Here is a 113,026-nt window from a genome sequence, read left to right as displayed (position 1 = left end):
CGTAAGAAATAATATAGTCATGTGGTTTGATTGGTCTACAAACGTACTTTTAAAAAAAAAATTATAGATTTTTTAAAAAGGTAAGTTGAACGAGACTTCAGGGAGTTAAAGGGGGATTCCTCAAATAAATTTCCTGATATTTGATCTCTAGACCTAAGTGATACAACGTGAGAAGTGATGTCACTACATTGCCACCTCAACCTCATAGACTTAGCCATTGTTTTGTTCAACTTATTTTAACTTATTTAAGATCTTATAAGGGCCTGTTCTTCTCCCCAACTTATTTTCAGTTCAGTTCAGTTCAGCTCCAATAAGTTCAGTTCAGCTCAGTTCAGTTCAGCTCCAATAAGTTCAGTTCAGTTCAGTTCAGCTCAGCTCCATTCTTTTATAATCATTTTGTTAAATATTATTATTATGTTGGTATAATTTATTCTACTAATTATTATTATTATTATTATTATTATTATTATTATTATTATTATTATTATTATTATTATTATTATCATCATCATCATCATCATCATCATCATCATCATCATCATCATCATCATCATCATCATCATCATTATTATTATTATTATTATTATCATTATTATTATTATTATTATTATTATTATTATTATCATTATTATTATTATCATTACTATTAAGTATTATTATTATTATTATTATTATTATTATTTCTATATATTATTTTGTTTATTATACCTTTACTCATTATTATTACTATTATTATTAGGAGGAACATGGTTTAGGTCAAAGCACAAATAAACCCACTTTTTTTAGCCCATAAACCAATCAAATCGCGTCAAGACGTTTTATAATGTAATTTTCGCGGTCCAACCCAATCATTATTTTTATTACTAAATATTTTTATATTATTAAATCTAATTATTAAAATAGTAGTAATATTAATTTACTTCTTAGATATTATTGTTATTATATATCATCATCAAGTATTAATATATTTATACAAATAATATAAAATAATTATTATTAATTATCATTTATTTTATTATTTATTAATTTATGATTATTAATATTATTTATTTATAACTATCATTTAAAGATATCCAAAATACTATTATTATTATTATTATTCATTATTATTACTTATCATTATAATTATTATTTAATATTCATATTATTATTGTTTAGAATATTATTTATATATTTATTACATTCAATTTAATTCAATTTAATTTAATTCAATTCAGTTCGGTTCGGTTCAGATAAGTTCAGCTCCAATAATTTCAGTTCAGTTCAGCTCCAATAAGTTCAGTTCAGTTGTTTTATGCCGAAGAGAACAGGCCCTAAGACAAGATCAGATCAGATAAGATTATATAAGATGTTTTGTTAATTTATCTTCACTCACTTTAGAAAAAAAGAAGATAAGATAAGATCAGACAATAAAAAATAAGATAAGATAAATTCAGATAAGATAAGATACTTTATAAGACAAAATAAGTTGAATCAAACGGACCCTTAGAGATATTAGTGATCAAAGTTTTGCAAGTGCATGTGTGAAAAGTGATACTGTAATTAACTTTTAGAAATAGAGGTAATAGTAATAACGTATAATGCTTCGGAATAAAAAATAAAAAAAACTATGGAAATAAATTAGGAATTTGTGGAAAGATTCTATGGAATTTTTGGAAGAAAACCTATTTAGACTAAACTTTCCCTATTAGTCACATACCTAATAAACTAATACTAATAATTTTCAAAAGCATCATAAGTAAAAATGTCATTATCTTTTAAAGTTAGTACCCATTACAATTTTTTTGTTAGAATAGCAAGTAAGAATGAAATGGATTTTTGTCAATTAAATCTCGATGTTTGTTAATTTACTTAATTATAGTGTTTAATAAAATATAAATATTGGAAATCCCCCTAATTCTTTTGATTCTGAAAGATTTGTAAGCTTTGATTGATTTAAATATGGCGAAATATTAAATACTTTGGAGGAAATTTTCCTTTTTATACGTCACTAAACAAATTCAGACTCAATATAGTTAACATCAACGATCTTTCATAAACTTTTTTGATCAAGCAAAAAGTTATAGTAGATGTAATTAAGAATAATATGTGTGTGTACATGATCTTGAATTCTAATCTTATAATACGAGATGTTGTGATTACAAGATGAAGCCCCGCTTATGATGTTCTTTAGCAAAAAAAATATATATATATATATAAAGTTCATTGTTAATTAAGACAAATCAAACAAGACCTCACATAATTATGTTTTTTTCTTGTACTTTGGAAAGTATTTATAAGATTTTATGTTACTCCAAAAAGTGCCAAGTTTTCAACTAGTAACATCGATAAGGAATGGAGGGACTAATTTTAAGTTTGGTAGAAATTAAAGCCATGGAAAATTGAGTATTACTTTGTTTAAATATAAAGTCAATTATTGGTATAAGCATGGTGGGCGGCAGGACGTGGTAGGGACTTACACTTCATGTATTTTCGTGGGAGAATTTGCTACTTGACTAGCTCATAATTGAAGACAAGTTGTTGTGACAAATAACCTTGAAAATTAGGTATCCATCCTCCAAAAAAATGTATGACAATTGTTTCATAATAACGGATTTCTTGTTACAAGTGGAAACCTACTAATAATTATCTCAATGTTAAATATGAACATCTTTTTGTTCGGTTCCCTTGTATGTTATCCTTTTGATAATGAACGATTGTTATACTTTCTACACGATTAGGCCCAATTTTGCTCACTTTGAAACCTTCTTACATAAATTCTAGAGGAAAAAATTTGCCAAAATAATTCTCTATGGAAGGATAGGTTCTCTTTGATTTTTTTTAAAAAGAATAACATGTAGCTCCTAATATTTTTTTGCAAGAGGAAATTAATCCTATATGAAATGGCAAACACGGAACATGACAAATTGATCAACATATATCAGTCTAGCTTTCCCAATTAGTTATAAATATTGCAATAGGCACTGCATTATCAAAACTTGTTATAAGAGTTAATTTATTTTATTATAATTAATAGTTTTAGTTAGTAAAAGTTTGTTATAAAGGCGACTAGAAGGTTGTTAGAATAAGTTGTATATAAGTTGTTTTCAGCTCTTTCTCTCAGTATATTTTCATTAAGTAAATGAGAATTTTATGTTCTCTTCTATTCTCATAATTTCTCTCTCTATAATCTATATGGTATCAGAGCTTAGTCTCACATTTGAGATTGAGGTTCATCAATTCTGACTAATTTTTGTTCAGAATTGTGAAATTTCTTGCAATTAATCTTAAGCTTGATCTTGAAACTCTATGATGGCGATTGAAGGATCTGTAGATACTGGTGGTAAATCTGATGTTGGACAGCAACAATCTAACAATGAAGGTATTCTGAATCCTTATTTCATTTCAAATTCAGATAATCCTACTTCTCTTCAATAGTTGTTGTTGTTGCATTTTCTGGATTGAATTTTGTTTGCCGGAGTAGAATTATAATAATCTCAATAAAGAAAACGTTAAGAAGCTAGGTGTAGTTATTAGGATTTGAACACATGTCCTTTGAAATGAAATGTGAGAGTTTTACCACGCACTAATCCATTGAAATTTTAATGCTTAATGTTTCTAAGTAAAACATAATAAGGTCTTATAATTATATATAACTGTAGATAACTTTTTTTTATCTTTAACCTTTTTATTAAGTAATTAATAACATTCTCTTACCCAAATTTCATTGAAATTGTTATTTTTATCCCTAGTTCTTTAGAATTTTTTTAACAACTTAACATGTTATAACGTCAATTGGATCAAAATATTGGTAAATATATTAAAAGGCATTCCTAATTAAACAAGAAACTGTGCCACGTGGCGCACTCCCTAGGGAGTTTTAGTTTATGTAATCCATGTACAATAAAAAAATTTAGAAATTGCATATTACTCCCGTAACCTCAAGTTCATATGCTAAAGTTTTAACCATTAGACCAAGTTGTACTTAGTGTTATCAATTTAAAGTACAATATCGATAAATGAAAAGTTTTCTTACCTGGAAAACAATCCGGACCCAATAATTAATTATACTACTATAATAGAGTATGATGCTCAATAATCAATATTATATCAATCATGCTAATTATTTGTAACATATGGCGTGCGACAATGTGCAAGATATCTATAGAATAAACATGATCATTATAGTGATGATGATGAGTCGTCATGGCTTTCCAAGCATGCATGCTTTGCTGTGAAACTATGTCATGCATGTATGTATATTAGAACATCATTTGGTTTATTCCTTAGCTTATTCATGATTTCCTTCTACCTTCAGATGTCAAATTAAATTTAGCAATGTCTATCAACTTTTTATTGTTAACTAGTTTTTAGGTCCAGATTATCGCTATGTTCAATTTACCTTATTTTTGCTTATTTCAGATATAACCAGATCAGAAAAAATAAGTTCAAATTAGATCAGATCAGATTCAAAAATCATTATTACTATTAAATATCTTTTATTAAATATTAGTAAAAATTATAATAATTGAATATTAATAAAGTACTCATTGAGACGAATCAAACAAGTTCCCACATGACTATATTTTTTCTTATATATTGAGAAAAATCTAAAAGATAAAATCTTGTAATCAGATCAGATCAGTTCAGATCAGATCAGTTCAGATCAAATCAGATCAGAAAAAATAAGTTCAGACCAGGTCAGATTAGATAAGTTCAGATTAGAAAATTCCAGGTGAACTAAACATAGCCTATGTCCCAAATATTTATATTTTTCATCTATTAATAATTTAATTCTAAAATGATTACACCATATATCACTTGGTGTAGTGGTGTATGTATCTTAATTCTTATTGATAGGTCACTTGTTTATTTGAACTTCATCTCGTGATTCGTATTCTCGAACAACATCAATAAGATTTGATTAACATCAAGAATAATTTGTAACACTACCCCATTAGTTACGAAGTAGATGACTTTAACGATCATGGTGAATTTCGAAAGGAAGAGATGGGGCAAGGGGATGACTGCAAAAAAAAATCAAATGAGAAAATAAACTTTATGGCTAGAAATAGGCATTAACTGCCACATTACTATTTACATCACGTATCTATAACTTTGTCGGAACATGAATCATTAAAAGATGTTAGATTAGATGGTAAATCTTTGAAAATCCCTACTTGAGCTTATTGTTGGTTAAGACACAGGATACCACGTGGCGCATAGACGTTGTCAAGCACAACTTTTAATATATTTACTAGTTATTAGGCCCGGGCTATGCTCCGGGTAAGCAAAAAAATTCATTTATTAATATAATACTTTATGATTCGATAATAACATTAAATACAACTTAGTATAGTGGTTAAGACTTTAGTATATGTACTTGAGGTCTCGGGATCAAACCCTATACTACGTAATATCTAATTTTTTTTATTGTACATGGACTACATGAACTAAAACTCCGTAGGGAAAGCGCCACGTGGCACAGTTTCTTGTTTATGCACGCATTTTAATATATTTACTAGTATTTGGGCCCAAGCGTTACCCTGGGTTGGTATTGTTTTCCGAACTTGAAACACATTTTTCTATTCCACTTAAAATATATTAAGGAAAACTCAACATTTAAAAGGTATACATATAATAATGTGGACACTTAAAGCATGATTAAAAGTTGGTTGAGATGGTAATTGTGTCATGTATAATAGCATTAAGTCATGAGTTCAAATCTTGTTGCAAGTTAATTTTATTTTTGTTAATTAACATGACTTATATATACATTGGACAATTCTACTAGAGTAACAGGGGTGCCACGTGGTGTATATACATTGTCACGCACGCCTTTTAATATATTTGTATGACAATCTTGTTGCAAGTTAATTTTATTTTTGTTAATTAACATGACTTATATATACATTGGACAATTCTACTAGAGTAACAGGGGTGCCACGTGGTGTATATACATTGTCACGCACGCCTTTTAATATATTTGTATAGACATAGAGAATTGCTTTACATCTGCAAGTATTTATTTCTTATCTAAAATTGTTAGTAATAGTTGCTATATGTAGTTGTTAGTGATCGTGTTTTTTGAATAGAGATTGAATGTTAGACGCTAGCTGTTAAAATAACTTTAATTATCAAATAGCTTTATAAATTCTTATTACCATACTTTAACACTTTAAATATGGTATGACAATAATAGAAATTTCAAAACATAATTGGAGCCTATAAACCATTGTTAATTTTTCTACAAACTTACATATTATTACTATAATTATTGTTTTTTTACCAAAAAATTATGAATGATTACCAACCGAGGCAGACATATATTTGCTTTAGTCGAATCAATTGACCTCACTTAAATTTGAAATTTTTCCTTATATTTGAGAAAATTTGGAAATTTTCATGTAAAATTGATAATTTGAATCCACTATTTTTATTTTTATTTTATTTCGACCCCACTTAATACATATTCTATATCCGCAACTGATTATCAAATCGATCATAAGATATGCTCCAATTTATTGAGGTATATATCAACGTCATAGTTCATGAGCAAATATGTTGCAATAGTCAAGTAAACCAAAAGAAAAAGATAAGAAAAAGTGAGCTTGTTGGGGGACCCTTGAAAGAGAATAAACTTGGTATAGGAAGGAAAAAATACCACTAAAAAAAAAGGGTAATGCTAAATGCAGCCCTTAGGGCTGCATATAAGCATTAAATACCTTTCCTAAACTAGTATAAAGTTGGTTATTTATGACAAAAAGCATGCATTTATCAAGGTCATTAATGCTTGTTTTACAAAATAATTTCCACTTATAGGTTCTTATATGCAGCCCTAAGGGCTGCATTTAGCTTTTCCCAAAAAATAATATCACTACTTATTCCTTTAAATTTGCTCCGCATAAGGCAAACTATGACCTTGACCAAATATTAAAACAGCAAAATGAAGTAAATAAAATTTTAAGTTAGGAGATTCGAAGCAGATTCTTTGGAACAATATTTCGTCAGGCGTCGAATCTAAAAAATGGCCACTTTTATACTAACGCCATGATGTCACTGGATTATCTTGTCTTCTCCAATAGCATATACCCAACATGAGAGAGTTAAAGCTTTCATAATATAATTATAATTTGTTTAATTTCTTGAGGTCATTTTTTAATCAATTAAAGTAATATATGAAACTCTCTATTTTAGTAAATTTACTACTTCATTTGTCACAATCATTTGGATACATGTGTGCTCCATGCTTTTATTGTTACAATCAAATAGATACATGTTCTAATTTAAATAAAATTATCTTCATTGTAGATTTGTTTTTAGATATGAATTTCAAAAGTTTGAGATTTTTAAAAAACAATACACGAGCTAGTTGTTTAATAATAATAAGGTCATATATTTTAAAAAGAAAATCAGAAAGAGCGATAGCATATACAACAAGAATTTTGTCTAAAGTTAAAACTTAAAATCGTTGAATATATAGGATATTTGGCTAACAAATATATGTAATTTCATTGGTAAGGTGCAAGATAATAGAATTCAAACTATTTACTATTAGTAATATGAGTTTTACTATATAAAAAGTGGAAGATTGTGAATACAAGTGGATGGTGTTATCGTAAATATGTTTGAGGAGCAAAGGGTGTAGAAGATAAGTGTAATATTTGTGATTAAGCTAGAGACTAGTGGACGAATTTTATCGAGAAAAAAGTTAAAATCTTTCATGAAACCATCTTAGTAAGTTTATCGAGAAACCATATTTTATTGAGAAAGTTTGTTTTATTTAACGAGATCTTTTTTATCATTAAGATAGCGCATTAGATTTTAAGATGTGACAACTAATACTATTCAAAAAATTGAAATTAAAATGTAATATACTCCTATTGTCCAAAAAAAAAGCTAAACTCGTTTTCACTTCACACGATCATCAAGGCTTATCTTTGACAAATACTAACTTTCATGGCATATACATACGTTTTCAAATATTTGATTATTCAACCATACATTTGAAACAATTCTAACAAAATATTGCATTGATAGAGTTTTTTCTTATATATTGGTGAAAAAATGTGATCAGACACTCAAATTGATGAAATTTCATTTCAAAAAATGAATCCAGTATGTTAGGGTAGAGACTACACAATATTTTTACGATTTTTCCCCATATACTCCTGAATTTTTTTTACACCGTATACCCTTGCATATATTTTCAAATTTATCATATACCCTCCACTTTCAAAAAATACATCAAACTACCCTTTTGACTAATGGTGTTAGACTTCTGTTAGTCATTAACCCATAATCTCTCCCCAACTCTAATTAAGTAATTAACTAACCTAAACTTAAGCCAAATCCTAACCCTAATCCCTTAATCTAGTACCCCAACCCCAACCCTAACCACCAACCCTCCCCCAACGCTTACCCTTTCCCCTACTACCCCACCACCCTCCACTAGACCACAACCCCTATCTCTCCCCCCACTTCCTCCACTACCGCACCCCCTCGTCCCCACCCCACCCCATTTCCCTCCCCCTCCCCCTCCCCCTCCCCGTAGCCCTGCAGCCAAAGCATCACCAACGAGATTTCCACTGATTGGCCGAAAATCCGACGACCAAAGCAACTCCCTCACCCCTCCCTCTTCCCCCACCACTCCCGCACCCTTGTGCCCCCTCCCCCACCCCCGTAGCCCATACCCCCCTTGAATTTTCGGGAAAAGAGTGTGAAGGGGGAGGAGGGGGTTGCGGGTCTGGAGGGGGGGGTTTTGGGGTGTTGCGGACTGGGGTAGGGGTGGCTAGGGGTAAAGGGTGAGGGAGTGGCCTGGGGAGGCTTGGGTGGTTATGGTTAGGGTTAGGATTTGACTTCGATTTAGGTTAGTTAATTAGGGTTAGGATGAGATTAGGAGTTAATGACTAACAGATATTAATGACGTTAGTCATTAAGGGTAAGTTGATGTATTTTTTGATGAGAATTTGAAAACTTGCGAGGATATACGTTACAATTTTTTTTTTATCAAGAGTACATGGTGATAAATACGTAGTATTTATCACATTATATCAGTAATGACAACTTATAAAAAGCATATACTCCAATTCAATAAATCACTAACTTGTATATTCTCTAAAAAAAGATCACTTGTACATATAATAACATCCACATCAACGAAAAATTAAACTTTTTACTATACGTAAGTACTTCATGATTTTACTTTGTCCCTAGAGAATAGAAATATAAACAAATAAAGTGGTCTCAAACTACAAATTAAACCTTCATGCACCATTAATCACCTAGATTTATTTCATTTCACATCTTACAATAATATCCCAATTAGATGCTCTCTCTGAAAGTACAATAAATCACCTAGTCCATCTTCTCACATGGCATAAGCTAAATTTGCCCAGTCATTTCCATGCCTTCTCGTTGAATGTTGACGCATTTAGACACGGTAAAAAAGGTCATTCAATATATAGTACTAGTAATAAACCGAATATACCGGGAAAATCCTCTTTGCTCTTAACGGCTCTTTTAACTGTTATTTTCTTTACTCCTACTTAACTTCATCACATAAGCATATGCTCTTACAATATTCTTCTTGTTACTTGTACCTCTATACCCTTTTTTCTCTTTATAAATCTCCTCATTTTTCTCTCTTTCACGTTACTACTAATCACTGATTATCACATTCAAAGGGCATTTTTTTTTTGTCACATAAATATTGTTTTCGATGTCAAGTCTTACTTTTGTTACGAGCTGCAAATAGCGTGACATTTAATTGACTTCACTCGCTCTATAAATTTTTACTTACAAAAAAAATAATGAAGTTTGGGAAGCGTTTGAAGCAACAAATTCAAGAGACATTGCCCGAGTGGAAGGACGAGTTTTTGTCATACAAGGAGTTAAAGAAACTTGTACGTTTGATCTCGTCGACGCCACCACCGGAAAATTGGTTGAACGGATCACCTTCACCGGAGTTATATTGCAAGCCTGAATCTGAATTTGTCTATCTATTGAATAATCAGATTGATAAATTCAACACCTTTTTCATGGAGAAGGAAGAGGATTTTATTATTAGGCATAAGGTATACAATATTCAACCCCAATTTTTTATATATATGTTCAAACATATAATTCATTTACTTTATATTTGAAAATATATTTTACAAGGGAAGTAGGTAAAATCTAGTGATAATATAGACTAATCAAAGTTTCTAGAGATATGGGAAAAACAAGACATTGATATTATTTGAGTTTGTACGGAATTCTAAAAACATAAGCAACTAAAATGATTGGTCCACAAGCTATTATTGTTGAAATAGTAGTATATATTTATTATTAATATGCTCCTAAAGTCAGTGATGGATATATAGAGAGGACAATATAGGTCGGGAAATAATAATATTTAGAAAGTTTGATTTTTATTAGGGTTATTATTTGAATATTTATTTTTCTCCATCATTTTCGTACGTTAGAGATACTTTAGTTGGTAAAGGATTTGTCAAGATTATTACTTTGCATAAAAATGTCTGTGACATGTCTATAACTTTATTGAAGAGGATGAGATTTACAAATTTCATCTTTACATAATTATCTCAGAATATATACTATGCAAAATAATTTAATTCTTATTTAGTAGAGTTTGTCTTGTAAGAGATCGCCTATTTTTAAATTGAAATTAGGTAATGGTAAGCCTAATATTAAAAAAAGAATTAGTCCAATAGTAACAAGGTTAATTTCTTTCGATTATTAGTTTAATTCATTTAGTAAGTTAACTAATAAGTCTACTTTTATATAAAAATTAAACCGTCTCTTTTAATAATTTTTGTATTTAGTATATGCTCCTACTAATCTAACCATCAAATATATAGAGTTAATTTCAATGAGTTGTGTCTATATATATACTGATCATTAGTCATTATATTTAGATAATAGGTAAATACATTTGAAATGAGAGTTGAAAAGTAACATAAGCTATATTATTTGAGGTTGGAGTTCATGAAGGTAATAGGGATCAGATATATGTAATTGAGAAGATTAAACACTATCCTAACTAGAACTGTTACAATTATAAGTATATATCATTAATCATAGTAATATGACTTTGTTAGAGGTGCTCTTCATATCCCATAAGCTACACTAATGACATAAAGTTAGGATTTATATATGATAAGCGTAACTAATGACATAAAGTTAGGATTTATGACTTGTGAGCTATAGGCCCTATGGCCATGTTTTTTTTATTTTTTACATCTAAAAAACTTGTATTAATTTTTAAAAAAAAATACAGTGTGTTAATGCAATCAAACATAAAACAAAGCAAATAAAAGTAAAAAGAGCTTCATTTGCTCTCACATATTCTATGGAACATAGACAAACTATTACAAATCTAATCCAACTTAAACTTGTCGCGAGCGATGGAAAGTAGAATGTGAGTTGAATGTTTTGAAGAAGACTAGCTCGATATGGAACAGAACCTGTTAAGAGATGAAACTAAGACGATCTTCATAACTGAAATGTGGCATTTCATCTAGTTGATTTTTTCAGTCCTTTTATTTTCGGATACTCTATAATTAGTTGAGTTGTTGGTCACAAAAGGGTTAGAGTACTGAAAAAGAAACAAGGATATGCCGTATTCCCTGTTCCCAGTGAGAGTAATTGCCAGAAGAATATGCTGGCAGTCTGGCATTACCTTTGGAAGAATTTGCATGCTTACGTAAATACTTAAGAGAAATATATCATTACATGTTTCATCATATTTTCTTTTTCTTCCTTCGTTATGAATATTGACTTGCTATGCCTAAATCGTTTGGTGTAATCAATCTAAACGGAATGGAAAGAATTTGAATACGCTGGGAAAATAATAATAATAATAATTGTTATTTTTAATAGTTGTTTGATATCTAGTAGAATGGAAACAATTAAGAGGTCTATAATTAAGGAAGGAAATGTAATTTGTTTCCACTAGTTTGATAAGGGTAACAAATGGGGGATTATGTTTTCCTACGAAAACGGTATTCGTTACTTAACACTTATATCAAACAACAATTAAAAATGAAAACGCTTATTTGATTGTTATGATTGTTATGTTTTGTTCATTTGTACATGTAAAGAGAGCTGATTTGCTCGTTTACTCTCTAAGTAGGCTCATCTATTCAGTTTCATATCTTCTATCTTTAAGGATAGGTAAGGTTGGAACTCAATCCTTTAATTAATTCTCCCCTCAATGTCTTGCTCACAAAAATTAGATTAAGAAACCATTAAAAAGATTGAGATTTGTTTAATGTCCACTTTAATTATTTCTTTTAAAAGCAAATAAGTAAAAATAAATAGCACTAAAGTGTACATTAATCTATTTTTCTAAATGAAAAATCTTAAGTTATGAAAATTGTTATTATGGACTTACAATTTTATTTTTTTTGTTTTAAAAAAATGCTTATGTAATAACCCAACTTAAAATCTTTTTACTTAGGTAAATTTAACATCTCCTTGTTATTTTTTTTCAATAGCATTTTGTTTGGAGAGATTATTTATTTAAAATGTTACTTCAAGTGTCCTACATGGTTTATGATTGAAAATCTTAATACGCCATTACATTCAAAACGAAAGAGGATAAAAATGATATTATGACTACTATATAAAGGATCTACTGTAATAAAAACATATCACATCTTTAATTATAAGAATTATATTGGAATTATGAATTGGTATAACATGCTAAATATTCATCGAGGGAGTATATTATAGATTTATAATGCATACATTACATGTTATCGGACTACTATAAGCTTATAACACTTAACAATTCCTTTTTTTTTTTTTTTTTTTTTACTTGCAACACTTTTCTAAAAGAAAAATAATTAATTATCTGCAACACTTTTTATTTTTGCTTTTTCTTTCTCTCTATTTCTATCCAATCACATGGGCCCTCTTTTTTTTTACATCTCTACCTCTCTCGTATCCAGATTTTGTATTGGAGTTGTTAAAAAAAAAGTGTTGCAAGTAAAAAAAAAAAACGAAGAAAGTATATGAATTTGTATTTGATGGCCAAAGATTAAATCAAGTTAAAACTGTCCGTACACTTTATGTAACATGAGCTCACAACTCTTCAAATTACATATATTGGTATACTTTGGTACTTTCCACATTATAATTCCATTTAATAAACTCAACAGTCTCTGGAATATGTTATTTTACCAGTTAGCACTTAATTTAATATCACCAAGATTATGACTTTTCGTGGAGGTTAATGGCCGACTGATCTATACATATGCATATTGCTCCCTAATTATTCTTAGTTATGTAGAATAAGTTTGAATCCAAAAGTTTATTTGATACCCCTTTTAATCAAAGATGTTTTTTAACAAATCATATAATTTTACTCTCAATAATTTCAATTGCAGAGCCGTCTCATAAAATAAAGGTCATGTGCTAAATTAAATTATATAAACTAATTTTTTTTTGGTGAATAGGAAGAGATGGGAGAGTCATTAATGGTCTTTTTTGAGATTAGGAGGAGAGGAAACACCAAATAAAAATTAATTTCTTTAAGTTTGCATCCAACATTATACTCTATAAAATTGAAAAGGAATAATAGTCTGTAATTAGAAATAGAGTTAGGTTCTTTTTTTTTTCTTTTCCTTTAGGAGGACAACTAATAGAATTGAACCCCTTATATTTTAGGGGACTTGTACAATTGTGCACATTGCACATGGCCTTAGCCGCCTCTATTCAAATAAATGTTTAAATCCTTCATGTTCAGAACTCATATGAGAGAGACGATAAATAATATCATATGATATATGTTAATTATAAATTTAATTGTTTACACATGAAATTATGAAGGGGTATAAATCTTAAGAATGATTAACCAATATGCCTTTTTGATTATGCCACTATTTAGGTGTACATTACTTTGGTAAATGACTTTGTATGGCTTTTGGCTTTTGAATTTTCATGTGATCAAATAGCTGAAAAAATGTTTGCTAAATGACCTTTTGAGTAGCCAAAAAGGCCAATTTTTCAACCAAATTAAAAAGCTACTCTTACTAGTTTCCATGATATTGCTTTTGGTTTTCTTTAATTACAAGGTTAAGGACATTTGATGGTTATTTTTACATGATACAATCAACAACTGATTTTACTAAACACATTTGTAAATAATTAATAATGAGAAAATAATATAAATAACCAATATGAACAATTAATCAACCAATCAAGTACAAAAGCAACCAACAACCAATAATGTCAACACTTCCTATAATACAAATCCCCTTGTAATACACCAAAATAAAGCATTGTGTTGTATTTTTTCTGCTTGTTTGATTGAATGTAGAAAGTGCAAATTCCTTGAAATATTATCTTCTCATATAATTGTATTTTCTAGGAATTGCTAGATGTTGTTTGGTGATTCAAGGGAAATAAAAATTCCCATGGGAATTTCCACTTACTTCCTAGGAATTTCTACTTTCCATGAATTTGTCAACCTAACAACACCAAACAATTCCAATTCCTAGGATTTCTAACTTCATATGTTAAATAATGTTAACCAAACAACCCCAAATTTGTACATAAGTTATATGGATTCGGAAATCAACTAGTCATAAACGGACAACCCCTTTAAAATGATGATTGATAATGAGATCTCAATTCATATGAAGATCTCTACCCTTTTAGGGCTTGTTCTCTTCGGCATAAAATAGCTGAATTGAACTGAACTGAATAGTGATATGTGAGAGTAAAAGTATTGTCCAAAGCTGAACTGAATTGAACTGAATTGAAAATAAACTAGAGAGAACAGGCCTTTAGACTGATGATTAAAATTTTCAGAGAAAGAAACCATCACATGATTTCTCCAATTTGGAGTGATGTCAATATTAACTTTCCATAATTGGGAGATGAGATCTTTACCATTATACTTTATTCACTAAGTAATAATTATGTACATAGATATGAAATCTTTGGTGTTATACTAAGTAATATTCTCTAAATTGAAACCAAATACATATTCCAACAATGCAGGAATTACAACAGAGGATTCAGAGAGTTCAGAACACATGGGGAACAAATGGAAGAAATCCCTCTGAAATATGTTACAAAGAAGAAATGGGAAAGATTAGAAAAGACATAGTCAATTTCCATGGTGAAATGGTACTTTTAATCAACTACAGCAACATCAACTACATTGGTATATTTATTCTATCTCTTGACATCACCCCATCATAATATATACTTTTCCTCTTTATTCCACACCACTTAAGTCATAAGAAGAGAATTTTAGTAGTACTATATATATATATCAACATCATTTATACTCTTTTCTAATCATTGATTAATTCGACTGTTACATACATACATGTTATTGGAGAATCATATTCTAACTAATATATACTAGTATAAAATTTATCAAAGTAATCCTTTGGCTCTATCTTTGTTCCAAAGGTTTGGCTAAGATCCTGAAGAAGTATGACAAAAGAACAGGCAGTTTGTTGAGGTTGCCATTCATACAAAAGGTGCTTGAACAACCATTTTTTACGACGGATTTGATATCGAAATTAATCAAGGAGTTAGAGTCTACAATAGATGCAGTTTTTCCTGCTGGTGTTGCTGTTGAAGATGAAGATCAAGTAGTAGAAGATACTAGGAAAACAAGTAATAAATATGAGATACAACTAGTAGGTGAAGGCATATTTAGAAATACAGTGGCAGCTTTGCTAACTATGCAAGAAATAAGGAGAGGAAGTTCTACTTATAGTCATTTCTCTTTGCCTCCTCTTAACTTGCCTGATTGTGAGATTGTACAATCTATCCAAGTTTCTTCTTCTATACCACTTCTTTAGCTATATTTTGTTTTTTCTTCTTCTTATTATACTAGATGAAGTGATGTCATTTTGATGACCAAAAATTGTTATATAAACACTTAATTAGTGTATAATTTAAGTAGATTATTGTCTATATAGTACTTTTTAGGCCAGGGGAATTCTGTCTTAAAGTATGTGATCTTGAAGATAATTGTCATGAGTATAAAAGTATATATTGATGGCAATTCTCCTTTTGATCTAGAATGAAAATCTATGTCATGACTCATAGGAGAACTATTGCTTAAAGTATGTGATCTTGGATATAATTGTCATGAGTATAAAAGTATTTATGACCATTCTCCTTTTGATCTATCAGTAGAGGCGGATACAATAAGAGTCCTAGGTGGCCCAGGCCCCTCCAAAAATAAAATAAAATTTATGTTTTGGACCTTTACATGTACATCGTTTATAAGATAAAAGCATATCCTTACAGTGATAATTAAAGCTAAACACCTTGGTTCGGTGGTATTGTTTGTGTTGAAAATCTTCAACGTACACATGAGGTCGCAGATTTGAGGCTCGTGGCTAAAGCTTTCCGCCATTTTATACTCTCTCTTTTTTTTTCATACTTCCTTTATTTTTCCATTCTGTGTTCGTTTAAAAATTTTTGTTCTTTCGTTTTTCTATTTCTCTGGTTTCATCGTTGTTTATAATTCAAAGGATTATATAATTTCATATGCGTTTTCATTGATAAGATGAGTAACTTATTCCTGATTATCTTATTTAGGTGGAACAATTTCTCACATATCTCATTAACATGTCATTTATCTCTATTATATAAGTCAAGGAGGAGGTCCGACATTGACTATATTATGGAGGATATCTTGTCTTTGTATAGGTTTTTTATTGGTGTTAAATTGTCTCATGTGCGACGAGATGACAATTTTTTTGCTCATAACCTTGCAAGACTTGTCCCTTTTCGTGTTGAAGAAAGATGGAGAATCATGTTCCCTCTGAAATTCCTCCAAATTTATTGATGGACTTTATGTCCCTATCTTAATGCACCTTTCGATTTTTCCCCTCAAAAAAGAAAAAAGTCAAGGAGGAGGTATGGTGCCCTCTTTGAAATGACTATAACACCCTTTAATAATTTAAGTCAACGTTTTTTTATAAAATGAGAATTAATTCAACTTGCCATATGGAATAAGTCAAAAATGAAATATGCAATCAACATTAATAACTTGACAAAATAGATTGACACAATCAATTTACGAAATAATTAATTAGAATCTTCAATCAAAAAAAGTTAGCCATATATCCTAACAACATAATACTTCATATATACAAAGTTCAAACAATATGATTTATTAACATTTACAATTGTTAACAAACTATTCTAAAACCGCTAACAGAGGAAAATTCTAAAAATCGACCAAAAATTTTCGGTAACGACATAGAACAGTTAAAAATTGGCCACCTTCAATAATTTACATCACAACCAAAATAATTTTAGATTTAAGATTATTGACATATAACTATATAAGGTTATTGACGCACACATTGCCTGCATATACAAATACGACTAGTATATACATAGTCTAATCCAAGATTAAACATTTGGGTGAACCTAAGCCAATAGTGCTCTTGTAGCATTACCCCTATGGCAAAATCAAAGATAAGGATTGAGAATATCAATTTCCAATATGCAATTTCCCCATTGTCAAAAAAAAAAATGCAATTTCACAAATAGGCAAGTAAATTTTTAGTTATAACGATGGTAGGGGATATTTCAAATTATAAGGCATTTTAGCTAAAAGTTTTTGTTTCAAAATATAAGGCATTTGATATTACTAATGTAAAATTAAAATATAACTTTATACTATCAAAATAAAATTATAAGTTATTTTCTACCCTCAATATAATATTCAATGTTAATTCTTATTATCCATACAAATTTAACTAAAACTAACTAAATTCTTAATATGTGTAAACCGATTTACATGTCTTATAAATTGAAACGGAAGGAGTATTACTATTTGAGTTTTTATCATAGTATGAATGAGACAAAGCATCCGAGAGCTGTTATCGGTAATCTCCATTTATTTTCTTTCTCTTCGTCGGAAACTTGTCGACGGGGGAGAGATTTTAATGTTTTTCATATCAACTCACTGAAATTAAAATTTGGGTTTCATAATTATTTATTATTTTCACTTTGTTTTCAGTTTCCCAGAATCAGATAATCAAATTCCGGCTTTCAGCGTCATGATTTTGGGGTTTCCAATAAAAATATGAATAGCTTCAATATGCATCAAATGATTTGAGCTACTGGTTAGTTTCTTAATTTGGCTCAGTTTTCTTAATTTAATTGAATTGTTCTTAGTATTATGATTCTGGTTTTTTTTAATGCTGTTGGACTAATTTAATCGCATAAATTGTGTAATGTGAGCATTTTTTTAGTTAATTTTCGTTTAGAGTGAAATTTAATGTTTGTCCAATGAATTTGATGTGTAATTCTTGATTTCAGCATGTGAAAATATAGTAAATACTGCATACAATATGATTAAGGGTTTTTTTTAATGATTGTACTATTTTGCTAAAGTTTTCATCTTTAGATAACATGAACTTTTATTAAAGTTCTCTTTTTATGAACCCTAATTACTAATTAGGCTTGAATGAAGGGGAGATGGGATATTTTGGCATTAAGAAGTGAATTTGGTTACTTTTGAAGATGGGGTTTAGGTTTAATTAGTATTGCTGAAAACCAAATACTTAGTTTTTTCTGTTCCTTTTACAAGGAAGATACAAGGGGCATTGAATATTGATGCCTCCTTTTGAATACATTTGAGGCTTTACCAATCACAGTAAATACTATCATAAGGGTCGTCGTTGAGTTAGAGGGTTCGCTGTTGCCTGTAAAGTTGTGAAATCTTGTTGAGTGGCATTGCTGTTTAAAATCTTTCCGAAGTCGGATATCGACATTAAGCTCGGTGTGTGAGACAGTGAGATCAGATTGGTAATTCTAAGAGTGGATAATTGTAATATGGTGCTTTCAGTCGTCTATCTTAGCTTATGCTTCATTTACTAGTTGGAAACATTTTGAGAATTGTCTTTATTAGAGAGCTGAAGAAGGTTTTGCTGTGGTGAATTTTTTCCATATTTATTTTTTTACAAAGTGATTTTTTGTATGGATTTTGATGATTATTGAAGGAAGCTCCCTGCGCAAGCATTCTTTGTCAAGTCATCTGCAGCTTTATAAATCTTACGTCTCTATGCTTCTTTTATTTAGTGTGTTTCATCACATAAAAGATAATGTCTTTATGCAGGACAATCTGATCTTCGGTTATTTTGTATGATTATGTTCTCAATTTGATGTATGTAGCATTTGTAGAGTTAATTATCTGGTGAAAAGGCTATTTTCTGTTACCTCTAGCATGGAATTAGAGGGGTTTTGAAAGTGTAAACTCAAATACGGAATACCTATGGGTAAATAAAGGGTCTAAGGCAATGTTTTATATTTACCATACCTTGCTAGCACCTGAGTCAGACTACAGCTGTTGCTCTTCAGTCATTCTTCTATACGGTGTTAACCTGTTGCACAACTACTCTTTGTTGTATCTCTTTTGAAAATTTAAGTCAGGGCATGCTTGGATTGGGTCAATGCAGTAAGGTGTACTAGGAGGGAAATTAAGGAAAATAAAGGGTATAGGCCGTATAGCCGTATGATTAAGGGGATGAGAATATGAGATAGTGGTGGTACAAGGATGGAGGGAGGGATGAGGGAACCATTAACCCTTTTTTTTGGACTCCAGGGTAGCTGTTATCCTCAGATATGGGTAATAATTCATCCCCTCAAACCCCCCCCCCCCGGCCGACCTGTCCACCACTAACTTTTTCCCTCTCCACCACCTCCATTCATCTTCATTCTTCTTCGCTTGTCTCTTATTACCGCCTTGATGCAATACCCCAACCCAAGCCATGCTCTTAAGCTTACTGTTCTGTCTGAGGTTGGGAATTCTAACCTACCCTTATATTTGGATCTCTTGTTGTCCCCTTTCCTTGCCCCCACCCCCAGAAATAAAACACAAGATAAAACTTCTCTGTGCTGTTTCTGTATCCTCCTTTGTTATGGTTGACATGCTTTGTTATGATCTTTACAGATAAGAATCAGCAGATTGCAAGTTTGTAAATCAAGTGCTTATAGTTGCCATGTCATCATCACTGATTAGAACTCCATTCCCGAGCATTACTGTTACTGGATTCTGTTACCCAAGCCAGAAGTATGGGAGGTTAGCCAATAATCGCCATGGACTTGCTCTTCCAAAACTCAAAATGAACCGCCTTTCAGTTTGCTGCTCAAAATTGACACCATGGGAACCCACTCCTCTTACATATGCACCCACTGATGAGGCTGAACCTGAATATGTAGAAGAAACTGCCAACATATTCGATACCCTAAAGTTTGAGGACACTGCAGCAACAGCAGCTGCTGATTCTGAAAAATTAACTCAAAGTCAGAGCAAACCATCTAAGGAGGCAGGGTTTCTGAAATGGCCATTGTGGATTCTGGGTCCCGCTTTCCTTCTCGTAACCGGCATGGTCCCCACTTTGTGGCTACCCATATCGTCAATATTTCTCGGGTCCAACATTGCCAGCCTACTTGCCCTTGTTGGGCTAGATTGCATCTTCAACCTCGGTGCAACTCTGTTCCTCCTCATGGCCCATTCTACCACCCAACCGAAAGACCCAATGGAATCCCCGAAAAGCAAGGCTCCTTTTAGTTACCGTTTCTGGAACATGTTTGCTTCTATAGTAGGCTATGCTATCCCCTTGGCCTTGCTCTTTGGCTCTCAAAAAGGCTTCCTCCAACCACAGCTTGCACCCATCTCATACTTGGTACTTCTAGGCCCCTACCTCCTGCTTCTGTCAGTGCAGATGTTGACGGAACTTCTCACTTGGCATTGGAAGTCACCCGTATGGCTTGTAACTCCAGTTATATATGAGGCTTACCGAGTGCTGCAGCTCATGAGGGGCTTGAAGCTTAGCGCAGAGATTAGTGCGCCTGCATGGATGATGCATACTATAAGGGGGTTAGTGTGTTGGTGGGTGCTCATTCTTGGTCTGCAGCTCATGCGGGTTGCTTGGTTTGCTGGATTTTCTGCTAGAAATCAGAAAAAATCATACGCGTGATTATGTGAAGAAATATCTACGCCCTGCTTTGGGTGAGGTTGGGATCTTCTATGATTAGGTTGGTAAGATAGCTAGAATCTTGTCTTCTGAGAATAGCTTCCGTCGTTAAATGTATGCAATGTTGCTCTGTTGATAGTAGTGACTGAGTGACGGCCTGACGGGGGATTCTGTAGGATGAAAGTTGTTCAGGTTTAATGCATTTTCTAGCTTGATTTTTGAAGTCTGGAGATAGTATTGAAGACTTGAGATCGAATTTCATTTACATCACATCCCGTCGACGATCTCTCTGCACTCAAAGAAATCAAGTAATGCATTTCCTAGTGTTGTACTATGTATGATTGAACTTGAGCGACTTACATTAAATTTTAAAATAAATGCATTTTAATTATGTGTCACATCTAACGTTTAATTGATCTGGTCAATTTTGGGCCTTTGGGGCTTGTATGTAATCAATAGTCTATATCAAAGTAAAATCTACTGCATATAGAAAAAGCTACAGAAACTAATTTAAAAAGATATTTACCAACAGCAAATTTTTTATGTATCTGAAAATTTAATAATACAAACTTTGTCCATTTTACAAATTTTGGCCCATTTATAATCCAGCAAGAAAATAGTCTTTGGTGGTGTACCATACTCATGAATAGAAGTTGTACTAAAACCATAGACATTATCACGAATGAAGTTTATTCGATATAAAGTCTTTTTATTTTACTTCTTTTTTATCATTGGATATATTGATGAATTGTTTTACCTGAAATAGTTACTGTTATTTTTTTTTTTTGAAAGAAAGAAAAGGGATTTCATTAATATTTCGCCAAACGGCACTTACAAGTCATTTCTGAAAAACATAAAATTCTAATAGAAATACATAGCACCCTAGAAATGTAAACATCGCAGATTTGACTCAATTTTGCCTTAATAAAAATCTTCATCTGAAGCAATGCAATCTGTGAGTTCGCTCTGGTTCGGCATACGATCTGCAGATGCGGAAATTTTGGGATGAACGTACTCCAATAGTCTTCCATAATTTTACAGAAGTTGTGAAACCCTAATTCTTCAGGTTGAATCTCGAACTTCAACCAATGAGAATAATTTCTCATACCTAAAAACAAAAGAAATACTCACAACTCCCATAGGGGAGAAGGAGATTTCCAAAACAGAAACTAAAAACCCCATAAAAAGGTTTGAAAAAATCTCATAAAGAGATACGAATTTATTGAACAAAACAAGAAAATGAACTAAAAACTGAAAATAAAAGGGAAAAAGGGGCTTACCATGGATGAAAAACATCCATGGCAACCCCCTAATTGATGAAGAAGGGGTAAGGGAGGCTAGGGTTTTAGAGAGAGAAAAGGAGAGGGGAGGCTAGGTTTTATTTTATCGACACCAATTCTAAATAGTTACTGTTATAGTATACGCTTAAAATATTTCTTTATCACTTATAATCAAATAAACATTTAAAGGAAAATTCTTTAATTCAAAAATATTATTGTTCTTCCACTCTTCTTTGAGCTATCGGCACCTTCTTATTTCACCCATTCAACAAACTATAAGCTATACAGAACTTCTTTAAGAACAAATTTCCTAAATATAAATCCAAAGACTATTCCGAATTAAACAATAATCAATAACGCTTAAAAAAAATAGAATTATAATTCAAACCACTCACGACAATAATTTCCTATATGATTTTACTTCCTATAGCTCATTTTGACCACCTAATGATGTCTTATAAAACAATCCAGCTATTAATTTCATCAATCCCATAAATCAAGACATAATCACTCCCAAGAACCAACGTTGAATCACTTACTTACCGTTGGTAATAGAAACCCTACCTTTCTTACATACAGTACAACTAAACTATTCAATCAACAGTTAATTTAATCATTCCACCAAGTAAAACTATACTAGAAAAAAACCCAAAAAAGTTGTAAATCAAACAACTTGATGTATATGGAATAAAAGATAGTCAAAATTATGACGTGAATAATGTCTACTATCAAAATGTAGTAACTAAATTGGAACGGATGGAATATTTTTTTTTTTCCTAAAAAACATGTAAATTTACCAATTTGTAACTTGTATGATGATGAAAAGTGGGATCCACTACTTTGAATGAACACATAGAATAGTCGACAGTCTTAACACTGCTCCACGTCTTCCCTGTCCCTCTCCTTCTTCTTTCTCTCTCTCTTTGAAAACCCCCCAAAAAAAAACAGTTGGAAATTCAATCAAAACCTGCAAAAATCATCAAAATTTCGTCAGTTTGCTTAAATTAGATCTCTTTTTCTCTCTCCTTTCTGGGTATTTTACTGTTTCAGGTGATTTCTTCAGAAAAAATGAATTCAGGGGAATTTCTCAGTATTCAACCTCAAGAACTTCAATTCCCATGTATTTTTTCATCTCATTTTCTTCATTTTGTGCTCAAATTTTAGTTTATTAGCTCTAATTTTTCTGGGTTTTCATTATTAATATTGTTTCATGCAGTTGAATTGAACAAGCAGATCTCTTGTACCATGCAATTGACCAATAATACTAACAGTTATGTTGCTTTTAAGGTATTCATTCTTTCATATATTTTTTCAAAATTTTAATTTTTTTGGGGTTAAATTTGTTTTAGTTGATTTTTTTTTGGAAATTTATTTATTTACAGGTGAAAACAACAAATCCTAAGAAGTATTCTGTAAGGCCTAATACTGGGATTGTGTTGCCACATTCTACTCATGATCTCTTAGGTTCTTTTTTTTTTCTCTTGATCTTTAAAATTTTAGCTTATAATTTTTTATGGTTTGACTTTTTGAGTTAAATTTTGTGGCAATAATAATAAGAATATTATTAAATTTATGATATTTTGTAGTGACAATGCAAGCACAAAAAGAATCACCAGCTGACATGCAATGTAAAGACAAATTTCTTCTTCAGAGTGTGATAACAACCCCTGAGATTACAGTCAAGGATATTACTTCTGATATGGTAACCCCTGAAATTTGTTTAATTTTTAGGAGTATTTTTCATTAATTATGTACTGTTGTTGTTTTATCAAAGTGATTTTCTAAGAGAATATGTTGGAAAGTTTGAACATAAACATTAGCTCTTTCTTGAAAATTAAGGAAGAAGATTTTTATTTTTGGGGTTTCAAGTGATTTGACTAAGCCTATCTAAACATAGTGGTTTCATATGCTAATGTCATAATTTAGGTGACTACTTTATCTGGCCTAAAATTTGATCTTATGCAACTTAATTAGAAAAGGGTACGACTTTAATCAAACGTAGATCCTACACTCGAGAGTATGACGTGCAATATGCTCTCGGTTAGTGTTCTTTTTTGTTATAACTGCTTGATAGTTTAGTATGCTACTATGACCTTAAACTATATGTTATGTAGATTATTTTGTGACTGGAGATGAAATATCTTCTTTTATTCTGAACTGTTTGTGGTTTCTGAAGCGTGATAAAACTTCATGAAGCAATCTAGCACAGTAGATGAATATTTCTGTTCTAGAGTTCTTAACGAAAGAGAATTTTCTATATTTATGTTTTTAAAATAGTTTAACAAGGACTCGGGGAATCTTATTGACGAGTGGAAATTGAAAGTCTCCTACGTTTCACCACCACAACCTCCATCAGCTGTACAAGAAGGATCAGATGAAGGTTCTGTGTCAGATAATGGGATCTTTGATGCTTATGCAGCTGTGAGTTTATCCATTTAACTTTTTCTTTATGGTCTCTTAAGTAGTTTGTTCTCTACATTTCAAGTTAAAAACCATTATGCGATGCATTCTTGCAGGCTCCAAGAACCCAAGTTGAACCAGAAGATGATTCGAGCCAGGTAATTTTCCATAGTTGCAAACATTTGATTGGACTGCAGTGCAACTTATCTGATCATCAACATTACTAATAATTCTATGCTTATGATAAGACTATGTTCAACTTCTCTTTGTTCGAAATATTCATTTTGCTATACTATTTTTCCATGCTTCTCAACATCTTTTGCAAAGTTTGGGCAATTATATGAAAATTACCAGACTTGGCTTTGGCTGTGTAGCTCGAAAGGAAGTTGTAAGATGTGTGTGCTTCAGTACATGATTTATTTTATAAAAAATATGCATCTTTTATCGACTCTGTGAACACATAGAGTGTACATGTGGCACATTCACATACCAGTTTGACCACTATGTATCTAATACTATGTGGTTCGCTTTGCACAAGTCTGCTAATATATCTATAGGGTGATCTGTTCTGCTCTGATTTCTATAAATCGCCTTATTGTCATGATAATTTCATGTATCAGGTGAACGCTATGATTTCTAGGCTGATGGAAGAGAAAAACTCTGCCATTCAACAAAACAACAAGCTTCATCAGGAGATGGTATGGTTTGATTCTTGCAAATTGTTTTAAGCATACTTTCTATAGCTAAACAGCTAGAATATTTTTCAGCATTATGTGCTAAGATAATAGTAGTGGATGTTAACTAAATTAGCTAATAGAGTCTCTGGATGGTTTAATGAAAACCTAGTTTTTAAAACTCAAAAGCAGTCAGTAGGAAAATGGTACTAGAATGCTATTTGCTACCTACTTTTGTTAAAATTAGCTCAAGAGTGCAACACTTGCATGTAACACGTATCGATTTGCGGATCGTATACCACAAGGGTTTTAGTGAACTATGTTAAATAGCTCAAAGCATTTGTAATTGTGAAGCACTGATTACTATAAAAATGCAAAGCTATAGGACATATTCAATATCAGCATATTGATTTTTATGCATCAATTATGTCCAATTTTTCCACCATACTGAAGAAACGAAACTGATGATGCAGGAGCATTTGAGGCGCAAAATAAGTCAAAAGCGTGCTGCGATCCTTTTCATATATGTCTTCATTGGTGAGTTAATTGGAGTCCTTGCGGGATACATTGTCAAGAAAATATGAAGTGGGAAGAAAACATTTAGCGTATTTGAAGTCTTTGGGCAGCTATTTAAGTTGTTGCATTGAGAAGAAAGTAGCTGCTCCAGGAGGAATTTTGATTTGATTTGTCAGATAAGCACAACTGGTTTGTATTTAAATAACCTTTCAATAGATTTGTATTTGCATAATATTACCATACATTGTACATCTCTTCGCGATTGCTACACTGTTTGTTATCAAAGCATCGAAAGTCGAAACTGCTGTATCTACTCAGATAGGAGCTTCTACAAAAGTATTTTAATTAAACTACTTCCCATTGATTGAAAATACCCTGCATCAACAAATTCAATGAAATGCATCTTCAGTTAACAATCACTACTCCAAAAAGCCGATATTCATGATTTGAAGATACTCTTATACCTTAATGAAGTCTATCAAGAATATTCTGGGACTTGTAAAATGTTGCACCGTACAACAATGTTCCGAAAATCATCCAGAGTAAGCTGAAAGGAGAACAGATAAGTATCACTGTGGAGAAATGTTCTGTTGCCCATATTCTAATTTTTTTCTATATATTGTCCAAGGCCGCTTCCCTATTACTATCGGCAGTTAAATGAGAGAATAGAAATGATAAATTTAGCATACGAGTACTGGACTGACCTTGCCATCCCTATTACTATCAAAACAGCGAATCATATCAGCCAACTCCTTGTCCGTCCAGGTAAAATCATGAGAAGCAGCCATCCGTTGCACATCTCGGAATGTTATGCTCCCTTTCCCAACCTCTGCAAGTCATGAATCATCTTAGCACCATTAAGCGGTTTTCAATACTGAATCAGTGAATTGGTTATAGCTTCAAAGTGCTGTGGTGAAGCTGGTATGAAGCTTTTGCCAAGACTCATCATAATGCATGACTTCATGTTTTAAGATGGTTTTGGACTCTATGGTAAAAATCCACATGATGTAGGTCCTACATTACTACCTTTTATTTCTCCATTCAGCCTTTTTCTAAACACTATTCTCAACCATTGTCAAAATTGAAAAGGGGCATTCTATCTATCCAAGCAACAAGGTGGTTATAGAAACCATGTGAGCAGGTGCTGGTCAATACAGCATACAAGAAGGCAATTAGTAAGAAATTACCATCAAACTGACAGAAGTTCACAACCAGGTCATCCTCAGTCATTTGCATACGACTCTTAAACTGCCAAAGCGTCAACACAAGAGAAAGAAAGACTATGTTATATCATGATTGAAGAGTATAATCAAGGCTCATAGTAAAGTTAATGTGCTGCAACGTATATAACTATATAGTATATAGCTTACAGATTTCTTCTTCCTCCTTGTATCATCTTTCTGAGAGCGATCACAGCCCTTGCCATTACTGCTAGCAGCTAGCTCGTTTGAGCCCTGAGATAACCCATCATGCTGCTGCACGAATGAGGTGTCTCTGATATCTTTTAAAGAAAGAGCCATAGCCTGCAAGCAAACAAGTGAATCACATCAGCTAGAAAAAAGATGTGTGTTTAATAAAGACGGTAAAAATCAAATTAATTTCTATCCAAAGTCAGCTCATATCCCTTTCCGAGTTGAATCACAAATGCTAAACGCCCATAAATATATTCCTCTGACTAGTTCCAAGTTTTTGTGACCTAAGAGATTATCGGAGACTGGACTGTTTACAAGAAACTCAGTAGTCATAAGAAATCCACTACAGAAGCAGTAAACGCTCAGAGACCTATAAACGTTACCTGCTTCAAAGCTTCATCTTCACTCATAAGATCTGTGACGTCTGGAAACTTCTGCAAAGATACTTGCTTATCAGACCTCAATTTCCTATTCACTACCTGACATAATAAAAGAAAAGGGAGCCATCAGGAACTTTACATATTACTACTACATAGTAGCAGAACTATGATTTACTGCAGCTTTTTTTCAATCTATATTTTCTGAAGTCAGAAATTCCATTTCATAGCAAAGAATTACACATATACACACACAAACACAAACACAAATCTGCATCAAGCAACAAGCAATATTGGTTTGACCAATATGCCTGGTCTGTGAGCACTGAGCAGTACACAGCTTCAAAATTGCTTTTAGCTTTGTCTTGAGTTGTTTTCATATACATATACCTTCTGAAGAAAGGACAAAGAAATTATGATAACAATGACATTGAAAACACAATATGGCAATGGTGTAATGTCATACACGCACAGAGTTCTTCCATTTCTAACAAAGAATTTAACATTGTCTAATCAACCATTGTCCCCCCTCCTTGGGTCAAAAAACCACTCCGTCCATAACGAGCTTGAAGCCATGAAGCAACCTGGAGGTGACTGAGGGGCGATCAAGAACTCCCAAAACCTGATGGAGGACGCATGTAAGGATTACCCTTTTGTGCATCAGAAGGAGGCATTACAGGGAAATTTCCCATGTAAGGCACAAAGTTGGCGTTACAAGGATTCCAAGGATTGGCGAACATGCCAAATGGATTCATCGAAGAGCACCAATAACCAGGAAACATAGGAGAATTCTGCTGGGCAGCGCTAGCAGACCAAGTGGAAGGATGTTGCTGAAAGCATGAAGCTTGAGTGGCAGGAGGGTGGGAACTCCACATGGGATGAGAAGCTGAAGCTTCAGGGTGTACAGAAGGATGTATATGTTTGGCAATCTGCAACATGACAAAGGAATATGAGTAAATTATTATGGCGGGATGCAAAAAATGATTAGGGAATTTTACCTCTTCCACATCTGATTGAAAGAATTTCTTCATTCTCGAGTAAGCTATCTCTAATGCAACAATCACTCCGGATATCTGTTTACTTTCCTCCAGATTAAACTACATGCAACACAGAAACAATTTAGAGAATTCAATAAGCAGAAAAAGAAAAGCATAAAACTCCAGAAAAAGGCATACCCCAGTAAAACCCTCAGGAAAAGGCAATCCCTCCACAAATTCCTCACGGGATTCCGGATAGTTTAACTGTGATCTCCTCAATTTATAGTATTCTGCCTTTAAACGAGCAATCCATTTAAAAGTTCTCTCTGCTTCCTCACGACTGAACTACAGGCAAGAAGCACTCAAGAAAATTAGAGAATTCAATATGCAAAAGATACAAAGAATAGAACTTCAAGAAAAGGCTTACCCCCTCGAAACCTTTAGGATAAGAATCCATCAATTCCTTCACATCCTTCTCAGGCGCCTTCGGAAAAACTATGCATATTTGCTCCCCACAATGACCCATAAACTCTAGACTGCTGTCAGGAATGAGAACCCTCTGGGGCGGCTCCACCTAGAAATCAAGTTGGTCCATTGAAAGTTGAATGCCGACCCCATAATGCGGGCAGGCACCCCTCAAAATTCAAAAATGTGGCACTAGCTAAACCTTATATTTAATTCAGAACATTGGATGCTTGATTGAAGACATTTAAACTTTAAAGCAACAGCCAAAGGCATAAGGAAATTCAAGGTACAAGATAAATGAAATGTACATTGTTCAAAAATTTGCACCCAAAAACACATAATATAATCATTTCAATTAACCAAAAAAAACTCAACTTCTCATAATGTCAAAACAACATAATTCCTGCAAACTACACACACAAAATCAATGAAGTCATATTACTGGAACTAATCACCAACTCACCAACTGCAATTTTATCAACTTGCCCACAACATGAAAATAGTACATTCTTTCAGGAATTACACCAAAAACACAAAAATTAGCCTTGAAACTTAAGAAGCAGAGAGAAAGATAGTACCTTTTTTGAATGAGACTTAGAATTTCTGGCATTTGTAATCTTCTTTTTCTTCTTCTCCTGTTCAAATTCTTCACTTGAATTATCCAAAGTTGCTTCACTACTATCATCTTTTTGTTCTTCATCATCATTATCAGGTTCATATTCGTCATCTTTTTTGCTTTTTATGGATTTATGTTGCGATTTTCTCTTTTTCCCCTCTTTGTGACCTAAATTCATCAAAGATTTCGCTATTTTCTGCAATCCCATTGATTCCATTCTGGCCTTATTCCGCGCGATCACTAATTCCCTCTGTTTCTCGTACTCTGTGGTTTTGTTTTCTGGGGTTTTTGGGTCGTCTGAGCTTGAACTCTCGCTGTTTTCAGACTCAGTTCTGACTTCTACTTCTTCTTCTTCCGCCATTTTCTGGGTTTTTGGTGTTCTAGGGTTTCGTCTCTGAGAAAAATTCCGCATTGAAGATTTGATTTTATGTAGTACAGTACTATTTTCGACGAGAAGTGTTTTAATGCATGGGAGTTAAATTCCCTTTGAGACTTTTAAATAAGGTGTTTTCTCCTTAATTTATTTTCAATTTACTTTAATTATAATTAGTTCAGTTCAGTTTCAATTATTATTTTTATTAATTATAATTTAATTCAATTCAGTTCAGTTCAATTGTAATCAGTATTGTTTATTCAATTCAATTACAATCAGTTCAGTTTGATTGTTTTATGCCAAAGAGAACTGTTGTAGCCTAAAAAATAAACGGCTCTGGTACTGACACGTGGTCTCATCTGAGCCCTACAAGTGGCATACATGCAGGGGAATAAAAGTACAAAAGGGCCTGAAGGTGACAGGCCTAAAAGTACGTTTCTCTGGAAACGTACTAAAAAGACCTTCTTCTGGCCCCAAAAACTGTACTTAGGCCCAGCAAGTCTGATTTACACCTTTATATGAAAGTGAGGTGTACTAACCAGTTAACAGCTGCCACGTGTCCCAAAACTTTGATTAGCCAATCAGATGCTCCCAAATTAGGGTGACATCAAGGCACAGCAGTCATTTCAAACAGTATAAATAGTCCTTGATTTCAGGGTGAAAGGTACGTTTTTCAGGCATAGTACTGTTACTCTGTCATAAATTCTTCTCTCTCTCTCTCTACTTTCTCTCTCTAAAGTTCCTTTACATCCCTGACATCTGACTTAAGCTTCGGAGGGGGAAATACCACCCAAACCTCCAGGGTGGGTCCCTTTTGTGCAGGTTGCTGGTCAGGAGTTTGCTTCGGGATTTGGACCAATCATTGTTGCACAAGTCTCCAGTTCTAAGAACCCATCTTTGGGAGTTGTGATATAAATTGCTAGTTTTACACTACATAACATTTGGCGCCGTCTGTGGGGAGACGCAACAATGACGGACTGTCACTCTTCGAATGTGGCACGGAACAGAAGTTTTAGAGTTCAGGTGGATGATACCGTTGATGACGAGAGGCCACCTCGAGGCAGGGATCAGGGCCATGCTGCCGTTCACCTCGAGGGTAGGACTGTAACTCCAGTCATCCAAGAAAATCTTGACCGTCCAGTGACTGCTGGTCATTTGGAAAATGTGTTAAATGACTTCCAGGCCAGGATGGCCGCTGTTATGGAAGAGCAGATTAAGAACAACATGCTATTTTTTCAGATGAGTCCGAGGGAAGAGGCAGCTGCGCCACTTAAGGGGCGATCCCAAGAGGGTCGTCCAGGACCTAGTCGGCCACCTCGGCCAGAATTGACTAAACCGCCTTCCAAAGGAAAGCAGCCGGCAGTCAGTGATTCTAGGAGGAAGATGGACTGGAAGCTGGTGGTCCGTCCAGCAGATAATATCCCTCCTACTGGTCACATGATGGAGACTGATGCTCGGGAGTACTTGGAGGCAAAGAGGGCAGCAGCGCAGCAACGTTCAGCCTCTGGCTCCACGCCATATATGAAGGATCCGTCCTTAAGGCTCCCGTCCAGACAGTGGTGCGAAGCCGTGGTCCATCAGCTTTCCAGCCCAGGCAAGAGAAGACAGTTCTGCAGCCTATGGTGTACAGGCGTCAAGCCTTAGCTAACACCTCATCTAATCCGGTTTTGAAAGAGTACCGTCAGGAGCACATACCCATTGAGGGGCAGGTGGCGGCACTCCAGATCAATTGGCCCACTCCTTTCTCGGTCAGGATCATGGAGTCCCCTCCTTTCCCAAAGGTTAAGCTCCCTACCATTGATCCTTTTGACGGAACTACTGATCCGGACGATCACCTATCAGCTTACAAGCATCAGATGTATGTCCAAGGGGTGGACGATGCTACTTGGTGTAAGAATTTCCCAGCTACTTTGAAAGGAGTAGCGCAAAAATGGTTCAACAACTTACCTCCTAATTCGGTGAATAATTTTACTGAACTTAGTATTCTGTTCACCAGTCACTTTGTGGCTAATCGGCAAGAACAGAAAACAAGCATGCACCTAGGTAAGGTCATCCAAGGTCCTAAGGAAGCCTTGAGAGGTTATGTGAAGAGGTTTAATCTGGAGGCGTTGCAGATCCAAGATTTGAATGCGGGTGTGGCTATTTGACGCCTTCATCAGAGGTCTAAGACCAGGAAGTTTTAAGTTTGATTTGGTGAAGAAGAAAATCACTACTCTGACGGAAGCACTGAGGGAGGCTGAAGCATTCATTCATGCCACAGAGGTCTGTGCTGAGGCAAAACAGCCAGAAGTGAAGAAAGTGGAAGAGGCTGTTCAGCCAAAAAAGAATCCGCCCAAGAAGGCTGAGACTTGGGCCATGACTACTATGACCACCTCGTCCAAGAGAAGTAGGCGGTCCGAGCCGGCGGCCTCTGTTGAACCAATAGAGTTCAACAAAGATCAATATTCCATTTTGATGGAAATAAAAGATCAGCATGAGCTAAAGGCGCCGGCCGAGATGAAGACGCCTTATCGTAACAGGGACAAGAGCAAGTATTGTCACTTTCACAAAGATTGTGGACATGAAACCAATGAATGCAAGCATTTGAAGCGAGCACTAGAAGAGTTGGCTCGAAAAGGAAAGATGAACAATTACCTACCCTCGTCAGGAAGGAAGTTTCAGAAAAGGGATAACCGTCAAGGAAGAAAAATGGACGGAGATAGCACGGATGAGATGTAGTGATGGTCATCTCAGGAGGATTTGCAGCTGGAGGTCCGACAAATCGCGGCCACAAAAATAATTTGAGGGAACTCAGCCAGGTTATGCTCACCAACCAGGCCGAGTCTGATCCTTTTCCAAAAATAGTGGTCAGCGAGTTGGACCGGGGGAATATTAGGACGCCTCATGATGACCCCTGGTTGTGGAAATGAAGATTGCCAATCTAAGGGTTAGGCGAATTTTGATTGACACTGGGAGCTCAACTGACATCATCAGTGCTGATTGTTTGTCTCGTTTAAAGTTTGACAAAAACGATTTGATGCCGGTAAATCATCCTATAATTGGTTTTGGCGGCGGGTCATACACCCTATGGGACTGTCACCTTGCCTGTCAGAGTTGGAGAAAAAGATGCGGCCAGGACGCTTTTTGTGAAATTTTTGGTAGTACGAGACTTGACAGCTTATAATGTCATTCTCGGGCGACCTACCTTAAATCACATCAAGGCCGTCATTGTGACCCATTTAATGCTGATGAAGTTTGAGTGCGATGGTGGGAAGATTGGATCTCTTTATGGAGACCAGCAAGCTGCCAGAGAATGCTATCTCACCACACTCAAACCATCATCTTGGAAGGAAAAAGCAGAGTGTCCAAGGGCACAAGGAGATGATTCGGCCAAAAAAGTTAAAGGCCAGATTAGTGAGCTTAAGGAGGAAATTGAGAAGGTTCAGGAGTCGCCTTTCCTGAAAGCATCCGTCCATGCTTTTGCCTAGCAAGAAGAGAAAGTGTTTGGCTCTTAAGGAAGAAAAACATTCATCTGAGATAATGGCTATAATGAGTCTGGGACTAGAACGTCCAGCACCTGTGGAAAGTCCAGTAGAGATCTGCTTGAATCCAGAACGTCCGGAAAGGACATTGAAAATTGGATCAGTTTTGAGGACGGAAGTTCAGGGCGCCTTGGTTGCGTTGCTGCGAGAATTTGAAGATGTGTTTGCCTATGCTGTAGAGGAGATGCCTGGGATAGACCCTGAGGTGGCTGTCCATAAGCTCAACATTGAGCCGGGGCAAAAGCCTATTCGGCAGAAGAAGAGGCATCTGGGGCCGGCCAGAAATAAGGCCGTTGACGAAGAAGTTCAAAAGTTGCTCAAATCTAAATTCATCCGAGAAACATATTACCCAGATTGGGTAGCAAATGTTGTGATGGTTCCAAAGCCGAATGGCACTTGGAGGATGTGCGTTGATTATACAGATTTGAACAAGGCCTGTCCTAAGGACAGCTTCCCGTTGCCAAAAATAGATCGTTTGGTTGATTCTACGGCCGGCCATGCCCTACTGAGCTTTATGGATGCCTACTCTGGCTTCCATCAGATTCCTATGTTGGCCGATCAAGGAGTTAAGGCTCACTTTGCCGCAGTAGCTCATCCACAGGCTAATGGGCAAGTAGAGGCCTTTAACAAGATCCTTTCGGCCGGGATAAAAAAGAAGTTAGACAATGCAAAGGGGCTTTGGGTAGAAGAATTGCAGCTGGTCCTATGGTCAATTCGGACGACGGCCAAGAATTCCACAGGAGAGACTCCTTTTATGATGGTTTATGGCTCTGAGGCTGTCCTTCCTATTGAAGTTGAGGAACCCACCTTAAGAGTAATGATGTACTCAGAAGATGCTAACTGGGCAGCTCTAGGACGGCTTTGGACTTAGTTCCTGAAGTCAGGGGCAATGCTCTGCTGAGGATGCAACTATATAAGTTAAGAATGGCAAGAGACTTCAACAAAAGAGTTGCTAGACGTCCATTAAAGATGGGAGACCTCGTCCTAAGAAAGATGGAATCGGTCGGCCGAGCCAAAGAGTTAGGCAAGCTTACTCCTAACTGGGAAGGACCCTATAAGATAATCGAAGTCGTTCAGAATGGTACCTTTCGTCTCGAAGGATTGGACGGACGTCCTATTCCTAGGACGTGGAATTCTGACACTTTGAAGAAATACTTTGTTTAGAGCACCCAGCTAAATTGTAATCTTTTCCTAATGCATTACAATGAAAAAGTAGAATGTAAACATGTACCTTGACTATCCGTCAAGCAAACTTCATATAATACAATTCTACTTCTCTATGACTTTGTTTTAATTGTTTGCTTAAGTTACATACTAACGTCAAAAGCTAACTAATTTTCCAAAGCAAAAAGACAATGCACCTTTATTGGGAGTTCGGCTGAACATTTATCATTCTTAATGGATAAAACATGTCAGATTTGGCCGATTGTTTACTTAAAGAGTTAAACATCTCCTGAACAAGGTCGGCTGGAAATAAGACGCCTTAGTAAAGGTATCTTACTGTCCGTCCAAAAGCCACAAAACTTCGAAATAACAACCTTAGTAAAGGAACAAGTTATTTTATGATTTCACAAAGATGGACGAGGTTTTCCAAAGAATCAGTTCGTCCAACTATCATTCAGACGAGTTGCTCTCCAAAGAGGCAGTCCGTCAGAATATTAGCCTGGACGAGTTGCTTCTGGCATAAACCGCTCGTCCTAGTTGTTTAAAAATTATCTTCTAAACTCCTTCTTGAACAGGGAAAAGTTATAAAAACTCTTCGTCCAAGAAGGGGGGCATATAGGGACAATTTATAAAATGACTAAGTCTTTGTCGAAGGACGAACGGCACTCAGGGTCTGGCCGAGCAAACTTTTACACTTGGAAATTTTTAAAATCCAAAAAGTAAAAGCAAGTCTTTGCTTGAGCATCTGGTTATGAACGTCCAGAAAAGAGCTACTGAGTCAGATCAGAATGATTGACGAGATTATTCTATACTTGGCTTTAATGATAGTACTAGAAGAAATCGGCCAAAAGAGTTGATTAGACCAGCCAAATATTAAGACGAATTACTTTTATACTTGAACATTGATGAAGGTTGTAAGTATAATCGGCCAAAATGTTATGACGAACTACTTTTGTACTTGGTAAGACAATGCGTCCAAAACAGTAAAGCATAGAACAACAGAGATTGAAAAAGTTAGCTTCCCATAAATATAAAAAATGATTACAACCTAAATTCATCTAAGTACAAAAGGGGAAAAAGTTACAAGTGGCTCACAGCCAGGACACAACAAAAGAACTAGGCGGCAGGAGGATCGTTGTCCTCTTCGTCCTGGGCCTCTGCATTGTCCTCTCCCTCTTCATCCTCAGAGGATTCTTCAAAGACGGGAGGTTCTGCTTTAGTTATGGTGGCCTTATGCAGGCTTCTTGGAATTCCAGCCGACGAGCATATCTGGGGATATCCTCCTCCTCGGCCATCATCTCAAAAGCCTTCACCGCCCATTCTTTTGAGGTATCTATGATGGTGTTCATAGCCTCTTTGGCGCCGGCAATTGTCTCTGCAACCTCAGTTCGAAGGGCTTGGTTTTTGACCTTCAGGACGAGGTTTTCCTTGAAGAAATCGGCAGCCATAGTCATGGCTGAATTCCTCTCGTCCGTCAGAACACGTTCCAACGAAGCCCGTTCGTCTATCATCTCCGTCAACCGAAGTAGATAGACTTTGATCTGAGATTCCAGCTCAGCCGACCTTTTTTCCAAAGCAACTTTGGTTTGCTGGTGCAACACCTCTTGCTCGGAAATGACGAACTGAGCATGGTCGGCGGCCGCAGTTACATCATGGACGAGCTTTTTATTCTCTTTTCTGAGCTCCTTCGCCCAGTCTTCTGTTATCATGCTGCGAGCAAAAAGCTGAAAACATAAAAGGATAGGGCATGTCAGGACGGATAATAAAAAAGTAAATGAAGACCAAGTAAAAAGCATAAGCGTCCGAAGAGGAAAGAATGTACCTCGGCAGCAAGCTGAGACATGTACCTACATGCCCAGACGATGCTCCCCTTAACCCCTTGATATAAGTTTCGGGAAAGCACTTGAACAGCTCCGTCTTGAGCTTCTCACGATCAGACGACGACATCTTTCCAAAGGCTGGAGAAGATTCATCGTCAGAGAGGCTAGGGGAGCCGACAACAGCAGGACCCTTCCCTTTATCTGAAAGGTTAGACTCGTCAGTACACCTGATGGGAATAACCACGGTCTGTTTGTTGGACGGACTCATCGGACGCCCGCCAACCCGTAGTGTTCTAACTACGTTGGAATAGTAGGACTCACCAGAAGAACGGGAAGCCGTTCTATAAGCGGCCGGCATCTGGCCTACCAGTTGGGCCACTGGCCCAGAAAAGGCGGATCCGTCCACAGCCGCGTCCGGCTTGGAAGATTGTTCAGCGTCGTCCAGAATGACAACCTCGTCAGGTTGCGAAGAATCGGGTTGCTCAGCCGGACCAGTATAGGCCACCAGGGCTCGAGAGTCAACTTCAGCTGGCTCCTCTTTGGTCCTCCTCCTTGGCCGGAAGGACGATCACGACCTTGGGAACCGGCCGAGTGGTCTTCTTCCTCTTAGCAGTAAAACCCTTTGCCTTTTTTGAGGGAGGGGCTTCACTGGTGCCTGCTGGCCGTTTCTTTGCAGCGGCTTTCTCGGCCAGAGCTTTTGAAGTTGGGGCATTTTTCTGAAAAAGAGTGGAATGCTCGTCAAGATATCAATCAGGACGAATTGATCCTCAAATAAGCAACTCGTCCAACACTATTCTAGACGGACTGCCCTCGAAGAGGCAAACCGTCAAGATATCAACCAGGACGGGTTGCTGTTCAGATGAGTAACTCGTCCTATGCTACTCCAGACGGACTGTCCTCCTAAGAGGCAAGCCGTCAAGAATTCAACTAGCCGAGTTGCTTCTTGGGAAGTTAGCTCGTCCTGTGTTTCTCTGGACGAATTGCCCCATGGGTAGACAAGTCGTCCAGGCACCATCTTGACGGGTTACCCTCCAAAGTAGCAGACCGGCCGGCTAAAAAAAAAAAAAAAAAAAAAAAAAAAAAAAAAAAACAAACAAAATATGAATACATATACAAAGCTCACCAAGGTGTCGGCCCTCTTTTCGGCACCTGACTTGCTGTACTCCTTCCATAGAGTGTCCGCAATCTGGATGAGCTCATATCTCCTATCCAAGACTTCCTGAGCTTGCTCCTGGCTGAATCTGAAAGAGAGAAAACAAATGTTGGACGAATGATAATTAAGTCTAGAAATTTGTACTTGGAAGATTCTCAGTTGATATACCTCTGTCCTCGTCCTGCCTTAAGCCGGCAGCGACCAGGAAGTTGTCATGATAAAACATTTCCTTAAAAGGAATCCAATTGGACGGACCTTTGAAAGAAACATCTTCCATAGTATACTCCGAAACCCGGAAGTACTCCACCATCTCTTCGGCAGAGTTACTCTCCAGTTCCAGTATGAGGCCATCCGTCCAGTATTTGTGGTTGTCCGGCTAAAATACCGAAGACGGTTTGCCACCGCTTTACTGGGCGCCTGGACAAATAGGAACTCGCCCTTCCATGAGTGCATCTTGGAAGTCTTATCCCAAGACGTCAAGAATCCTTGACGGTTGCACACGCTCAGCCAGCTTCCTTCAATGGTCCTAGGGACCTTGGCGACGTAGTGAATATGGGTGAAAGCGGCCAGAGAAGGGTCCTTTCCCTTTAAATTGCAGACGGCCAGAAAGGTAAGAATGTTTTGCCAAGAGTTAGGGGCAAGCTGGTTATGTCCTATGCCGTAATACTGAGAAGTTGGCTGATGAAAGGGTGAAGGGGAAAGCGCAGGCCGGCATCTAATGCCAGCCGATAAACTGCAAAATGGCCTGGAGGAGCACTAAAAATAGTGTCCTCTCGGCCGGGAAGTACAAAGTGGTAGCCAGGCATGGGCATTGCCACCGAAAAAGGACTAAGGTCCGAGCCTAATCGTCCTAACCATGTGTTTCGGCCAGGATGAACCTAGGGTCAGAAAGGGGACCTAGCCGCGTCTTATTTCAGACGAAGTGGTTGATGGCTCCTCTGAGCCACTAGCAGGGTCAGACGAGCTAGCCGTCCTTGGCTCATCTGAGATCGTCCTATGTATGGACGGGCTGGCTTCTGGAGAGCCCCTGATTTCTGGTTCCTCCTCGGCATGTTCGGGAGAAGGAGTGTGGTAGGCAGGACGAGCGCTTTGGGTCTCTCGTTCTCCTTCGGCCGGAATTCGCCCAGTGGATTCCTCCCTTTCAGAGCTAGAGGCCGGCATGGTTACCCCTCTTCTGATGCGAGCCGTTTGCTTGACGCGCGCCAGATTACCCTGCACAGGTAAAGACTGGGTCGTCTGACTTTGCCGTCCATGGCTAAAGATAAAGAATGCATGCCCGGCCAAGATAGGACCAACTCTAGAAGATGCCGAGGAAGTTAGGCCCTCTGTTCTAGGGTTAGCACCAACCCGTGAGCGGCCGGAATTGTTCGAGGAAGAGGACGAATCCATTTTCTTAAAATATGTGTGCAATCAAGAAAAGAGTTGAGAATATACCTGTAGAAGAAAATTCGGACGAATGTTGAAGATGACTTGAAACCTCGGACGAGCAAAACAATAGCAAGAGCTTGGACGGGGGTTGTTCTTCTCTCTAAAAAGTTCAGTAAAAATTTGCAGAGTCTCTCTCTCTAGAAAATTTCTCAGCAAAGTTAAAATGATTCCAGGAGCGACTAAGGCACATATTTATAGAGGGGTGAAAATGACCCCTCATCCGGTAAAAGTAACCGTTGTTCATAGGAAGTTGACCTGTGGAGACCGGCAAAATGGCGCCTCTTTTTTGAAAAAGAGAAGAGCAGTTCCAGGTCGGTTAAAAGAGGAAGATTAACCGTCTTGGCGCCCAAAAGATAATAACTCCCTCTTTAAGGGGCAAATGTTGTAGCCTAAAAAAAAAACGGCTCTGGTACTGACACGTGGTCTCATCTGAGCCCTACAAGTGGCATACATGCAGGGGAATAAAAGTACAAAAGGGCCTGAAGGTGACAGGCCTAAAAGTACGTTTCTCTGGAAACGTACTAAAAAACCTTCTTCTGGCCCCAAAAACTGTACTTAGGCCGCAAGTCTGATTTACACCTTTATATGAAAGTGAGGTGTACTACCAGTTAACAGCTGCCACGTGTCCCAAAACTTTGATTAGCCAATCAGATGCTCCCAAATTAGGGTGACATCAAGGCACAGCAGTCATTTCAAACAGTATAAATAGTCCTTGATTTCAGGGTGAAAGGTACGTTTTTCAGGGCATAGTACTGTTACTCTGTCATAAATTCTTCTCTCTCTCTCTCTACTTTCTCTCTCTAAGAGTTCCTTTACATCCCTGACATCTGACTTAAGCTTCGGAGGGGGAAATACCACCCAAACCTCCAGGGTGGGTCCCTTTTGTGCAGGTTGCTGGTCAGGAGTTTGCTTCGGGATTTGGACCAATCATTGTTGCACAAGTCTCCAGTTCTAAGAACCCATCTTTGGGAGTTGTGATATAAATTGCTAGTTTTACACTACATAACAAGAACATTTCTTTTTTTATAAAAAAAAATGAATTGAACTTAACTTAAGTGAATTGAAGTGAATTGTTGAATTGAACTAAACTAAACTGAATTGAGAATACGTTTAAAAGAATAGGGCCTAAGATTGACTAGTTATTTGGACTCGGGTACTTAATTACTCCCTTCCTTTTTTTAATTGATGTATTCTACTCGTGAGTACTATTCACATAACAACTTTTACCTTTTTAACTAGTATTTTGTCCCGGGTGATGTCCCGGGTCAATTACAATTATCAAAATATATTATTATTCATAAATTTCATAATTGATTATATTAGTTTTTCGTGATATGCAATCTAGTACGAAATTGGAAAATGAACGTTATGACATGATGAGTTGTTAGAAAAAAATCTAAGGAATTGGGAATAGTTATAACAATTTCAATAGAATTTGGGTAAGAGAATGTTATTACAGTACTTAATAAAAAGTTTGAAATCAAAAGGATTGTCTGCATGCTTTTATAATTACATATAATTATAAGACTTTATTATGTTTTACTTTGAAACATTAAGCATTGAAATTATAATGGATTAGTGGTTAAATTCTCACATTTTATATCAAATGTCACGTATTCGAATGTGAATTAGAAGTTTCAGAAGAGTGTCATGTGGCACCGAGAAAATTGCGAAAAACAAAAGGTAGCAATTAGAAAAAGACGGAAACAGTAGCTAACAAGAGTTAATATCCTTTGTATTCATTTAGGGCATGTTCTCTTCGACAAAAAACAGCTGAACTGAACTTATTGGAGCCGAACTGAACTGAACTGAACTTATTGGAGCTGAACTGAACTGAACTGAACTGAACTGAACTGAACTGAATTGAATTGAATTAAATTAAATTAAATTGAATTAAATTGAATTAAATTGAATATAAAAAATATATAAATAATATTTTAAACAATAATAATATGAATATTAAATAATAATTATAATGACAAGTAATAATAATGAATAATATCAATAATAGTATTTTGGATATTTTTAAATGATAGTTATAAATAAATAATATTAATAATAATAATAATTAATGATAATAATGATAATTAATAATAATTATTTTATATTATTTGTATTAATAGATTAATACTTGATGATGATATATAATAACAATAATATCTAAGAAGTATATTAATATTACTATTTTAATAATTAGATTTAATAATAAAATATTTAGTAATAAAAATAATGACTGGGTTGGACCGCAAAAATCATCATAAACCGTCTTGACGCGATTTGATTGGTTTATGGGCTAAAAAAAGTGGGTTTATTTGTGCTTTGACCTAAACCATGTTCCTCCTAATAATAATAGTAATAATAATGAGTAAAGCTATAATAAACAAAATACTCCCTCCGTTTCAAAATATAAGTCGTTTAAGGTTTTTGCACATAGATTAAGAATTTAGTTAATTTTAGTTAGATTTGCATGGGTAATAAGAATTGACATTAAATATTGTATTGATAATACAAAATAACCTATAAAATTATCTTGATAATATAAAGTTGCATTTAATCTTACATTGGTATTGTAGAATGCCTTATATTTTGAAACAAATTCTTTTAGCTAAAATGCCTTATAATTTGAAACAGAGGGAGTAATAATAATACTTAATAGTAATGATATACATTTAAATAATAATAATGATAATACTAATAATAACAATAATAATAATAATAATAATAATAATAATAATAAAATAATAATAAGAGTAATTAGTAAAATAAATTATACCAACATAATAATAATATTAACAAAATGGTTATAAAAGAATGGAGCTAAGCTGAACTGAACTGATTGGACCTGGACTGAACTGAAAATAAGCTGGGGAGAACATGCCCTAAATGTTAGTTGGCTTTTGGTTTAATATGCAAATGTATAAATTTACGGGAAGTGTTAGTGTAAAAAAAATCTACTTTTTTTTTTAAAGGAAAGGTGAATATATTAATTTGCAGATAAAATGTCCATTACACATAAAAAGACACCTCCGTCGGACAATAACACTCCCAGCGTTTTTCAATACCAAAAAGGACATATCTAGCTAGGTGATAGGCAACACTATTACCATTTCTAAACACTATCCATTCTACTTGAAAGGAAGTCGAAAAAGTTAATATTTGGTTAGGTGTGAGGAGTAGAAATTTTGTACAAAGTTTACTTACCTAGTGGACTATGTAAATTAATTCCTCAATCTTTTTTAAAGTAGAACTTCCTATATTTATGTTAAATAAATAACTTTAATATTTATTCTTTTTATAAATTTTCATTTTTTATATTTTCTCACGTCAATCAAACAATCACTCAATATATATGTATTTAATAATTTAAAATCCATATCTCTGTTACATAAGAGAAGAGGAGGGAGACACCAAAAATGATAATTCCTTTTATACCCTTAAAAATAAAGTATAAATTCACCATCTTTTATCATTATATCCTCAATTAACAAAATATTTATATCATCATTGATTTTTTGACTTTCAAAAAACTAAAGAAAAATATACAATGAACTTTATAAATAATTTTTCGTATATAGTATTAAGCAATTGACCTTTTGTTTGTTTTCGCATCGTCATGTGCATATAGGACTAGTATAAAGTTATAAACTATACGAAGATATATTTCTAATAATACTTGTAGATCAAAAATAATACTCCCTCTCTTTTCTGATTAGGGATGGCAAATGGGCGGGGCGGATACGGATACCCCTAAATCCACACCCACCTCCACCTAAATTTTTCATACCCACCACCTACCCGCCAACCATGACGGGTACAAGTTTCCATATCCACCTCCGCCCACGCGGGCATAAGGTTATACCCACATTACACCCATTTCAAAGAAAAAAAAGTACACATTCTTAGGGGAGTTTGGATTGTCATCTAGTATTCATCATGGTCGACACATCTAGTACAGCCCAAAACACGCTTGACCCAAATAAAATGCTTTGGGGAGCAAAAGGCAAGCCTTGATAATTTCTTACGATTGACTTGGAACCGTCGTGGGCTCGCAGCCACTAAATTGACCCAGCCCAACTTAGTAGAAAACAAAACACAGTCTTAATATCCATAATACCTCGAGTATATGCAAATTTGATACTAGAGTTTGTCTTATACTGACATACTGTAAGAGACAGTCTACTTTTTAAATTAAAATTAGGTAATGATAAGTCCAATATTAAAAAGAGAATTAGTCCAATAGTGACTAGTTTAATTTTTTTCGGTAACTAATTTAATCAATTTAGTAACTAGGTCTACTTTTATATTAAAATTAGACTGTGTCTTTTAATATTTTTGTTGATACTAAAACCTTGTTTACTTTTTTTTGTGAGGAAGGGCCTTGTTCACTTTTTATGTAATGTAAAAGTTAACAAAAGTAAAATGTAGTTTTGAAAAGTTCAGAAAGTTTAGAAAAAAAAATTGAGAAAAAAAAGCATTGGCTAGGTAAACGTCCTGTAGTAAGAGGAGTAGTTATGAACCCTGTAGACCATCCCCATAAGGGGGTGAAGGAAGGGCCCCAATTGGTAGAAAAAACCCCACAACCCTTTGGGGTTATCTTGCACTTGGAAGAAGAAGTAAAAAAGGAATGAATATAGTGATAATTTTATTGGCTCCGGATCCTCTAGAGTTTTATGAAAACTCTACAAAGTAGAGTTGAATCCTGACCATAGATTATAAAATCAAGGGCTCATGATTAGTGAGAAAGGAAAAGATATGGGCAGGATATTCGGGGGGAAAATAGGGGGGATTTTTGGAAAGAAAATACAAGCCTTTGATTTCTTAATCAACGACTGATATTTAACAAACTCTACCGTATAGAATTATTTTGAAACTAAATAGGATCTCAACACGATATGATCTTGTGCATATTAACTTAGTATGCAGTATTGGTAATTGATATTGACTCCATATAGTTAGTTTATAAAGACTAGCCTTCATATGCACGCGATGCGTGCGTTAATTTGAAAATTTGTTATTCTATTAGATACTCCATTCGTACTTTATTTATGATTAAACTTAAATGTGAAAATTTCAACAGTTAGATGAATTTAGATATATTAATTCGCTAATGTAAAAAAAATAAAAAGGTTGTGAGTGATTGTTAACATTAATATTTTGTGAATGAAATTGAACAGAAAGAACAAAAATAATGAGTTGGTTTAACTGGATTAAAGAGTATCAAAGGTAGTGATTGTTCAGACTTTTCATGTGCACGTTATGTATGCCATCTTTTTTTATAAGGTATAAATATTTTTTCCATTTAATTTTTGATTGAAGTATTTGATGCATATACCATTTTAAACTTGTTTTAAATGGCAAGTTGGAATGAGAATTTTTAAATAATTTGCTTGTGTAATTTTTTTCATTCCATTAATTAGATCATTAAGGGTATTTTAGTCACTTCAAAAAAGGACACCACACCTCCTCCCTTGGCTTATATAATAGAGATATAGTAAACTTATATACAATGTAGTGGATTACATCAACGGAAAAAATATAGTGAAATTATATGCAATGTAGTGGAGTTAATTTTAATGTTTTAACATACGGAAAGATGTACGTTGTTTAGTATATATATCGTGACACGTGCTTTAACATACAAAACGATGTAGTTTCTGCATGATATAGTAAGTGTATGAATGATATACTGAGTGTCTGAATAATGTAGTAGATTGTTCATAAATGATGTAGTTTATGTATGATATATTATGTTTCTAAATGACACGATGAGTTACTTCATGATATAGTGGATTTCAGGAGTGATATAGTGAATTTGTCTAGAAATGATGTAGGTTCCTTATGATATAATATATTTCTAAATAATATAATGGGTTTTGAATAATATAGTGGATTTTTCAGAAATAATACGTGCTTTTGGCCTGGTCTACACCAATATTAACGTAAACCGGGTCCACGCAAGTTAGTTTGGAAAAAAGTAAAATAAGTTTAAGATAAATCATTTGAAAAGAACAAATCCTAAGAAAAACTTTCCGAAGCATTATAGTGAATAAACCAAGAAGATCTTTCCGAAACATTTTAGTCGGGATACTACGAAAAACATTTAGAAATGGAGAATATGTAAAAATATAAATTTTTAGAGTTTTCTATTAGCAAGCATGTCAGTGAAAAAAGTAGAGCCAAAAAAAAGAAAATAAAATTAATTTAAATTTACTTGGTAATATCCCCTAAAAAAAAAAACTTTACTTGGTAATATTAGTACATAAGTAATATAAGAGTCAAAATGTTAGAGCAAGAAAACATTAATTCATGATAGATATCATATAAAGGTGGAAATTGCATCATCCCACAATATTCAATTCTGACTAAGAAATTTCGAAATAACTTAGTTGGTTAAAGCTTTTCTCATAATTCCAGAAGATTCTGACATTAATTCTTATCACTTGTTTATATAACTCTCTAAATTTCATCTATGGTAAGCCTCTTTTCCTTTTTATTTTCAGTTTTTAATTTATTTTCTTGTTTTGTTGAATAAATTAGTATCTCTTTATGATATTTCTTCAAATCCCGTTATGGGGTTTTTAGTCTCTGTTGTGGAGATCTCCTTCTCCCCTATGGGAGTTGTGAGTGTGGTTGTTTTGTTTTTAGGTATGAGAAATTGTTATTATTGGTTGACGTTCAAGAGTCTACATGAAGGTATTGAAATTTCGGATGCAGTTAACATGGCTCGATCAAGAATGCTCTTCCCAAACTATGTCAGAATGATAGACTTGCTCATCAATAGTTGTTTGATTCAGCAAATACAAGGGGTTTGCGCTGTATTGCTCGATCTGGTTCATTATAGTTTCTTCGAAGATGAATTTGATTTAACCTTGTTTAATTATATCTTGTTTTTCTTTAATATCTATTGTAGATGTCGTTTGACCTTAAATTAATGAAATTTCTTTTTTTTAAAAAAAAAAATCTCTCTAAATAAAAAAAAAATGGCTTAGAAATCCTATTGACTATTGAAGCAGAAGCACCGAAACACACAAACATGTCGAAAAGTAAGTAATGTTAGAATTCCTTCCACGGTGGATTTTTGTTGGGCCCACAATGAGAGACAAAAGAACATGAATTTTGCGGCCCAAATGGGCCTTCTCCACGTGGCAATATAATGTCTCACATGGGGTCTCTTCCACGTGGCTTCTTTGGCCACCCATTGCGGTCTGGGGTTGCAAAATTGGGGCTTCCTTTGTCTTCTTTTTAACTGCTTGGAAGTTGAGACTATATGCTACCGGCTACCGTCTATGGACCTACAATAGCTTGGTGGCCCCCATATGTGGATTCATTCGACATGTGGGCTCCACTTGTAATTTATGTCTTTCTTTATTAAAAAATATTATTAGTCCGAAAACCAACTCTGTTACGTTACTAGTATGCAGAGCACACTACATGTTAAGTAAAAGGCTTCTTATTCCTTCATTATTAATGGAGGTGTATGTGGTTAGATGGGTGAATTTAATAATGTGTTGTGTTTCGTCGGTTTCTTATTCCTTCATTATTAATGGAGGTGTATGTGGTTCCGTGGTTCCTACCAGAGGGCTTCGCCAAGGTGACCCCCTTTCACCTTATCTTTTTATTCTGGTTGCTGATGTATTTTCTAAGATGATTCAGAGAAAAGCTCAGATTAAGTTGATTCATGGTGCTAAAGCTAGCCGTAGTGGACCGGAAATTTCCCACCTTCTTTTTGCAGATGACAGTCTTCTCTTTACAAGAGCCACCAGACAGGAATGCTCAGAAATAGTTGATATTCTCAACACATATGAATTGGCATCCGGGCAGAAAATTAATTATGAAAAGTCGGAGGTCTCTTTTAGTAAAGGGGTAAATGCTGTGCAAAAAGATACTCTTATGGGAATATTGGGAATGCGGCAGGTTGACAAGCATGAGAAATATCTTGGTATCCCATCTGTTACAGGAAGATCGAAGAAAGTTATTTTTGATTCGCTCCTTAATAGAATTTGGAAGAAACTCCAAGGTTGGAAGGAAAAATTATTATCACGAGCAGGTAAGGAGGTGTTATTGAAAGCAGTTATCCAAGCCATTCCCACATATCTTATGGGAGTGTACAAGCTCCCTGCTATGGTTACCCAGAAAATTCAAGCGGCAATGGCGCGTTTTTGGTGGGGCAGTTCGGATGCGAAAAGGAAGGTTCATTGGAAAAATTGGGAGGAGATGTGTACTCTGAAATGTCTTGGGGGCATGGGATTCAAGGATCTTGCGGTTTTTAATGATGCTCTGCTTGGACGGCAGGCATGGCGCCTAATCAATGCTCCCCACTCACTCTTGAGTCGGGTAATGAAGGCCAAGTATTTCCCCTCTTGTGATTTCATTGATGCTTCTCTTGGTTATTCATGTAGTTACTCTTGGCGAAGTATTTGGAGTGCGAAGGCTTTGGTTAAAGAAGGGGTGATCTGGAGAGTTGGTAATGGAGTGGATATAAACATTTGGGAGTCCCCGTGGTTGAATGATGAGCATGGCAAGTATGTTAGTTCGCCTCGGAGAAGTGATGTTATAATGGTTAATCAACTTATTGATACTTCTACCATGGAATGGCGCCTTGATGTTATTGATGAAGTTTTCAATGATCGTGATAAGCAATGTATTCTTGCAATCCCCCTAAGCATTTCGGCCCCTAGTGATGTTTTATCATGGAGTTTAACAAAAGATGGAATTTATTCTGTTAAGTCTGCTTATATGCTAGGGAAGGGATGTAATATGGAGAATTTTCATAATGCTTGGGTTGAAATATGGAGTCTTGAGGTGAGTCCCAAAGTTAGACATTTTTTGTGGAAATTATGCACGGCTATTCTGCCGACTCGTGCTCTCCTCTATCACCGTCACCTTATTGATATGGAGGAGTGTCCTTGGGGCTGTGGCGAACGAGAATCAGCTCTTCACGCCATTTTTCACTGCCCGCGGTTGGTAGATGTGTGGAGGGAAAGTGGCTGCTCCATGATGTGTGATGATAGTGGTTGCGCTAATATGTGTGAGTTGATTGCTAAGTGGAAGACGCTGGATAAGAAAGTGCGAATTAAAGGTGCTTATCTCATGTGGAGTATCCGGGGAGAGCGGAATAACAACCTTTTTAATGGCAAAACTACACCCACGCATTTGCTGCTGGAACGGGTCGCGAGGTTAGTAGATGAGTATGGCAAATATACGAAGCACATTTACTATCGGGAGAGAAGTGCAGCTCCTAGTGCTCGGCATTGGGAACCTCCGCCAGTTCATAGCTTCAAGATCAATGTAGACGCCTCTCTGGCTGTTGAAGGATGGGTTGGGCTTGGTGTAATTGCTAGAAATCATTTGGGTGATGTTCGCTTTGCAGCTACAAGACGAGTTCGAGCCTTCTGGTCACCTGAAATTGCAGAAGCAAAGGCTATTGAAATGGGGGTGCGCCTTGGGGCACGTTTTGGAATGGAGAATGTAGTTTTTGAATCGGATTGCCAGACTCTCATCAATCGACTCCAGAAGACCTCCTTGTTTCTTTCTGATTTAGATAATATTTTGTCGAACATTTTCTCTTCTAGCACTTGTTTTAACTCTTTGGTCTGGTCTCATGTCAAACGAGATGGCAACTTTGTCGCTCATCATTTAGCTAAGCTAGTTCCTTTTGGTGTGGAACAAATTTGGGAGAACCATTTTCCTCGTGACGTGGCTCCTTATGTACTCATGGACAATTTGTCCCTTGATTAATCTAGCTTTTGCTTTTCCCCTCAAAAAAAAAAAAAAAAAGTAAAAGGCTAAACAGTACTCCATAGAAGAAAATGTCCAACATATATTGAGATGAGAATTCGAATACTGAAATATGCCTTGAAATTCATAATGATATTCTACTGAGTTACCACCTCTCTCTCACTTGTAATTTATATTTGGCTAAGGCAATAGTAATATTACTTAAAATGTTAATACTAATACTGATACTATATAAGTCTATAACTTTGATTTGATTTGATTTTAGTAGGGTTTGAATGTAGCATGCCATGTTAAGGTGAGGGAAATTATACTTCATGTAGACATAAGATGTGGGGTGTCCTTAAAATACACATTACTTTCAATTTTGATGATGTTTTATAAGTCAAAGAACAGTTTATCAATAAGTACTACTCCTATCAAATAATTTAAGAATCATCAATACAATAATTAACAAAAGTCATATTGCTTTCTCAAATCTTCCATGCAATTAATTTGAATCACAAAAGTTACATTTGATAGATTATGATATAAAGCTACATACAAAATAAAAACTTATGATCTTATTGTTCTTACAAACAAAGTTAAGGAAGGTCATTCATCATCAAATTAAAACTCCATTAAGTCCTACTTTCTCCATTATTCGTTTTAATTTCTAATTTTAACAATATTCACAAGTAATCCAAATCTTTTTTCCAATATATAAGAAAAAAAAAGCTTAATCGTGTGAGGTCTTATTTGATTCATCTCACTGTAAACATTATAAAAATCAAACTTTTATAATTTGTACTAATATATTGTAATTAAAGATATTGATCATACAAAATATACATCGACAAACATAAAAAGAAAAAAAAAATGAAAATTCTATTAGAAGACAGAGGGAGTACATAAGAAAACAACATCAATTAGTCTTAGATGTATTAATACCATGTTACCCTTATACACCCAAAGGCCAAGACTACATATATATTTTGTTCAATCCTCGTAATATTTGCCACAAATGTTAAAAGGAGATTTATGAATCATAATGAAAAATAACCAAGCTTTGACTTGCTAGTGTTAGAGGCCACTACCACATTGATTATAATATATATATCAAAGATGTCTTAGCCTAGTGATTAAGATCGAGGTGTTGTAAATGACAGGTTATATGTTCGAATTTCCTTTTTCTTCTCTCTACTTTGTACTGCCTTGGTTGTTCATGGATAAAAAAAAACATTGATTATGATATATAGTGTTAAGACATTTGAGCTTAATTTAACTTGGGATTGATAAGGTTCTACTAATGGCTACCACACTGATCATGATTTAGTGATCAAAAAGGCAAACCACAGCTCACCAAACTAAAACTATCTAGTGCTACAACAAATGCCAGCTCAAAAAGTCACCCACTTTTTAGTTTCTACCATATATACACATTACTAAATTACAACCTATTTTAATCTCTTCGAGGTCAAAAGTTAAGTTATAACAAGAAACAAGGAAATCAAACCCATGCATCATTTTTGCAAATATGTGGACCAATTTTAAGACAAACACAATTATCTACATTATTAAATAATTAATTACTATAGTTTAGTAGTACACCCTCGATAAATACAAACATTAGGACATGCATGCCCTAATTAAACTTTTTTTCTTAATTTTCTTTATTTTGACCTAATTAATTAATCTTTTTTTTTTTTTTCATTTCAAAGTACATATATTATTCTTTTTTCACTGAAACGGGAAAATCTTTCTTTTGGCATTATTTTGCTTTCTCTCTCCTCTTCTCTTCTCCATATGTATTCACTCTCTCTAAATCTTTAGGGTTGTTTGATATGAGAAAGAAACAGGAAGACAAAAGAGAGGTTACCCATACTATATAGCATGTTCTTCAATGGAAAATCTTATTCACTTCATTTAATGTTTATGATTTCTTTTATTTCTATAAGTTAGTTAGTTAGTGTGTTTATTCACTATATACACAAACATTTAGTATGTACCACTACTAGTACTAGTTGATCAACTCCCTATATTGCTTGCTAGGATATCAATCGGAAAAAAGTAGCTTAATTGGTAAAGTCTGATAGGTAAAAACGCGCTTTCTTGTTGTGTCTACAAGATATAACCCTACCTAGCTAGTATGTCAATAAGCTCTTGTTTCGTTATGATGTATCTTCTATGCTTATTTTTATTAAGTACAACATCAAGCGCAACCCGCCACCTTACCGGGGTTGTTGTCGACGAAGAGCCGCCTCATCAAAGCACCGTTCATGATGTCATGAAGGTTTGTAATAAACTTATCTATGTGTTTATATACAATACTTCGTAAGATTCATGTTTTCATTATTATTACTACCTTCATCCGAATTTAATGTGGTTCAAATTACACTATCAACGTGACTATTAATTTTGAGAAGGGGATGGTTACTAGGGTTTTTTTTTCTTTGAATTCTTTCATAGATATACTCCTTTTTAATTTGCTTAGGGGGAGCTCAATATTAATCAAACTTTAGGAAAATGTTGGTGCAAAATCAGTCTAATACAATGTACCGCAATAAATGTTTATTTAGCATCTAAAAATGGTAGTAACAGAAAATAATAATACTTATAGTAATGTTTATTTACATGTATATTTTGCAGAATGTTGACAAGAAGGTGATCAAAGTGGAGACAACAATCAACATGAATTCATCTCAAGTAAATACTACAAAATTAAGCGATGAACGCAGTATGAAGCTAATAAAGACGGAGGGAGAAATGAAGCCAAAGAAAAAGAACGAAGATCGCGATCACAAGCTAAAACATGCTATGAACCTTAAGAATGGAAGACAAAATCATAGAGAAAGGCGGCCATATCCAAAAAACTTAGTTAAGAGTAAGTTTCCAAAAGTTGTGTCATGGAGTGTGCCAAGAACTGAAAATGATGAATTGCCACAGACAGCCATCAACTTAGATTATGCACCTCCTAAAGTACACCCTCCTACCCACAACTAATCTTTTTTGCTAATTTTTTTTTTTTTTGGTCTTTGAGGAAACTAAGCAACTAGGATTAAGGTAATCAAAGAGACCTAAACTATAGGCTCTTATATATGAAGATTGAATAGTATGAGTATAACAGCTTGGTTATTGTTCAAAGTTTATTGTAAATGATTATAATTTCTAAGAGAGAGTCATATATATCAAGTAATCTAATTATTAATTAGAAGTTCTTGTATCTGATTTTTTGTTGCTTTCTTTCTTAAAATGCTTCACCATTTAAGCAATCAGTCATGCACTTTGCCTAATATGGCTTTAATTTGTTGCTAGTTGAATCATACTCAGTTCTCATTATTATAAAGTTATTAAGTTACTATTATTATCATTAAGTACTTAAAGAGAAGCTTTCTAATTTGTTTATATTAATTAATTTGTAGTGAACATGTAATGTAAATATATATAACATTGCCACATTGGTGTATTACTATTTGAATATATTCATGCGTAATTTGTACTACTAGTTAGTTGAATTGGTGTTAATTAATATAGCTGATATTATTGTAATTAGGTCTAATTATGTACTTCATTAATCAAGCTAAGATAAAACACATATATATGAGTTAAATTAGAAGTGACATTAATGTCACAATCAATAGTTGAGTGTATTACATAGCTCTATGTACACTAAGGCCAAATGATCATGCATACATACTCATTTAATAGGATACATACTCATTTGAGAGACACTCAATTTTTTATTTTTTATTTAAGAAAAAAGAAGGAATTAGGAGACCCTCTGGCCTCTTCTCGAAGGGAACCCCTAATTTATCATTTACAAGTATAGTCGGTAAAGAAGGAGAAGTTGAAACATCTAAATACATCGAGGAATTAACCAAATGACCAACATTAGCTATCCAGTCTGCGGCTTTAAGTGTATAGAGCTATGTACATGCACACATGCATGGGAGTAGTCTACGTAAAATTTGTTCAATCAATTATGCCCAAGCATTTCCTTTTCACGAATTAAACTTCTTGACGTCCAATATTGATCATATGATATTTTAAAACTCTATGATCAAGTCCATACTATCTGTCTTTTATATATAGAAGGTTATAATCCTATTGTTTGTTTTTAGTTGTTCTCTTTCAATTTTTCACTGCACAAAATAACCCACTTTAACCTGATATTTCTCCAAGTATATAGTAGAAACATTATTAAGCAAAATGACACTGCATTTAATTGTTGTGATGTTTTTTTGTGTTTTTTTTTTTTCAAATTATCATATATCTTATACAATTGTTATTAATAACTATTAGAAAATATTAATGATTACAGTTGTGTATTAACACACATAAAAGTCAAAAGTAAAATAACTAATTAAAAACAAATGGAGAGAATATATATATGCAAAAACTCGTCAATTATTATTTCATTATTAGTACTATATATAAAATGACATAAAGCGTTGCATTTGAAATATATACTATGAAACACGAAAAAAAACACACAAAATTAGTTAAGTGATAAACAATTTGGAATGGAGCCATGGAAAGATTATTAGGAGTATGACTTAACTATAATTTAACTTAAAAGAATGTTTAAAATCAGATCAATGGGAAAATATAAAGAAATTAGAGACAAAAAAGACAATAAAAGATGGATGAAAGGAGGGACAAATAAAGTAAATATAGTTTTTCTAAATTTGGGAGAATGAATTTCTACTATTAGAATTATTTTCTGCTCTTTATGAACCAAACAAAGAATAGTGGAGCTGCGGGAGGGTGGGGATGGTGGAGTTGCTGGGGTGGGGATGGTGGACGGGTGAGGGACGATTAGGGTTAGGATTTAGGTTTAGGAGTTAGGGTGAGGGATTAGGGGTTAATTTTAGTGTTTAGGGTTAGAATTAGGGTTTAGATCAGATAATTAGGATTAATAATTAATGACAGTTAACGCCGTTAGTTATTAAGAGTAATCGGGTGTATTATGTTGAAATTGAGTGATATCAGGTGTATTTTCAAAAGTACGAGGGACCTGATGCATTTCGTGAAAATTCGAAAATATTTGGTGAAAAAACGTTAACTTTTTAAATCTATTTTTACTAGTTCTTTTAACCAATAATAGTGGTCAGATCGTTTCATATAAGTACAAGATTTCACTCTCTATAATCTACTTTCATAGCAGTTTCATGAAAAAGGATGTTCCAAGTCATGTACACCTAAACCAAATATGCAGAACGAGTATGACAAACATAAAAAGTTAAATGACTAAATAACAAGTGCAAACTTTTAAATTAAATTTAGTGAATCAGCAAGTTGTGGACTCCACTACCTAACTTACCAAGAGGATGAACTTACATTATATTTGACCAATAATATAATCATATTATAAACTAGCTAATACATTGAAAAAAATCTTTGTTTAACCAAAATTAATATTCATAATTAAATTGCACCAAATAAAATAAAATATAAGAACATAGGCAATACAGCAGATTCAAAGTTAAAACTAAGGAACAGATGAGACAGGGTAATATGAATTTTCCAAGAATGTCTCCAAAAGCTAAACCAAAGTAAACACATAATTCTATAAATATTGTAAATCCCAGTAAAGGGTAGTGATTATTAAATGAGTAAAACCAAACTTCATCTGCTTCTTCTATTAAACACAGACATACTGGGAGTAGAATCCCTATTACATGGGACAAGTTCGTCAATTTTGGGTTTGCCTTTTTATGATATCAAAGGGCTTCATTTGAACTCCCCATGTGCCAGTGGTCTTCACTCTTTTTTCACTTCCTTTGCACTTTGCAAATCAAATAGCTAGTTGCTCCTTATTTGATTAATGCGGGATAATAGTCAACAATTAAATATAGTGAGAAAAGTAATAAAAAAAGCAAGTAAAAAATACAAGGATTTATGTTGTTTGTATCATGTGGACTAGTTTCTAACATTGAAAAGACTATATATATATATGTTACAATAAAAGTTCAAAAACTTTGACAAAAAATTATTTCTCTCGACCAAAAACTCTTAAACTAAAAAGTACAAGTATTTTTAAATTCTCATCCAGCTAGGAGAATCAGCAAGTGCGTCTTCTCATCCATTATATGTATATTCCATTCGATTATAATATAAATTATCACATGATTATATATTTAATTAGCTGAAATGATAGTAATTTTTTTCATATAAGTAATAATAGCCTTATATAGTAGCCCATTGGCATTATGTACAATTTATATAGCTATATCTACACTATACACTTACATGAGAATTCGTGTAATAAAAACTAAGTGTTCAAAACTCCAAATATCATAAAAAATGTTGAAATTTTCTTTTAAATTATAAACTAGGTAAAATCTTATATAAGACTGAATCATTATAATTGTTTATTATAAGATTTGTATGGACGGAATTTCTAAATTTAGAGAAGGTAGTTTAATTACCGTACAAATTAAAGTTATAATAAGTCATTATAATTAGCTTAGCTTAGCTTAGCTTAGACTTGTTGTACAAACTAATGGAGGTATTGATCAATACGATGATGCATCTAGCCCTGTCCCTGACTCCAAGGCATAGAGTACTACATACACTACTACGCCATTCGAGTTTTAGATACAATTTGCAGCATATGAACGAGTGCCCTTGTAACATTGAGTAAACCTAGGAATTGAAGGATAATCCAAGAATTCCAATAATATCTAAGTGTTTGACTAAATTAGTAATTATCAAAGTACGTAGTATTGGTCAAAAATTAAGTTGTCTTGATTACTCTTGTAAACGGTGTGATTATTGTAGAGTTTGATTATAGTTGCATCATTACAAGACTTTCTCCGTCATTTCTTCCTCACAAAGAGTCTAAGGCTATGTTTAGTTCACCTGAAATTTTCTGATCTGAACTTATCTGAACTTATTTTTTCTGATTTGATCTGATCTGAACTTATTTTTTCTGAACTGATCTGATCTGAACTTATTTTTCTGAAGATCTGTTATCTTTTAGATTTCTCTCAATATATATGAAAAAATATAGTCATGTGGGGTCTTGTTTGATTCGTCTCAATGAGTACTTTATTAATATTCAATTATTATAATTTTTACTAATATGTAATGAAATATATTTAATAGTAAAAATGAGTTTTTAAAACTGACTGATCTGATCTGATCTGAACTTATTTTTTCTGATCTGATCTGATCTGATCTGATTAGATCTGAAATAAGCAAAAATAAGGTGAACTGAACATAGCCTAATAATACAGTATGTGAGTGATCAGTAACTACTTTTAGTTAGAGGGAATCACAAGAATTAGTTAAACAACCATGAAACACACGACAGAGACTTAATTAAGGGTGCGTTCTTTTTAACTTATTGGCCCTAAATTTATCAGAACTGAACTTATTGAACTTGAACTGAACTTATTGAAACTTATTAAACCTGATTGGATCTGATTCAACTTATATGACCTGATTGAACTTGATTGGAACTGATTGGAACTTATTGACCTTATTGAAACTTATTAGACCTTATTGATCCTGATTGAAACTTATTAGACCTTATTGGACCTAATTGGAACTTATTATTAGACCTTATTGGACCTGATTGAAACTTATGTGACCTTATTAGACAAAAAAATGACCATTAATAACATAAATATTACTCCTAACATAAATACTACCCCTCAAAATTTATTATGAAGTAATAATTATTAAAATTCGTCCTTTAAAAAAATTATTATTATTAATTATCTCTTATGATAATTAATTTAACAACAAAAATTTACTATTTATATATTTGCCTATACATAACTTTCACCATTAATATATCTAATAGTCTTGTTTTGATTTTATAAAGCACTAGTAGAAAATCAAAAGTTGATTAACATTTATTGCTAACAAGTTAAAATTGGCACATATGAAAAATTCTCACTCCACTTTGGTAGTAGCATGCATTAACTCCTTATTTAAAGACGAATTGCATAATATTGTAATTATAATGATTATTATTGTTAACCTTAATTATTTGACCATGATTATAATATTATTTAATAATAATATAATTAGCTAATAGTAATATGAATAATAAAATAATAGACAATAATACAGATATTTAATAAAATAATAGACACTAATACAAGTATAATACTCCCTCTGTTTTTTTTTTATCTTTCTCACTTAGAATCTTGGCACTATTCATACTTAGAGAGAATCTTCTAATTATTTCACAATTTATAAGAAAAAACATAGTCATGTGGGGTCTTGTTTGATTCGTCTCAATTAGTATATTATTAATATTCAATCGTTATAATTTTTACTAATATATAATGAAAGATATTTAAGCTCAAAGAGGTGCATTGGGAGACGCGCATAGAAAAGTGAGAATGATAAAAAAAAAAAACAGAGGGAGTACTATATAATCATTGTGGTACTTTAATTAAAATTCTAATAATAACATAATTAGCTAATAGTGATATGAAATTATAAATAATAAAATAATCGACAATAATATAAATGTTTATTGAACATTGACTATTTGGACCTTATTTGACCTTATTAGACCTGATTGAAACTTATTGGACCTTATTAGACCTGATTGGAACTTATTGCACCTGATTGGAACATATTGGATCTTATTAGACCTGATTGGAACTTATTGTCCTGATTGGACCTTATTGCAACTTATTTGAACTTATTGGACCTGAAACTTAATTTTGTAAGTTGAGGAGAACCGAGAACGCACCCAAACCAAACAAGTCTACCCATCCACTAGGTCCAAAAACTAGCAATCTATACCCGGATGCGTGCTTTAGTCGTGCTTTAAGAGAGGACATAGTCTTATTTTTTGATAAAAAATATACAAGTTTATAAATAGATTACAAATCATCAAGTTTTTATATACTACATTATTATCAATAATATATTTCAACAACACACTTCTAATTTTATTTTATGGACTTTTCTAATCAATGTATAATCGATCATATGTATTTATTTCAATGTGTTATTTTAAAATTATGGAAAATTTCCTTTTTAAAATTATTTTGTCAAATTTATATTGATTGTAATGACTTTGAATTGTTTGGGATTTCCTTTTTTTAGAACAATTTTGTCAATTTCTTTTTGTTGATTTTGCATTATTTGTGCCGACTTTGAGTTGCTTATGAGTATTGTTTGAATTTTTTTCTAAATCTTAGGGGTAAGAGTGTAATTTAATAGGTGACACCATTGCTCTCCTTTTCTCTTATCGTATAGACTATAGAGATTAGCGAATTCATGAGCAACTTTATTACCGTATCTTAAGGTGAGAGTAGGTTACACGCAATAATTGCTACTAGTACTATCACACATTTCCCGCCAAACAAACATAATTGCTACTCCCTCCCCCAAATTCCAAATTCAAAGTGATCGTTTTCGTTCACCACCAACATTCTCTACAAACAAGCACAAAAAGAGAGAGAATGGAAGCTAAAGAAGCAAGTTCATCCTTAGAATCGATAATGCTATCCTTCAATACTCGCATTTCTGACCTTCAAGAACTCATCATTGCTCGAAACAGTAACTATTTCATCTCCTTTTTTTTTTCTTTAAATTTATAATTTTCATTATTTTTATTGAATTAATTGATTGTTTAACCATACAACAGTGTATCCTGCGAGTAGTGTTGCCGATCTCACGGCAATCGACGCTTCGGTGAAAGCTATGGAGCTTCAAATTCAATCGATAAAGGATAGATTACGCGAAGAAACCCTAGCTCTTCCCAAAGCCAAGGTTTTTTTTTTCTCAATTATTTACTTCCTCGGTTTCAATTTTAGTTGTGTGTTGTGACACTTTTAAAATCACGGACTCTTAGGCAATTTTTGGAGAGGAGAGAAATAGAGAAAGAAAATAAAAGAGTCCCATGTGATAGGAAACAAATAGAAAGATGTTATCACCCAAAATGAGAGTGTCACCACTAAATTGAAACTTTCTAAAATAGAAAGTGTCATAACTCAATTGAAACGGAGGAAATAGTTTTTTTAGAAATATTTTTGGTGCTAGGGTTAGATACTTAGATTTGAGGTGATGAGGTGAATTTTTCTCCGATGATTTCTTATGACAGTTCATGTTAGCCGACCCTAAATCATTTTGGGATCACAAGTTTTTTCTTGTCGTTGTTGTTGTTGTTGTTGAAGTAAACTATATATTTTCTTTTTGATGAAGATTGACTAGATGGAAATTTTGCAGTAACAAAATAGGTGTTACACTTTGAAAATTATAGTATTCAACTACTACATTTGACCATATATTTTTTTAGTTTTAGATAAAATAAACCGTTATTAGATGATATGTTGTTGGATTCCTTTTAAATGTATACTTTCATGATATTAACTTCTTATGATTTTTACTAATATTTACAATTAAAGCTATTAATGGTCAATTTACAACATCGACAAGTGTGAAAGTAAAAGTGTAACATCTATTTTATTACGAAGGAAGTAGAAATTTTGTATTAGCAAATTGAAGAATTCAGTTTTTGAAATTTGCAGAAATTGATTGAAGCATCCCTTAAACAGCAGAAAAAGCTGCAGGAGATGGCAATTCATGTTCCTTCTCACTTAACTGTCAAAACGACGTCTTCACTATGTGACTCAAATGATCAGTGAGTCAATTTTGATGTCTGAACCATGAAATGTTTATTTCCAAAGCATAGATTTGGAAATTCAATGGATTTGATTTTTTTTTGCTGGTAAAGTTTACAGTCAGATCATTCCAAGGATGACATATTGATGCGTTCGTTGAAGATTGAAGAAGAGCCTGTTGCATTGCCTAAGGCAAGCTTGAGTTGTTAAATTGAACATATCTGATGGTTTAGGTTTGCTTTAGAAAAGAGACTTTTCGCTTATGGCAGATGATGACTGATTATTGCTCTCACAGGAGAAAAAGGGTCGTGGACCTCCACCATTGTGGTACATCTCTGCAGATGAGCTAGAATCGCTATCATCGTTAAGTTGCCAACAACCTTGCACTATTGATAAAGTTTTTGTTTTCTTTTTGTTGAGATATTCGTTTGTTATTGCTTCCTGTATAAACTCAACCTTTTGGTGATTATAGCTACATGAGAGGAAGATTGACCCTTGAGAAAGTTAATGCTGCTATTAATGATATGGCAGCTTATGCTGAATCAACAGCCCAGCTTATCTCGGCCCCTAAAAAGAAGGTTTTGCACTCTGGTGTTGTTGAACTTTCTGGTTTTCGAGTCATCATTTTATACTGATTACTGTATTTTTCTCTGTGAAGTTGCCAGAAAACATGTGGGAGAGAGCCTTGGTGAGTGAACTTTATGCAATTTAGTACATCATATAATAAAATCAGACTGTCTCTTCGATCCGGAAAACAATGTGCAATTACAGTTGGGACTTTTCTTCAACATTTCGATATGTTTTCCCCCTCTTTTAAGGCTAAAGGAAGCTTTATATTTGAATTGATGTTTTTGCTATAAGGTTCTATCTTTCTATGCAGGAGCTGCGCGATATTGCTATGACTGAAGGAGTTAAAGGGAAACATTTCTTTCTTGAGAATGACATAAAGGGACCTTCACTGAAACTTGACAACACCGGAAAAGCAATACTGACTGTGAGTTTCCTTCCTATTTTGTGTAGTGCCACTGCCAACAAAAGGCATTGATGATCAGTCTAATAATTAACCTTTACTTTGATAGCCATAAAGTATAAACCTTTTAAGAGCCAAGAGGCTTCCTGTTGATAAGTATGCAAATTAGTAAGTTTAGCACTTCCATTACTTTTCCCTTGTATTAAAACTACTGAGTACTGATACGTCCTGCTATTATCTATGTAACACTTTAGTGAACCTCAACTGCCTCTGTATCCACAGACTACAAACCTATCATTTCATGACATATTCCAATGATTGGGTGAATATGAATACTTTAATTGCTTCTCTTCTTCATGCTTCTCACGCTCTTTGTGTTCCTTGTATCATTACTGACATAAAGTTCAATTGTTAGATCATTTGGTTAACTATGCGGATTAAGAAGTAAGAATCACAAATGAATTTTACATGTTTTGAGATTGGAGGATGAATGGTGTTCCAAACAATGAGTTGGGTTTTTTCAGGTTTTGATTTCAGATAAATTCAAATAAGTTTAGATAAGTTGAAAAGAATGAACCTTTTAATCATGACATTGAGACTGCAAATTTTACCTATTACTTGGAACAATTTCAGGCATATAAAAATTGTAGCATCAATCTCCGATAGTGTTCTCTGAATGATAGGTGATTCTATTAGATAAAACTTAGAAGTATTAATTCTGAACAGCCTTCATCCTTGCTGCTAAAATTGGAAGATAAGGGATGTAAGTTTATAGGTGTGTGCATACTGAACTGTAGAAGTTTCTAGTCCTACTCAAATAACAGTTGTTTTTTCTCCTGGTTTCTATGTTAGTCAAACTCGGTTCCATTTGGGAAAAATGGTGGACACCCCAACTTAAACATCGGGGACTATGTGAGAGAAAGACCATTCTTTCTCTGCAACATGATTATTCTTACCATCTCAGTGTTGCTACTCTATAAAGCTACCGAGGGAACATTAGTTGTCCAAACTGTAGTCGTAAGATTGTAGTGAAACGGGGTATACTGTGGAATAACAAAGAGAAATCTCCAATTTAAACAGATCTTGAGTGAGCCTTTTGTACTAGAAGTATTTTAGATCTGAACATCTGCTGTCTGAACTGATGGTTGGTATTAGAATTCATTTAGAGTCTCGATATTTGGTTTTTTATCCCTCACAGGTTCTTCGTCACCTAGGCCGTATAAGTGAGACAAGGATTGGACATCACAGAGTGTTTGTTCTCTCAAGACCTCAATGAATGGGATATTAGGTACTTTTTTCCCCCTTATTGACCTGTCTGACCCCTGTTTATTGCGTATCTTTTTTCGACTTAAATGAATGACAATATGATCTTACAAATGCAGGCACAACAATTCTTATCAGTGGTTTAAGTTCAGAAAAGCTCATCGAAGTTGTGCCCAGTAGAATACCAATCTCCCTTCATCAAAGTTGGGACTTGGGAGTAAGTTTACATTTGTTTGGTATGTGTAATAGTTTGTATACCGAATACTTGAGTTATCATTTAATCTTTACCTCCCAGAAAAAAGAACTGTTGGAACTTTCATGATGTTATTATACTGTATATTAGGTTAGAAACATCAAACGATTATATTTATGAAATCAAGAGGCTTTTATTCAAGTTTCCTGGTCATTGAACTTTCTACCTGCAATCTTTATTGGTTAACGGACCAAAAATTATAGGAATGTAACATACCAAGAAAAATAAGTTCGAGTAAGTTCAATTGAGGCTATCTAAGTTTTATTTACAACTAAAATAGGTTCGGATAAGGAGAACTAAAGCTCAAATTAAGGATCCATCTAAAGGACGGAGCTAGAATAACCAACAAATATGGACCAAGTATGCCATTGTTATCTTAAAGCAATATATAATAATCGACAATTACTTTTTTAGATCTTATTCACTATATCACAAACATAAGAAACAGAATTGTTCTGAACTGAAACTAAAAGACATTAAAGAGTTAAAAGCAAACAACAAATGGACTTCACATGATGTCCTTAATATTAACATTGGAAACCTTGAGGAACCTTCTTTCCGCAGCCATTGAGCAGCAGACTGAGAGCAACAGGCGCATTGAGGTTGACGACACCTAGCACATTGGCCTTAAGCGCGGTGCATAGACACACTGCAGCCTCAAGATCAGCAATGCCCTTTACTAGGGTACAACATTCTGGACTAGGCTTTGTCCCAATTACTTCAGTAACCAAACCAAGCCAGCTACCACATACCCCAAATTTAAGAGTATCTTTCGGACACTTTTGTTTTACGCTTGGAGATGGAGAGTATGGCCATGCTGGGATACTGTGAGATGAAGCACAAGTAAAGAATAGGATGTTGAGAAGTATGAATAGAACAATTGCCTTAGAACTCTGAAATTTCATTTTCTTCATAGTTCATACAAACACTTGCATAAATTATCTTAACTTGTTTAAAATATATAGCGTGAAAAAAATGTAGTACTTTCTATTTTGCTTTGGGGGAGGTGGGGTTGGGTGGTTTTATGAGATTGATATGATCCTTATTGTGAGGTCAATATTTGATAAACCTGTGTCCAAAATCACTAGTCCATTATCATTCTCTCAACCTCTCGTGAGTGTGAAATTTTCATGATTTTAGTAGTTCAACAAAGCTAATGTCCTTTGTATTCATTAGGCTGGCCGTTTGTTTTTCCTTAATAGATTTCATATTTCTAATATAAATTTTTGATAAAGGAACGGTTTTATATAAGTTTATCGTAGAGTTCTATTACAAATAGAAGCTGTGATTTAGTGGTAAGAAAATGACATTCTAAATAAGTGATCAAGGGTGTGATACTTTTAGGAATGGCAACGGGTCGGACTTGGACCGGATTATGCATAATCCGACTCCGACCCTACAGAAAGTCGGATTTTAAATCTGAGTCCGACTCCGACATCCGACCCGACTTAAAATCCGAACATCCGACTCCGAGATCCGACCCGACTTAAAATCCGGACATCCGACTTAAAATTCGAACATCCGACTCCGAACCTGATCCGACTTATTTTTCTTCCAATTTTCTATAATAGAATAGTCTTCTATAATACAATAATTTAATCATTACAATTTATTCTAATCATCATATGGAAATCTTATATAGTACAAATATCTAATTATTACTATTATTTTTAACAATCATTTTTTCTATGGGAAAATCCTATATAATACAATTGGCTGAAAGTCGAAGTCAGATTATACATAAATAATACATTACATAAATAAGAAAAAAGGATTGATTGACTCAAAGTCGGAGTCGGATTATTTTATGAGATCCGACTCCGACCCTCCTCCGACTCGGAGTCGGATTTTTTAAACGGAGTCGGATTACTTTTTTGTCGGAGTCAACTCGGATTTTTTTCTTCGGATCGGAGCGGACTAGGGTCGGATTCGGACTGGATTGCCATCCTTAGATACTTTATGCCAAATTGAACTCTTACAAGCATTTTTACTAATTTAATGAGTGTTTGAGGAGTCTTTAAAGAAATAACATATTACCATCTAAGCATTAGAGAGGAAGGAGGTGGCATATGGCAGGCTACAATTCATACCCATGTGTTTTCGAGATACATATTAAATACTAATACTGATTATAATACCTCTCCGTCTTTATAATAGTTGTCTTTCGTTCTTCACCAATTCTCTATACACTCCATATAATTAGGGGTATATTTTTGGAAATCTTACGATATACCAGTATGAAGTATATTATGAGTAGTAATTTTTGCATTTTGAGGGCTATATCCGAACAGGAGAAAATGTCTGTGGCTGCAACGGTGGTGAACTAGAGAAGTAGGCAGCCCTCGTGGGGAATTGTGCTGCATTGCTAATGCTAATTGAGCTTGTTACTGATCTTGTGTACCAAATATCGTCATTGTTGGATATTTGCTACTAGTCAGAAGCCATCTGACTAGCGACATCAATATGTTTAGGCTTTTGTGAATAGACACAAAAGGTTAAAGTAACAATATGGCTCCTTTAACCTTTTGTGGTCTATTCATAACTAATATGTTTAGGCTTTAGCCTCCATTTTATGGAGTACTTGGTCTGAGGTCATATAGCTGTACCAACAAAAACTTCCAAGATTTGTATTAATAGGCCAAATCTAGTATAGAGCCAATAAGACAAATTAGCCGAGTATAAAGTCGGGAAATAAAAACATCAAGCTGATAATAATACAAGTTCACACTAATTTAAAGTCTAACATTAACACATACTATATAAAAATCTACTTAGCTAGGAAGAGTAACATTCCTAGTAACCACTAACCATGAAGCAACTCTACTTAGCTTAGAAATCTGCTCTTTTCATTAGCGACATCAATTTGTTATTTCAATCGTAAGAAGAATAACAATTGGATAGTCAATTGAATAATAATACCTTTTTTTTTCCCCCTCATTTCCTCAATATTTTGTATAATCTACTTGCAATTTAACCAATTTACAATTAACAGAATGTATATAAATCTACAAAAAGAAATACACACTCATTTCACAAGAAGCCAAAATTGCATTCAAAGATAATTCCAAGACTCAAGTTATCAGGCAAAAGACAGTTCCAAAACTCAAGTTATCAGGCAAACTTAAAAGCAATCCAGTTTCCCATTTCACGCAGCAGCACTTATCGCAAATGTTTCACAAAAATCCAAAATTCATGTACTATAAATAGTTACTTGTATCCTCATAGCAAACTAAGTATTTTCTTCAGAACAAAAAATAGAGAGCAAATTAAGAATCAAATACAGTAACCTCAAGCTCAAAATTAATTGTTACTCAATCCTTGTATAAATTCATTCAAGTTCAATCAAATTAAGTTATTATTCATATCTGTTTCTTTTAATTGTTTTCAACATCCATTCAAAATTTCAAAACTGATTTCATCCGTTTATTAATCCAATAATAATAAACTATCATAAATTTGAATTTCAACTTTTTGACATTTTTTTTTTTTACTTTACGATTATTATGATGCATTATTGGACTATGGAAATCACGTCATATTAAGAATACTAGCCATTCACCAAAAACAGTGAACTCGAGCCAAATAAGCTAGACTAGCTATGAGTTTGGGTCGAGCTTGCACCAAGTTTGCTCGAGCCCGTCTCAGCTATAGTATAATCCCCACCACAGGAAGTGGACAGGTGAATGAGGTAACGATCTAAACTTGTAACATGCAGAAAGGCCTCCAATAATGCAAGCATAAACACTGTAATGGAGAGTAGACTCCTTAAAAAAGGACATCCGCAAAATGCTTTTTTTTTGATCGTAAGCTATTCTCACTTATTCATTTGGAGTCAGTCAAATCAAACCAATACTACATAACAAAAAAAATCATCCAAGAAAAGCGTCAGTTCAGAAAATGGGTGATGAAAGGGTTGAATTGGCAATTTCCCCTAGAGTTTGTTCGCCTTTTCGCCCTTTTTCGAGAAACAGAGCCTGAGAATGGAAGATCGTCAGCCGAGAAGTAAAGCATAGGACTAGACTATCTCTAGCGGAAACAGAGTGCTGAAGTACAAAAAGACCTAATATAAGATTTCCCCTCCCCCCACCCTCAAAACACATTCATAATGGAAAGCAGTGCTAGTTGATGCACGAAACCAGATCTAACGCTACAATTCCTTTTTTTTTTACAATTTGACGATTGTAAAGACCTTAAGAAGACGCATTCAACGAAAGTAGATTGATAATCTGCACATTCATGTCAGCCTCCAGGATATGCAATTCACATATATTGTTCCTATGTTCTCTTCACCAAGTACCCGAGGAGTATCCCGAGAATACCGATCAGCACCACAAGATACAAGGACACACCACCAGAACGCCTTCTGCTGATTTCTCTTTTCATCATGTCCTGTTTCATAGAACCCATATGTCAGAAAAGAACATGACTAGAGACCACGAGAACAAAATGCAGCAGATAAGATCAGTGAAAAAGAGCAGTTGCTTAGATAATCTCAGAAGTCAGAAGAATAGGTCAGTGGAGAGAGCTCGAGTAATTTAATTGAAGTGGAACACATGCCAACCCCATGAAACATCATATGCAGAGGGGATGGAGGGAGCGAAGAGAGCTGATATAACTCTATCAAATAGGGTCCACATTGGATTCTATTAATGGCGTTGGTACTAGAAACTAAGAGCCCTCTAGTAATAGTACTAAAAGTTCCATAGATACATATTTCTGTACCATCAAAAAAGAATTATAGTAGCATTGTCAGGTTCTATAGTTTTCCTTATTTTTTGTAGAAAAGAATAACAATATCATAGACTCTATCTGACAGAGGCTAAGACTTCCTTAGGGAGCAAATGGCAGGAGGTTGTATGCAAAATTTAGAATAAGACAACTCCACGAAGGCATTAGAATACACACTTCTTTCAGAGGTGAAGCGATATGCTAAAAGCTAGTAGAATTGATTGTTAGGCAGCAGCTTTGAATATTCTCTAATCTTGATAAGTGCCGCCAGGATTTTAAGCGATGCTATTAAGAGAGCAGTTTCAGACAACTCAAAGGAAAAAACTTTTCCAGCAACGAATTACTAATTATAGATCTATTCCACTAACAGTTCAAGAATTACCATTGTTTCATGATTGTAACAATTGGGGGAAATGGATAAATAAGCAGGGCAATTCTTCAAGATGTCGGATATTGCAAGTAAAAAAAGTCCAAGTGTAAGAAGCCTAATATAGTATCAACAACAAAACAGTGAAACACAACCAATAGTAAGAGTAAGGCAGCATACCAATTCTTGACGAAGCTTCTGATTCTGTTGAATGGCAGAAGCTTTCTCATTGGTCAACTTCGATATCAGAGACCGTGCCTGAAATAGACATGTCTGTTAGCATTTAATTTCAGAAATCAATCATACCAATATCTTGGTAAGACATGCAGTACATGACTAACAAGAATTCCCACTGACGAGGTCATTTTACTGTTACACCAGCAAGATCACAACACATTCACATCTATCAAACTATATAACCTCATCAGAAACACAATGGACTGATCCTAAAAGGTAATAAAAAAATCTGTCACAATACCCCCTCTGTTCAACCAACACCAAGAACATGTCCAGTAAGTATTGATGTTATATATGTACTTCCTGTGATTCAAAATACTTGCTATACTTCCCTAAAATGAAAATGTCACAGTCACAACAAGAATCCGCCTTTTTAGCGTCTGAATTTAGCGTCCGACAGTATAAGTGGACGGTAAATTAAAAATTAGCGTCTGATTTATTTCAGACACTAATTTGCGTCTGCTATCTTGTTTTTTAGCGTCCGCTCTCTTAAACAGACGCTAATTAGCGTCCGTCTACAAAAACGGACACTAATTAGCGTCCGTTCAATAAATTAGCGTCCGTTAGGCAGACGCTAATTTATTGACCCTACCAAAATCAATCGACCAAACCGTCCAATTATTGTCCATAACGCCATATGGTCCTCTCTCACTCAATTCTCTCTCACCTCAATTCTTTCCTCTGTCTAACACTTCATCTCCCTCAAACTATTCATTTTCCTCAGAAAAATTGTGGTTTTCGTTATTTCACTCGTTTAGATCTGGTATTTTTGTTCAGTTAGTTGTGGTAGGGTTTTGTTCAGTTGGTTGCATCATCGCCACTTCTGTCTCTGAGCTTCATCGTCGTCTTCAAGCATCACCGCCGCTTCTTTATCAGGTATAGTTTATTTTATTTTTAATTGTCGTTTGAATTTTCATTATTCTATTTTTTATTCTGAATTTTCGTTTTCGGATTTCTGTTTTTCAATTTTTAATTTTTGGTTTGGGTTTTTGGATCTGTTGTTTTGGTTTGGGTTTTGGATCTGTTGTTTTGGTTTGGGTGGGTCTGTTCGTGGGGTTGTTCGGGGGGTGGTGCTTTCCGGCTCGTGTGGGGGTTCGGGTGGTGGGTGGCTCTGGGTTCGTGGGTGGTTTGGGTATTTGGGGTTAGGGTTTCGCATTTTGGGTTGGGTTTGACCGGTATAATAAATTCTATAACACTTGTTCACATTCATTCCAAACATTTTACAAAAGACTGAAACCCCAAAAATTTGTTCACTTTCTCTCTCCTCTGGTGCTGCCGCCGCAGCAGTGCTCCCGCCTTCTTGGCGTTGTTGCCGCATTTGTGGATGGCTGTTGTAGCTTCTGTGTGTAGTAAGTTGTTTACTAATTAAAATTCATTTACTTTCGAATTGAAACTTGTTTTGAAGTTTACATTACTATGAACTTTGATTCCAATAAATTCATGACAAATTTTGGGTTGGGTTAATTACTTCACCATTCTTTTTTGTACTCTGTAGAAAGAAACATCATGAATTTTTATTAACACTTGTTCTTCTCTATCTCTCCATTTGTTTCCAATAATTAAGCTGTCGATTTCCTCTCTCTTCTCTCTCTAATTTCTTGGGTCTGAATTTTATGATTTCCACCGTTAATAGATTTCAAGAGCTATGCAAGTTTGCAGCGTAACGGTATATTATTTTTGTTATTCTGTTAATTTGTAAGATTATTTTAAATTTTTACAACTAATGTTGAGTTAAAAGTTGAAATTATTGAACTAATCTAAACTTAAGGCTTTGATCTCCCCTTTTTTTTTCGTGCATTGTTCCAAGTATAAAATTATAAAGTATATTGGCTTAATCTACTGTTAGTTCTGGTTTTCTATTGTTGTTGAATGTTGATTGACTGTTTTTCTGTTGGAATTATGAGATATTGGTTGGGAAATGTTGCATGTTGTTCATGAAATTATGTAATTTGATTATGAAATTGTAAATGTTTTAGAGAGACAGAATTCATGAACTTTATGGGAAGTATAGCTTGTAAATTTTTATGGGAAGTATAGTTGGACTGTAGAAACTGAGAAGGTTTAGCATCCATACATTACAAGCTTCATTGGCTTGAAATCGGCTCAGATTGTGTAAACTAAAATGTCCTTGAAACTGGGAAACCTTGTGTTCCTGAGGTTTTTGTGCTTCATAGAACCAAACAACTCAAAAGAGTATTCAAGTTTTGTGCTTCCAACTTTATGGGAAGTATAGCTTGTAAATTTTTATGCCTACCAGACAAGTACTAACACTTCTTTAATAATAGTCGCCTGAGGAGACTTTAAACTGTTTTAGTCCATAAAGTAGATGCTACGTATTGGAAGGTTGTTAAGCTAGTTATAGCAAATATAAGAAGACCTTAGCTGTCTGGCATCTGTAGCGTCTCAAATACTGCATTGATGTAGCATATCTATGTATGAGTGACAATAATCTAGGAGGGTGTTGTGAGTTACCAAAATTTACTGGTAGTTTATTTGTTTTGAGTTATATGACCAGATCCTGCATTATCTAAAATCTTAGCAATTGTGTGATCGGGCATAACCTGTTCTTTATGCTACTTATTGTCTTGCTCTATGTGGGTATTTTATATATTATGTTTTTTATATTCTTACACGCCATGAATAATGACCTCTATTTTTATATATATGATGTCAACCCATCATATACCTGCACACACAGTCCCAATTTTAAATCTTTGAAGAGCCCATTAATACTGTTTTTCTATATTTAACAATCCATATAATCCTTTCTTATAGTATAGTGCACCCACTTAGAAAATTTGCTAGATTCACCTCTGGTATAATTGGCTGTTCCAGATTTTGGGATAGCCAAAAATTGTGGTGGGTGCGGAACTATGATTTCACAACCATATTTGCTGATATAGATGGCCCAGGTACATTACTCACTTTCCTCTTTCTAGGAAGCGATTCCTGGGAAATAACGAATTGGATTTTGAGTACGAGCTCCAACTATATGGTCTGTTTTAACTAGATTGTGCTTGAGTAGACTAAGCTCTTGTAAGTTATGTTTTTCCTGGAGAGTGACCTTTGTTTCTAATTCTGTTTCTAATTTTGATTTTTTTTTTCATTTGCAGGTTTGTTTGAGTTTGATAGGATGACTTTGGAAAGGTTGAAGATTGAAGATTTGTATATTGAAGAAGAAATGATTTCTTTCTAATGTATTACATAGATTTTTTGTTATTATTTATTTAAGTAAGGATGTAAATTATTCACAAATTTTGATTTATCATTTCTATTTATATTGTAATTACTTTTATTACATATAATAATAATTATAATTTTTCCTTCTACATTTGCATTATTATATTTGATAGTGACAAGTTTGACTCAACATAATAACCAAGGAAAAGTGGTTACTCACAAGTTTCAACATTACATTTGAAAAAAAGAAGAAGAGAATTAGTCTGGGGGTCCGACTTTAATCGGACGCTAATTAGCATCCGACTTTAGGGTCGGACGCTAATTAGCATCCGACTTTTCTAATTAGCATCCGGCTTTATAGTCGGACGCTAATTAGCATCCGACTATAATGTCGGATGCTAATTAGCGTCCGACTATAAAGTCGGATGCTAAATTTGAAATTTCGGACGCTAAAATTTTAGCGTCCGTTTAGCGGACGCTAAACGAAGAATTAGCGACTAGGGGTTTTGCATCAGCCTTTTAGCGTCCGTTGACGGACGCTAATAGATTTAGCGTCCGATCCCGCGTTTTTAGCATCCGATTTTGGCGGACGGAAAAGGGTGACATTCTTGTTGTGAGTACTTGCTACATACAATAAATGGACTTCTTTTACCCCTAAACTTTCTAAAAGAACCCTTCAAATATTAGTGATCCCCCGCTTTCTCTTTTAAAATACTCATACTTTTTCCTCAACAAATGTTTTATATTCACAAAGAGGTGGTCCCCCACTTTTCTCTCTACCTTAAAGACTCCCCACTTTCTCTTTTATAAAATGGATGAAGAATATCCATCATAAAAGTAGGAAAAAAGAAGGAATCTTATCTTTTACTTATAAAACCCTCGAAAATAAGAGAAAGCAGTGCTACTAAAAAGATGCGACATTACTTATGATGCAAATTTATACTTTTGATGACGCCTCTTAATAACAAAATAGTCAAAAGCTATCAATAGCTATACCAAAAAGAGTAATAAAAGGTTATTAGCCCTTAGAGGTTAGAGCAAGAGATCAAATAGAAAGTTAGAAACCACTTCCATTACAAATAAAACAAACACTAGAAATTTTGAACTTTAATCAAGTCTTTCGCACCATTCACAAGGAGAATACATTCACATTGTCCATGAGAGATGAGTCACTAGACCACCTATTAAATGCAATTTAGATACTACACCTGCAGGGTCTTCATCACATCTTCTTTGCATTAAACATGCATGTTCTATTTATCATATTTCCATGTTCTTTATAACAATGTACTTGCAAGTTATTGTTATTCTACTTGCATGATTTTTATAACATTTTTATGCAATTTTGTAATGCCTTTGGTTTCTTTTAAATTTAAAGACAAGGGTGCAATGAGAAAAGACTTAAAACAGGGAGCAAATCATCATGCTATCGGGTGATCTAAAGCATTGTGAGGTGTATTCTTCTAGAGAGTAACAGGGAAACAGCTTCACATTTCCAGGTCCTTGTCTCGTATATAGGAATAGGACAGAACCTGATGAACTAGTCATGTAGTTGAGAGCACAGAAAAATAGAAAAGTGGACACCAAAAGTTACAACTGCTCTCCATCTCCTTTACACCATGTCACCTATTGATAAACTCGTAATGTCTCTAAAAGTGTCAACTCAAAGCAATCCGTATGACTTATAACATGTTAAGCATATAGAAAAAGAAAAAGGGGGAAAAAAAACATAATTTTCTTTGAATTTTTCCTCTCTCCTTTGTCTTCGCTTTTTGCCATCACTAACTTCCTTTTTTCTAAAAGGCTTAAAAGGTTAAAGTCACACTGGACTGCTTTAAGTCAACAACCCTAGAGAGATTGTTTTGAGCTAAATAATAGTTAAGGAAGCATAGTTGGTTTTAAGGAAGTCAAAATGTGAAACCCCAAAATTCAGGATCATATTGACTACACATTAGAGCACGAACTGCCATCAAGAAGCCAAATGTTACTCAGTTACTGTGCCAACCAGGCCTTAACTTTGCACCCTAAAACTCATATACTCTGGAAGTACACTAAAGTATAAAACAGTTCCAGAGTTCTAAATTAACAAGAGGCACAACGCAGAGGAACAAACGATGAGCATACTTACAACACAGCTTTAGGTTACTTACATCACAGCTTTAGGTTGCATTTAGGGAACATTCATGAAAAATGGGGTTGAAAATCAAACTCAAGACATACAGAATAAATGATACGCCATAGGAATTAGAACCCCGTTCTTAGAAGAAGTGTTTGGTATGAAAGGCATACAAAATAAAACACATTGTATTTTAATTTGTGACCTTAACACCCCCTTCCCAGAAAGGATCTCTGTCCTTGCCTCATACTTCCATCATTAATTTCAATCTTCACTTCCACTATTCCCAGCCATGGGACAGAAAAGTCGGAGATCTAGCTCCGCGACACAAAAAGGATGAGATAGTGGATCTGCCAGTATGGATATTAAAAAGAGCAAGGAGCATGCCGGCCCCTAAAGGGATCATGTGGATTTATGGTGGTTTGGGAAGGGAGATAGACCGAGATGATGGTTCACCAGGTAAGATAAGAGATTATGGAGGTCCAAGTGATGAATGTGTTATCTCTCTTCTATAAATAAATATATATAATGGGAGGTTTCTAATTTCACAAGCCAGTTCCTGTGAGGTTTCTAACAGACCCCACAAGTATCAATGTTTGTTGCAACTTTCTCAGCCAAAACTGTAGTATGGGTTTATCAAATTATCACCGTTCAAACCCATAGCAACCTCATACCACATCTGAGCAAAACATCTTAGATTACTAATCACAACCCCCACCCCCCACCCCCCCACCAAACCCACAGCTAATAGAGAAGAAATGCAGCAAAAATAGAGAAACAGAATGCTTGGTTCGGAGTCTCTGTATACATGGTGTTATTTGCACATGTAAGTACCTAACCGAGCCAAAACAAGGGACCAAACAGGCCCTAATGAAACAGCAGCTCTTGTACACATCAGATTCAACGCATGAAACCGGGATATCAAAAGTCAAAACTCATAAACCATCATAGAAACCCGTCATCAACTAAAAAAGTTCAACTCAACTCATCACATGATGCCTTAATATAATATAATGAACACTACGAAACGGACGTTATGCAGTGTGTCTCAGGCCATGAACTAATCCACTACAATAGAGGCCGCCTTCTAGAATACTCTAACACTACCCAATCCTCTTTTAGGTAGTACACCCTAGCAACACCCATGTAGTAAAACTTCAAAAAAATTCTAGTTGATTCAAGCACTCAAATGTAAAGTAAGTTTCCTTTCAGTTGCAGGAATTGTAAATAAAAAGTTCCTTTGCGATTTTGAGTTAACACAAAGAACACACAGTTGACCCAAAGGAAGCAACAGAAAATTTCCAATGAATTAACATAGACAAAGGAAATTACCTCAGAATCTTTTGCTTTAGACCCTTCAAGAGATCTTGTTACCTATAAGTATATAACATTTAGCAATAAAAATCACCTATTTGGAAAGTGATCAGTATTTACAAAATATATACATAAACAACACTTACGGCTGATGCTAGTGAAACATGTTCATTTACATCTTCACGAGGTGGAGAACCTTCCTCTGATTCTTCAGGAACTGGCGAGGGAGGATTGGCAGGAATGTAAACAACTCTCAACTTGAACTCCTCCACAATTCTCTCATCATCCTTGTTAAACTGAAGGTAGAAAATGAAAGGTCAGCCAAACGATAAAAACAAAGTAAGATCCAAAATCCATCCTGTACATATGAGACCAAAGCAGAGCAACTATACCATCTCAGAAGTTATGTCTTTTGCTGTAATGCCATCAGGTGCTGTAGCACTCTGAACTAGAAATTTGTCCTTGCATTGCAAATCCGCCGGTGCTTCTTTCTGGGCTTGCATCGTAACTACAATGCGCAATTGGAAGTCACAAGCAATTAACTCTTTGAAACTAATAAACAAGAATCAAAAAATTGAGCACCATATGAACAAGCACAAGCATGGTCAACAATAAAGTCTCAAATAACCCATGTTACAAATAGTTCAGCAAATTAGCTAGCACTTTCATAGCTACATAAGCTCAATACAATCCTACAGTGTGTAATGAGATCTTCAAATTATAGATCCACAATACAGTTTGGAGCAACAGAAAAATTAACCCTTTAAATCCATGGATCACGAGTAACAACACCATCAACCTCAATGATCAGCGATACGACTTCCGGCAAAAATAATTCCACATTTGTGCTTGAGCTATGGGAAAATGAAAATGAAAATGAAAATGAAAATGAAAATGATACAACAAAATCATTACCTGTAACATCACATGTTCCTCCAGGCAACACAACCCCAGTATTGGGGCGCACACAATACTTTTTGGGATTTGTTGTTTTAACCTTTGTCAACACAAACACAGCAAAAATCAATTAAATCATTACAAAGATGTAAATCATGTAATTACAAGATTAAACAATAATCTTCAAAAAAAAAACCCATAACAATTCAAAGCAAACGTACCTTAAACGCGACATATTGGTCCGTCTTGTTTGTCAAATGCATAGAACAAGAACTCTGTTTCCTCAATTCAACTTCATAAAACCAAAATCCAAAACAAACCCACAAAAAATTAACCCAAACCCATGTAAGAAAACCTCAAAATGCAACCAATTAACATCCAAATCAACAAAAATTACCCAAAATTATCATAAAACAATAAGAACTAGGGTTTCAAAACACAAAAAACAATAACACAAGAGAGAGAAAATTAACTTACAAGGAAATTTGAGCTCGGTAGGTTCAATATGAACAAGATCCCCAGTACTCATATCTCCGAATTTCAAATTTCTTTTTTCCAGGAAAGAAAAATTACCCAAAAGAGAAATTTTTGAGCGAAAATTGAAATGAAGAATTCAATTAAAAAAAACCCAAAATTAAAATCTATACTTCGCAAAATTTGCTTTACGAAATATATCTTCTTTTTTCTTTTATTTTCTACCCCCTTTTCCTCTCCTGGGGTTTTTCTTAGTTTATTGATTCTCTCTCCTGTAACATTCACCTTTGTGGGAAGGAGCTTCTTTTTAGGTTTTTGGAAAACTTTGACAAGAAATTAGTTTTTGACTTATTTGCCCTTGTTATTTGAAGATATTCACAAGGGAATTATGTTAAGGAGGCTAAATTTTTGAGGGGTAGAAAGGTAAAAGTGGTTGGTAGCAGAAGGTTCTTTATAATGGTGTTTAAAAGATTTGGTTCCCACCAATGGCATAAACATGAAGAGTGATGAATAGTATTGACCAAACTTTCAAATCAATTTACTCATCATTTTGGATGAATAATAGTTTTAGGGATTGCAATTTGCACCAAGTCAAGAAGTGACTAAAGGAAATGACAAAGATTTGATTGATGATTGTAGCTCATCTAAATTTGAAAAAGTACTAAAATTATGTTATACTGTATGAATATGTATCGTGGGAGGTATTTTCATAGTTTCGATTGGCGTGGGATTCGTTGTTCTTTTATCTTTTCTTTAGGTAGCTAAGTATATTTTACTCGTATGAATATGTGTTGTAGGAGGTATTTTCATAATTTCAATTAGCGTGAAATTCATTGTTCCTTTATCTTTTATTTAGGTAGCTAAGTATTTTTTTCATCGTTCGGACATAGATTTAGAAATTCTTCATTTATTATTACAATCACTTAGGGCTTCACATATTTGCAACTTACACACCAATATTTTAAGGTGTTTTTTTTGTTTACGTATGTATACTAGTGGTTATATGTTCGGTATGATGCGATTGAGCTAGTTAATTACTTGCACGATGCAATTCTTAATCACTTTAATATGTGTTATGCATATAGTCTAATCTTGGGGTTGAGGTGTGTCTTTCATATTTTTTAGTTGTCTAAAAGCTTGTGAAACTTCATTATTGAGCTTTCCTAATAATAAATGAGCACCACTATTGTGTTGGGTCATTAGAGAAATTCTATTCTCTAAACACGTGATTGGGGATTATATATTTTTGTAATTAGATCTACTTTTTAATGTATGCGGATGTCATGGAGTGAAGACCAATGCATTAGAAAAGAGTGTCATATCCCATATATGCTTAATTGTCAAATAAACAAGTTCATTTTCTTTCCATCCAAATCCTCTCAAATTTAATCTTTTTTTTTTTTTACAGAATAGTTAATCTTCTTTTTAGGAATATCATTGATTAATATTTAATTATTTATGATTAAGGAATTTGAGATATCATCCTTGAAACATTGTACTTAATGAGTTTAAACTTTTGTTTATTTTTACTTCGTAGTTGAACATTTACTACCAAACTTTTGTTAAACTTTTGTTTATTTTTACTTCGTAGTTGACAGTAAGTATTGGGTCAGACCGTCTGACCAAATACTTACTGTCAGACGGGCTGACCCAGTTATGGAACCTCCCCTTTTTCTTTTTACTTTTGCAGTTTCAAATCACATCGTCATTAATGTTCAATTCAAGCGACGGAAAAGCTCTAGGGATAAGAAGAAGTACGGAACCTTTTTGTAAGAAAACTCGTTCGAACGCTTTCTTCCCGCTCCAAGATAAGCACCCAAGCTTTTAAATAGAACTAGATCAGCCAGCGAAAAGGATGTGTTCCTCTTTGATTCTAAGGTAATGCAATTCACTTACTTAAAAGAAGTAAGGAAGCTTAGCTTTCTCTAAACTGGAGTTATGCGTAAAATTCACCATCGTGAAGAGCAACATCAACAAAATTACAACTCTTACTGTTTTCCTCAATTGATGGTCAACCATGTCGAAGAAAACAAACCAAGGAGAAAGAGAGAATAAGAAGCTCCCATTCACCAGCCATGGTTGACCATCAATTCCCACTTTTGCAGATGGTTTTGATTCATCAGGTCAGTTCGTTATTGTTTTCAGTTGTTTTTTTATTTTTTTGTTTCAGTTATTTATTGTTTTGTTTCAGTTCGTTATTGTTTTGTTTCAGTTCGTTATTGTTTTGTTTCAGTTGGACTTTGTTTTGTTTCTGTTGGTTATTGTTTTTGTTTCAGGTAGTTATAGTTTTGTTTCAGTTGGACTTTGTTTTGTTTCAGTTGGTTATTGTTTTTGTTTCAGTTGGTTATTGTTTTTGTTTCAGTTGGACTTTGTTTTGTTTCAGTTGGACTTTGTTTCGTAATATGTATACCAACTGAAGCAAATAATGGACCAACTGAAACAAAGAATGGACCAACTGAAACAAAACAAAGTCCAACTGAAAGAAATAATGGGCCAACTGAAAGAAATAATGGACTAACTGAAAAAAATTAAGACTAACTGAAAAAAAATGAAAACTACCTGAAAAAAATGAAGACTACCTGAAAAAAAATGAAGACTAGCTGGAAAAAAATTAAGACTACCTGAAACTCAAGTGAAGTCGTCCGACGAAAATATTGTGTCGGACGAGTCCGACACAATACGAACTCATAAATTAATAATAATGTTAACAAAAAGTATAGTTAAGATTCTTTGTTCTCGTGTTTATAGAAGACTTGGATGCAAAAGGTGATCATTTACTTAAATGATCTCCACTGTGGTGCAAACTTTTTATATAAAATTGCTACTCGTCATGCAAAGTAGACTTATATATATTCATAGTGGTATAACTTTTTGTTGCAATGGAGAAAAATTAAACCACTAATGACATCGCTCGCACTTCCTACGTACTATTAATAGCAAACAAATGTCCGATTTCAGATTTCAATTCAATCTATAACAAAGTCTATGACCATATGAAGTTCAATTTTTTTATTATTCATTTGCTAAACGACGCCCTACAATTTCCTACTAAGGCCCTACATACAGTATTTTTATACTATATTTATATACGAGAAATGTTGTTCTATTCATTCATACTTAAAATGTCACACAGTACATGGCTTTGTGCTTCAGGAGAAATTTCCTCAATCCACACTCGCATAATATCAAAGCTGCTACTAATCTTAGCAAGTGTGCGTGCTACTGTGTTACAATTTCTGCTCACATGAGAACCATCAAAACAAGAGAAACAAGTAGCAAGATGTAATATATCTCTCACAATGCTGCTAAATCTGTTTTTGTCTGTTCTCTTTGCCTTCACATATTGAATTATTAGCTTTTGATTATCAGCTTCTAGTACCACATTTTCGAGTCCTGCTTCCAAGGCTATCTGCATGGCGTGTCTTGCAGCAGCCTCAGCCTCAGCAACATCCACATCTCCACTTCCTTTTATTGTGACTTGTAGAGACCATTACATCACCCACACTATCCCTCATTACTCCTCCAAGTCCATACCATCCACCTTCGAAAGTTGCAGCATCTGAATTAATTTTGTACACGCCGAGTTGAGGTGGTTTCCACACTTTGGGAGCCACTGCTTCACTTTGAGAAAAAGGTTTCGCCATTTCAGAGATTTTTGTCATCTCACGCACTATACTAATCGCCTTACTCAACACCCTCCTCTTGTCCCATTAATTTTTTGTTGAAGATCCAAGCATTCCTCCTCAAACATATTCCCCACAACAAACTCCAAAATATACTCCACCAAGTGCCATCAGAGAAAGTTTTATGGAGCGCAATACACCAATCTATCAGCGATGTATCACTATTGACATCAACCACCAGATGAAGAGGTGATAAATACCAGACCCTTCTTGCTTTCTCACATGTAGCCACCATGTGCATGATTGTTTCCTCTTGCTAATTGCTATCCACACATAGGACATACCTCATCATTACCAATATGTCTTTGGGACAAAAGAGCTCTAACTGGGATGCCATTGTTGGGAGCTTTCCATCCAAAGTTCTCTATTTTCGGACGAACATTCACCTTCCACAAGAGCTTCCACACTCAGCGTTTTGTCTTCATTAGTGGCTGAAGGGCCAGCGCTTTGTTTATCGTTCAATTCTGCGTAGTAGGCACTACGAATTGTAAAGTCATCATGCACTAAGTAATGCTAGTGCGGCATGAACTGAATTTCATATTTTTTTTCAGTTTTTTCACTAAGTAACCCTGAGTTTTCAGAAAAATCACGAGATACACCCAACTTTTTTAAATACAAGAAGTACCCCTAAATTTCATAATAATACACTCAAATGTCATTAATGACTAGCGGTGGTTAACTCCGTTACTCTTAACTCTAATTAATCTAACTAAATCCTAAAACCTAACTCCTAACTAACCCTAACCGCTCACTTCTAACACTAACCCTAACTCCCCTTCCCCACCCTCCCACCACCCCAGCACCGCCCACCACCTCGTTGAATCCCCCTCCCCTAACCCCGTCGAATCCCCCTCCCCTAACCACCATCGAATTCCCCCTACCCCTACCCTGTCGACTAGGTTGTTCTACTTTGTACCCAGCAGTGAAAGCAAAGGAAGAGTGGTCTACCGGCAAGGCGAAGGAGCAAGGGAATTCGATGGGGGTTAGGGGGGAAGGGGGGGTTAGTGGAGGGAGGCAATTCAACGGGGTGGTGGGGGAGGCTGCGAGGGTGGGTGGGGGGCTACTAGGGTGGTGGGGGTTGTTGGGGTGGGGGAGTGGTGGGAGGGTGGGAGAGGGGGGATTAGAGTTAGGTTTATGGTTTAGGGTTAGGGGTAAGGGTTAGTAGTTAATTAGGGTTTTAAAAAAAAATTAGTAGTCATTAAGAGTATTTGGGTGTATTATTATGAAAAATAGAGGTATGTGTATTTTGAAAAGTTGGAGGGGTACCTCATTAATTTTCTGAAAACTCAGAATACTTGGTGAAAAAACCGTATTTTTTTTGTTTCCTGACAATAGGCAACAAAGATCAGTAGTTTACAATCACGCGACGTAGCCCTCATGGTGTGCACCACTAGAGCTACATCGCGCCCTCGACTAAGAGTCTAAGACACAAATATTTGTACAGTGTCGGTTCCCGTATGCGCAACACATTGTAGACACTCAGAAAATGGAACAAAATGACACTAGCATCTGAGGCAAACACACTCCCAGTTACGAGAGTCTATATACAATATTTTCTTACAACACTACACACAGCTGAAAGTGGTTCAAAAAGACAAAGATACAAGGAGACAGAGGAAACAAAACAAACGGGCTCGTTTGAGCAATGCAATCAGATTGGTCTACATGTACTTTGAGCAAAACTGTCTAAAATCCGAAAAACAAAGGTGAAATGCAGATATGACACACGTTATACATCTAAATACAGTGACTCACTGAGCAGGCTCTCTCTTGCACTTCAGCTTCAAAAATAAGACCACAGTCTGCAGCAGCGTATGATGGCTGCTTATGTTGAAATCGAATAAGATGATCACTTTTCTTTCTTGATGACAGTTGCATCATTCAAATTAGCAGGAAACTGATTTAATCATCTTAATCTATAATCTTCAACCATGGTTGTTGAATCATGCTTAGCACCTGTAGCAAGTTAAATGACCAGAAAAATCAAAGGAAGATAAAAACAAGAGAAAAACAATTAATCACTAGCAAATCATATATATTGCACGTCCAACTCCAAAATAAAAAAAATCAAGAACGTAATATGATTGATAACATGGGAAGGTCACTATTCTTCACGGAAAAAGACATAGGTAATGCCACAACCTCACAAGTAATGATAATACTTGAAAGACACTAATACTGGCTACTACTAACAGCAAAATATACTCGTTCAAATGTATAATGCCTAAGATCAACTAGCTCCTACCTGAGTCTCGAGCACAAAGAAACTGGAGAGAGTGTCTTACATTGCAGTGCTTACACTATTCATCAGCTCACCTCTGCACAAGCACTATCTTCTCTAAAGTTCCAATAAATGCACATGATACTAAGTTTTGAGCTACAGAGAACTATACAAATATATTACCTTTTTTGGAAGGTTTACTATATTTGCTTTTCCGCTGTTCATCGTTCTTCCAGTCACAATCTTCTCTTCCTATCTCATGCTTGTCGTCATCTCCTATATCACTTTCACTAGCTGTTTCCCATTCAGAATCATCAGTCTCCTGACCAGAAATGTCACCAGCACCAGCCTCCCCATGAACACCTCCATGTTTTACAGCTGCTTCCCGGAACAGCCAAGCTACACGCATCTGTTTTTTAACTAAGCGCTCAGCATAGTCAGGAACTTTATTTTGCCTCAATGAGAGGTCAGGGTCATTTGATTGACAGCATTCGTTGATAAATAAAATAGCATCTAACAAACTCTCTTTAGCGAAGCCTAACATGTCATAAGCCTGAGCTCTTCTCCACAGGCTTTTAGCATGACGATTGACAGGATTGTGTAGACAAAGAGCACGTGTAGCATCGCTTATAGCAGCCAAGGGTTGCTGCAAAAGCAAGTGGCATTGAGCTCGATTACTAAATAAGACAACTCTTTCCTTCTTCGATCTCATTGGACATAATGACAAAGCTTCTGAATATTTAGCTGCAGCCCCAGCTATGTTACCAGCAGAGAATAGCGAATTCCCCTCAAGCTTGACCACCAATGCAGCAGCCTGTTTAATATGTAAATCCTCTTTGGGCATGTTCTTCTCCCCTTTCAATCTCTGCCGGGAACCCAAAACCTCCTCAATTTGTTCCTTCATGTGGTCACCCAGAGAATTGCGACCAGCTGCTGATGTGAATTGAACAACACATTCAGGAAGAACATTAACAATGGAATCTCCCAATTTTTTGTGATCCCCAAGAGTTGAGATTTCTGACAGATCCAGCAAAGCGGGCACTGCCTTCTCAAAAACCTGCAGGTAGGAAGGCAAAGTATTTATGCACATAAACATATAATTATTAGCAATCCTTGAGGATCAATCATGGGAAAGTCTTAGAAAAGGAATCATAGAAGTAAAACATTGTGCTGTCTTTATCAACCTATCATAGAAGATATATGGATTGGAGCCGATACCAGAAAAGCTGAGCCCCCGAACTCATAGCGACTTTGATGTTCCCCAAATGAGATTACATCTACTTTCATAGGGTTGTACGAGTACATTGACTTCTATTGCTGTTATAACAGAAGATCAAAATCCTACTTTTGTTCAGGTCACAACACTAACTTCAGTCGTGATGCAAAACATTTAAGGCGTGGGAAATCGTGCTCTCCCTGAAACCCTCTGAGAAGTTGTCCATATTGATCAATATAATGATATCACGTTGGTTGAGACGCATATGGGCAGTGATCAAGATCCTGGGATACAATAGGCATCCCAAGTTGATCCTCAAATTTCTGGTGGCGGTATCTAGATTTACTGTAGATCTGAGATGGTTTAAGTGGAGCGAATTATAAACACAATTAATTAACAATCGATATTACCAGAGTTATTTATGCAAGCCCAGAATAAAACAAAGCAACATGAATTATGGAGTGAATTGAGAGACTTTGCATCCTGACACAATAAACCACGGCCTTAGTGGGCGATTATGATGGTACTTGATTTAGGAAAGCGTAACTGTAGTTGCATAGGACCTCCAGCAGAAGTGAGAAATTGAATGAATAGGCCTGCTCTAAGTTGAATTTTCAGAAGCCTCTCAGGACTCACCTGCCATGTGGAGATGTACGGGATTAGATAGGGCTTATGTAACGGGGAAATGAGCCTTTTTTGTTATGCTAAAGTCAAACAGCCTCTGCTTTCGAATGAGATCACTGTCTCCAATTGACCTCACTAACGGGCTTGTCTCGCTAAGGGTTCCAATAAACCTTTCAGATTCCAGGCTGCCTAGATGACCTCACCTAACTGGTTTGTCTAGCAAGGATATATATCAATAAACCTTTCAGATTTCAAGCTGCCAAGATGACCCACAGACATTTCACGGTTTTGCTTAGAGAAGATGGAATAACGGGACTCCATAGTGCCAATGTTAATGTTGAAGTCTCTTTGTGAAGATCTTCAATACCGGAACAAGGACACTTTTCATAATATCTTCAGAGAACAACGTACAGTAATTGCTTGCGTCACTGGAATTCAATAAGCATTTGGGGAACATATCAAACTAGAAACAAGATTACGCAAATAGCTTGATGTGGTCTTAGAGGTAAGAGGAACTACCAGAAGTTTAGGGTGAAATGGCTCAAAGATGGTAACTGAAATACAAAATTATTCTATCTTAGCACAATTGTTTAATAGTAGTGGGTTTCAGCCATTAAAGGAGATGATGGATAATGGATATAGACAGAAAATGGTGGACTATGTCGTGGAGGAACTGAGGACGTGGAAGTAATGGAACTACTACGGATATCTTCCCAAAATAGCCACTTTAGTTTGGAAGAAGCTCGCTACACAAGAAGGGGTATCAACGAGTTTGTCAAAGATATGGGGCCCTAAAGCCCTGCATCCCTACTTTTCCAACTTCCAAGCCCTAATTTTCCTAGATAGATCAAGGCATGGATGCATGATAGCATAGATTTTTTTTAATATGGTGTTTGATGCACTTCGAGACAAAGGGCCGCCAGACTAAATGGTGGACTATGTCGTGGAGGAACTGAGGATATGGAAGTAATGGAACTACTACGGATATCTTCCCAAAATAGCCACTTAAGTTTGGAAGAAGCTCGCTACACAAGAAGGGGTATCAACGAGGTTGTCAAAGATATGGGGCCCTAAAGCCCTGCATCCCTTCTATTCCAACTTCCAAGCCCTAATTTTCCTAGATAGATCAAGGCATGGATGCATGATAGCATAGATTTTTTTTAATATGGTGTTTGATGCGCTTCGAGGCAAAGGGCCGCCAGACTAAATGATACTTTCTTAGTCTCAATCCCCAAAATTGAGAACCCTGAACTAGCCTCAGGTTAGGCCCATAAGCCAATGTAATAATGTAGCCTAAAGAAGTCATCACCAAGACCATAACGAACAGAAAAAACAGTTGCCACCACATCTCATTTCATGTACTCCAAAGAGTCTGTTTTGTCCAAGAGGACACAAGGAATAACAAAAGAAAAGAATTTGAGTAGGTGTATGATAGACTAAGATTGGGGACTATTCGTCATACTCTCTTAGAAAGTCATTTATCTCAACTAATGACCCAGGTCATAATGCAATACATATCTTCACCAATAATGCAGATGCTTAAGAATGGTGAGCCAAGACCTTCTATCCAAGTTAAGGAATACGACAGAGTATCCCTTATACCATACCTTTTTGTTCTATCTGTGCCGTTTGACCGAGAAAGCTATTATTGAAGGAAAATGAAAACCAATTCAGGTGAGTAGTAATGGATCATTACTCTTATAAGTTTTTTTTGCAGATGATATCATTTTATTTGCGGAAACTAGCATTGAGCAGAATATGGCTAATTGCCTTCATAAATTCTGTGTTGCCGTAGTTTCCGAAGGTAAAGTTTATCTTTCCCAACATGTATCACTAGACAAACAAGTTCATATGAATGGAGCGTTGGAGATAATCTTGGTACTTATCTTGGAATGCAAGATGACAAGCCCAATAACTGGAGAAACTTTTCATTAACTTGGTGCAAATTTGATCACAGATGGCAGAATGGAATATCAGAATACCTATCACTCGCTCGAGATCCCTTTCACTAAGCTTATTGTTTCCACAATGGCATTAGATGCAAACTAATACAACTTTGGAAATATCGCTTCACAAAGTTTAGGATAGGAGAACAGGTACACAGCACAACATGCACCAGCCAAGTGGCCAACATATGGTGCAATGTAACCTAATTTGGGATAGGAGAATAGGTACCTAATGCAATTTGCTATCTAGTTTTGTTAGAGCCCAAAGTATTTCATTTGCATGAACCAATTTGCCTTCTTCAATCATCAGATATCATTCAGCAAAGTAATGGATGTGATTGTTGAGACTCTCCAACACTAGGCAAACTAGGCAATTAACATCTCACTTAATGATCATGAAATAACGCCTTTTATGTGTATTGCTAGCCTACAGATAATCTTGGTACGTATCTTGGAATGCCAAAGATGACAAGCCCAATAACTGGAGAAACTTTTCATTAACTTGGTGAAAATTTGATCACAGATGGCAGAATGGAATATCAGAATACCTATCATTCACTCGAGATCCCTTTAACTAAGCTTATTGTTTCCACAATGGCATTAGATGCCAACTAATACAAATTTGGAAATATCGCTTCACAAAGTTTAGGATAGGAGAATAGGCACATAGCACAACATGCACCAGCCAAGTGGCCAACACATGGTGCAATGTAACCTATTTTAGGATAGGAGAACAGGTACCTAATGCAATTTGCTATCTAGTTTTGTTAGAGCCCAAAGTATTTCATTTGCATGTACCAATTTGCCTTCTTCAATCATCAGATATCATTCATCAAAGTAATGGATGTGATTGTTGAGACTCCAACACTAGGCAATTAACATCTCACTTAATGATCATGAAATAACGCCTTTTATGTGTATTGCTAGCTTTTGAAGTTCTAATCTCTCTCTCTCTCCCTCCCTCCTCTCCACCCCCTCTACTTTCTCCATATTTCCTTCCAAGAATGGATAGTCTCTCGCTCAAGTATCCTCCATCGTAAGCTCCTGTACAGTCCTCTGCTCCTCTACATGTGGGGTTTTTTAAATGCAAAAGGATTATTCACTCCACCCCTCTACTTTTTCCATATTTCCTTCCAAGAACGGATAGTATTTCTCACTCAAGTATACCCCATGATAATCTCCTGCACAGTCCTCTACTCCTCTACATGTGGGGTTTTTAAAATGCAAAAGGATTATTCATGATAAAAATAAAACCATCTCAAAGAGGCATGATTTAATTAACATTAGCAAGTTCACATACACATACATGTATACTTCCAAAATCTAATTAAAATGCCTTAACACAGAATGTAGATCATCATCAAGATCGTATAAAGTACAGGGAGAGTATTACCTTATGACAAGTGCTTGGATCCTGGAGCAACCAAAGAAGACAGTCAACGGCCATATACTGCCAATCATCTGAGGAACGAGCAATATTGCACAGTGCTTCAATAACTTCGGGACAGTTGGCAACAGGTCCCCGGCCAACTTTATGGTGACAGATGGTCCGCAGTAATCCAATGCCAGCTGGTGAGTTTTCATTGACAAGTCCACCCCACATGCCTGGCAGTTTCGAGAGGAACTCAGACTTGCAAATTGTAGGAAGGAACTCAGGTTTAAATGCAAAGCAATTTATCAGTTGAAGGGACCAGCATTGTAACTGACTTGCCCATTCCTCTGCCTTCCTGGACTCCATCTCAACACCTCCCATGCCACGTGTGAGCAGATCACAATGATAGCTAAGTCTTCTGTCAACATACTGATAAAAATGTGTGTAAACAATCTCTAAGCAGCTCATTGCCAATTGGATGGATAGCTCAAGAATTTCACCATGACTTGCTATGGCAGAAAAAGTACTAGCATAAGTAGCCAAGTGTCCAAGTGCCCGAACTGCCACTCTCTGTTCAACCCAAGTCAACCTCCCTCTTAAAAGTTCAACTAAAGGAGGGATTACTACAGCATGAACAGCAGTTTCAGCAAACTCCTCCATGTTCATAGTGTACGAACCAATTATATGGGCAGCATAGTAAGGAACATATATATTTTGATCATGAGAAAGCCACCGACGATTCTTTAGGCCTTTCCATATAAGAGCAGCCATGCATTCAAATATTCCCAATTCAATGAACTCTGGGTCATTGGGATGTGCCATGGCAGTGTTCCATAGGCCACTAATAGGAAGAACCTGACCATCATCATCCTGTGAAGGCAGTTCCCTGAAAAATTTGTGGATGCTAGCTCTACGCTTGCTTGGATTTCCCTCCTTCATTACACAGAAGAAACATCCAGGGTAAGGGCAATCCTGAGGCACTTTATCCATGTCCACAGTTCACGACTCGTCAACAAGTATCTACCTATCTCGTGAAATTACAAATCTAGAACCTTTTGACTGGAAGATCATAGCTACTGACTCAGCATCCAGCAGAAATTTGCAAACAGCCCTCTCCTACGCATGAATAAAACAAACAAACTTTAGTTTTGTCACACTGTTGCTTATAAATCAGAATACATACTAGCATAATTTGTGGAACATACCGCATCACCCTTACATTCAGATTAGTGAATACTGACTACAAAACACGATATCACTTGCTACTATCGAAAATCGACACACTCGCAATCCTAACTAGAACCAAAGAAAAGGCAAAAAATTTACTATTAGAGGCAAAGGGCGTAGAATTGTGACACAAAATACAATTTTCCTTGAGTAGACTGTGGACAACACTAATTTTGCTAGAAGTAACATATAGTGATAGACAGATAAATCACTTTGCATAAATTAACCAGCAGAAATTAACACAGATGTGCTAGTGCTAGGATAATGTTGTAAGCTATATTTGTGACACTATACGACATAATGGATTCCAAACTACTACTCATTTAAACCAAGACAGAAAAATGCTGAAATCATTTAAACCCTTGTAAACTAATCATCCTAATTAATATACCTTTCAACTAAACCCCCAAAATCTGAAAATACTTCAACGCTTACTATTTTACAAATTAAGAACAAAAGAAAAAGAAGAAGTTGAACCCAGTTTAAGTTTGAATTTAAACAATGAAACAAGAGCAATTACACATCAATTTACCCAAAATACTTTCTGGGTTACTCCAATTCTGAATTCTCCGTCAAATTTGTGGAAGTAACAAGTTTAAAGCTTAAACCTTTGAAAATTTCAGAAAGATTCGAGTTTTGAATCTTGTTGAACAGTTAAATTTGCCTGAAATCTTGGCCTGAAAATCCCAAATTGTAAGTGATAATTAAAGTTTGAAAATGGGAAATTGGAAAGGATGAATCTAGAGAGGAAGAGAGAGTTTTGTATTTTGTAATTAAGGGTTAGACAAACAAGCATAATATAAATGCAGCTGAGTTAAAAAAAACAAGACATAAAAGAAGGAAGATTTACCTGATGTTAATAATGCTTCTATTTTTGTTAGGATATATTCCTAACAATTTTTCACCAATCTAACGGTCAAAAATGATAATTTGATAGTGGGGGAGAGGGAGAAGAAGGAGCTAATGAACGAGTGAAGTCACTGATTATATATTTTTGTCTTTGTTTGCTCACAAGAATCAATTCGAAATGATGAACGGTAAAGTATAAATTATTCATGATGCAATGTATATTACTTGAATAGGGCATAATCAACTAACAAATGGGGTACAAACTGCAAAGGTGGAGATGTGGACATAGGAGGGGCCATAGACCATAGTAGTTTTGAGGGGTTTTTTCGGCTTCTAAAATAGTGGTTCGATTCAGGTTTAAATTTTAAAAAAATTTACTATAAATGAATCTTATTATAGTATCCATATAGGCGAGACGATTGCTTGCATTGGATCTATTAAAAGTTTCTCAGGCGTGTGCAAAGTATTGTCCCACATCGATAGAAATAAGGACAAGGATACTAGTTTATAGGTCTAGTAAGTTAATCCTCTTAATACTAAATGGTTTTGGGATAAAACCTTAAAAGTATCAGAGTTTATGATTTTGGAATGCATGTTTTTTTGCTCAAGGAATCCACCAAGTCTTATCCATTTTAAATCTTATGATTTGTCGACCGTCCACCGTCAAAAGAATAAAGAAGTTCAACAACTGTAAAGGCCTCCGACTTTAGTTCTTTCTTCCAGGTTATGTTTAAGTTTAGATAGTAATTTTTGGTGTGTACGAGCTTATAATGCTAAGTATAATGTTTGTTTGTGTGTTTTTTGGTGTATCTGAAGTCTGAACTATGTAATACTTCCCCATTGTTAAAAAAAAAGAATAATAATTGCTTGTCTTACGCGCGCATACACCATTTGATGGAAACACTTTTTATCAAACACCAAAGCAAGGAATTCTTTTCGTTCTAACACCATTTTCGTAAATCGCTTGTCGTATTTATATAAATGCCTCACTCATTATCTTTTAAATTCCCTTACCTATTTCATTGTAAAATACTAATACAACATTGTCGTCGTTCTTTAGCCTTTAAACCAACACTCACAATGCACCCGATCAAACCACCATGACAACTTCCTTTATACCTTAATACTTCCATATATAATTGTTTAAAAGGAATTTGATGTATTACTTATAACTATGGCACGCCTTTTTTAAAAGGAGCTCATTTGCTAAGATATATACTCTACAATTGGTAGATTATCACCAATTTTCTGTAGTAGAGATCCGACAATAAAGATTTATATTAGCGAATATTATGTTATATTTAAGATTCAATAATAGAAAAAATAATGATTAAATATTTGCCTCTATGACTAAATTTAGTGGCATTTTATTCAAAAAAAATTGCCACTTATCGACAAATTATGTACATCTTGGAGTTCTACCAAAAATTTCATGTTATTTATACTAAATATGAAACCATACTAAAATGCATGGAGCATGACCATTACTCACCGCGTGTAAATTGAGAGGAAAAGGTATAATATAGTAAAGAAAATTTTCTTAAGCCAAAAGCAATGACGAAAGAACTGACCTTTTTGTTACAAGGAAAGAAAACTAGGACACAACCTAATCAATATCTTAGTGTAAAACATCATTTCGGATGATAAGATAAAAATCCACATAGATCGGGGGGGGGGGGGAGGGGTCGTGTCCTTTTACAGGTGATGCTTGTAAAAACACATGCAAAGTTTCATTTGTGTAATAACATATACACAAAAATTATGCGCAAAGTTCATTATATCTTTTTATGATTTTTGAAAACCAATAAATTAGAGACCTTGTAAGTGTTTTTGTTAATCATTTGCCAATTAAATTTCTCTAATTATAGTGAAAATAATGGAATTCGGGGGTAATGATGACATTCGAAGTGAAGATAGAGTGTTCTTTGAAGTTCACAATTAGAGATGGTAGGATGGAAGAAGAATAGTTTAAACTATTTTACTGATTAGAATAATTGTTCGGGCGTAGCGTTCACCCTCTTGTACCATTATATCTTTAATTAACAAAAACATTTACAAGATCTCTAACTTAATACAATGAACTTTGCGCACAATTTTTCGTACACGTTATTACACATATGAAATTTGTATTTTTTTTTTCCTACAAGCATCACATGTAAACTTGTTTATTGTACAAGGTACCCAATTGGGTACAAGGTACGATCAAATAAAAATGGCTCTTAATGGACGGAGTCCATGATAGACATGATTTTTATTAGACACGTTAATTACAGGGTCAACAATAATAACCTAATATATTTGTAAAATTAAAAGGAAACGGTAAAAAAGTAATACAAGGTCTAAATATTTACTCGTACTCAATCATGGCTACTTTCTTCATATGTTTTTTTTACTTTTATCAACCCGTAATTACCGACGCGCAACCCACTCTGACCGGACCCTTATTCAACGGTAAAAGGTGACTCTATAATGACTGAATCCACTTATTACACGCATCAATCCGACCTATTTTTTTTAGCATACTTAATCACGTACATATAAGATTAGTAATAATGACACTAACTAGTATTTTTGGTTCGGGCGATGCTCCGGGTTAGTTACAATTATCAAATATATTATTATTCATAAACTTTATAATTAATTGTATTAGTTTTTAAAAATATTCTGTCTCAGAATTGGAAAATGGAAGTTATAACATGATAAGTTGTTCAAAAAAACTTCGAAGGAATTGGGATGAAAACAGCAATTTAAATGAAATTGGGGTAAGAGAAAGTTATTACTTAATAAAAGTGTTAGAGATAAAAAAAACTTGATAGTTTAAAGTATAAGCATTCTTTCGCCTCCCTACTTTTTTTTTCCTCTCTTCTCTCTCCTCTTCCACAAAACCCTAATTTTCAACCTAGTGGCTACCGCGACCTTTTTGGGCGGTGGTAAGCCCATTTTCTCTTTTTGTTACTAGTTTTTATATTTATATTTCTAATAAACTTCAGTTTTTCTCTAATGAATAGTTTTTCTAATCATATATTGGGTTATAACTACCCATATATTGGGTTTATCTCTCTCCATGTGAGAGTTTGAAGACTTTGTTTTTGGGGTTTTGTATAATTCAAGAGGTTTATTTGTTGATCGAAATTTGTGCGGAGTTTCAACAGATGTCAAGACTTCGTTTACAATCACTTGAATTAAATCTAGCTTTACTTCAAAACTACAAAAGATCGACAGACCCCCTTGCAGAAGGCTGCATTAGACAACGATGTGAAAGATGAGGGTTTTCAGAAGTGTTTGATCTACTCAACGATCGTGGTTTTGTCATATTAGAATTGATTTATTTCATTTTGATATGTATTTGTTTAGTTTTGACTTATACTGTAGATGTCGTATGACTCTAAATAAATGAATTAATCTTAATTTCAAAAAAAAAAGATCGAAAAGCTCGTCTATGTCTTCATAATTACATATTATTATAATATTTTATTATGTTTTATTTTGAGACATTAAACATTAAAATTGTAATGGATTAATGGTCAAATTTTCGCAGTTTTAAAGGTCATGTGTTCGAATCCTATTGTAATATATTTGTATAGATACCCTTGTCCAACAATTTCGGCCCATATGCAACAAAACAATAAATCCTAAAGTATGTTATATGGAGTATACACAACACCCTGCCCAAACCCTGAACTTAAGAAACCTCTCACTTCCCTCATTCTGTCAGGAATTTGAGGCTCCAATAGTTCTTCAAATATTGTTTCAGGTTTTTTCTTTTTCTCTTACTTCTGTTATGTTTCTTGCGATTAATTTTTAAGATCTACTTCATGTGTGATTATTCATATTCATGATTGATTGATTGATTTTATGCGGTTGTTATTGAATTTATTTCATGTTTTTTGGGATGTTCTTCATCAAATAAACTTTTGATGAAATCTGGAATGAATGAAATCGCAAGGAATAGGAATTGAGAACTTTGGAGATCTGTCACTTGGTTTGAAGCTTGTAAGAAATTTCAATTCTTTTGTATATTGGATAAGTGTTATTATTAGTTATGAGTTATGACAAGGGAGGATTATAACCATTACTCTATCACTAAGATTCAGTTCTAGCAACCACCACAAGGTTGTTTTAGTTGAGATATGCAGAGTTAGTAACATAATCATCAACATATACACCATCCTCATAAGTTATACCTCACCCCAACACCAACACAAAGCTTTCCCCTTTTTTGTCTCTCTCCTCTTGATTTAAATCTCTTGATATTTGGTCATTTTGAGGTGGGTATTTGGGGATTAAATTGGTAGTGAGGTTAACATCAAAGATTGCAATATCAATGTAGATGAATGACATAATTATGTGCCAATTGATAAGAGTAAGCTCTTTTGCAACTTGGGTTTTGGTTGCATTTGTGAAACACGTCTTTCCACAAGGAAATGGAGGTGAGAGAGAGAAGGAAGTAGAGAGTGAGGTGTTGGGTTAATAAGAAATTATATTTTCGGGGCATGTTTTGAATTTATCATAGTGGGTGCAGTTCAGAAGAATGGCGATGGTGGGAGGACAGGGAGGGAGATGGTAATAGGTGAAGAGGAGAGAGGTGACTGATTTGACAAGGTCAAAGAAGGTAGGGAGACATGATGGTGGTGGTGGTGATGGTGATGGTAGTGACCATTATGGAGGCTCAGAGTGTGCTTTGGCAGAGGAAAAAGGATGGAGCTGGAAATTTCGTATTCTTGCATTTTCATATAAAATCTTTTTAATTAAAATCATAACTTAAATTATGAAAAGAGTTTCTTAATTGTGAACGTCAATTTCATCAAGCACAAATTGTTTTAGGAAGTATCCCCTCAAATTTGGGATTATTTTAAGGCAACTCAAAGTTTCGATAAATAAAAGTTGAAAGTTCGAATGATCTTAACTAATATTGTAAGTCAATTATCAGAAGCATTCATATCTTTAATCCCTTACTTTTAGTTAGATGGAAGGATCTCTTTGCTATATGTTATCATTACTTTTTGATATGTGGCGTGTTTAAAAGGTATCAGCTACTACTCTATTATCACTGATGATCATTGCGTTGTTGCTGGAGCTAAAAAGATGGCTTAAGATACTCTGCATAGGTTGTTATACATCTGGACTGTGACTTTATTATCTAGATGGAAACTGTTTGTGAAGGTAATACCAAAGAACAAAAAATGAGTTCCCTTTGTAATATCAGTTTAGTAACTCCTAATTGCTGGATTCAGTACTTCTTTTATACAGAATACCAGAAATGCTTGATCATTGGTCATCTGAAGTAAAATGACCCAAGGCAAATATAGTAAGGAGCTAAGCCATGTACTGATGTGAATGTTTTGGAGCACAACTTTATGTTTCTCGTGTGATATATTCATGAAAACTTCCATGCTCTTTTAAGTTACTGTCCTGAAATATTTATAGATTGACTAAGTCACAGTCCCAGCTTTTATTATCAGTGCTATCATCATTATTGATATAATGTACTTGCTTCCAATTTTCCTCTGGATCCCTTTTTATCAAATCTTTTGCCACTGAAATCTACTAAGATAATGTATTTTGCACCAGAGATCAGTACACACACATTACCTGGTTTGGTTGCTCCAACTAAACCCTGTTCAACGAATAGCCTTTTTCTTTTTTTTTTTTGTATTGCACCTCATCGCTTATTAACATCGACGTTGTGCTTTCTGAGTGGCTGACATAAAAGCACAAGTGATGCCAACTCTTACCCTTTCTTTCTCTTGGAGCGTGAAATTTTAACTTTTTATTTGTCTTAGTAATTTTATAGCATGCAATTTCTTCATTGTGGTTTACTTTCTTTGCACTCTCTTTCTCTTGGTGCTCCAGGTTCATTGGTGGGGATTGGGGTTTCTCCTTCTAAATTACGACAAGCAGGATGTCAGACCGTTTGACACGTATTGCAATAGTGAGCTCAGATCGCTGCAAGCCAAAAAAGTGCCGTCAGGAGTGCAAAAAGAGTTGTCCTGTGGTTAAGACAGGTCTGGGATTGTTTTTGTGTAAAATAATTTCTTATTATGGCAAGATAGTGTTGCTTCAGCTTCATAATTTTTTCTTAAATCTTTTTTATGTCATTAATTTTGCTTGAAGAATTCGGAATCCCTTTTAAATTGTTCTGATACATTCATTTATTGAATTGTGGGGAAATCCTATTTATAATATATAAGTTTTTGAAGAATTGTAAACTTCTCGAACGTAAGGGCGTGTATAATTTTGACCATGTAGATTAACTTAAAAAGGTGTTGGTTGAGGATTTGAGGTCTGTGTACAATTTGACTCACAAATCACCATGTCATATATAATATGTATTCTGGCAACACAAGATAATGTCTCACTAACCAGTCAGTGACCCACTTATGAATGGGTAGCACTCTAAAATCATATGATCTTTGACCAACTGTTATGCTTATTTCAGGGAAACTGTGTATTGAGGTTTCATCCGCAGCAAAACTTGCTTTCATCTCAGAGGAGCTTTGCATTGGATGTGGTATTTGTGTCAAGGTCAACTATAAACCTTGCTCCTTCCCTTGTTCTCACTGACCTATACACACGCATACCTACATGCTCATGCGCATAGTAGCATTGCATTATATGTTGCTCAGTGCACCTGATTACTAGTTGTGTTTTGATGTGGATACAGAAATGTCCTTTTGAAGCAATTCAGATTATTAATCTCCCAAAGGATCTGGACAAGGATACAACACACCGTTATGGCCCCAATACTTTCAAACTACATAGGTTAGTTAAGTTGTGGTATGTTGATGGTGAATAATTTTTCTGTGTTTAATAGTGAAAATATTCAAATATAGGTTACCAGTCCCGAGACCAGGACAAGTTCTTGGCTTAGTAGGAACAAATGGCATTGGGAAGTCAACTGCTCTAAAAGTTTTGGCAGGAAAATTGAAGCCCAATCTGGGAAGGTTCAATGTAATATGCTTAATTTTAATGACTTTGGTGTTTGCATCTTGAGAAATTCTGCCTATTCATTGGGTATATGTATTTTCTGCAGAATCCACCTGACTGGCAAGAAATCTTAACATATTTCCGTGGATCAGAACTGCAAAATTATTTTACGCGCATATTGGAAGATAATCTGAAGGTGTATATTCTCTTGATTGATTATTCTTTTTGGTGATTCATACCCAGCTAAACTGAAAGTGATTATTACTGCATTCACTAATTACTTTCTATGCCTCAACTTGTGTTTGTCTCGAGTATGTTTTATGTGTTATTCAGTAGGTATGAACACTTGTTGTTGTTTAAGGTTTCCCCTTCTTCGTTTCTTTGCTAATGCTTATCTACATATAGGCCAATATCAAGCCCCAGTATGTGGATAACATTCCCAAGGCAGTCCAGGGAAATGTTGGAGAGGTCTTAGATAAAAAAGATGAGAGGGACATGAAGGCTTCACTGTGCGATGATCTAGAGCTGAATAAAGTTCAAGATCGTAATGTGGGAGATCTTTCAGGCGGTGAATTGCAGAGGTTTGCAATTGCAGTTGTGGCAATGCAGAGTGGTGAGATATATATGTTTGATGAGCCTTCAAGTTATTTGGATGTGAAACAAAGGCTCAAAGCTGCAAAAGTTATCAGATCATTGCTGAGGCCTAATAGGTATCATCTTGTATTTGATGTTGCTATCTGTTTATTTCTGGCTTTGTACTGGAAAATTACTAATTGAAAAGCTTATATATTTGCCTTGCTCTCTTTTGTGTTTCAGCTATGTTATTGTTGTGGAGCATGATCTTAGTGTTTTAGACTATCTTTCAGACTTCATTTGCTGCTTATATGGTAAACCGGGTGCATATGGAGTTGTGACTCTGCCATTTTCTGTTAGAGAAGGAATCAATATATTCTTGGCAGGGTTTGTACCCACAGAAAATCTTCGTTTTAGGGATGAATCTCTTACATTCAAGGTAGACGTTCTTTTACATAACATATTTCCAGTTGCTCTTCTTATCTTATAATCATCTCACGTGTGATTCTTCAGGTTGTTGAGACACCTCAAGACAATGCTGAGGAGATTGAGACATATGCTCGATACAAATACCCAACAATGACTAAAACTTTGGGTGGTTTTAAAATATGTGTTATGGAGGGTGAATTCACAGATTCACAAATAATCGTGATGTTGGGAGAAAATGGAACAGGGAAGACAACATTTATTCGTATGCTGGTATTATCTCTTTCTATGAATTGAGAGATGAAGATATTTGAGTATTTTGTATGTCAAACCTCAGAAATGGGGTCTTTGATGGTCCGGGATTCTTAAATTATTTCGATTATGAAACTTCAGGCGGGTCTACTGAAGCCTGATAATGCGGAAGCTTCTGATGTGGAAGTGCCTGAATTCAACGTTTCTTACAAGCCCCAGAAGATCAGTCCAAAATTCCAACATTCTGTGAGGCACCTCTTACATCAAAAGATAAGGGATTCATATACTCATCCTCAGTTTATCTCAGATGTCATGAAGCCCCTTCAGATTGAGCAGTTAATGGATCAAGAAGTTGTGAATCTATCTGGTGGAGAGTTGCAGAGAGTTGCATTAGCTTTGTGTCTGGGAAAGGTAGATTGCCTCATATGGTTTCCTGTCTCTCCTTTGCTTCCTCTACTGTCCCAGTTATTGGTTACTGTTGCATGATTTATATGTGGGACTATACTTTGGAACTTTTAATAGTATGCCAATATGCAATGCTCTTCAGCATTATAGATGAGACAGTTTTTATTTTTATACAATAGCTTCATATGGATTTTTGTTTCTGCCTTAAATGAATGCCTGAAATGTATGTTGCCTATGAAGTATGGTATGTTTAACATCTAATGTTTTGTATTTATGCAGCCTGCAGATATTTATTTGATTGATGAACCAAGTGCTTATTTGGATTCCGAGCAGCGTATTGTGGCTTCGAAAGTGATAAAGAGATTTATTCTTCATGCCAAGAAGACTGCATTTGTTGTTGAACACGATTTTATAATGGCAACATATCTAGCAGATAGAGTAGTTGTTTATGAGGGAACACCATCAGTGGATTGTACTGCAAACACTCCCCAATCATTGTTGAATGGAATGAATCTTTTCTTGTCGGTAAGTTTTGTTATACCTCTTGTTTGGAAGCATTTTGGATGATGTCATCATTGGTTAGTATCAAGTTAGGAAGCTATCCATTTCGATTGTATCATACCAGGATGACGATTTGAGAATGTTGCAGTACTTTTTGCATAATCTGAATTTCTTAGTCATGTTATGTTCATGCAAGTTTGGACATGTGACTTATAACTAACATTTCTTTTTCCTTGGTAAAATTGTAGCATCTGGATATTACATTTAGGAGGGACCCAACCAATTATCGCCCAAGGATTAACAAGGTGGACTCCACAAAAGACAGGGAGCAGAAATTTGCTGGGACTTATTATTACCTGGATGATTGATGTGAATTTCGCTTTTCACCCAGGTTTGTCCTCTGCGACCTATCTATTCTTCTGTGTCTTCTTTTATTTGTCCCCCTCTGTTCCAATTTTTTTTGTTAAGCCTAATATTGTTATTTAGGAAAATGCATTGCCCTTAGCCTGTTTCTTGAAGGCTGATCTTAGTTTATTCTGCTCGTTTATAGTGGTTGTGCAGTTTGTGAGGGAGAGGTGCTCTAATGTTTTTTAATATATCTACAACAATTTTTGCCTTTTTGGGTCTCTGAAGGAGGATTATTATAGTAAGCCTTGGAATAACAGAACTTCAATTTGCAATTCCAATATTACATTAACAACATTGTCGAAGATGTGAATTCTGAAGTCGTTTTCGGCCATAGCTTTCCAAGATTTATTGCTGTCCAAAATTGTCTGTCATATGTTTAATATATTGAATAAAAAGCTTGAGTCACAATATGAAACAATTATAGTACTTCCTCCGTTTTTTTTAAGATGTTACACTTTCCTTAAATGGCATGTTACAAATTAGATGTTACACTTTTTTTTTCCCTAAATTGGTAAGTTTTGCCTTGTAAAATGACTAACTTACCCTTACTTTTAGCAATCAATCAAAATTAAACCTATTTAATTTAACTAAATTTAACCTAAATTAACAATTAACAATTAAGCACCCTCCCTCTTCCACCCACCCTAACAGTCCAACCCCCTCCCCACCACTGCAGCAGCCCCCTCCCCACTACTGCATCACCCCCTCCCCACCACTGCAGTAGCCCCACCCACCGGAAACCCCACCCACCCACCGAAAAACCCACCCCACCCACCGGAAAAGCGGCAAAACCCACCCCACCCACCGGAAAACCCACCCCCCCACGGAAAACCCACCCCCACCCACCGAAAAACCACCCCCACCCACCGAAAAACCCACCCCACCCACCGAGAACCCTACCCACCAAAAAACCCACCCCACCCACCTAAAACCTCACCCCACGCGCCGAAAACCTCAACCCACGCGCCGAGAACCCCACCCAGCCTCGAAAACACAACCCCTACCACCGAAAACCCCAACCACCCCTCGAAAACCCCATCCCACCTGCCGAAAACCCCACCCGTCGAAAACCCGTCGCGCGACTGCAAATGAGGAGAAGAGGAGGGGGTGCGCGTTCAGCAAGGGAAGGGGAGGGAGAGGAGAGGGTATCGGTGGTCGATTTGATGGTGTCGGTGGTCGAATTGGTGGCGTCGGTGGTCGCGGCGGTGGCGCACTACTGTAGCCCATTGGTGGTGGTGGCTTAATGGTGTTCCCCACTCCCTTTCATCCCCACCCTTACTTTCTCCTAATCACTCCTTCAATTTTTGCTTAGGGAACCCAAATTTTCAAAAGTGTAACATCTAATAAAAAACGGAGGAAGTATTTATTTTTGTAAGAAAAATAAACTTCCATACTATATTTCAAATAATCTTACCAATATTGTATGATTAATATTTTAGGTGAAGGTCCAACCTTGACAAATATAGTGATGGGTAATTTCGGACAGAGAAATTATAACTTTGTTGTGGATGTTAGTGCTTGATTTTAGAGTTACCTCTGCTCTTACTAGAAAGGATCATATATCCTCTTAGGAACAGTTTTTTTGCTTCCTCCACCAAATGGGTTGATTTTCTTATCTTGCTAGGCTGCTAGCCAAAGTCTGAATTCCTTGTGTTTGAAAACCATTTACAGGAGGTTATGGTTGCAACCTCAAGTATATGTTGGCACCAGCATGCAAAGTATTGGGGTGTTGCAAGGTTTTTACTCGGTTTGAATCTCTTTCTCTCCCTCATTTATGTTCCTGCAAGTGTGAATATGTGGTTATTACTTAACCTATCCCTCCAAAAAATTGCAGCATCTGGTTATATATGCAGAAGGGACCCAACTGATTATTGCACAAGTATTGACAAACTAGATTCCATGAAAGACGGAGCAATTTGATAGAGCTTATTGTTTCCTGGATAAATTGATGTTTTTAAACATGTAGGTTCTTTTCTTTACAGCTGTTATTCTTCTTTCCAGTTCCAGAGTCAAACTCAGTTTTCTTAGTCAACAATTTCCCATAGTTTGTTTTTAGGTTCATTCTGTTATTTTCTGAGGGATAGTTGCTCTAATGTTTCCTTGAATTTTTCGGCAGAATTTGCCTTTCTGTGGTTCTTCATTGGAGCGTTATGGCATTTAAGATTAGGAATATTGCCTTTATGTGGTTCTTCATTGGATGGTTATGGCATTTAAGATTAGGAATATTGCCTTTCTGTGGTTCTTCATTGGAGGGTTATGGCGTCTAAGATTAGGAATAGTAGAAATGTAGAACTTCAATTTGCCATTCAATTAACACTTTTTGCAGAAGCTGTAAAGTTTCTCTGCTGTCTTAGCCTTTTTGAGAATCTTTTGGGTTCACTCTGTCCAAATCTCTGTTACTACTTAGTTTTCATTGTCAAAATTCTGATTTGTCATAAAAAAATCGACTCTCTTGGCATGTAGTAACCCCCCCCCCCCTATTAATAAAATAAAATAAATTACTTCCATCATTATTTCATTGATTATTTTTTCCCCAGTTTTGTGGATAATATCAAATCGTCAAAGTGAAGAACAAAAGTGATCAGGTAAATTTGGGATAGATGGTGTTTTCTTTTGTTGACGATTAGGATGGCCCTTGATGTTGTTGGTGATGAAGAACCATGACTACCATCGCTTTGGCTAAGAGTCACCGACAAACTATGTTGTTTTTTTAGATATTTATGATGTCATTTCTTCTATGTTTAATGCTTTTGCCTTCAGCTGAAGCTTGGTATCCTAATGTTTTGACACTTTGACATCCATCTGTACAGGAGTTTGCGGTGGTGACCTCAAGGATGTGTTTGCTACCAGCATTTGCGTGTGTTTCTTGGAACCGAGGAGGTTGATCGATTAAAATTTGAAAGTGGTTGATTGTACTATTTTTCTCTGCTATCTTGATGAATCTCTGACCAAATTAGCCCAAGTTTTGGCAGGAGTTTTGCCACAGTTTTGGGTTTCTCACTAGTGAGTGGAATTTTCTTTGGTCAATTTTTACATTGATCAATGCGCTGCTATTAGGGTTTAATATCGTGTTTGGGATGTCTTGTGCAAACAAATATTGTTTTTTTAATAATTGCTTAAAACTTGTATGCTATATAAAGGATTCTAGAAAGATTAGTGTGCTACCAGTGTTGCTCGGAATTGGGTATTTATGTGATCATGTCAAACATGTGGATTTAGTGCCAAACTTGGCTATATTAATAAAAAAATTCATGTTCTTGTTCCAAAACATATAGCTGTCGTTGCTGATAGTCGTTAGAGGTACACGAGGTGAATTGAATAGTTCGAGTAACATGGTTTGTGATATTAGATCACATTCTAACCAATTTTCTGTTTTGAACGCTTCTCACACTTTACATTTTAGAATTGCATTGTGCTTGTAGCTAACATCTGGTTGAAGGGGCAACTCTTTTAGAGTAAAAATTGAGAAACTTTCTAGGATTCTCATTTCTCACTCTCTAAGTCTTTTAACTTTACAAAATCTTGCATTTAAGGCAATCATTATCTTTGCATGAAAGAAAAGTCTTCCAAATGAAAAGTTTAACTTTGCATATTAAAAGAAAAGCGGGAATGGTTTGTTTTGAGAGAAGTGTGTGTACGTACTACACACCACTTGCTGAAGAAAAAGGTGCTCAAGCAAAGAAAACCAAAAAATATGGTGAAGAAAAAAAAGTTGAGGTAGGTTTGCATAAAGTTGGGAAAGTAACAATGAGCAAAAGAACCAATGTGACATGAGATAAATTATAAAAGACAACATAATAAAGTTTCATCTAAAGTTGTGATGAATTTGCGGAAGCAGCAATTATTGAGCCCCTCACATCGTTAGACTAGTCAAAGCTTATGGGTTGGAATGGTAGATCTTGTTTCTCATGTGGTAGATCTTGTTTCCAATGATGTCAAAACAACAATGGTATCCTATATATTTCTATTAAGAGTGCAATTAAGAAGTTGTAGTACAAATTATGGGACTTCTTTTTGTTATTCGATAAAATAAGCTATTTAAAAAGGTTTAATTTATTTTTAACTTTAGCTACTAGGTTATTGATATGTTGTTTTGAAATATGTGAAACATATATGGTGCATTCTAGCAACTTTCACTTCGAGTTTTATTAGCAAATCTTCTTATTGAAGTTAATCAAGACGAACTTCAACTTGATTTTATTGATAATTATTATACTTAGTTGCAGTCATAGCTAAAGTGTTCCTTATTGAAAAAAGCTGATTAGTGATTATCAAAATGGACTTCAAACTACTTCAAATTATGGATAGGTTATTTACAATCACGGTTAACTGAATAAATTGTTTGAGACTCATTAATTAATAATTAATTGAATGTTATTGATCTAATTCATTCTATAATCTTTTGTTGAATGTGTTAATATAACTATTATATTATCACTAATAAACCACTTATGGAAAATGATAATTGAAGATGGTTATGTAACAATGAACTTATTGTAAAATTAAAAGGATTAAAAAGAAATTTTGACTTCAATATGAGTGATAGGTTAACCAATGTAATTCATACTTTAAACAACTGTCTCTGACATTCTAAAACTTGTTGACAATTTTTCTAGCTCCTTTTTTGCCATAAAAAGACAGGATGATGTGGATATATACATAGTAGTCAAGTGACAAGTGTAACTAAAGTTAGAGTGAATTGAAGGTATATATTGCTAATAGTGGTTGATGCTATTAACAAATACGTTGGTTTGTTGATTGAAAATTTAATGTAACTTAATTTACATATGTCAAAAAACTCATTTTAAGGGTGAATCGTGCAAACGCTCATAGTACACTAAAAAAACTACCTCCTAAAAAAAATTGCGATAATATTTCTTATAAAGATAATTCCTTCACTTTAAATTTAACACAAAACTTTTCTTTTTAAGTAGTTCTTTAATTTTTTAATAAGGTAAGCAAGGGGTGAGACTCGATCCCGGGAATCATGAGATCGAAGATGATGCCAACACCACTATGCTATCATATTATGCTCTTAAGTAGTTCTTCTTTTTTATAATTTAGAGTTGCATTTCATTAAACTTCAAGAGAAAGAAAGGCTCAACTCAAAACAAGGTAAAGAAGGAAACTTTCATAGTGATGCACAAACCTAAATTGAGGAATCCATTTGTCTCTATCAAAAAAATAAAATATTACACCAAGTCCACAATTAGTTCATACAATTGAAGCAATGCAAGAAAGAGAAGGAAGCTACAACTACACAAACATCTAACAAGCTGACCCGCATCAACACTCTTCAATAGTTTTTTTATTTAATGCGACATTTCTATTTTCTATATATGGAAAAAAATATGCCTATAGATAAGACACCTTACACTAAATAACTCTTTTATCTCTTTGCTTTAACATAAATACTAATACAATACCCCCCACAAACAACTCCCGCTTAAATATCCGTGTCGTATGCAAGTGTTGCATTCTTTGTGTAGTTGAGGTAGTAATTACTGAAAATTCGAAAGTAATTCATTATCTACATTAGTGCTTAAAATACATTCAATTCAATTCATATATGCTCATAAATCCTTCACAATCTACATAGATGAGCGACTAAGCGCAATGATGTAGACGAGATTCGATTCCATGTCTTATGTAAAACTCACAAAACTTTACCATTTAATTAAATAACATTTACATTAGCCATAATAATCATAAATAAGTGAAAAAAAAAATCACAATTTTCATCAAAAAGTCAAAATAAATTGTAGATCTAAAAGGACAATATGGTTTGCATATTCTAATTGGTCAAATTTCTAAAACTAAAAGTCCACTCATGTGATTTACACACTCCCCAACCTTCACTCCATATTCCTTCCTTCTACAACGGTAAATAATTCCCTTTTATTTTCTCTCTCCTCTCTCTTCACCAATTATCCTAAACCCTTCATCTCTGTTATCCCCTTCCTCCAAATCAAACCAAAATTACTCAATGTCGAACAATTTTCTGGAAATTCCTTAATTCATTTCGACGCTTTTAATCTTCTTTTATTTATCTTAATTATGCCGGAAATGGAGGCATCAATTAAAACCCCACAAATTTCTGAAATGTTCCAGAAATTTGCATTCTCTTTCAAATCTAAAGCTCTCGAATTTTTTGCCGATGAATCAGAAAAACTCGCATTTCTCGAGGATTCTTCCGAGAATTTTATCTCTGATCAGAAAGTCGTCGTAATTAAGCCGGACCCACCTCAAGAAACCGGAGCATTAACCCAAAAAGGTAAAGTTCCGTTAAATGCGCAATTTAATCAAACCCTAATTACTTCATTATTTGCTTCGATTTCTTCGTTTGAAGCTTCTTATCTTCAATTACAAACTGCCCATGTTCCTTCTTTTGATGAGGAAGTTTTGAAGAATGCTGATAAATCTTTAGTTTCTCAACTTCAGACCCTTTCTGAATTTAAGCAGTTGTATAAGAATTATTACCAGAATCCTAATTTTAGTATTGAATTCTCAACTGGGTCTTGTTTGGAATTCCAAGTTAATGAGAATCAACATAAGCTTAGGGCGCTGAAATCTGTGTTTAATCGTTTGCAAGCTGAAATTGATGTGAAGGATGAAGAAGTTTGTAGTTTGAGGCAGAAATGGGAGGAGTTACATCAGGGGAATTTGAGGTTGTCGAAGAAGTTGTCGTGTTGTTCTTCGAGGGAGGAGGGTGATGAGGTTTTGCTGACCATTAGAGTGTTTGATAAGATGTTGAGCGAGGCATATAGTTTTTCACATAAGTTTACTAAGGTGTTGATTGGTTTGATGAAAAGCGCGCATTGGGATTTGGATTTGGTAGCGAGTTCGGTGTATTCTAATGTTGATTATGTTAAGAAAGGGCACAATCGGTATGCCTTGTTGTCGTATGTTTGTTTGCGGATGTTTCAAGGGTTTGATTTAGAAGATTTCGGATTAGGTGAGGATGGCGGTGTTTGCAATGGTCATATTTTATCTTGTAATGGTGAGGAGAAGGCTTCTTTACGGCAGTTGAAGGAGCATGTTTCGGGAAATCCACTGGAGATCTTGAGGAAGAATCCGGATTGTGAGTTTTCAAAGTTTTGTGAGAGGAAGTACCAAGAACTCATCCACCCAACTATGGAATCTTCTATTTTCAACAACTTGGACAAGGATGAAGTTATAATAAACTCGTGGAAATCTTTGGGCGTCTTTTATGAGTTGTTTGTCAAGATGGCAAGCTCAGTTTGGGCACTACACAAGCTTTCGTATTCCTTTGATCCACCAGTGGATATATTTCAAGTTGAGAGGGATGTCGAGTTTTCAATGGTGTATATGGAGGATGTCACTAAGAGATGTAAATATCCTTGCAAAATAAGGCCGAAGGTTGGATTCACTGTGGTTCCAGGCTTCAAGATCGGGCAGACAATCATTCAGTCACAAGTTTATTTGACAGAAATGAAGTCGATTGAGTAAGTGTAACTAATGGTTTGTGCTTTCATTGTGGAAGGGTGGCTGAAGATCAAGTTAATCCTCGGCATTGGCTTCAAAGAGTATTTTGGTAACGCTGTTTATTACAGGAAGAGGAAGTTATATGTGATCACATATCCTAAACGTATTTAACAAGGGTAATTTGTACGAAAGCTGGTACATCTTCCTCTAGAAGCTGATGAATCACTTAATGAAATTATTGCTACTTGTCCCCTCTCCAAGTGCAATAAGGTACAGTGGTTATAGTGGATCCCAGTTTTTTCACCTCATCTTCCATAAAATGTTTTTGTTCTTAGTTTTTTGTTTTATTTCTGCAGTCTATAGGAATAAGTGTAAAGAATGCTTGTAAACTAGTCTTGTGAACAGGGTATGTACTATCTAGGAACATTCCTCTTGAGAATGAATACATAATGAAACTGTATCTAAATTATGAGTTGTGAAAGAAAGAAACAGCGATAGGATTATATTTTTGTTACTCTAATTGTGAATACCGATCTTTTGTATTACTGCTTGTTACTGAACCTTCTATGTCATTTCCATCGCTTAGCATGATAAACATTGTCAAAATGGCATCATTAGCTCATGCTCTGGTTCCTGTAATGGATGACGGGATGTGGTAACAGTTGCTCAGGGATCTCATTTTCTTTTTTATAAAGGTAATGCATACTTTTAATCATTGGCTTTGCAGGCAATACTCCGCTTTTACACTTTGTTTGGATAGCAATGATGGAAGAAGAGGTAGGGAAAGGAAGGGGAGGGAAGATTGAACTTGCATTTTCCTTCCAAATCTTTCCAACAATGAAAGGATGAACGGGGAAGGAAAATGAACTTTTTCGATTCCTTTTCCTTCCCTTCCCCTCCCCTCCCCATGTTGTATCCAAACAAGAGAAAATGAATTTCTCCCTTTCATTCCAAATCTCTTTATGCAAACTAACTATTAGTATACCATACCCATGTGAACTGTTTGACGAGTTAACTCGGACAGTCCCTGTGTCCTGTTTTTTAAGACTTGCAGAACTGGGCACTCAAATGTGCACCCGTATCAGCTCAGTCCAGGTAACACAAATCATTGCTCAAATATTGCTATAAATGGTCCGTTTTGCACTGTTTAGTTGTTCACTGTATGTGACTGGGTTAACCCGGACCAGTTTTTCGTATTTTGAGTTTTCAGATGGAGAATCTTACCCTAAAATGGAGTATCCATTTACTTGCTTACTGTTGGTAAGTTAACTCGAGTTTGTCGCTGTCAGTTTAAGTTATCATCTCTAGTTTTCACTTGTATTCTTAACACTGTTCTCAGTGACTCTGAAGCACATTATTCGCTCAGTTGGCCTGTTTTATTCACAATGCTAGATGTGACATGTCTTGGTACCCCAATGCTTATGACTGAGGGTTATCTGTGGCCTGTGGGTCAATGTTGGTTCCTTAAAAGATAAAAATGGGGAAAACACCTAATAATTTCATAAAATGCTGTCAGTTTGCTGAAGGGTCAGCTACTGCCAGCTCTCCTCAACTAATAGAATGAGATTCTAGCACTTGTTGAGTTGTTATCACTTACTGTATGTTACACTTAGACTTATCATAAACTCCAAGTACCCAAGTCCGAGTAACATAGACTTTCTATCTTTCCCGGTTTGTGGTCCAGGACTTCAGCTTCCCATCTCAAAGTTACATCTCCGACATTTCATGCAAGAACTGTATGAGGTCGCTGACAAGGGACATACAACTTCACCAGAGGACTTCTTTGCGCTATGTATGTCCACTGTTTTGATGGTGAACAGTGAACGAGACAGAATTATCTTCCTAATTCAATTCTTTGTACTTCTTTTGGTTCAAAGAGTCCTTGGTGAGGTTTGATTCCATGACCTTTAAAGTGAAGTTGTACTAGCACTCGTATGTTTCTAAGCTCTAACTCGTATAAGATTTAGATCGGACTCTTATGTTTTTGGAAGTAGATGGTACATTTTCTTTGCATCAACTTGGACTCGGATCGACTTCGTACTGAATTATCATTCCTACAGTCAATAGGGAAAATATTATGTGGACAACAAAGCTTGTGTTGCGTAGATCCGTAGATATTGTTAAGCATTGACTGGGCAAATTTGGTTGGTATACTTTCCCTTTTATAATTTTACCCTCCTTAATAAGTAGATTTTATTTAAAAATATTTATTTCCTTTCATATGAACCTTATATTTTATGGGTTTTAAATCTATCAAATTATTAACTTATCAGAAATCCAGAATCATATGAACCAAACGCTTTTTAAGAGTTATGATCACTTTTGAGAGGCTCCTTTCTCCAACCTCCCCTCTTTTTCTGCGAGCTGCTTCGCCTTATCAGACAGTTACCATTATTCTCCTGAGATTCGCGCAAGTTGATAGATCCAACCTCGAACAACCTTTTATTGGAGTCTCAACATGTAATTTTATTGCTCAATTGTACTTAAAGCTAAAGAATAAGCATAATTACAGCTAACTACTTTTTCTGTTACAATGTGATCTTTACTTTTGGAATTGACAAGGATTTTAAGAATATAGATTTAGAACCAAAAAATTAAAATTGGGTAGAGATAAATTTTTTATAGATATTTAGAAACAATGTGAAAGGAATTATTTCATTATTTGGTCTCTCTGGTTGACGCAACATGACATAATAAGTTGTACTTTGTGTGAATTAAGTAAGTAGATTACTAGTAAGTTGCTTATTAAGGTGTTATTTGATTTACACAAATTGACATAGTAAGTTGTAGGATTATTCGTGGGTTGGATTGGTGCAATTTGGGATATAATCTAAACCAAATCGCAAATTTGCGGTTTGACTTTTTTTGAAACTAAACCGTACCATACTTTTGCCCAAACCAATCCAAATCACACCACGTGAAAAGGTTTGGTGCAGTGCAGTTTGCGATTTAACCATTTTGTCATCCGTGATATGACTTTTGTAACTATGTTTTAAATATTTGAGGATTGTTCGGTGTGAACCGGTGCAATTTACTCATTTTTTCTATATTTGTGGATTATGATAACAGGTTTATGAACTTGTTGTTGGAAAATAGTCGTTCATTAGTTACAAATAGTTGGAAAATAGTTCATTAGTTACAATTGTTGGAAAAGTAACTCATAAATGATTAAAATATGTGGTACAAATTTGTTGAAAACCTAATACATAGTTCTCCTGAAACTAGATAATCATATACAAAGAGTCTAAATTCCAATGTAAGATGAAACAATTCATGTAAATAGTTTAGGGTTCATTCGATATCATTGTGGTTTTCAGTTTTTTTTTTTCAAAGTCATATGGTATATGTGATATAATGGATCAAAAATTAGTTCCACTTATTGAAAATATGTTGATTTTAAAAACTGACAACTAAAAAGTGGAAACTACTTGTGGTTTCCTGTTTTTTGTTTTCAAAAAAAATGAAAACTGGAAACAAAAAACATTACCGAACGAGCCGTTAGCGGTTTGTGGTGGGGTTTGGTTTTACAAAATTCAAACTCAACCCAAATCGCAAACCGCGATTTACCTGAAATCACAAACCAACTTACAATTTTAAAACTGCAAAAAAACGATTTGAGTTGCGGTTTGATGCGGTCCAGACCATAATCTTAACAACCCTAGTAAGTTGAATATGTGGTCATTAAGTAATGTAGACTACATGCAAATTGATTAATTCGCAAAATTCAGGACTTGTTGTCTCTTGAAAAACTCCATTTTTCACTGAATTGAAACTTGTTACCAAAGTGAACTTTTTTGTATTCAACCAAATAATTTATACTTCCTAGAAATTGAAAGCTCCTCGAAAATTACTGATTTATGTTATAGAGGATTAGTACAATAATTATCATGTTATAGAGGGTTCAATTTTCGTTCTATATTACATGATATAAAATTATTCATACTCCGTACCTCATTTTACTCCTACTAAATATTTTGATTCGACAGAATTGATATCACATTTGATGGGTTATTTCTATAAAAGCAGTTATGAGTTATGACAGATGTTGGGCAGAAAGAAACAAGTAGGAATCCTGGTACTTCTAAAAGTAAAAAGTAAAAGTCAAAACATAGAATCCAATAACAAAGAAAATCGAAGCTCTTATAAAAGCAACAGTAGGGGGTATATATATAGTAGATCCTGTTAAAGCAAAAGATTCTATAATAACTAAACCTGACTTTATTTTAGTTAACAATGGCATTTTGCTAGATCGAGTATCTCAGTAGTCGTAGCCTCGTAGCCAACCTAGCTAACATTGTTGCTTTTTCATATAATATGGTTTTGGATATTTTGGCCCAACAAGTAGGCAGGACAGCAGGGTTAAAGGAAAAGTTGCCCATATGCCATGGTGCAACACAAATGCTATAGGCTTAAGATTATACGGCTATATATAAAGGTGGGTATGGGTCGGGCCAACACGCATGCCAGTCCGGTATGAGACCGTTCGAGGCCCGGCTCATTGCTCGTTATGGTCAAGAAAATTTATTTCAGGCCCGATTAGACACGAGCCCATCTATATCGTCCGCGGGCCAAACGCTCATTTTCTTTGTTTTTAAGTCTAAAACTGACAATAATCCAAAAAAAAAAAACATAAAGCATGGATCAGGCCCGTGGGAGGCACGAGCCCGGCCTGGTACGCATGGGCTGTCCCCGAACTGACCCGCCATTGCCCAAAGCACGCGGACCGAGCCCGTGAATATGCCCGACCCGACCTATGCCCAGGTCTAGCTATATTTTATGCGCCAAAATATCCAATGCCCATTAGGGATTTATCATTCGTCTTATAGTAGAACACCTTTATCTTTTTAGCTCTAATATATTTTGACTTGTAAACTATTCATGTATTAATAGTGATAGGAAATCTTGGACAATATATAAATATAAATAATTAGTCAAGAAGATGTTCAGATTCATCTCAATGTGTTGAAATTAATGGTTAAAATAGTTATGTGTCGATAAGCGTAAATTTCCGAATGTTGCAATAACAAAAAAAACGGATGAAAAATAATTCTTATTGACCAAAATTGATTTTTGATATTAAAACTTATCTTTTGGATTTTCTAGTTTTTTCCCTCACATCCACATATTAATTTTTACTTAAATTTTTATTGGTGAATACATTAATTTATACTTATCATTGACATTGTTCATACTTATCAAAGCTAATCTTTTCCGCTAAATTGACAAATAAAACTGATTTAACTAATTATAATATTTAACCCAATCAACACATAGATTTTGTGTCATTGTGGCTAAGTCGTAAGGGGCATAATTGGCCTTCAAATGAATTCGTCGAAGAATTACGAGTCAAAAATTCTGGGCCTCCTCAAAGCTCAAGATCCTCAGACTCAATTTCTGGGCCTTTGTTTCCGCCCGGGTTCGAACATGATATTCCGCCAAACATTAAATCAGCCCACATCCAAAAAAGATCAAAAAAGCTTCAAAAAAAGAAACGAAAGGAACCCAAACACGTAGTCCAATCAGTCAAGTCCCCCTCTTCATCAGCGAAAATAATCTCCGGTCAGTGTGACATATCAGCGGATACCATAATTGATCTAGCCCACAAGCTTGGTATGAAATTTGACGGACCTCTGTCAATCCTCCACGACAGGATTGAAAATATCCTCCGCCTCCAGAGATCAAACTGGTTTGCAAACCAGAATGCATCATAAAAATTCACCTTCATAATTCATCCATATCAAGTATCTCAATGATTGTACTATCCTGGAATATCCGCGGTCTTGGTGCTTCGATAAAACGAAGCTCTCTCCGAAGACTCATCCACGCTCATGATCCTGATTTGACTCTAATCCAAGAAACGAAACTCGAAAGCATCAACCCAAAGATCATTAAATCCTTATGGAAGGATGACAGCTCTGAATGGTTCTCCTGTCCCTCTCAAGGATCCTCAAGTGGTCTAATATCCATTTGGAAGAAGTCTTTCTTCTCCTTTGAGTCAGTTAACTGTGATAAAAATTGGATTGCTATATCCGGTGTGATTCCTTCCCTAAACCTTCAATGTTGTATCATTAACCTCTATAACCCTTGCTGCCCGGAAGCTCGCTCCCTGGTCTGGGATGATCTCTCTCGTCTTTACTTCTCATTGCAGCTGCCTTGTCTCATTGTTGGGGATTTCAACGACATTCTTGACTCATCGGAAAGAGGGAGTAATATGATTCATACTAACAGTTCCAATGCTTTCAAATTATTTGTGCAGGTTTTACAGCTAATAGAGATTCCGACATCCAACGGGCATTTTACGTGGTTCCGTGGCCGGTCAAAAAGCAAGCTTGATCGGGTTTTCACCACTCACCACTGGCTATCTGCTCTGCCTTCTCTTAGAACCTCACTCCTCCAAAGATCCCTCTCTGACCATTGTCCTCTGTTGGTGCAATCGAAACAAAGGAACTGGGCCCACGCCCATTCCGGTTTATCAATGGGTGGCTCTCTCACCCCGGATGTCCGAGGTTAATTCAAAAAACATGGGCTGAGTCTGGCGACCAGCCACTGGTCCAAAAGCTCCGAAATGTGAAACAAAGTTTAAAAACATGGAACGTCACCGAATATGGCTGCATAGACTCCAAAATATCTGAGCTTGAAAACAAGATACATGATTTCGACATGAAAGCAAATGAATGTATGCTCGAGGACCACGAAATTATGGAGAGAAATTTGGCACAAGCGGACCTCTGGAAATGGATGAAGAGAAAGGAATCCTACTGGGCTTAAGCTTCAAGAGCAAAGTGGATAAAGGAAGGGGACAAGAATACGAAATATTTCCATATTATGGCCTCCATTCGACAAAGAAAAAATCTTATTAAGCATATAAAGATGGGAGGAAACATCATTGACGATAGATCCAGATCAACTGAAATCCGAAGCTACTGCCTTCTTCTCCAAAATCTTCAAAGAAGAAAATCATCTTCGCCCTACTCTTGAAAACCTCGACTTTCCGCAGTTAGATCCCCAACAGTCTCTCTCACTCACAGCTCTCTCTTTTCCTGTGATGAGTTAGATGCAGCAGTAAACTCATGTGACAGCAACAAATCACCGGGCCCAGACGGGTTTAATTTTAAATTCATTAAAAGCTCTTGGGAAACAATAAAAGAGGATATTTACTCTATGGTAGAAGAATTTCACTCCTCATCTTCTCTTCCTCGTGGCAGCAACAACACTTTCATTACTCTGATCCCCAAATCAGAAAATCCAAGTGACTTCAAGGATTACCGCCCGATTAGTATGGTCGGCTGTTTATATAAAATTGTGGCTAAGCTTCTTGCTCGGAGATTACAGACAGTTATGCATCACCTTATAGGTCCGCACCAATCTTCCTTCATCAAAGGAAGACAAATTCTCGACGGCGCACTTATAGCTAGTGAACTCATTGACTCTTGCAAAAAGAACAAAACCGAGGCTATGATATTAAAACTGGATTTTCACAAGGCGTTCGATTGTGTATCTTGGAGTTATTTGGATAGGACTTTGGAGAAAATGAACTTCCCGGTTCAATGGCGCGAATGGATTCGAGTGTGTGTAATGACGGCTTCGGCGTCCATCCTTATCAATGGGTCCCCTTCTCCCCCATTTGAGCTCCAACGGGGGCTTAGGCAAGGAGATCCATTATCTCCTTTCCTCTTTGATCTTATAGTGGAGCCTCTTAGTCTCATCAT

The 113,026-nt window shown here is 35.2% G+C and overlaps 12 protein-coding genes and 2 long non-coding RNA genes across 32 annotated transcripts; 10 read left to right on the top strand and 4 right to left on the bottom strand.

The window, feature by feature from the left end:
* Nucleotides 1–9,301: 9,301 nt before the first annotated feature.
* On the top strand, nt 9,302–16,126 carry LOC104905350 (SPX domain-containing protein 3). Its single transcript, XM_010693866.4, has 3 exons — nt 9,302–10,055; nt 14,992–15,157; nt 15,412–16,126. The coding sequence occupies exons 1-3, from the start codon at nt 9,792–9,794 to the stop codon at nt 15,807–15,809; spliced, it is 828 nt and encodes a 275-aa protein (XP_010692168.2). The 5' UTR covers nt 9,302–9,791; the 3' UTR covers nt 15,810–16,126.
* Nucleotides 16,127–17,793: 1,667 nt separating this feature from the next.
* Nucleotides 17,794–21,352, top strand: LOC104905351 (hypothetical protein). Of its 2 annotated transcripts, XM_010693868.4 has the most exons (3): nt 17,794–17,858; nt 17,993–18,098; nt 19,928–21,352. In XM_010693868.4, the coding sequence occupies exon 3, from the start codon at nt 19,977–19,979 to the stop codon at nt 20,955–20,957; it is 981 nt and encodes a 326-aa protein (XP_010692170.2). In that variant the 5' UTR covers nt 17,794–17,858; nt 17,993–18,098; nt 19,928–19,976; the 3' UTR covers nt 20,958–21,352. The 2 variants fall into 2 exon arrangements, with proteins under 2 accessions (XP_010692170.2, XP_048496514.1); XM_048640557.1 differs by lacking the exon at nt 17,794–17,858 and having other exon boundaries at nt 17,865–18,098.
* A 374-nt stretch (nt 21,353–21,726) lies between these two features.
* LOC104905352 (uncharacterized) lies at nt 21,727–30,150 on the bottom strand. Of its 5 annotated transcripts, none has more exons than XM_057394563.1 (7): nt 29,634–30,149; nt 27,620–27,715; nt 27,195–27,347; nt 27,012–27,072; nt 26,529–26,653; nt 26,289–26,371; nt 21,727–23,201 (listed from the first exon to the last, which is right to left on the bottom strand). In XM_057394563.1, exons 1-6 carry the CDS (start codon nt 30,081–30,083, stop codon nt 26,303–26,305), a joined length of 954 nt encoding a protein of 317 aa, XP_057250546.1. In that variant the 5' UTR covers nt 30,084–30,149; the 3' UTR covers nt 21,727–23,201; nt 26,289–26,302. The 5 variants fall into 5 exon arrangements, with proteins under 5 accessions (XP_057250546.1, XP_057250548.1, XP_010692172.2 ...); XM_010693870.4 differs by lacking the exon at nt 21,727–23,201 and adding an exon at nt 26,015–26,199; XM_057394565.1 differs by lacking the exons at nt 26,289–26,371; nt 26,529–26,653 and having other exon boundaries at nt 29,634–30,150.
* LOC104905353 (vesicle-associated protein 1-2) lies at nt 23,215–26,177 on the top strand. Its single transcript, XM_010693871.4, has 8 exons — nt 23,215–23,354; nt 23,451–23,521; nt 23,617–23,698; nt 23,821–23,936; nt 24,512–24,655; nt 24,751–24,792; nt 25,255–25,332; nt 25,782–26,177. Exons 1-8 carry the CDS (start codon nt 23,303–23,305, stop codon nt 25,890–25,892), a joined length of 696 nt encoding a protein of 231 aa, XP_010692173.3. The 5' UTR covers nt 23,215–23,302; the 3' UTR covers nt 25,893–26,177.
* A 20,199-nt stretch (nt 30,151–50,349) lies between the features above and the next one.
* Nucleotides 50,350–52,216, top strand: LOC104905354 (uncharacterized). The gene is made up of 2 exons (XM_010693872.4): nt 50,350–51,137; nt 51,494–52,216. Exons 1-2 carry the CDS (start codon nt 50,994–50,996, stop codon nt 51,845–51,847), a joined length of 498 nt encoding a protein of 165 aa, XP_010692174.2. The 5' UTR covers nt 50,350–50,993; the 3' UTR covers nt 51,848–52,216.
* Nucleotides 52,217–58,147: 5,931 nt separating this feature from the next.
* Nucleotides 58,148–62,069, top strand: LOC104905355 (spindle and kinetochore-associated protein 1 homolog). 2 transcript variants are annotated; one of them, XR_007272207.2, is made up of 10 exons: nt 58,148–58,378; nt 58,467–58,591; nt 59,350–59,462; nt 59,556–59,634; nt 59,738–59,805; nt 59,915–60,020; nt 60,101–60,130; nt 60,323–60,436; nt 61,627–61,700; nt 61,795–62,069. XR_007272207.2 is itself a non-coding variant. In XM_010693873.4 (10 exons), the coding sequence occupies exons 1-9, from the start codon at nt 58,282–58,284 to the stop codon at nt 61,686–61,688; spliced, it is 810 nt and encodes a 269-aa protein (XP_010692175.2). In that variant the 5' UTR covers nt 58,153–58,281; the 3' UTR covers nt 61,689–61,700; nt 61,795–62,069. The 2 variants fall into 2 exon arrangements, 1 of the variants encoding a protein (XP_010692175.2); XM_010693873.4 differs by having other exon boundaries at nt 58,153–58,378; nt 61,611–61,700.
* Nucleotides 62,070–62,317: 248 nt separating this feature from the next.
* On the bottom strand, nt 62,318–62,924 carry LOC104905357 (putative lipid-binding protein At4g00165). The gene has a single exon (XM_010693874.4). The coding sequence runs from the start codon at nt 62,840–62,842 to the stop codon at nt 62,456–62,458; it is 387 nt and encodes a 128-aa protein (XP_010692176.1). The 5' UTR covers nt 62,843–62,924; the 3' UTR covers nt 62,318–62,455.
* Nucleotides 62,925–65,658: 2,734 nt separating this feature from the next.
* Nucleotides 65,659–75,602, bottom strand: LOC104905358 (vesicle-associated protein 1-3). Its single transcript, XM_010693875.4, has 8 exons — nt 75,245–75,602; nt 74,989–75,059; nt 74,786–74,867; nt 74,263–74,378; nt 74,017–74,166; nt 73,889–73,930; nt 67,204–67,281; nt 65,659–66,317 (listed from the first exon to the last, which is right to left on the bottom strand). Exons 1-8 carry the CDS (start codon nt 75,294–75,296, stop codon nt 66,204–66,206), a joined length of 705 nt encoding a protein of 234 aa, XP_010692177.2. The 5' UTR covers nt 75,297–75,602; the 3' UTR covers nt 65,659–66,203.
* On the top strand, nt 70,134–70,589 carry LOC125495765 (uncharacterized). The gene is made up of 2 exons (XR_007272208.2): nt 70,134–70,172; nt 70,374–70,589. It is a non-coding gene; the product is annotated as an uncharacterized LOC125495765 (long non-coding RNA).
* A 941-nt stretch (nt 75,603–76,543) lies between the features above and the next one.
* LOC109136249 (uncharacterized) lies at nt 76,544–79,567 on the top strand. Its single transcript, XR_007272209.1, has 2 exons — nt 76,544–77,364; nt 78,395–79,567. It is a non-coding gene; the product is annotated as an uncharacterized LOC109136249 (long non-coding RNA).
* An 844-nt stretch (nt 79,568–80,411) lies between these two features.
* LOC104905359 (hypothetical protein) lies at nt 80,412–88,573 on the bottom strand. Of its 6 annotated transcripts, none has more exons than XR_007272210.1 (5): nt 88,063–88,352; nt 86,325–87,419; nt 81,329–82,202; nt 81,170–81,242; nt 80,412–80,880 (listed from the first exon to the last, which is right to left on the bottom strand). XR_007272210.1 is itself a non-coding variant. In XM_048640582.2 (5 exons), exons 3-5 carry the CDS (start codon nt 87,291–87,293, stop codon nt 80,831–80,833), a joined length of 1,893 nt encoding a protein of 630 aa, XP_048496539.1. In that variant the 5' UTR covers nt 87,294–87,419; nt 88,063–88,207; nt 88,381–88,573; the 3' UTR covers nt 80,412–80,830. The 6 variants fall into 6 exon arrangements, 5 of the variants coding, with proteins under 5 accessions (XP_048496539.1, XP_048496552.1, XP_010692182.2 ...); XM_048640582.2 differs by lacking the exon at nt 81,170–81,242 and adding an exon at nt 88,381–88,573 and having other exon boundaries at nt 88,063–88,207; XM_048640595.2 differs by lacking the exon at nt 81,170–81,242 and adding an exon at nt 88,381–88,573 and having other exon boundaries at nt 88,139–88,207.
* Nucleotides 88,574–91,990: 3,417 nt separating this feature from the next.
* LOC104905360 (ABC transporter E family member 2) lies at nt 91,991–101,139 on the top strand. Of its 8 annotated transcripts, none has more exons than XR_007272213.2 (16): nt 91,991–92,133; nt 94,233–94,384; nt 94,819–94,904; nt 95,044–95,141; nt 95,213–95,330; nt 95,413–95,502; nt 95,712–96,016; nt 96,123–96,318; nt 96,393–96,578; nt 96,699–96,968; nt 97,242–97,487; nt 97,712–97,854; nt 99,543–99,607; nt 99,706–99,833; nt 100,409–100,456; nt 100,682–101,139. XR_007272213.2 is itself a non-coding variant. In XM_010693882.4 (13 exons), exons 2-12 carry the CDS (start codon nt 94,282–94,284, stop codon nt 97,829–97,831), a joined length of 1,818 nt encoding a protein of 605 aa, XP_010692184.1. In that variant the 5' UTR covers nt 91,991–92,133; nt 94,233–94,281; the 3' UTR covers nt 97,832–97,854; nt 100,682–101,139. The 8 variants fall into 8 exon arrangements, 1 of the variants encoding a protein (XP_010692184.1); XR_007272212.2 differs by having other exon boundaries at nt 99,543–99,618; XR_007272211.2 differs by lacking the exon at nt 100,409–100,456 and adding an exon at nt 92,326–92,372 and having other exon boundaries at nt 92,000–92,133; nt 99,543–99,618.
* Nucleotides 101,140–103,727: 2,588 nt separating this feature from the next.
* LOC104905361 (protein GRAVITROPIC IN THE LIGHT 1) lies at nt 103,728–105,831 on the top strand. The gene has a single exon (XM_048640618.2). The coding sequence runs from the start codon at nt 103,929–103,931 to the stop codon at nt 105,339–105,341; it is 1,413 nt and encodes a 470-aa protein (XP_048496575.1). The 5' UTR covers nt 103,728–103,928; the 3' UTR covers nt 105,342–105,831.
* Nucleotides 105,832–111,066: 5,235 nt separating this feature from the next.
* Nucleotides 111,067–111,828, top strand: LOC125492060 (uncharacterized). The gene has a single exon (XM_048634191.1). The coding sequence runs from the start codon at nt 111,067–111,069 to the stop codon at nt 111,826–111,828; it is 762 nt and encodes a 253-aa protein (XP_048490148.1).
* Nucleotides 111,829–113,026: the final 1,198 nt, after the last annotated feature.

Source organism: Beta vulgaris, chromosome 1, assembly GCF_026745355.1.
Source record: "Beta vulgaris subsp. vulgaris cultivar EL10 chromosome 1, EL10.2, whole genome shotgun sequence".
Lineage (NCBI taxonomy): Eukaryota > Viridiplantae > Streptophyta > Magnoliopsida > Caryophyllales > Amaranthaceae > Beta > Beta vulgaris.
The sequence above is the reverse complement of the archived record's forward strand: the minus strand, read 5'-3'. Positions and strand labels throughout refer to the sequence as shown.

Excerpts from the sequence above, each read along its gene's own strand:
- LOC104905359 (XM_048640582.2), bottom strand. The coding sequence starts at position 87,293 with ATGGATAAAGTGCCTCAGGATTGCCCTTACCCTGGATGTTTCTTCTGT. Across the intron at positions 82,203-86,324 it reads ATCCAAGCACTTGTCATAAG|GTTTTTGAGAAGGCAGTGCC; the intron begins GTAATACTCTCC and ends TCCTACCTGCAG. Across the intron at positions 80,881-81,328 it reads TAGTAAACCTTCCAAAAAAG|GTGCTAAGCATGATTCAACA; the intron begins GTAATATATTTG and ends AACTTGCTACAG.
- LOC125492060 (XM_048634191.1), top strand. The coding sequence starts at position 111,067 with ATGATTGTACTATCCTGGAATATCCGCGGTCTTGGTGCTTCGATAAAA.
- LOC104905358 (XM_010693875.4), bottom strand. The coding sequence starts at position 75,296 with ATGAGTACTGGGGATCTTGTTCATATTGAACCTACCGAGCTCAAATTT. Across the intron at positions 67,282-73,888 it reads CTAAAGCAAAAGATTCTGAG|GCACGGTCTCTGATATCGAA; the intron begins GTAATTTCCTTT and ends TGTCTATTTCAG. Across the intron at positions 66,318-67,203 it reads AGAAGCTTCGTCAAGAATTG|GACATGATGAAAAGAGAAAT; the intron begins GTATGCTGCCTT and ends TCTATGAAACAG.
- LOC104905353 (XM_010693871.4), top strand. The coding sequence starts at position 23,303 with ATGAATTCAGGGGAATTTCTCAGTATTCAACCTCAAGAACTTCAATTC. Across the intron at positions 23,355-23,450 it reads TCAAGAACTTCAATTCCCAT|TTGAATTGAACAAGCAGATC; the intron begins GTATTTTTTCAT and ends TGTTTCATGCAG. Across the intron at positions 24,656-24,750 it reads TCTTTGATGCTTATGCAGCT|GCTCCAAGAACCCAAGTTGA; the intron begins GTGAGTTTATCC and ends GCATTCTTGCAG.
- LOC104905360 (XM_010693882.4), top strand. The coding sequence starts at position 94,282 with ATGTCAGACCGTTTGACACGTATTGCAATAGTGAGCTCAGATCGCTGC. Across the intron at positions 94,385-94,818 it reads TTGTCCTGTGGTTAAGACAG|GGAAACTGTGTATTGAGGTT; the intron begins GTCTGGGATTGT and ends TGCTTATTTCAG. Across the intron at positions 96,969-97,241 it reads TAGCTTTGTGTCTGGGAAAG|CCTGCAGATATTTATTTGAT; the intron begins GTAGATTGCCTC and ends GTATTTATGCAG.
- LOC104905361 (XM_048640618.2), top strand. The coding sequence starts at position 103,929 with ATGCCGGAAATGGAGGCATCAATTAAAACCCCACAAATTTCTGAAATG.
- LOC104905357 (XM_010693874.4), bottom strand. The coding sequence starts at position 62,842 with ATGAAGAAAATGAAATTTCAGAGTTCTAAGGCAATTGTTCTATTCATA.
- LOC104905352 (XM_010693869.4), bottom strand. The coding sequence starts at position 30,083 with ATGCGGAATTTTTCTCAGAGACGAAACCCTAGAACACCAAAAACCCAG. Across the intron at positions 29,165-29,633 it reads CTAAGTCTCATTCAAAAAAG|GTGGAGCCGCCCCAGAGGGT; the intron begins GTACTATCTTTC and ends CTTGATTTCTAG. Across the intron at positions 28,543-28,611 it reads TTCAATCAGATGTGGAAGAG|ATTGCCAAACATATACATCC; the intron begins GTAAAATTCCCT and ends GTCATGTTGCAG.
- LOC104905354 (XM_010693872.4), top strand. The coding sequence starts at position 50,994 with ATGTCAATAAGCTCTTGTTTCGTTATGATGTATCTTCTATGCTTATTT. Across the intron at positions 51,138-51,493 it reads CCGTTCATGATGTCATGAAG|AATGTTGACAAGAAGGTGAT; the intron begins GTTTGTAATAAA and ends TATATTTTGCAG.
- LOC104905355 (XM_010693873.4), top strand. The coding sequence starts at position 58,282 with ATGGAAGCTAAAGAAGCAAGTTCATCCTTAGAATCGATAATGCTATCC. Across the intron at positions 58,379-58,466 it reads ACTCATCATTGCTCGAAACA|TGTATCCTGCGAGTAGTGTT; the intron begins GTAACTATTTCA and ends ACCATACAACAG. Across the intron at positions 59,635-59,737 it reads AGCCTGTTGCATTGCCTAAG|GAGAAAAAGGGTCGTGGACC; the intron begins GCAAGCTTGAGT and ends TTGCTCTCACAG.
- LOC104905351 (XM_010693868.4), top strand. The coding sequence starts at position 19,977 with ATGTCATCATCACTGATTAGAACTCCATTCCCGAGCATTACTGTTACT.
- LOC104905350 (XM_010693866.4), top strand. The coding sequence starts at position 9,792 with ATGAAGTTTGGGAAGCGTTTGAAGCAACAAATTCAAGAGACATTGCCC. Across the intron at positions 10,056-14,991 it reads ATTTTATTATTAGGCATAAG|GAATTACAACAGAGGATTCA; the intron begins GTATACAATATT and ends CCAACAATGCAG. Across the intron at positions 15,158-15,411 it reads CAGCAACATCAACTACATTG|GTTTGGCTAAGATCCTGAAG; the intron begins GTATATTTATTC and ends TTTGTTCCAAAG.